Source organism: Falco rusticolus, chromosome 10 (genome assembly GCF_015220075.1).
Source record: "Falco rusticolus isolate bFalRus1 chromosome 10, bFalRus1.pri, whole genome shotgun sequence".
Lineage (NCBI taxonomy): Eukaryota > Metazoa > Chordata > Aves > Falconiformes > Falconidae > Falco > Falco rusticolus.
In genome coordinates, this window is record NC_051196.1 from 7187155 (window position 1) to 7322211 (window position 135057).

Genomic DNA, 135057 nt, shown 5'->3' on the forward strand with positions numbered 1-135057 from the left:
TACTACATCCCTAAATGCGAGTAAGGTGTGTGGCAGGCATACAAGGGCTTCCTCTTAATGCTGTGTGTGGATGTTCTCTTGAGACTCCTGGGGCATAAGAACATCTATAAGTATGTTCTTATGGCTTGTCATTAGAAAGGGAGAAGGTAGAAGTCTGTCTGTTTCCAGTATTGGAGTCACCCTGTTTCCCCTGGGCTTTCTCCCTCAAAATCCAGCCTTCTCAGCAGTCTTGCTAGCAGGCTCCTCTTCTTGCCACAGAGCACTGCTGTCCTATGTGGAGCACGTGCCGAAGGATGTGGAAGGGCATGGCTGTGAGTGGCGATGTGCAGGGCTTGGCTTCGCTGCCCAGGGACTGTGCAGTCTGCTGTGCTTCCCACAGCACCAGGATCTCGTTAGTCATTCAGTGAAGGTAAACCGCATTTAATGAAGTTCACCCTGGTATTTCAAGGATGAGAGCTGAAGTCAAACTCATGCTTACAGAAAAAATAAATGATCTGTTGAAACAATTACACTAAGAAATGCCACGTCGTGCTATTTTGGCAGTGATCTGAATCATGACACACCTTCCCCCATTTGTGTGGGAGAGATCTTAAGTGGAATGCAAGATTAATTATTCGGTGACGGTTGGGTTTTTTTCCACCGGAGATTACCTCTTTGCATAGCTATGAGCTGCAGTTGGTAGTTCCTGTCCATATCCCTAACAAAAGCGTGACCCTTTATCACAGAACCAAGTCAGAGGCAACAGAGACAGCTTCGTCTGCTGCAGTAAACAGGGCTTGTTTCTATATATGCTGCAGTTTAAGCTGCAGATCCAAATTGTTCTTATTTAGTAGTTCCCACAAGAACTACTGTGTTTGCTCAGAGACCAGGCTGATTTCAGGAAGGCTCTGTGTAGTCACGGCAGCCTGTCTTGATGTTATCAGCTGAAAGATGAGAGCCATAGATTTTAATTCTTAGTGTTAAGGAGTGTCACAAATACACAACAGGAGTCCATATGTCGTGTGTACATTACTCAGACCTGCCTGTTATCCCTAGGGCAGCTTTTTTTATATATATTGAAACAGAAATAATACAGTCGTGCTGCTTGTGGATGTAATGACTATAACCATGTCCAATCCATTCCCAAATGGTGAGAAAAGATGGTCTTTGCACTATGCCTCTTGATATTAAATCCAGACGGATATGAAGGAAAGAAGTGGTGAGGATGGATCCCTGCTCAGATATACACTGCATTAGAAGGTCAACAAAGAACAAAACTGAAGTTTTGTCTATGTTAGACATTGCTCCATTTCTTTCTGGAAAAAAGCCTATCCCTCGCTTCCTGCCCCGGAAAGTATTAACACTTTATTGCCCAACTATCTAGAACGATTCTCCAATAGTAAGATGTGTCAAAAGAAATGAGTCTAAAAAGCCTGTAGGGCATGGATGAATGACAGGTTTGTTTTTATGACTTACAATGAAATGAGAAACGACTATACTTTTCTGACAGTGGGAATTATAAAGAAGTTTGGTCAAACATGTAGTGTGAAATCTTGCTTTCAACAAACCGAGAAGCATTTTCAGCAAATGCGAAGGCATGGCTTAAAGAAAGTGTTTGGAAACCAAAGTCTCTTTATCTCTTTGGGTCTAAGTGTGAAAAGATTAATTGCCAGTAGTAATGCCAATCTCTGCCATTTCATTAATATCAGGTAAATCCAAACAAAAAGAACAGACCACACCTTTTGGCTGCATCATCTAATAACTTCTCGTGATATGATTCTCATGTCCCTCCTGAGGAGCAAGCTGGGCTTGCGTCCTCCTGCCTCTGGTGCAGTGCTGCCGTAGAGGAGTCTCCTTGGCCACAGCTGGCCAGTGATCCTCACTGCTGCGGGCTGTGGCTGAAGGCAGTCTTGCCTGCTCCCAGTGCCTCTGGGGATGGCTAATACTCCTGGCAATACTTCATTTGACTGTGCTTGTGATCTGATCTGGTGCCAAGCTGTAATCAGGAGTCTGCTTATTCTGTCTAATCTCAGGGCTATATCACTGTCTTGTCCTTGGTTTGTAATTTCCTTACAGCAGCAGCTACATTTGTGTTTGTGCAATGCCGTCCACCAGCTGCATATATAGATAGATAGATAAATAGATTTGTATATATATATATTTCTATATATTTTTATTTTTATATGTATATATATATCTGCAGTTTGGCTTGGAGTGCTGGTGTGGCTCTGGAGCAGATGCCCCCAGTTGTCCCCACGTGCTGCCTGTTGGTTTGGACCACAAAGCAGCTTTGGTGCATGCAGACTATGTTCTTCCTAGACGAAACCAAACCACTTTCAGGTGGTTACTGTGTGCCCACTTCTAAAGTGTTCAAAGCAGCAACTGGGCCACACCATCACGAAATCTTCCAGCATGGACTGAAGTTCCCTGGGAGATCCTGTGACACTCTGAGGTGCTTTTCAGGATGTACAAAGGTCCAAAACGTGTCAGGCCCCTCATATTTCCTGCTGTTAGCCCTCTAACCTTTGAAACTCACTTCTTCATCTTCCCTAGGAATTCCTCTGATTAATCTTTTCCCTGCTTTGCTTGCTGTACCTTCTACTGCTGTTTCCCCTTGCTGAAGCACCTGTTTCTTTTATATCTTTTTTTTTTTTTTTTCCTTTTTTTGGGAGGGTGCTTTGTTTTTGTTTGGTAACATCAATCCTTTTCTTCTTCCACAAAAGCCAGCACAGGGCAACCTACAGCTGAAGGAAACGGCATTGTAACGCTATTAAGAGGTTGCCAGCTAGTAATGACAACAGGTACAAGGTGGCTGTGCCCTTGAAGACATGAGGAACCATGCAGGGTGGTGATATGGCAGCTGTTACCCGTGTTATGATGTGGTACAGACAGCTTGAACACATCTTCCAGTGAGAGTGCACCACTAAATCAGACACTCCTTTGCATATCCATGCTCTGGACAGACCATGCAGCAGAGTCACAAGGAGAGGGTATCCTTTGGATCCTGTTTCTTGACCCCACAGAGTCCACCAGAGAAGATAAACCCAGGAAACCTCTTCAGCCCACTCCTAGCCTCAGCCTGCGTCAGCGATCCCCTGTGTCAGTACTTCTCGTTTCAGCCTGAGTAAGTGGGCTGCCTTTCTAGGAATGTCTTCCTTTGAGTAGTTATTGGAGGGTATGGGTTGTAGCTTCTGCCAGGGGAGTTTCTGGCTTCCTCTAGAGCCAGATTTATGCTCCCAAGAAGTACAAGGTAGATCAGTTAATGAAGCATGAAGAAGAGTAATGTCTGCTCTGTCCCCCTCTTTTCAGAGAAAGACCTCCTTAGGTGTAGGCTGAAAGGACACAAAATGGCAGCAGGCTCCATACCACATGGTGACCATTTGGGCATCTCTTCTCTGCAAAATAGAGAGCATTAATAACATCTAGGGTGCAGGTGGCCTTTTGTGAGATTCAGAAGGCAGGGCCGCTCCTTGAATAGAGTGGTTATCCAAAAGCCTAGGAAGTGGGGAAATAGCCAGTTTCTACAGAGATAAAAAGGGGGAGAACAGGACAGGACAGAAGATCTTGTGTCACTGTGGACAGGGGGAAAGGTTTCCTTGGTGAAAGTGTATGTTTTCTTTCCTGCAGGATCCAGTCAGCTGGTTCCACCCCTTGCCTTTCTAGCCCTTACCAGGTCTTATGCCCCCATCCACATGAGCTGCCTTGCTCCCTCTGCCACTCTCTCCACTGCCTCCCAAGAAGCAGACAGCAAGAAAATCTCTCTTCACCCTCTCCCCCTTCCTGAACTGCATAGCACAGCCACTTGTCAGCCACAGTTTTCTCCAGCAAAACATGTAGCCCTCAGCCTGTGATGTTTCCTGAGGGCTGTGGAGGCAGCAGTCACAGCCACATGCCAGAATGCTTGAAAGGTCAAAAAAGACATAGAAGGCCAGGACAGAAACAGTCAGAGCAACCATGCTTGCCTGGAAGTATGGGTTGAGGTCCCACAGAGAGTGAGTGGGTAAAGCAGGCAAACCTAAACCTCTCCTCTAGGAAACAGAATGAGAGAGAAAAGTCACGTAGAGTTAGTTGTACTCCACCCAGACCTGCTCAGTTCACCCTGTTAATGAAGGCATGGTCAGGTGCCGGGGATCAGTCTGGCTCCTCCAGCTGCTCCAGCCTTCCAGGCTGCAGAAGATGGGCATAAAAGCTGAAAAACTAGTTCTTGTTCTCCTCGTCCAGATGGGAAGGCTCAGCCAGTTCCTTGCAGAAGCTGTGTAGGACACAGCAGTCATCAGGGCCGCGCTGATCTGTGCAGCTTGTGCAGTTTGCACATTTGTGTCTAGTCTGTCAATCAGGACCTGCCATATTGTAGTCAAAGAAAAAAGCACATTCCACTTATTCATGGCATTTCATAGCATGTGGTTAAACTAGCCCTGTTCTCCACTGCTGTGTGGGTACAGCTTCATCACCCACCGGCATGGAGGGGTTTCAGCTTCTTCTGCTTTGTGCTGTGAATGATCCTGCTTGGAAAGAAGGTTTCAGCATCCCCTTTGAACCTAACGCTGGAGGAGTGGAAAACACAGATGTCACATGATGCCTTCTAGTGAAGCCTGCCAGGATGTATGCAAATCTGTAGACGCAGAGTGGGGGAGTGGGTCTTGTCAGATAAGGAACCTGTGGAGACCAGTGGCCTGGTGCTTCAGTGATACCTCTGCCTTGTGCAGCCCAAACTGAGAAGAAGGTTTGGATGACGGCCTCAGGATCCTTAATCACAGCTTTGCTTGTGCTGGATTTGTCCACCACAGTCTGCTTCACTGTGGGCTGGTGGGACTTGGAGGCCACAAGGCTGAGAGGCAGCCACCGCGCAGTCAGTGCTGGTACCAACAGGTTTCATTTTGAAGTTCTGCATCTTGCTGCTGTTGACCCACTAGTCCAAGCTCATCTCCCTGGCCCAGAGTCTTCAGCTGACAAGGGACAAAGCAATTATAGGGGCAAAGACTTTTAGAAACTCAATGCCTTTATCTTCTTCCCCAAGCAAAGGGCTGTGTGGGAGGAGCCAGCTCACTCTGGGTGTCCTCCTAAGAGGAGCTGCCATGACTGCAGCCTGAAGCCTCCCATTCTGCCTCCATCTGTGACCAAAGTGCTGGGAGAAGGCCTGGACAGCAAGCCAACAGCGTCACCTGGAACAGGGCAAGGAATGAGCGAGGCAGGAATACGATCAGAAGCAAAAAGCTTGTGCATGGGAGACCTTGTAGCCGGGAGGATGGCTTGGGTGAGATGTGCCAGGTGAAAGACAACTTGCAGGAAGGCAGAGCTTTGAACCTCATGCATCTTGTCCAAAATGGTAGAGCAGGGCAGTTGTAGGGATCTCAGCGTGGCTGAATTTAATCTCCTGATCACTCCTGTTTCACTGTGTTCTTTGTTACCAGGCAGTGCTCAAGCAAGAACCGAAACATTTTCATTTACAGGGAGCCAAGCGCGCAAATATTTGTTTGCGTCTCATAAGCTGTTTTGAAGAAGTGCAAATCTGATGCACTAGACGTGATGCCAGAACCCAGGAAAACTGCAGGTCACTTTCTGCGCTTCCCTGCACGGCTCCCTGCTGACGTGATAATGTGGGAAAAAGTTGCTGGTTTCCTGTGCAGGCTCTGCCACGGCTGGGGAAGACGTGCTGACCCCAGGGTCAGATACCTTACATGTGCCCTCACCACTGCTGAACGGCTTATTTGCCCTTGTCTCTGCTGATTTTCATCTTCACCGCTTTCCTTTTTGTCCTTTGCTTTTTAAAACATCACTGGTTAAAATCAGGCCCTAGCCTTGCCAATGCTTTTGGAAAATGTCCACACGCAAGTTCTGTCTGGGGAACCAAGAAATTATCTAGTTGAGTAAGAGTTTGCTGAAGTAGTACTGATTAGCATTCATTTACTACAAGGTAGTGAAGGAAAGTGCCAGTTTAAGCACAGGAGTCGGTTCTGTGAGTGGTGAATGGCCGCATTTCAGTGGGCTCAGAGTGTAAGCTCCTCAATGTGACTTTATTCTACATAAATAATAGATAAATTTAGATTTAATGGTGGCTTTAATGATTATTATAATTTGTTCTCTTATTATTTTGTGTGATTACCACTTTTTTTTAAAATATTTTTTCCTTTAATAGAAGATTTGCTAGTGAGCCAAAGCATCTTAAAAATTTTGCTTTATTGTGTTATGGACTTTTAAAAACGGGAGTCGGAGTTGCTAGTAGCAGAAAATCCTAGAGACGTGTTTGTTCAATTTTTCTGAAGGAAATTATTTAGCAAGTAGAACATTTGTCTTGCACGATGCTTATCAGAGAAGACAGAATTTTAAAAAATTACACATTGAAAAAATAACATCTGATTACATACAACGTGTTCTGCCAGATATTCTGAGACAGCACCAGAAGGCACCACATTTCAAGTGGCAACAGCATGTCACAGAAATATCTGGAAAGTCTCCTTTTCAGTAAAATGTCTGTTTATCATGCACTTGTTACCAAGCTGGCCTGTTTGTTTTTACCTTAATTTCCCCATTCCTCAATCAGTAGGTACATTTTCACTTTTTGGATCGACTCTGATTTTCAGTGATTAAAGAGCATAAACAAGCATAATAGAATTTGTTTAAATTAATTCATTCCTACAGCAGATATATTGATCTCATTGATTCATATTGATTTCAGTCCCTTGTTCTCATGTACATAAAAAACCATCTATTTCCACCCCTTCTTCACCTGCAGTGCTGCTGCTGGTGAGTTAACAGGCTGATTTAAAGGGAGATACAGAGTGTCTGGGGAAGGAGTAAGTAAAGGGCTTGTGTTGTTTGTTCTCCTGTATGGCTGGCTTGACTGATGTAGGCTTTCTGTGTATCCTCAGGCATATTCCTTAGCGTGTTCGTGCTTGAATGCCCTGTCTGCAAATGGGATAATAATATGTCTTCTGTCTATTTGGACGGTAATTTCCATGTGACAGAAACTGGGTCTTACGACATGTTAGTACAGAATCCACCGGTGTGATCCACTAATTAATGGTTCTTTAAATGGGTGGCAAAAAACAACCTGTAAAAATATGAAAAATTAAATGTTAATTCCTCAGCTGAAATCACAGTACAAACAAATTTCACATATTTGAACAAATGCTTTTCTTCTCCTTGGCAATAGGCCTCACTGGTCAAAATATGACAGATTTGGCAAAGTCTGTTAACATCACCTTTGAAAGGAAAGCTTGAGTGCCTCTGGAGCCAAACAGAAGCTATTCTGCATATAGGTTATTCTGCTACGCATATAGCATTTCCTTGAGGTACGTAGATGGAGGCAGGAGGAACAGGAGAGGAAGAGGAATTGCTGAAACTCTGAAACAGCCTACTTTCTCACCTCCAGCAATTCTTCTTCCACGCCTGTTTCCCCATACCTAAATTGGGGCAAGGCAGAAGACAACAGTTTCACTTGGGTAGTGTATGTCTGTTGAATTTTGAAAAAACACCTTTCCAGATCTTTAAGCTGGTGTTCAGCTGTACCTCAGAATACCCTGTATCCTGAGAAGGGGCTTCTTGAGCTGTTGATGATGGGAAGAAGGTGGAAAGGGAGTTGACTTCATTGTCCATTGTGTGTTCAGCTGTACGGATGCGATGAGACCGCTAGGCTGCAGGACTTGGTGGAGGAATCTGAGAACAAGACCGGCAGATGAAATCAGTAGAGATGGAGTTGGCAAACAAGGAGTTGCCTGCAGAATGGAAAGGGAAAATGGGAAGAATTGCAGACAGGAGAAAAAGACACATTTTACAGGATTTTTACACTGGCATCTCAGTTCTCTCATCCAAAGAAAATGAACTGTTGAACTTTCTCCTGTTCACCCGCAACTAACCCTTACATGATGAAATGACAGTGCTGAGGCAAATTATTGTAGGCTGAGAAAACAGTTTCACTAAGCAATAGCAGTGATTTCAGCAAGCTGTGACATTTGAAAACGCAGGCTAGCCTGTCCTTTACTTACTGGCAGTAGGGATGCCCTGTTATATTTAATAGGTAACATGTTCAGTAGCTGAGAGTGACCAAAATAGTAAGGGAAGCTTCAACTGTTGGGGCACCTTTGAAGTTTGAAAAAGTGTGGGACTTGGGTGATAGGATGCATGAAAAAGAGAGCGGAGACAAGAAAAAATATCCCCTTAAAAGAAACTCATGTCCCCAGGCAGCTTTTAGCCAGCAACAGAATAATGTTTATGTATCTGTGAAACTCTCTACAAGACAGGACCTTGCTGTACAAACCCCATTGCTAACAACAGTACTGTTTTAAGACACCACCTAGGTGAAGAATCCTCACTGCCCTATTTTTAGCACTGGAAATTCAAAAGATGATGTGAGTGTTTTGAAGGACAGCTCTTCTGGCTAGATGCCGATCCCACATTATATGGATTTTTGGTCATTTCAGTCACCACCAAGAGATCAGAGTGTGACATCTTGAAGAACCAAACACTCGGCAGCCAACAACAGAGGGTTTGTCACCACCAGACCAGTTCTGATGGTTCAAAAAAGAACCCCACATTTTGCATCAATGAAGAGCAAATCTTTCACTGGCCTTGGGATGTACCTGCATTGCACAGGTAAGTGCACACTGTAGAGGCAGAGTAGGCAAACTAGTCTGGGCACCAAAATCGTGGATCTATGTATAAATGCGCTTGTTTAAATATATTTCCAGTACTTCTATCCTGTGCTGCTCAGTTGTTTAAGCCACTCTGAAGTACCGAATCTTTTACATCTCGTCATTTCACAGTCGCAGACATCTGGTAAACTCCATCTTTACTATGGAACTATGCTATTTTGAGGTCATGTGTTTCAGTAAAGGATTCCTAGTGCATTTTGCTCTTTGCTTCTGTGTGGATTTAGAGTTCTCAGAGTTAACCAGACAGCTCTCTGCATCTGGCTGAGGCACAGAAACAGTGGGGCAATGAATTCTAGAAAAATTAATCCATGGGAATGGATCATGAAGGGTAAAGGGAAGTAGAAAGGAGGCTGCAAGTGAGTGGCCTTACAAAAAGGGAGTTTATAGGAAACAGTGGAATTGGCAGTTTCCTAAAGAAATGCTGTGAAGCACAAGCACACACCACTGTAGTGCAAAAGGAGGACAGGAATTTTAGTAAGACCAGAGTGCCTCAATCATTAGCTCTCCTTTGATCTCAGCATAAGAAGGAAACATGCAGAAAATGAAATATAGGTCATGATACTAAGGAGTTATACTAAAATGGTAATACAAGCCTTTATGATGGAAATTACACTGTAAGTTAGCAAGAGAAATGAAATGCAACGAGGGATATTTCTGGAAATATAAAAGTAAAAAGAAGGAGTTCAAGCTCAGGTGGTATACAATACCAAGAAGTGACAGGAAGCACCAGTGAAGGAGAAAGTAATATTTTTTCATTCTCTTTTAATATACCTAACTGCAATCAAATAACTAACAAATTGTTGTCTACATAAGGAAAAATGCCTGTCTTGTGTATGAATTACATTCTCCCTTTTTAGAACTTTTTTAGACTCTTGTGGTCATTCAGAAGTCTTGTTTCTTCCCCCAGCATGCAGTTTCTGAAGATGTAGGACGTGCTTTTGTGTTTCATCATCTAGGTTATTACTGAAATATTTAATAATACTACATTGGGTCAGGTCTTCTGGATAGGTGTGTGGCACTATCCTTGGTTTTGTCAATAAACTACTGAAAATCACAAGTCCAGTGTTCCCACCTGGACGGCCCTGCTCCTGCTTTAGCGCTGCCCTCTAACATAACAAGATGAACTAGCCCGTTTACAAGTGCATCATGAAAGACAGTATCAGATGCTTTGCAAAAATCGAGATATGGAATGCATACTGCTTCCTCCTACTCAAATGCCTGTTAATGGATCATAGGAGGAAAATATTTTGATTTGACACAATTTGTTCTTGGAGAAGAACATATTGGTTGTCAGTTACCTCCTTGTTTTCTTCCAGGTATTTACAAAGAGTTTAATTATTTAATACTTTTTCCAGAAAATGAGGTTGGAGTGACTGATCTTTTACAATTCTCTACTCTTCCTTTTTTCCCTTTTTAACATATTTATCCTCTTCAGTCTCCTGGACTTCTCACCTGTGAAGTGCTGACAGTAACCACCAATGCCTCTGAGGCTGCTCGCCATGTGCTTTACAACAAATGTTGTCAGGCCCAGCTGATTTAGTCCAACCTAACCAAGTAATTTCTCACCTTTTCTTTCTCTATTCAAACCTGACTATCACAAATAAGTGGATCTGGAAGAGCAGTACTGGTGTGGGAGCTTTGTGTGGGTAGTGGAAATGCAGCTTTGACATCCTAGCTGTATTGGCTGCACCCTCTTTCTGACTTCAGGAAAGCAATCTATGCCCACAGAGGTGTGCCCACAAACCCTCGGGGTTTTTACAGCGTGAGTGGCAGAGGTTTCTTAGGGCCAGTGGTGAAAGCTAACTGCCTCTCCGTTTCGGGGCAGCGGGATCATGCATGACCAAAAGGTGTGTGAAAACCTGGCTGTTGCCAAGCTTGAGATTCAGAAGCTGATTTGGATAGCCAGGCATTTCCTACACAGGGACTATCTTTTTGTTATCCTGCCTGTCTCTCATCACTCTGTGGAAACATCATAAATGTAAGACAGCAAATAGGCTTATGAGCATTAGGGGAAAATAAAAAGTTTCTTATATCCTGTATGAGGGGAAAGGAAACCAGTAGTGTTTAGCATTTTGGTGGTGAAGAAAAAAACCCGTTTCTGTGTCTTGTGCGTGTACTGTGGTACACAAAGTGGCTTTGTGCATCAATTAAGGTAGCATGTTTTCTGGCCAAGGAAATCCAGCTGTGGTTTGTGGGACTGCCTTTCACAGCACTGCTGGTTCATTCCCACCTGAAGCCCCCAAATTGATGAGGTGGTGGGCGCAGTGAATTCGGCTGCCGAACACCATCGGGCTGGAGGGGGCTCTCCCGCAGCGCCATGTGAGACGGGCGGCTCGCTGGGGTGCGAATGTGAGCTGGCAGGTTGTGAATCCCCCAAACTGCCTTCATGCAGGTGGCACACACTGCCAGTGCACTGAGATAAGCACAGGGACGGAATGCTGCAGATGTTCCCTCGGCTCTCAACCCTGAACTGGCCACCCACGGGCTGACTGCGGCTGGCCAGGCACTGCAGGGCTGTGCAGCAGCCCTGTCCCTGAGGGCACATCTGGCAGCTGCCTGCCCTCAGGGACAGCGCTCAGCATGCCCCCTGCATCGGGAAATCCTGGATGCACTTAGCCAGCAAGACACTGGCACCATCCCACAAGCTCCTCTGGGATGCTGGGGGCCCCTAGCCAGCAAGGTCTGGCCTTGCCTTACCCCTCTGGTCCAGGGACAGGTCCCAGAAGATGCCATGAAGACCCCTGTGATGGTCTCAGGCAGCTCTCCGCAAAGGGCACGTGACTGAGGTTGTATACACATGGGGCTTGCCAGCCTCCAGGGAATGCTCTGGTGTGGACCCATACTGCAAGGAAGATGGGTGGGTGGTGACCACAGCAGATGGAAAGAGGTTTGCGGTGTCAGGAACTGAAGGCACCACACTTCACGGTGCCGCACAGACATGGCCACTCTGTTCTGGAGGGCCCTTGCACTGAACAGCAAGGGATTGCCATCTGCCCCAAGCTTGATTCTGCCGCCTGTCACAACCCACGGGCGTTCCCCTAGCTACTCACTTCACCTGGAAAGAGACGGAAAAAGTACACTCTCTTTTCCAATAGAGTAAGGGTCTTCTTGCAGGTAGTGATTTAGAGGTGATTTCTGGAGAAATTTGCTCTTGGGGTTGCCTTCACATTTTCTAGAGTCTATGGGGAATGTCTAGTACTAGTTTGGGGTTGTTTCCTGCTTCTTTTTTATCCTAGCAAAATCACAAAGTAAATATAGAAATAAATACAGATGTAAAAATATACAAATACATAGCGTCTAAAATTGCTTGCTTTGTTAGACGATTGCCTGAATGCCTGGGTGTGCAAAACCTGACCTGCTCTACTAAAGGACTGACGTTGTGCAAAACCTGACCTGCTCACTAAAGGAATGATGCTGTGCATTTTGTAAGAAAAAAAAAAAATTTGCCCACATGTTGATTGTTCAGTGCAGTTATGTAAGTGTTAGGGAAAACATATACCATCACGAACTTAAACAATCTTGTCTAAAAATTGTATTCTACACAGTTTGTTTTGCTCTTTTCTCCTGGGATGTTACTGTTTTGTAATTACTACTGGGTATAAACACATCTGAATTGCTAAAGCAATCATAATAATTAACAAAAATTGACAAGCCTATCTTAGCAATTAGAGCAAAAAACCAGGGTGGACATAGTATTTTTCCTTTGTGGATCAATTTCAAGTCTCAGAGCAAATGATGCATTTTTAAGTGTTTACTACAGACTGCTTTACTGGAATAGGTAGATACAAAAATAGATGAACATTTAAAAAAGCTATAGCTACTTGGCTGAAAATAGTTTTACTTCTTACTCAGATAGAAACTAGTAAGTGTGTCTGAGGAGAAATGGCTTATCTTTTCTTCTAGTTTCTGGGTGCTCATTAGAAGTATAATAACTAGTTCACTTTTTTTTTAGACACAGGAAAAATTCTTGCCTGTTTTATTCTGAATTAGGTCTTTCTTACATTCCTATCCCATAGAAAATCAAATTGTTTTTAAGTTTTCTCCTGAGTTTCTTGCTTTAAGGCTTTGAGAAAGGCAGTTTCCTCCCATCTTATGGTCAGCAGTGGCGTTCTTGGTGGGAACTGCAGCACATCCATCTCCTTAGGTCACAGTATCCGCACGGTACAAAGGGTGATATTTAAGGCCTATTTGAGCAAGGTAAATAAGTGCCACCATTAGGTACACATATAATCCTAAATTAGTGAAATAACTCAGTGTTAAAGTTACCTACCATGCTGACTCATGTCCCAAAGATTTTTGTACCTTTTTTCCTGTGAGAAGTCTGTGAACAAATTTTCTTTTAATTAAGCTATTACGTTCTCACAGAGCACTTTTTAACTTTCAATATGTCACTTACTGCATACACGTCTTCTAACCTTCCAAACCCACATCTTTGCCAGGCTGCCAATGTAAAATGAGGTTCTGGATCTTTCCCCGAAGCACTTCCTGAAATCTTTTTTTTCCTGTCATTATATAAAGTGCTATGGTGCTCTTTCTTTTAAGCTTGCCATCTGGATGTCATTCTTGATTTTGTCTCTTTTTAAATATGCATATTCAGGCTAGACCTGAAATGACGCAGCTTCTTTCTATGTAACGGTTCTAAAATCTGTACTTCTTTTTTCCAGCTGCTTCATCAGAACTTTGGTCATGTCTTCATCATCTCAAGTCTCAGTATTTCAAGTTTTTCCCCTCTGTTATGAAACCCTGCATTTTCTGCCTCCCTAGGGATATGCAAACTGGTGCTGCAAAATTTATTTTCCTGACTGCGTGGACCTCACAAAACCCCTTTTGAGTCACCTCAACCTGCCACCTCCTATCAGTCACAAGTTTCTCGTCTTCACCTTTTAGGCACTTCACCACTCAGTCTTTCCCAGGTTAGGTGATCTTGAAACCTGGAATGTGTTGCATCTTCATCTCCCTGTCTTTACTCACATGTATGCCCCTTGCTCCTGAAACCAAGGCTCATAGCAAGTGCTGCTCCTGCGGGAAGACAAGGTGCTGAGTCTCTGCCAGAGCGCAGGGTGCAGGCAGTAGATACTGGCACTGCCAGGGCTGGTGCTGCCCTGGCTGCCCTGGTGCCCTCCTCTGGAGGTTCCAGCTTCTGCCTCTTGACAGCATGGGGAGTACGAGACCATCATTTCCATGTATAAAATTACTATTACACATAGATGCTTGAGCACCCAAGGTTTTAGACTATAACACCTCTGTACTTGAGAACTTCTCTCTCTGCTTATGTTTATACAACAGAAAGAAAACAACTCTTACTGGGATCTTTGGGTGAAGTCATAAAACTACAAAAAAAAAAAAAAAAGAAGCTATTTATTAATTGCCATCCGTCTCTTGTTTTTTCTGTGATCACTACCTTGTGCTTTGCAAGAGTATCACTCTATTTATGAAACTGAATTTCATTGCCAAAAGTATCAAATGCAAAGAATTTCACAGTAATAGGTTCTTGCAATAGTCTTTTTTAATGTAATGGGTGATTGTGTTAGTTGGTTTAATCCTTTAACATATCAGTGCTGTTTAAAAAACCAAGATTTTCTTGTAGAATTCACAGATTGGATAACCATGCCAGTGAGAATAGCTATTTAAAAGGAAGCATAATGATACTGAAACCTAAAAAAATGTTAAGGGAAAATAAAGATGTTTGGTTTTCTGTGTATCTTTAAACCAAAAAATCAGATATCCTGTTGCAATAGTTTGTATAGATTAGTTCTTAAAACTCACTTGAAATCTGCTTTCCATGTCACTGGCATCCCTGACAGTGGAGTTTACTCGTCTCTATACTAATAGCCAACTATGAGATCATAACTGTATTTTTATTTAAAAACACCCAATACTTTATAAACTAGCAGGAGTTTCACTTCATCGTAGTCTGTACTTTTACTTTTTCTTAAGCTAGAGGACATAATTAAGGATTAGGAGAAGACTTGTCCTGCTGGCTGAATGCTCCCACAGGTTCCTGCTCCTGACAGTGCCCAGTAAGTGATTCACAGGCGAGAGCACCAGAACCAGGACACGTGGGAAGTGACCCATTTCTCACAGCCAACCCGCCTTCAGGCTCCCAGAGTTTTAGAAACTTCCCAAATCAAAACAGTGTCCCTGACCACGGTGCTTAGTAGCTGCTTTATGCTCTCTGACTTTGTCTAAGCTTTTGTCGCTTGGGTGCAGTTTTCTTTTCCACAGCCCCGTGTGGCAGTGACTTCCACAGCTCCATGTCTGTGTCTGCGGAAAACAGCATGGCTTTTTGTTCATTTGAACTTGTATCTTCAGACTATCACTGGGCGTCCCTCAGTTCTCCTATTTTGAGACTTTCTCTGCTCAACTCCTCTGTGCAGCATAGAGCGTTACAGACCTCCCACTCACTTATCTCCTTTGCGAACTGGAAAGGCTTCGGTTTGTTTCCTGTGTGCCGAACGCTCTTCCCTCCAGTGAGACAGAATGGGTGTTGAAAGGTGTTATTCATTATGTTGATTTGGGGTTTATAGTTTTGCTTTTTTAAATTTAATTGTAAAGTTTTTGCAAGAATTACAAAGTTCAGCATGACAAATTAGGAAACGGTGGAATGAAGATTACGGGTACATGGCTGATTTATCCCCGTGTGTATACATGGTATCACGTTAGTTCTTAATTAGCTCCACAATAGGTTATCGCACTGTGGACCCCTGTTCGCCGCAGTACTGCCCAGCCGGGTCTGCGGCAGGGCGGTGGGTCCTGTGTGGGGACCCTCACCTGGCCCAGCGCCGAGCCGGAATGCATGCTGCTTGTGGGAACTCTGTGTTTCTTGGGCAAATAAGCAGCAGGCTGCCCAGATTGCTGTCCCTGCCTCCCCACATGGCTCCAGGGCTGTGCTGGGCAGGTCCCTTCAACAAAGCTTGCATACTGCTGCTGGTTTTGTTATTTTCTAGGTAGGAGGAATGTCTCTACGTTACAGACTTGTCGTGTGACTCTGCCATTCAGGAACGTGGTAGCAACCAGTGGTCGTTCCATGCTGGCAAAAGGCTGTGTGTATGTCTGCATACACGTATGTAGAATTATTCCTACGTGATTCTGTGGTTATGCATCTTTTCAACAAGGGAGAGGGAGAGAAGAAGGAATTACCTGAAAGTAACTCTACAAGCAGAAAGTTCTGCTTGTCATAGGTGCAGTGGCCACCTGTCTCACACTTCGGGTGCCCAGAAGCACAGCGGGCAGCAGGTGATTAGGGTCAGCCCTGCGAGCAGCCAGCCCGTGGCCAGGGCAGCAGCGGTTTGAAGGACCAAGGGGGGTTCAGACGCGTGGGGCCGTTGCACCCAGCACCGGGGGACACTCGGGGCACGGTGGCCTTGCTCTGCATGGCCTGAAGGAGCGGGGAGCCCCTCCGCAAGCATAGCCCCGGGAGGGCCCATGAAGAGCAGGCAAGGGCTGAAGCCTTCGGCACTGTTTTCCCCCGTTCCCGCCGGGCAAACCCATGCCCGGCAGAGCGATGCTTTGGCTTTAAACCCGCTGTGCCTCGGTGCACCCTCCCGTGGGTGTGCAGGGGGCTGATGAACGCTGGCGGGCACTCGGGCGGCGGAGGGCCCGGGACAGCCCCCGCACCGTTCGTCATCACTTCGGTAGCGCCGTTTGGCGGGAGAGCGCAGGGGAAAGGGCCGGCCCAGGGGCTGCCCCAACCCGCCCGTTACAAACAAAGGGCTGTGGTGCCGAGAAGCGGGACCCCGCTGCCCGCCGCCGCCTCCCGCCCGGCGCCCTGCCCGCTGCCCTCAGTACGGCCGGGCCGGGCCGCGCCGCGCTGCCCTCTGAAGTGGCGGGGCGGGGCGGACAGGCTCCGCCCTACATTAGCATACGGCCGGGCCGGCCCCGCCCCTGGCGGCCATTTGTAGCCGCGGCGCCCTGGCTGCGGGGGCGGGCGCTCCCTCCCTCCTGCACCGCGCGGCGGGGCGCTGCCGGCGGCGCTACTCGGCGGAGCGTAGGGGCGGCGGGGCCTGCGGCTGCTCACCCAGAGGGAGCGGGCGGAGAGGGGCGGCGGCGGCGGAGATCGAGGACCCGGACCCGTTCCTGGACACGGCGGCGCTGCCGCGATCGGCTCTGCTCGGCTCGGCTCCCCCATGGCCGCGGGCTGCAGGGACGGCCCGGGGCAGGAGAAGTACCGGCTGGTGGTGGTGGGCGGCGGCGGCGTGGGCAAGTCGGCGCTCACCATCCAGTTCATCCAGGTGAGGGGCCGCGGCGCCTGGGGGGGGTGGGGGGGCAGCCGCTCCGCCCGGCCGGGGCCTGGGCGCTGCCCGGCGCGCAGCGCGGGGGGGGGTCGGGGCCGGCGCGGCGGGCGGCAGCTCCCGGAGGCGGCGGGGCTCGCCGGGCAGGGGAGCGGGGCAGCGGCGTGACCTTGAGGGGCCCGGGGCGGCGGTCGGGGCGCGGCGCGAACCCCCCGGGAAGGTTCTGGAGGGCGGGAAGCGGCGGCCGCCGCCCCCGGGCCCCTCAGCCGGGGCCCTGCGCCGCGCGGCTCTGGCGGCCGGCGCCGCCGGGGCGGGGTTGCGGAGCGCCGGGGCCGCGAGCGGGCGGCCGGGGGCGCCGAGGCACTGGGACCGGCGGCCTCCCGGTTCCGCGGGCGGGTCCGGCCCCGCGCTCCGCCCGGGAAGCGGCAGTGGCGGCGGGCGGCCCCGTAATAGCCGCCCCGGGGCCGAGCCGGCGGCGCAGCGCGGGGCCGGGGCTGCCGCGGCTCTGAGGGGAGAGGGGCAGGCGGCTGGGCAGGGGCTGGCCGGGCCCGCCGCGCCCTCGGCTCCGGCTGTCGGTGCTCCAGCTCCGAGGCCGTGGAAGTTCTTCCCTGCTGGCTTTCCGCAAAGCCCGTGTCGGGGCAGGCACATGTGGGCGCACACGTACGTGCAGGCAGCGCGCAGCGGCCCGTCAGGCGCCCCCCGCGCCGCCCGCCCTGGCCCCTCCGGTGACTTTCCCCTCCCGCCCTGTTGCTTCGAGCGTTCCTGCCGGCGCTGTGGGAGCCTTGGCCATCCACTGCCTGTCCGTGGTAGAAGGAGGAGACAACTCGTGGCCTTCCGCTTGCTGGTGCTGCCGACTCCAAATCGGGAGAGAGCGGCTGGTTTGCTGGGGCTCCGGTTCTGCCGGGGAGAGGCCAGGGTGAGAGCTCTGCCTGACCTGCCCCTGCTGTGCTGGCGGAGATGATGCTCTCAGGCTGTTAGAACAGGTGATCTGATAGCAAATGGGCTGTTTCTTCACTTCAGATGTTCTTAGCTAACACTCACATCCATGTGTTCCTTAGCTGCAGTATTCTGTTGAGAATTTAAGCTCTGCAGCATGGAGTGAGTAACAACATAGAAGATGATGCTTTCAGATTCTGGCTAAGGACTGGATAACCGAGTGCTTGGAAGATCCAGTATCGTACAGGACATTGTGACACTCGAGAATTAGTTCTTTATAAATTAGCTTGAGCAGGGCATTTGAGATGGGACAGAAATACGTGTGGTACAGGTGCCTTGTTTGTGGGGCGTGTAGGTGGCTGGCCAGATGCGAACAAGATCCTGACTCACTGGCCTGTTTGAAGGTGATGGGGCTAGAATAACTGCAATCCTCTCAGTGTGTCGATTGAATTCCTCATTGCTTGTATACAGAAATAATTGCTGTGGTTGGCTGAAGTTGGCTTACAGTGTCATTCACTCAAACACAGTACTGCTGCTTTAGATGGCATTGCCCGTGTCTTTTTGTGGGCATCTAAACTGGTTGTGACACTGGCATGTGCATCTGGACATGGCTTCGGTTCTGAGATGCTTCTGTCTTGGGAGATGTTGCTGAATGGATTATTGGAGTCCCTGGTGATGTTACAGGCTTTTGGATAATTTTAACATCACAAGAAAAACCCCAACAGAGCTGTAATTTTTATTAAAGATACAAGGAGGGGAAAACAAAAAAGTGAAGTTCATGCTTGATGACTTGGTACATCCATTTATTTTAATAGCAGTAAGGTTCTGCCAAGTACTGGATAACCGAAGTATTTGAGTGCTGGTAGAAATTAGTTCTTTAAACTAAAAGCTTGAGTTACATCCCTATAGAAGTAAAAGTTTTGGCTCAAGTGCTGTGACTAATGCCTGTCTTCCAGCAGATACCTGCAAAAGAGGAACCTGTGTCTGCTTTGTCACGTATAAGGATCTCTTCCAATTACTAGCAGAAAAAGAAATAGTTCATTGTGAAAGAGTGTTGAGGGAACAGCACTGTCGTGTTAAGCTGACATGTTGAGGGTGAATTTTTCAAAACAGCTTATTGTCACTTTGCATTAAGTTATCTACAGCTTTTTGCCCTCTCAGCTGCTTTATCTTGAGGTGAAATCTTGCTATCACAAAGTGATGTTTAGCAGAAAATTCAACCTTCTAAAAAAAAAAATATGAAAAATAGCTGGGAAATAAAGACCTTCTGAGAAGAACCTTGGGTCCTGTAGAAAAGAGGTATTTTTTTTGTATTCGTTTCCATGCTTGCTGTGCAGTTACAGACAATAGGAGAGGAGGCTTGGTCTGTTATTTATATATCACAGTATCTTCCTGAGCTTTTAAAGCTGTGATGTTATCAAGTGTGTGTGATGCCATGCAACCATTTGTGTAGTTTCTGTACAGCAAGTGTATTGCTAAATACGTTGTATTTATCTTAAGACTGCATAGGAACTGCTCCAGATTGTTTTAAAATTGATTACAAGCAAGTCACATGCTTCATTTTTGGAATTTCTTAGGATTAAGTGACAAGCTTGTAGTTGCTTCCACTAAAACATGGATCAGTACTAACTCTTGCCACATGACAAATATTGATGTCAGTGAAGGATTTCCGTTCTCTTTTTGCTTCTTTATTGCTTGTGATGAAAATGTGGCTGTTGCCAACTCGGTTTTGAAGCTTGGAAAGGAAAGCTTATTCTTACTGATACTTGCAAACATTTGCACGCTTGGTCTTGCTTTCCTTTAATCCTCTCTTTAGTTTTCAGTGAATCAGTACTCAAGTACAGTTATTCTTGCTTTTCCTTCAGTGCTGCTGATTATTTTCCAGTAAACAAGACTGTTGTGATAGGATATTATGGGGAAGCATGTGCTGTGATTTCTGTTCTGTCTTTGAAAGATGAAGAGGGATTCATATTTGAAAATGGGAAGACTCTTCCTTCATTTCAGATGAAATAAATGCAAACATGAGGAACTGAGGATGTAAGAAGAACCAGTTTGTCTTCTTTCTTTTGCCAGCTTTCTGGGATTTGTGCACAGCGCATCCTTTCCAGCCTTGTTTAGGTGTTGGTGGGGAAACGGAGAGCATTCATTCTTACAAGAGTAGTCGTGGATGAGATTGGACTTGTTATGGTAGTGATCAGCACGTAAAGCGCTCCTGTGCGTGCTGTGCTGTGTGCCGGAGTATCAGTTCCTGAAGATTGTTGTGCCACAATCTGAGCTGAAACAACAATGTTTTTGTAAGGAAGCTGAGTGAGCAAACTTCTGTCATACAATGAAAGCTCTTTCACAGACTGGATCCAGCATCGTTGTGCTAAATTAGCGCGGTGCAGTAGGAATGGTACATGAGATGTAACTGGTCACTTGTGTAAGATTGCTTGTGATCTTGGGTTCACCTTTTAGAAGTTCACCTAACAACTTGGAGAAACTTCAGAGTACGAATTAGCAGATCAAAGCTTTCAGTGGTTGGATGATTGGTGTATTCCTCAAAATTCTTCCTCTGGGGAGATAAACACAGCTCAATACTGCTTTTGGTGGGCCAGGATTTCATCCTGGAAATATAATATAATTTCCTTTAAATCAGGATATGATAAATGAACTTACTGCTGTTGAGAGGGTGCACTGTTAAGACAGGAAGTGAAGACATTCTGATTGCAGAGGGGAGTTGATGAGATCCGTTGCAGCTAGAAACTTTAGGAAAGCAGCCGTGAATGGTAGTTCAGCATTACACCACGGTATTTTGTAAAACTCTAAGTGACAGAACTGAGCGTGCCTGCTCTTATTTAAGACATACACGAATAATCCATCATGCTCACATCCCAAGAGGCAGAAAACTTCTAAAATGCATTGCAGCCAGTTAACTGGCCTCTTAGCAGGCTGAGGTATTTGGGAGTATGAGCTGTGCAGAGCACACAGCTGTTGCCACAATAGCTTTTCTCCAGCTGTCATGCAGAGGTCTGTCACAAAATACCCCACATTCCCTTCTAACTCAGCCCTTTGTAATATTCAGGTTTCCTTGCTCAAAGGGAGTACAGCCTAGCAAATACCTAATCACCCTCTGCAGTTTTTTGTACCCTGCAGTTGCCATTTACTTCATGCTTTTTTTTTTAATTAAACTGAACAACGTATAGCTAGTTTTAGCAGTATACAGCAAGAAAGCAACTAAAGTTTTATTTTTTCAAATCTGCACTGCAAAATAGTGGATGTGTTTGATCAGAATTGTTAAAATTTGTCATACTGTTTTTCCTTTTCGTAAAGCTATAGTGCTGCTTTTGTGACAATGACAGGTGTATTTTTGCATACTGAGTAGACTTTGGTGACTTACAAGAATGTTTCAGTTAATAAATGTCACTAGAACCTGAGATGGTATTGACTGGATGTAACTCAGTGTGGCTGAGTCGAGCTTAGTTTGTCAATCAGCTTCATGTTAACTATGGTAATGCATGTGCATGTCTGAAACTGATAAAACAATCTAATATAAAATGTATCTAGGGGTTTAGTGTTTGGCATTTTTTTCCTAGTTTACTGATTTCGTGCTGTGTTTACAAGCTTAATTCTTACTGCCAAATTTGTAAGATAAAATATTTTCCCTACTGCTCTTAAAATCTCAGTAACAATTTCTGATTGGAGCTGAGCTTACTGTTCTGCTAACTAGTAAATAAAATGAGTTGGATGTAGATTTGTTGACTTGTTGATGCTTTAATGTTAATATCAGACACTAGTCTGAAAGCAAGCATATATAGCTTGAAGATGGGTGGTGAGCAGCTGTTCATACTTTTTTTTTCCCCTTTTTCCTTTTCCAAGCTGCTACTTTCACGAGACTGTTAGTTCTCATTAACTAGCAATAAAGCTAAAGGTGGGTTATCTCAAAGTACCTTTTATCTCTGATATAGCTGTTGGGCAAGAAAATAGCTTGTTCGGAATTTTATGGTAAAGCCCTAAAACAGTAGTAAAGCAGATTGAAAAGCAACAACTGAAAAGGCAGCTGGTGTTTGAGCTGGCATGCTGGATGTTTGACAGACCCTGATGTCTTAAGTGTACCACTTTTGTATGCTAGACTTGTGGAGTGTGCAAATCCCTCTGCAGTTCCTAGGTATTCTGACTAACCGTTGCTGACCGTCGGAAAAATGTTCTTCAAGTAGGCGCATAAGAAAAATCAAAGGAATAAAATGCCATGAATTCCAGGCTGCAGATTCATGCAGGGCTACGCTGGGACTGGTATGCTTACATTTTGATAAAGCGTGGGGCCTTCTTACGGCAAGTAGTACAGCGTAACGCAAGGTGACAAAAAACTGTTTAAGAGAGTGAGCAACTGATGGTTGGCATCTGTTGAGGTTAAAGGTGGGAAATAAAAATCCTAACCAGAGCAAAACAGTTGTGATACAGTCACCTGGAATAGTAAGTGCTGCTTGTTGCACTTCTTGTAAAACTTGAACTGCTCGGTTCCTTGCTTCCTAGAGCACTGCTACCAAACAAAAGGTTTGTCTTGCTCTGTTACTTTTAATTCTACAGCCTGGGAAATGTAGCAGATGACTTCAGGCTTAACTTGCAGGCAAGAAGGAAGCATTGGTTTGCATGTCGGTGTTGTGGTATACCTGGCGATGGTGTACTGCAGTGTACCTTAGCCAGCAGGGATGCTGTGTATTACTGTGTGTATACAGGGTAGAACTGAGCTGGGTTCAAAAACCAGCATAGATTTGGACTGGTGCTTAAATTGTGAGATACTCCTCATTCTGGTTTTGAAGAATGTACGGTCCCTTCCCAAAGTGAGATTTCTTTGGGATAATTTTAAACCATACTGTAGTCGGAAAGCACCTTTCTGTGTGTTAACTTGTAGCAGCAGTTGCTTATATAGCAAGTAAATATTGACGTACCTTTTGGTTATCAGGTTGACTTCTGCTGCCACTTGCACAAGGAGTACTGGCACAGCTTCCCGGATTACTGGCCGGCGTGCCCTATGCACTCTTGGGGATGAATAGGAGCCGCTGGCCCGTAGCCCTGTTCCTCCTTCCCATGCTAGAGGGAAGGGCTTCTGCTTCTGGCTTCGGCTGAAGCTCTGATTTCCAGTATTCAGTAGTGGTGGTAGAGCGTGGCTCTTATAAGTAGAGCCCTTGTGTTCAGAGAATTTTGAAGAACATGAATGGCTCATGTTTGTATACATCATGCAACCTGTCTGCATTTGCCAAAAGCATTACCGGCACTGAAAATGTTGTGACTGAGCTCCTTGATGCACCTGAAGATAAATACCAGTTTCATGAAGTGAAATTTAGCAGTCTTCTGGCTAGCTGGTAGGAGGCTGGGTTTTTTGCAGACCTTCCGAAATTGGTCGCTCTTTAGGTCTAGGCTGGTATGACACAAGCAGAAGACTTGTCCGTTGGTTCTGATGATTCAGGTGGCTTACCTGCCCTGGTTTGCTAGTCTTGTTTTCAACTGTGGCCATAAACACTGTTAAAGGAAAAAGTAACATCCAGGTAAAGGCAGCACTTATATACTGTAATTATAAATGTGTTCTATTTCAGGAAGTTAAATCAGAATTAAAACTGAAATCAAGCCTGTAATTGCCTTTTTTTTTTTAACTCTTCCCTGTTGCTTTGCATATAACATGTCCAAAGATGTTTGTCTTGGTTGATCAAAGTTCCATCCAGACTTTTATCAGAAGGCATAGAGTGAATGGTATTTTTGAATTGAAAAGCTATATTGTAAATAATACTGGTAGGCGATGTTTGCGTGGCGAATGGTTTGCCTTGCAAAGTTGCTGGAGGTTTGTTTTGAAATGTTGACAGATAGTAGTGGTAGCCTGTTACTACAGTTACAGAGTTGAGTTGGATCCTAGGTGAACTATTTCAGAGTAGTGAGTGAAACCCTTCTTATTTGTCTTGAACTGTATCTCTCTTAGTAAAGAATGAGATGCCCTGTGATTGTGAACAACTTTTTTTTTTTTTTTTTTTGCTTGGCTCTTTCGCCTTCTGCTATTTGCCATTGTTATGTTCTGTCTTGTGGCTTAAGTGTGGCTGCAGCTTGGGTCTGGGATAGCCTGTAATGTGCTCGTGGGAACAGGTAACACAAAAGAAAATACTTCTTTCCAGTCTTTCTTTCCTTTCTTTATAACTTAATTACTTGAAGTAGGTGGCAGACAAAAAGGATGTTTACTTAATCTTTGCCTTTTCTTACTTAATCTCCGATGATGACACACAATGCATATACTTAAGCTGGTCACATCCCAATGTGTAAACTGCCTGATAAGCAGCACTGCCTCTAGGTGGAACTTCCATGAGGTTAAAATTACTTCCTTTTTTAAAAAAAATATATAGATTGATTGCTTTTTATTAGGCTCCTTTTATGAGGGCTGGCTGGAATGCTGGGCATGGGTTCTTCATGGTTAAGTTGAACAAAGTCATGTATTGAAGTGCTTGATCTTGCGACTTAAAAGGGCATTGTTTGCAAGGCTGCCTGTCCTCAAAGCGAGGTCAGGGATCCTTATCTGCTGCTGGAAAGGGAAAGGTTGGAGAACTTGCTCTTTAGCTGTCCTAAGGTATATGCTGAACCTCCAGCCTGAGCGGGATGGGGTTAGGAAGACTGTAGTGCACATCTCTGGTTGTGTGGGGAAGTGCTGAAAGCTCTGCTTACAGGTGGAGATCCTGTTGGATGGGTAAGTTCTGTGGTGAATTTTTGTGGAGTACAGATGTGCTCACACAAAAGCTCACAACAGACTGTAGAGGAGAAGGCGTCTGGAACGCTTCCCAAAACCAGGATGGAAAGTGAGGGCTCTGTCCGTGACTGAGGACTGTGCTGAAGCTGTCGCAGGTTGGAGCAGCATGCTAGTGCTGCTGGAGAAACAGAAGAGCCTTGAATGTGAAGGCTGGTTGTTGGTTTGTTTCCTTTTCAGAAGGGACAACCGGTGAGGAGGCACAAGGCTAGGAAAAGGTTTTGATTCTTTTAAGCCTGAAGAAACAGGGCTTTGCTGTAACGGAAGGTTTAATTTGATAAGCTAGTACTACCAGTAAGGAAAAATGCTCAGCAGTCCCCAAGCTGCCACAGCAGTTTACTGCTGTGGCTGTTTACTCCATCTAGTTCACTGAAACTCCACAAGTGATCAGAGTTAAAAATAACCAGAGAATGTTTTTACCCGGGATCGGTTACTCTGTCTGGTTTGCCGTGCAGCTCTGCAAACAGCTTCATCTGGCAGTCGTGCTTGTTTAACCAGACCTGTACCAGCTTCTCAGCTGCGTCCAGAAAGTGAACTGTAGTTTCTGGTGAATCTAGATAGCAGTGAGTTCAGATGGTAGGAATGTATGCAGAAGGGCACTATTAAAGATAGCATGAAGTACTAGCTGCTAGGACCAGTGTGCATTAATAATTAACTAGATGTTGGCACTGACACATAAAAGTGCTACAGTTCAAGCAAAAAAACCCAAAAAGTAACACTAATAACCAAAGTATTTCACAAATATCTTTATGCAGAAGACCTATGAGAAGCTTTATTTCTCGGCAGATTAACCATAGGTACACATATTCATAACTATCGTGTGTGTCAATTCCCTTGGGTCTTTTAAGCCAGAAAATAAACTTGTGCTTCTGTACAACTTAAAATCAAATTATTTGTTTGTTCTGAGTATTCCATAACTCTAGTGATATAATGTTAAGTCATTAGTTACATTTGCTAGAAAAAGGAGAAATTCTAAAATGACTGCAGTTACCGTTTTGAGTTTTTCTGACAAAGCTAACTTGCTCAGCTCATATCACAGAGCATCTTCAGCATTCCTCACTTAAGCAGATATAAATCTATAAACCTGCAAGCACATCTGAATATTTTGCTGCTTATGTGGCAAGTAGACCATGAAATGGTATGATGCCAGTGGTAAATCTGCATGGAAAATCCGGCATCCTTGGGTAAGAAAGAGATCTGCTAAATTTCTTCTGTTATTAGACTTAACTCTGTGTAAGGAAAGTAAGTGGGATTGCAGTAATATGTACTGCTTGAGGTAGACTGTTGCTAAACTGTGTACTCCTAATAGTTTTCCTGTGTTCCTCTCTTTTTATGAAGGTCCTTTATAATCATGTGTAAAAAGTGGTTGTTGATAATATACTTGTGTATGTGCTACTAACTCTACTACTTGAGAGAAAGACCCTGTTAAAAAACGTTTACAATGTTTTCTTCTACTAGCTCACACTAAGAGGTTTTCATTAGCAAAACCTAATAAAGTAAGTAATAGTGATGTATTTAAAGGGATTGTGGCTTTGTACTACCCAGCATTATAATGAACTCAAGTATGAGTGTATTTTAACTGTCTTGCAATTCCGGTTGCTGCTTAGGATTTTTTCTTAGGAGTTTGTCTTTGAAGTCCTCCAGAAACATGCTATCCTTGCCCTTGCATCTTATTCTCCTGCCTCGCCCCAGACAATGTTAATCTGAATCTTGACTAGATGTCCTGACTGAGATTTCAAAGATGCAAATATGCATGCTGTATCATATTGATTTCCCATCTTTGAGTTACCTTTAACTGGTGTTCCTCCTTCCTGTGAACGGGGTTCTCGCCCTGCTGGGAGTCCTCAACTTGAGATCCAGCTTTGGGGTCTCCAAGTATCATGGGTGGAGCAGATATCCTCCTGAACTCGGCAGCTCTCCCGCAGTGCTGCAGGCAATTCTGAAAACTTTGTTGGTAGATTGTGTGCCATGATAAACAATTTCCAGACCCTCAAGTTTCAAAGTAAACATGTGAGGCCAAAATTGTTCTTAGCATCTGAGCAAGGTAAAAAACTCTTGAGTTAAACCAAATGTGTCTTGCCTTACTGTCTGAGGGTATTTAAATGAGAAGTTTTAAACTGGAGATGTCTTTCTTCTGTCTCTGTAGAGGTAAGGTGTGTGATGGGGTGTGTTGATCTGGGTGCTGTTTTTTGTTTCTAGAAGTAAAGTGTTCTGCCTGTGGCATCCAGTGGATGGACCACTTTAAAAGCAGCAAGGCAGGATATTCAATGCTGGCTCTGAACAGGCTGTCACCAACCGACAGTGCTGTTGACAGCTTAGCTTTGGGTCAGATGCTTGTGCTTCTAGCTCTTTCACAGCCAGAAGCCTCTTCCCATAAACAAAGGGAAAGTGTGTACTAAACTGCTGTACAATCTTGTGTGTTGTTTAACTGCTTCTCTGGCTTTTGGTAGGATATTATTTTATGTTGTACAGGTAATACTAGCAAGCGCTGAGGTACAGAAAAACCTTAAAGCTCTCATCTTGTTTGATTGCTGCAATAACTGAATGTTTAAGCTGTATGCCGTACCTGGATAACGGGAGGATTAATCATCTGGAGGCACTGCAGAATCATCCAAGGAAACATCAGAAGGGAATTGGGTTGCTCACTGTAACTTCCCGAGCATGATTGTAGCTCTAAATGTTACATGAAAACAGGTCTTCAGCAGTAAAGATAATTTAAGATGCTTCTGCTTCTAGCAGTTACGCTGCTCATAACTTGCTCAGTTAAATCGCTTCAGCCATAGGGGATGATGCTGTAAAAAGGATCACAAAGCCCCAAGTAAAAATCTCTGTAGCTGATGTGGACCAACACAGTGATGCTGAGAGCTGTGTGCAGGCAGAGGGAGGGGAGGAGGGGTGGTATGGGCAGCAGCTTCTGCAGCAGGTTAACCACTGAAGATGACATGTGTACAGCTGTGCAAAGCCTGGGGCAGCAGGGGGGAAGCTGACCTGTTCCAGCTCTGCTCAAGGTGGAGAATGAGACTTCAGAGTGGTTGCTTTTACCATGTAGAGCAAACACAAGAAGAGTTGCAAAATGCCTCCTGTGTGTAATAGTGATGAGCAAGTCCAGTTGAACACCCTCTTACCAGACAGCAGAATTCTCTGACTTCAGACCAGCTAACGGAGCAAGAGGTTTGATTTCTTTCAGGTTCAGCTGGAAATGTCAAGGCAGCTCTGAGACTTCAGGTTATTGTGGTCTTCTGACTGGTCTAGCTACAGTAGGTGTTGTGCATCTCTGAGACTGCTGAGGCTGAAAGTTAGTTTGCTGCCTGTCAGTGGGTTAGCTCTTTGATCATCTTAGGTAGCTACTAGTTCTGAGAGCATCGCTTTGTGTGAGGAAACATTCTTAAACTTTTAACAAGGCTATTTAAAATCTGGAAAACTTCTGAATACCTGTGTCTGTGGCATGAATCTAACTATAGAAAACTTATTGTCTCCTACAGAGTTTGTGCTTTGTTTCTGTCTTGCTGGAAAGGTACGCTCAAATGTATTGATGCATACTTCTCAACTTCTTTGAATTTAAAAAAAGTCACTTCAAAGCTCAGCTTTTGAAGTGAAGAAACTTTTTCCTTTTGCTATCTAGAAGTTTTTGCACCCATGCAAATAGATAGAGTGTGTATCAGGTAACCAAAGGGTTTGATATTTTCTTTATCTGTGCAACTGATTTTTAGTCTTGTATAGTCTACAAAGGATGAAATTCACTAATATTTGTAAATTTGAAAATACCCAGTATCTGTGTTGGTGGGACTGTTTGGGAAAATAGCCTTAGATCGGAAGTAGAAGGCTTCCTTGTCCTAATATTATCTGCCTTCTTCCAAGTAAGTTACATTCCACACATTTTTAATAGTGGCTTCCCCTCCTCCATGGCTGCTTTGACTTGCTTTGTGGGAGGACTTGAATATTTCGACTGACACATGAGAAATCTTCTCCCCCAAAAAAGAAACCGATAATAGAATTGTTCTCTTTGAGCAGAATTTGAAAATAATCTGATCGATGCTGACTGGGTATCTGTTCAGTGGAACTCTGGCTGGGGCTTTTAAAATCCCACAGAGTTAGGGATTTTGCTCCAGGTCTAAGAGTTTGGGATTTTTCTAGTTTAAGAGCTAAAATTGCACCTTGAAATTCTGTATTCTGTGCATTTCTTCAATTTACAAATATTCTGAAGAAAATAAACAAAAGCCCTGCATCTCTTGATGTGATCTCCTGAAAAGGTGCTGGCTGCCTCCCTGCGTGAGGCAAGGTGGTGATCTGGAAGAATTTGTTTCAGGGTGGTTGCAGAAGATGAATGATTTAAGCTGGAGCTGCTTGCTTCAGACTAGATAATTGAGGCTGAGTTTTTCTAGCAGCTGAACAGTTTGTTAAACTTAAGTTTCCTGCAGTACATGTAGTTCAGCTAGCTGTTTTGTATGTGAGTGCTTCCATGTCAGTTGAGTAGCCTGAGATTTTTTTTTAATTTTTAAGTGTCTCAGCTTTTCCCCAGTGCTGGTAGCTGTTACGAGATGCTGCTGTGATTGCCTAATGCTATTCAGCTAGGTATTTATCTTTTTCCAGCTTCTTCCTCAAATGGATTATGATACCTCTGGTCTCTCCTAAATCTAGAAAAATACATGAAGCGTAGTTGGTAGAAGGGACCTGCATTACTTGATTCTCCTGGGCAAAACCCTGCGTGTGCTAATTCTGTTAGTGCTGACTGAACACCTCTGCGTTGGAGCACAGGCTTGTTGTCAGCTTCCACACTAGTGCTCTGGAGTGTGCACTGTTGCAAACCAGCGGCTGCTTGCTCTTCTAGCAGTGATTCATAGGAAGATATCCCTAGACTTGTTTTTATGTCTTACCTTCAGGGTCTGGCAATCATTTCCTAAACTTGAAGCATGTAGGCTGTTGGTGCCAAAGCATTTTTGAAGAATGCTTTGTTGTAACTCTGCTTGCTTTCTGATTAAAAAAAAAAAACCAACCCCAAAACAAACAACAAAAAAACCCCAACCCCCAAAACCAAAAAATCAAAACCAACAATGTGCTAGTGTGGTCTTGATTCTGTTCAACAAGTTTGTAATACATAGGGCCCATCTGATCGGTTCTGAGTGCCGGTCATTATGAAAGGTTGCTTTCAACACATGCACAGGAAATGAGTCTGGAGGACTTACCATTTAAATTAAACCACTTTCTAACGCTGGAAGAAAGCTCAAAAGAGAAACAACTTTAATTGGTAGTATCCAGCCTGTGTTTGTAAATAATACTAGCTTTGCTGCGTGTTAAAAGCTGGCTGAGCTGTGTGGTGGTAACGCTGTGTTCAGGGGTACATTCACACTTCGCTAGGTACGAATTAACCAGCGAGAAGTTACGGTGATCTGAGCTGTCTGGAGGCTTCACCTATGATTACTGGAAAACTGAGTAACACTGAATAGTCCATTATTCTAAGTATGATGAGGTTGAAGAACCTGTTTCTAATCTATAAAAATGAGAGAAACTAATGTGCTTTCCTGTGGTTTCGGTGCAGAACGCTGGCTGCCTGTGCATTCCACACTCTGTTTTCTCTTCACTGAATGCCTTTACCACAAGATCACTACTCGCTAGAATATGGGAGCGGAAATAGCAGTAGGTTGTTTTTTTTTTAAAAAAAAAACCAACAAAAAAACCCCTCTGATCAAACACCGTGCACTCTGAAACCTTCTTCTGAAAGCAAACAAATTGAAGGTCTCTGCACACTGCTCACACATTTTGAGATGGCATTTGCTGCACTGCTACCTCTTTATATCTTTAAACAAAATGTTTGCATAAGTTCTTTGCTCAAGAAAGCAATGAAATAATGATGTTCTCTACTTATAATTATACTTCAGTGTGTGTGCCTGTCAGACCAGGGAAGAATACTGCACATTAGAGTTTGAATTTAGGGATTGCTATATAGGTGATTTTCTTGATGAAAATGAGTGCTTTTAGGTGACAGAGTTCTTTCCTTTAGGACGAGATGTTTTAAGCTGTCTTCCCTACTAGATGTATGATAAAGCCACTTTTTCAAGTGCTGCTAACCTTGTTACAGTACTAGAAGGCTGTGGCATGCAATGGATTTGCACTGCTGTACATGTTTTGAGTTGAGCTCAGGTAACTTACGCAGCTGCTCAGACTTCTATCAATGTGAACTTGCTTGGAGAGAGAACTTGAATTTGTTTTTTTTCTGGTGTTTGTGTGTGGGGATTTCATAAGTGTTCTATCTCATGCTGCAGAAACTCCTAGGTTGCCTTCTTGCACCTTGCGTGGGATAGCTAATTCTTCTGGGGCTCTACCTTCTGCACAATAGTGTTAGCTGCTGCTTGGATTATGGCCTCAAGAAATGAGGCGAGGAAGGGATGGATTGCTCGGGAGGGGTCCAAAAGGTAACTAAGAGCAGCAAGATTACATTTCAGGAGTAATGGCTTTCCCTTCTGGAAAATCTTATGGGACCTGTCAAGTTGAAAGACTGTAAACTACCATAGTGTAGCTGATTGTGTAAGTTTTTGGCATTTTTATAGCATTTGATAGTGTAAGTTTTTTAACTTGTGTTGTTAAGATGATAAACAAAAAATCTTCCTTGTAAGTCTCTGCTAGCCTGTGTAGGTTTGTACTAGTATCCTCTTTTGAGCTTGCTAACTGCTCTAAGAATATTGGTGTAAGTACCTTTTTCTTTAATGGCAAAATACCTTAATAATGAAAAAACTACAGAGTCATTTTGTGGCAGTGGCTGTTCATAGAATCTGTCCTAAAGAAGGTAACTCATGTTATTAAAGATTTGTTACAAATTAGTAAACATAAAATCAGACAGAGTGAGCAGCAGTTAATGGAACCAAGTTTTCTTAAGTGGAGAAGTACGACTAGCATGGTAGTTATTTTTCATCAGCCCTTGCCCTTCTTCACTTTGATCATACTTGTATGTGGTTTAGATAATAATGTTTACCGATGCTTTTCATGACCTATATTCATCACAGGATGTGCACCTGTGTTTTCCAGCTAGTGGTGCTTTTCTCCTCAACTGATGTCTGTAAAGGAATACTACATAGAGAAGTCGGCACGTATCCTCTAATGCAAATGAAGTAAATCATGTGATCTGGCTGCTCTGTGCAGGCTGATGGTGGTTCGTAAGTTTAGAAAACAAGTTTATTTGAGAATTTATGTAAATTCTTTGTAAGAATGAGAGCACACAGGGGACAGAAGGGAAATCACCTTGCTGGAAACCCCCCCCCGAGCAGATCTTGACTATATGCTGTTACTAAACTGAAGTATCTGAATTTGAACCCTTAGTTTTTAAGGTCACATCTTCAACGAGCCTAAAAATCCAAAAGCCTGCCAGTCTTGAGCATGGGATGATGAACTGGTCAACAGAGTACAATGTAGGAGAAACAAATGCTTTACATTTTTATTTTCCCCTTAAAACTTGGAATTTTGTTAAAATACAAGATCCTGTTTTATTCAGAACAGGAGTAGCAGGAGAAGGGGAGAGTAATTGAATCTATTCAAGTGAAATGTGGTGAAGAGCTGTCCTTGAAGATTTGTGTGGACTTATGTGGGTGGCTCTGAAGATTTAGCTGTGCTCCCCTTGAAAAGCAGTGCCAACAGAAAACTGGGCTGAAATGTGTTTAAGCATAGAAAGTTACAAATTTGCAAAAGGGTGAGGGAAATATTTTGCTTAACTGAATTGAGCTATGTTGTATGTGAGCTGGTGGTGCTTCAACCCTCTTCTAGTTGGTGTGGGACATTTCCCTAAAGCGAAGCATGTGGAAGAGTAAGATGCAGTTAACAGAAAGGAAAGACCTTTGGGTGGGGAGAGTCTAAGCTTTGGGACACCAGCAAAGACAATACTGGAGGTACCCTCTTGAAGGGTTTGTGTCAGCAGTGCAGGTGGTCCCCCTAGGGTTTTTAATGAGGGTTAGGTAAGGAGCAAGGGAAGAATGCAAAAAGGAGGATGAGCGTTTCTAGATCTGATGGGGGTTAGTGTGCTCTCAATGGCCTTGAGTTCTGGAGATTCATTTAATAGTCTCCAGAGAGTTGGCTGCTCTACTGGAGGAAGAGCATTTTGATGTTGAAGCCCTATTTGCAGTATTAACTTGCCAGCTGATTACTTAAGCAAAGCTGTGTTCACAAGCCTTAGATGACAGAACTGAGAGTGGAGAATGGCTGCCTCGGTGCTGTGCTATCACAGCATACGTGGCTTGGTTAATATTTAGAGCATTTGTGCTTCAAACAATGAATTGCAACATCCATCATTTCAGGAGAAAAGCTCTTTGCTGGAGAGCTCGGGTTTTGCCTGAGCATCCAGCTCTTCAAAGAAACAAAGTACTGTTTTCTTTTAGCTGTTTGTGTGCTTCTGAATGAAACTGTCTATACAGCGTTTGCTCTCAGTTTGATCTTTAAGCTCTCCTTCCCCTTGGAGGAACCTTGCTCACAAACTTTGGGTAGAGAACTATTCTGGAACCTGCTCTAACATACCGCTAAACAGGATGTTGGAGAAGAAAATACTAGACCTTGCTTTTCAGTGATCCTAAGGCCTATGTGACTCAAGCAAATGCTTCTGGCTTGAACTGTGAATTCCCTGAACAAGGAGGGATTATCTGTGGATGTACTGTTTAGTGCAAATCATGGGGTTTTTATCTGTTACTTAGAATCTGCTTCAGCATGGGAAGTGATGCTGCTTTGTGTAAAACTGCTCCAGTCTTTCATTTGCCTTCTTTACAGCTACCATAAATGGCCATGATGTAAAAACATGTGTTGACTGTGTGTGGTGGTTGATTATGTAGCACCTCAGCTGAATGTTTGCTTGCAGTTTCTTGATGTGGTTCATAATAGATGTGGCTTTTCATAATGTGAAAGTAAGTATTTGCACATAAAACTGTAGTTTGTGGTGTTGTATGGTGTGAAGCAGATCTTAATATGAGAATAAGTCTGCTAAGGCTCGTCTTTAGCATACTGTGTCGCTGGGGTTAATTTAATGCGGACAGTGCCTTACAGGAGGTGGATATGTATAATTTCTTTTTGCCTTGGTTATAACAGCACTTGGTCTGGGGGTAATTATATTCTTGCTGAGATAAAACAGGCCTTGCTATTAAAATAATATATTCTCTTAAAAGTGTGAAGGCTGGGATTAGCACTTAACTGCTTAGGTCCTCTAACTCAAAGGTCATGCCAAATACTCATCTAACACTGTTAATCCTATAGATGTTAAGTATTATGTTGGTTATCTCTATCTTTTTGTATTCCACACTGTGTCTATGATGATTCCAACCAAAAAGTGAGCTCTCTTGAGTTTCCTGCTTGTTTCCCTGCCCTGTGATTTGGGGTGATGCTGACTAAGAGTAGTACTACACCTGCAGGTGCGGAGACGAAGGGGAAGAAATACTGTGGTAGGTTTTAGTACAAGCAAATGTTTTGCTGGTAAATGTTTTTTTTAGATGGAAATTGATGCTTGCTTAAATACGTAGACTGAATACTGAAGGCAAAAGCATTTTAAATAAAATTTGAAAACATAAGCATGCTTCCATTTGACTGTTACTCTTTTGCCTTTAAAATCTAAAGTTGCTGAGGCTGAAAATTATGGAACTACTTAAGAGCATTTGAGTTGTGCTTATTGGGGCTTTAGGATCTCTACGTTGTCCCTGTACATCAGCCACCAATCTAACTTTAGCAAGACAGCACTTGTAACCAGTACTGTACTATGAAATCTTGCTCGCATGTCAGGATTAGCAACTATAAAACCACTCTGTTTCTGGTTCCTGGAATTGGAGTCTGTACACATTTCCCCATAGGTAAGTTGTGACAATTATCGGTCATATTGTGCTTTTAAAGCCTTCCTTAACTGGGAGGATAACGCCACCCAGGAACTTGCTTCTGTCAGCCTCCCTAGTAAATGTTCCTGTTGCGAATGATTCAGGTCCACGACTGCAGCGCTGGTGGGGTGTGCCTGTGTGCAGCTGCTCGCTCGGTGGAACAAAGGAGTGGGCCCTCTGTGCACCCTGTGCCAGGAAGGCATCTCCCCCTTGCTTGTTGTGTGATTTCTGATGCTGATGTGACTTTGGGTGCACTGTGAAAACAATTCGGGTAAATAGGTGCTGCCCAGTTTGATACTCTTGAACCAAGCACAAGCAAGGATAGATTGCAAGTCAGGTGCACAGGAAGTGTTAGGCTGGATGTAAACTTCAGGTGTTAGTCTGCAAATTTGCTGGTTTAAAAGTGAATTCAGTGATTCTGATCAACTTTGAGCCACTGAGGTGTGGATGTAAGTGTAACACAGGCATTGGAACAGACCTCAAAAAGAAATAAAACATAGAGGCTTGGAGCTACTGCAGGACAGTATGTTTGGGTTGACTTGATGAGACAGTGACACAAAACATGAAATAGTAATTTGTAAGAGTGGTAGTTTGGGTTGTGTTGTTGTTTTTATTTCTGTTTAGGATAAAATTTTCTGTGTTACCTCCTGTATTTCTTCTAGGAACTTCAGCTGTCTGTCTCCCCATGTAAAAGTCCCGGTATATGTGGCTTTGCTTCTGAAAGGTCAGAAACGTTGCATTTCCTATTGTAAACAGTCCTCACGCACTGTAGTGCAACTTAGCACTTGATGAGAAAACCAGTCTGAATTACAGTGTTGTCAGATGTGAAGGAGGAATAACCTTTGATCTTGAAATCTGCTGCTGGTGGTAGTAAGAGAGACTATGAAGATACTCTTCAAGGACGTGTCTTAAACTTCTCTGCAAGCACTGATTAGGCTGGAAAGAAAAGCATTGTACTCTGCTGGTATCCATGGTAGAAAATACTCAGTATTGCCTCTTTCAAAGTGGTTTGTCCAGCTGAAGCTTTGTTTCAGTTGCACAAGTCCATGCTGCAGGTTCCTTGAACTCTGTATGTTGGATTTCTAATCTCTTGTTCTTACAGAAACCTGGAGTTTTTGAAAAAAGTGGTATTAAGTTGAACCACTACTTATGAGGCAGCGGTGTCTGCATTTGTGAGACTAGCCTCTATTTAAAATATTTGTGTTTTTCAATGAGCATCATGCCTCATCACTCATGATTTCAGGTCAGCCTGCATCACTAAAATCTGCATTGGTATCTCTCTGCTGCGATGGGGTAGGATTTCTCTGTCTTGCTTCAAGGGCAGTGTAACTTAGCACATTGCTGTGCTGTTTGGTTGACAATGACAAAGTCCAGTTTTTTTTTTTTTTTTTTTTTCCTCTTCCGCTCTGTCAGAATCTGATCTGTCGAATGCTGTGCGTGATCAAAGAAAACAAAAGGACTGCTTGTGTGCCAGGAAGATCTGAACACACTGAAAAGGCTTACACAGCCTGCCCTACCTTGGAAGAGATCCCCTTCCCTCCTTCTCACTCTCACAATTAGGTGGATTAACCTGATGCCTTAGGTTAGAGACAAGTCAAAAAAGCTTTCTGTTTTTTGGCTCTAAATCCCAAACTTAAGGTTATGAGTATTTCTCCTTTGATGTACCAGAGTTAAAAATCTGATGCTGAAATGTCAATCTCTTGAAAAATTTCTTTGCAGAGGGGACGTTAAGGTTATGGAGCTTATTGCTGGACTCAAGAGTGACTGGCACGTAGGTGCTCTGTTCTCCTTGGTCCTGTGGGAGCTTGTCTACTAGCCCTGCCTGGAGCTACCAAATCTGAAAGTATAGATCGCATGGAAAAAACACTCGCTGACCAGTACAGTTGTGTTGTGCTGCAGCTTCATATGTTGACACTCCTGAGTGATTCACACACTTTCAGGTAGTCCTTTAGTTTGTAGGTAGGTAACCAGTGCTTTCATTAGCATTTAAAATTTTCATGTCTCAAACTGTATATTTGTATATTTTACTTGGGCAAAGATTTTGGAGGAAGACTGCTAGTAATTAACCTTCCTAATGAAAATAGATGGTTAAGTAACACGGCTGCCATTTGAGTATTCTTGGCACTTCTGGTTATGGCACTTTCAAAACTTAAAAGATTATAGTAATTGTTTGTAGTCTGCAAAATGAGTCTAGACAGTCTAGTCTCAGGCCAAAAGGTTGGAGTTGAATAAATACATAATTTGCGTAAATAAAGCTATTAGAACTGTGCTTATCTTCTGACACAATAGTTCTTATTAGATACAAGTGCTATTTTATAGCTTTTTCCTAAATAATTAGCTTCTAATGATCAGTCAATAAATCTTTGAAAAATAAAGTGCTCCAGACTTGGCTAATGAAGCTGAATGTTTTCATGCTGGATATTGTCCAAGCTGGTGTTCAAAAATTCCATGGGATTAACTGTGGTAATAGGAAAAAATTATAGGACAGGAACTAGTGTATTGCTATCTATAACAACAATGATCTCACAGTATAAATGAGTTGTGTTACTGGCTCTGAAAGAGTAATCTCAGCTTGTAATTACCTATGTCCTAATGATTCTGTGTCTCTTTCTTTTCTAACAGAACAAGTGGTATGATAAAAACTTCAAGAAGCTTTCACTGTCTTGGTTCAGTCCTGGTTTAGCACTTATATAAATACGCAAGCTTAAAATATGTATACATATATATATATGTATAATTAGAGCTGGGGGAAGAGACATGGCTTAGTGACATGCTGTGAGCTTTCCTGAAGTGTCTGGACATTTAAAGGTGGTTTGCAGTTGGTTAGTATTTAACGTTGGGTTTTTAAAAGTTTTTAGCTGGCAGTTTGAACTGTCTGGTCTACTGATTGTGGTGTAGGCAACAGGGGAACCATGGTTGAAGGTCAGGAGTAGCGATGACAAAACCTCCTTCTTCCACTAGCAGGAAATTGCGAATGTAGTTCAGTTATATTGTGAAATACTACCCTGCAAATATTTAGTCCTAACTTGAATCATCCTAGAAAACTGTAGGCTCTGGATTTAATGGACTAGTTAACCTGGCTGTATCTCATGTTAAACACGCTTTAAGAGGAAGAATGCGGAGAACTTGCCGTTCTCAGGCTTCCTACCTGGCTCTTTTTGAGTAACTGTGGTCCAAGCCCACGTTTGCTTCCAAGGTATCGCAAAGCTGCACAACTGACATTAGCCCGTGGCTTTGTGGAGAGCTGAGATGTAATGAGTGAAGGCAGGAAAAGGCTCTTACTACCTAAGATGGATCTTACCCTTCTTACCCTGAAAGTAGGAAGTATTAACTTCAGAGATTGCTTGCCCTGGCTTGCTGTGCAGGCCCAGGGCTCAAACGTTTTCAGGTACTTAAAATGGGACGCAGGAGTTAACATTACTAAAATGCACTACAGTTGCTGAAGTGAAACTTTTACTGGTTTATCTGGGCTAGAAATACGTTTTACCGCATTAATGTAACTGTATAGGTCCAAGTGTCTGTAACCTAGGCAAGGCAGTCTGAAAAGTCCAATCAACAAGTAATTTGTTTACAACTTGAGCCTAGTTTAAAGGTTCTGATTTGATGTGAATACCTACACTCTCATCAAGAGGTTTTCTGCCATGGAATTAACTCTTCCAATATGCATTTCAGTTCATCCAGTACATTCCTCAAGGAGTTGGGAAGTGGCTTCTTTCTTAGACTGTGAATGCCCTGAACATGGGTCTCTTCCTAGCCTCTAACCTGAAGTCTGTTGCTGACTGTTTTAGATAGCTCTTCACTTCAGTAACTTAAACCTATTTAAATTGATTGTAAGTCTTACTCCGTTACTGTACTTACATGTGTAAATCCAAAGCTCTTGTGTCACACAGTTTATCTTGAGGTGTTGTAGTGATTTAATGTGTATGCAAACTTATTCCAGTAACTTCTGCCCCACCAGAGATTTGAGAACCTTGCTTTCTTTTCACTTACAGTTATGTTGCCTATTATCTGATTATACACATCCTAAAATGAGATGGGTACTTTCTAAAAGCTGTCATGGGATTTTTGAGAAAATAAAACCTGAGTTCATCCTGAAGAGCTTGTGCGAGCTGCTGTGTTGAAAACTGCCTGAACCTGATAAATTGTTATGGATGAAAAGATAGTATGCAGAAAATATTTTAAAACATTCCTTGAATTGCAAGTGGCCAAGATCAGGAAGATTAAGTACTTGTCGTGTTCATAGTTCTTGCATATATTTACTGTGAAGCAAAACCAAAATTAAATGAAATAAAGACTCGCTCTGCTTGCAGTATAGAGTACACTTTACAGTCAGACATGTTTCAACTTGAGAAATTGCACAGCCACCTTCAAAGAATTTAGTAGGTGCTTACTGGCATTAAAAGGCATTAATTCAAGGCATTACAAAGAAGTCTTAACAGACAGTGAAAGTGTACGTTCTCTGATCTTGAATAATGAAAACTGGATCACCAGGAATTATTCCAGAGGCCAAAGTTTAATGCATGTATTGCTTAAAACAGGTCTCTCTGAGTGTACTTGGTGTCTGGTGTGGTTTGATTTTTTGAGACATTTGAGAATTATAAATTAGAGGTGAATGTTCCCAGGCTGGTGAGCTGCTAATACTGAGTTGATGTACAGTGTGGAGAGCTGCAAAGCCAGTAACTGAAAGGAGATGTAAGCACAGTGCAGATCCAGTTTGAGTTTAAAAGGTGAAAGCTGTTTTAAAAGTATCAACCTTTTTTTTTATTAAGGAACATAGTTACATAGTATTTAAAAAGATGTTCATATGTATTTAAAAAACCCCACTCTCATCAGTATTCATGTTACGTGCATGTAACCAGTACCCACTCTGTCAATAATTAGAATTGTAGAATCCTTTCGTTTGGAAAAAGACCTTTAAGATCATCAAGCCCAAGTGTTGAGGCTGCATTAATGAGTTACCCGAACAGTATGTTTAAGCGGGGCAGGGTGTTGGCGAAAAGGCATGTAATTTTATAATCAAGTAGTTGTTAACTGTTATTCTTTAAACCTCCGATTTGAACATGCATTGAGGGGCTGCCTTATTTACCTTTCGAAGACTCTTCTTTCCCCCATGCAAGTCTGCTGTCTGTAGGTGGATGCCTATGTGGTTGTTCTGGGTTTTCTTCTGCAGAATCTTGTAATTATCTGTTTAGCAGTTAAAACCTCTCCAGATGTCTACCTGTAAGACCAAGCTGTTTTGCAAGTTGTGCCTTGCATGCCAGATTTGAGGGAGAAAAGGGAGATTCTTTCCTGTGTTGCTGCAGTGCAGGTAGGTTTGGAGAAGGTAAAGCTGCTTTATTATAAGCAGGAGGTAGTGGAGGGCCAAAAACTAGCAGGCTGGTTTTTAGGAGTGTTGAAAGGTGCAGAGAGCTGATGGATGTTTCCTTTCAGAGCATAAAAGTCAGTTTGATTTCAGGCTTTCATCTTCCTGAGTCCTAGTCCACTGGGTGACCTGCACCATAGGTTGATGCTGCAGAACTAATGTGGCTCTGAAATCCCTAACACGAGTCACTCCTGCTGAACTATGAATGAGATCTGTGGAATTGCCTAGCATATGGCTATCTAGAGAAGCATCAGTGGAAACAAGTGGTTTATAGATACGAAGTTCAGCTGTTCATTTAGGAAATAAGAAAATTAAAAGCATGTGGACAGAATTAAGATCTGTGGATTAGTTTTCAGATTGAAGGTGCTTTGCTCTTTATATCCTTTCTCCCCTCACTCCCCGCATCCTAACTCACATTTCCCAATGGGAGGGAAGCAAAGTTAGTTTTGTTTTTAGATACTTTGGGTAGTGACTGCAACAAAGCCTGTAAAGAAAAGAGCCATGTTATGTTTGGCTATGTGCGATAAATAGTGCCCATACACTGAACACAGATTTCTTAATAGTTTTTCTGATGTGCTCGTTCAGTTATCAGTGTATATGGAAGGGCAGGGAATGGAGAGAGAAGGGTATGTGGCTGTATGTATAATAAGACTGACTCATGCTTTGTTTAGTGTTTCCAGACAAAGCACAAGGTCTTGACAGTCCTTGCATTGCATAAACAAGTTAAGGGGAAGACTTACCTGTACTTAACCAAGTCAGATGTTTATTTTTGTATCCTACTATATCTTATTCAGAATTTAAGATTTGTATCTCTTGTTTTCAAATCATGTGTTGGGAGGTAATCTTATGGATGTACTCTGAGGCTACCATCAGTTATTCAAGAACTTTGCAATCTTTGTTATAATTTTCTTCTTTAACAGAAACATTAAGTATGTACTTAACCATAAATATCAGTATTATGTAATACATGTAATGCTAGTTCTTCAGGAATAAATGATAGCATCACAGAATCATTTAGCTTGAAAAGACCTTTGAGATCATAAAGTCCAACCGTTAACCCAGGGGTGCCACGTCCATCACTAAACCATGTCCCCAAGCACCACAGCTATGTGTTTTTTAAACACCTCCAGGGACAGTGATTCCGCCACCTCCCTGGGCAGCCTGTTCCAATGCTTGACTGCCCTTTCGGTGGGAAATTTTTCCTAATATCCGATCTAAACCTCCCCGGCATAGCTTGAGGCTGTTCCCTCTTGTCCTGTTGCTTCTTATCTGGGAGAAGAGACCGACCCCCACCTGCCTGCAGCCTCCTGTCAGGGAGTTGTAGGGAGCAATGGAGTCCCCCCTGAAATGAAAAGAACTTTTTCAACTTGTGTATTTCCAAAAGGTTTCACTTGTATATGGCTTACATCATCTTTCCTTTACTATAGCTTTCTTCAGTTTAATCCTCTTCTCTCTTTGTGTGTCAGTTTTCACTGTTCATAAAATTATCAAGTGTTTCTCATCATTAGATAATTGCAGTAATTGTGGTTACAAATGACATCTCTTTCCCTGGATAGCCATAACAGTGCTGGCAGTATACATTAGTACAGCGGGAAGTAGTGTAAATCGAGGGAAGTATCATGGATTACTTACAAGCACTGACTTATCTTTTAATTTATAGTTTTTGGAAGAAAGGAACAGACGCTCTTACTGTTTGAGTAATTAAAAGAAAGTAGCTCTTAAAGATCTGTATGAATATGGGATAACTGGAGGAGGATACACCTGGCCTTCTGTAGCATGGTCCAGTGTTTTATTTGTTATCTCTGCAGTCTAGTGTTTATTAGCATAATTCTAGACCTTTGGGCCCCTGCTATCCCTGGTGTTCAACACCAAATTCCTTCTTCTACAAAGTGTGCCTGTTTACATCAGCAAAGCATGCCCAGTGCTCTCTCAAGCACTGCTATTGACAGTGGTGGTGGGTTTGCTGTGGGTAGCCCCTGCAGCCTTGCTGGTGCTGTTCCGTGGGGTGCCTGAGCCCTTTGCAGAGGTGGCACACCCTCTTGGCAACCCCATCAGCATCCATCTCCTGTTCTCCCCGTTAGACCTGCCTGGAAAAGCCAGGTCCTACTGAGCCACCTGTGCTTGGGGAGGTATATGGTAAGTAACAAGCTTGTCAAAGACTCTGAGATCAGTGGTGTGCGCTTTTTTTTGTCTATCTCTTTTCTGTGACCTGAGTGCGTGAGGCTCTGCAAAATACTAAATTTGTATGTTTTGCTGTGTCTGTTCCTTTATCCTGGAATGCAGCCTGGGTTTACGTTTGCTTCCAGAAGTCAGTTCGGGTTTTTTCCTGCAAGTTTTCCTTGTTTTCTAGCCAGCCAGCTCAAATCTTTCGAAAGTGATTTGAGGAGCCTCCTTTGTCTTGTGAAAGGAGGTTCTTCAGGTAACCTTTTCGGGTGCTGAGGTTCTAGCAGCTGCTTTGCTAGCTTACCAGTTCTGCTCGGTGAGCTAGCTCTGGACCAGAGCCAGCCGTAGTGCTTGAGTCAGGTGGCAGGTTACTGCCACCCATCCTCCAGGAACATGTCTTGGTGACATCGAACCTGTTTGTGCTCCCCTAGGGACAGGGATGGGAATGTAGATGAAAACTCCTTGAAGGGATCTCTGCCCTCCTGCAGCCTGGAGGGGAGGGCATGGTGTGACCCTGCGGTCACCTTACTATGGACTTGACTGCTGTGTCGCTCTTGCACAAGAGCTGAAGGCAGAGGCTGTAAGATTTCCATGGGTGGGGACACAGTGAAAGTTAAGAACAGATGTCTGCAGTCAGCAGTTTAGGTCTGAATTCCTGGTCTGAGAAAGCTTTTACAGTGTAGCCAAATACCTCAAACAGAAAGGTGTCCACTTGCAGTCCTACTAACTGGCCAGGGCACTACACTGTTGTAAGACCAGGACTGCACTGACTTTGTGACTTGGAACAAATGCCAGAAACATGAAGAAAGCTGTTTGCAAGAGAGAACTTGGTCAGGTTTCCATCTTTTTCTGGGTTAAGCGTTTCTGATCTGTTCACTGCGGTGCATGATGGGGCTGTAGCAGGTACTGTTGTTCGTTCTATACCCATGATGAAGATGTGCCACCACAGATCGTGAATTGGACTTTGCATCTGCTGAGTGGGACAGGAACAGACTGATGTTCTTGAAGTGGAGATGAAATGAGGAAAAGAAATGATGGTGTTAGAGGTAGTCTAAGAAGAAACTGCCAAAAGAAATACTCTGTTAAGTAGTGCTTAAAGCCTAGGAGAGGTGTCTTGGGATCATGTATTTCAGGTATTTGGGAATGTACTCAAGTCTAAAGCTGAAGCTTTGGTGTGTAGCATCTACCAACGTGTTTGTTTTAAGTTCTAACTTAAAAATTCGAGCTAGGAAGGATTTTTGGGCTATTTGCAATGCTGAAATTGTAGATGGTATTTAAATCTGGAGCTGGTCTGTAACTCCAGCTGGAGGGTGGAAACCCTTCCATTTCCTTCCCTTCACTGGGTTGAAACTGAAAATTTAAATGTGGAAAAAATTTAAATAGGCAACTAGTGGCTCTTTGAAACATTAAGTGTATTTAGTAAATACAAATGGAGATTATAGACAAAGCGAGAATGAATTTTGGCATGTACCACTCCTTTAACTTACTCGTAGTGGTGCGCTTTCACTGTGCTGGGCTGCGTTTTGTTGCACGTCCTTCAAACTTTGTGTAAGATAAAAGGAAGCATGTTTTGCAACCAGCCTCTGGGCTGCAGCGTGTAGCAGCTCCCTGTTGATAGTTTCGGACTTTTCTCTCACATTAAAAGTTAAATGTTGATGCAAAGGAAAGCAATCCAGTGGCTTTCCAGCTTGCAGACGTTGGTGACCTTCCAAAGAGTAAATAAGAAAAACTGCATGAGAGCTGTGAAACTGCACTGGGGTTCTCAGTTTTTCAGTGTAAGATCTCTATTTCCATAGTTATTTTTATTAATATATGGAGCGGGACTCTTGAGCTTGTAAGCAAGCCCAGCTAATGAAGGAATTCCCTTACGTATATTAAAGGCAGCATAACAGAGGGGGAAGATGATAAACTGAAAGGAGGTTTTCACATGTTCCCCTTGCCAGAAGACTTGAGTGATTGAAACAATGATTTAGGGATTACTATTACCTTAAATAGTAGGTAATATTTAAGGCTGCTAGAGCAATACTTGGTATAGTTGTGTCATTGTTCCCGAGCACTGCAAGTAGACGCTCCTGTGAAGGTCAGGAGGCTGTGTTTGAAATAAGTTTCCAGATTACAAGCGTGCCTATAGGAAGGGATTTTGGTGGTGGGTTGCCCAGCTGCCAGTGATATAGATAAGTGGGGATGAGGTGGGTTTTTTTGTTTGTTTTTGTTTTCCTCTGCAAAACAGCTTGTGTCCTTGGCAGGCTTTCCCATCTCTGGACTTGATTGCCTCAGCACTCTTAGAAAGAGGAAACCTAGAAAACTTGTTGCATAATATTAAATTGGATGGTTGATGAGACTACTGGGCTCGGCTTCTTGTTTCCCTTCTAGGAGGTGGGTGGAAAGCCTTGATTTTTGCTAGTGATTAAGGGAGTGTTGTAACAGAAGGACGTGTTCAAGTTACTGTCTTAAGAGATGAAATTTAGTTTCTTCTAATTATTTCCTGCAGGCAGAGGCCAGCTGTGGTGGAGCCAGCTGAATGAGGCTTGGCTCTTCCCGATCTGCCATAGAAACTCCTGGAAGAGCACATGTGACAACCTGGTTGTAATGGGTCACCCTAGAGAGTGCTCCAGTGTGGTGTGTGCCAGCTGGCACCCGAGACACCTGCTGTAGCTTTCTGGTGTTCTTGTCGTTCAGCAGGGCAACTGCCTTTCAGTGTTGGGACTTGCACATACAGTTTTCGTAAAGGAGACAGCAGCAGGCAAGACCTGGGTATTTGAACACTGGGGGGAGGGCGTGCTCCTCTGGTTTGTCTGGACTCAGCGTCAGTTTAAACCCACTAGGCTGGCAGGGCTTTGCATCTGCTGGGATTGCACTCCTGTTGATCTTTGAAGCAATTCTTCCTTGGCTTCTACGAAGTTATTGAGGTCAGGGTATGGTCTTGGGCTTGCTGGGTGTGCAGGCACCTGCCCACTGTGGCAGGTTGGCATTTAGAAGTAAAGGTACAGCCTCACGGGGTGCTTCAGGATATTCTCTGCCATCCCTTAATTCTTCAAACACTGTGCAGCAGCAGCAGCAAGGTCTGTTTCTGCTCACGTTGTGTAGCAGACTGGGTCTGCTACATCTAATTTTTGTAAATGAACCCTGACTGAATGAGGCCTGCAAGCAGCGGCTGACATGCTCCCTCTGGCAAACAGTCCTGGTGCAATTTGGGAAGGCTCCTTCAAAACAGCAGCTATTTCAGGCATGTGAGTTTGTCCAGTGCCTGGAGGTAAACCACAGTGCTCATTGCCTTGCGAACCTCTCCTGTGGTGGCTGTGACAGCAGATTTGGCAGCACAGCTCCATGGGAGGGAAGAAACTGCTTGTAAGAGACTTGTAAAATGGGGGAGCTCTGGCATCATTCTGAATCTGAGATGCAGCCGATGCTGGATCAGGCCAACTTAGTCCTGTTCCCTTTTTTGCAGGAGGAACAGTGTTCCATCTCTGTATGTAGTATGGCACACTCACTTTGTGTGTAGTTTCCTTTTTAGAAAAAAAACAACACCACAAAACCAAAGGAAAAACAAACCAGAAAGGGTGGAGGGAATCACAGTAATGACCTAGAGGTGACAGAACACGCTGCAGTTCTTGGCCCTTGGACAGACAATGAGGAAAATAATGAAGAATTCCTCTGAGGTTATTATGGTTTTCTTTTTCTGACCTCTGTCAGTGAAAAATACTGCTCTTGTTAGAGATAAACCTGCTGCTTTAGGTGGTCTTCTAATACTGATTCATGAGAGAGAAATAAATTGATTCCAAATTATCCCTTTTATTTAAAACTTGACTGACTTTACTGCTTTGTCAATGTAAAGGGTCAGACTAACTGAATTCTGTGGGATGGAGGAATGGGAGTTGAAGCTGGAGACAGATAGGGAGTAACTTCAGACAAACTGTGTGCTTTACCTTCTAGTCAGAGTCCTGAATTTCTAGATACACTGGTAGTGACACCATGTTTTAGTCACCTCATGGTTCTTTATAAATACCACTTTGTTTCCTTAATGAAACATAGGACCTAAATTCTATTCCTTGTGATTGTCCCCTCTAAAGTCAGATTCTGTAAATGGCTTTATTTACGGTCTTGTATGTTGATCTAAGTGAATTTCTTTTCCATCTTTCAAAGTCTGTTAAAAACCACAGAAGAGTTGGGACGCAGTTCATAGTTTATTAATTCATGCCTCAAAGTCTGTTCTTAAGCTTCTGGATAGCACTTCTTGAGTCATGGATACAAGTAAAAGAAAAAAACAAGGACAGTTTTGGAGCCAGTGTTTTTTTCCTTCTAAATCTTCAGAGAAGCAAGGTAAAGGGACAACTTGTAGTTGGAATAGCATCATCTTGGGGCTTGCTCTGTGGCGAGATGTTCTGCTGCCTGCGAATAGGCACTCTTCTGCTGGAAAACTTGGAAGTTTGTTGCTGTGTTTAGGATCCCATGCCGGTTGGTTTGTTTGAATTTTGGGGGGAGTGGGTTGGTTTGGGTTCCTGTCCTGTGTGGGTGGGGTTTTGGAAAGGGTTGGAGGGGGCTGGTTGCTTAGCGTGCATGAATGTTCTGAACGAGGGAGGAGACCATTTCTTAACCAGGAATGTCCGACTTGACTTACATTCTGAAACACTGTGAGAAAGGAGTGAATTACAGCAGCTCACGTGCCGCAGTAATCTCTGGTGGGAGAGATAGCTAGGGTTCTGTCCTTCTCACAGAGGAACATGGTTGTTTAGTTACTGCTGCCTTTAGACAGCTGGTTACACAGTGGTGCTGTTGATGCAGAATGACTGAGACTACTGTGTAGGTGTATCCTGAGCGGACAGTTTACTGATGTCTACTTAAAATGCAAAGGAGATAGGCAGAGCTGATCAGTGTCTCCGATCTAGGGGTCAGCAGTTTCTCAGTATGGTGCCAGCTCGAAATTAATAGATCAACAGCAACCTGCACATGCTCTTCCTGCAGCCAGTTGCATGATGGTGAGGTTATGGTATATGAGCATAGGCTATATATAGTATACACAGCTGGTAAAGTGTGTTAAACTGGCGATGTGTTCCTCCCAGCAAGGCAGCTGCAGCCTGGTCGAGGAGCTCTGCTGGGGAGTCCAGGTCCATGCTGTTAACCCAGAAACCTGGTGCAGGCAGGACAAAGGACTGAGCCAGCTCTCCTGGGCAGCTCCGTCTTGAAACTGGCCGTGAACAAACACAGCCATATTAATATGGCTGTACCTGCAAGAGCAGAGTTAACTGCATTCTGCACCAACAGTGATGTGTCTGGAGAATTCTAGTGGGCTAGTGTTCATGGGTTTTTTTTTCGTTTGTTTTCCGAACCATGCCATCTGTTAACTTGACTTTGGTAAGCTTGCAGGAACAGATTGGTGTCTTTTGGTATTTTTGAATTTCTGTGATCAGAAAGACGCTTCAGTGACAGCTATTAATTTTGACATGAATAAGGAGATGCGCCCTATTTTTGGTGATATCTTGTTAATGCAAGAACAGCACTCCTCCCTTTTTGATTCCTAGGAGCCAATATTTAGTTTTAAAGCACTCCTGTTTCTCTGCTGGCTTACAGAACTGACTCACATACGCGGGTGGTACTCCTTCCGTTACTGTGGCATTCATCTGGGTGTGTACATGCCCCGTGTGCTTGGTTTCTGAACAGTCAAGGTAGTACACATCCCGAGTGCCTGCTCCGTTGAGCACGGAGGGGGAGGAATGTGATAGGAGTTCACATTTGTTGTGCCAGTGTGCTTTAGCTTTGAGTGAAGATAACTTTGCTGTGACTGCGTGCAAGCTACAAATCCACTGTTGGAAACCTGAACTTGTTGCCTGCAGGCAGTAGTGCTAGCCTAGAGTTTGATACCAGGTCACAGAGTCTCTAGAAAGATGTACCAGGATGCGCTTTGCTCTGCAGCTTGGGTTGTGGCAGACTGGCAGGATCTGGTGGAGCCTTGTGCTTATTAAGCAGTGGGTGACACCAGGCGTTTGGTGGCTTGTACTACTTTCAGGTAGCTGTCTTTCTGGTGTGTGTGCTTAAAGTCATTAAAACCAGGAGAGAAATCCTGGGAACAAGGATGATCCACTAAAGTTCTATTCAACTTTCAAATGAAGTGCCACTTGTGCTGTGTGGAGTCGTAGCTAGAAACTGTTATAAAGCTGCTAAAGAATTCTAGCAACAGCTGGGAAAATCCTGGCACTTCCTAAAATTACTGGCTCTGGGAGTGGGGAAGGAAATCCTGGAAACTTCTGATCCCTACCCAAAATTCAGAGAAACTTAAAGTTACTAGAGACCTTAAAAATCAGTGAACCCAAAAGTTTTCTAGGGATTCCTTCTGGGAAATCGTAGGAGTTACCAGAAATCTCTAGAAAATGCTAGAAATTCTGGGGGAATTCCAGTAAACTCAGTGGCTCGGCTAGTAATTTCTACAGTTTACAAGCATTTACTAGGAACAGGAAAGCAGTTACCTGCTTTTTGGATTAAGTAGCACGTGGTTGTACACGGGTAGAACCTGCTCATCTTCCCTAAGCTGTCAGGTGTACGGTTCTAGCATCTTGCTCGATGAGTGTCCTGCATCGTGCTTGCCTTACACAAACTTGTTTTATTTTCCACAGTCCTATTTTGTTACGGATTATGATCCAACGATTGAAGACTCCTACACCAAGCAATGTGTGATAGATGAAAGAGCTGCGCGCTTGGACAGTGAGTAGCCTGGCTGAAGCAGGGTGCTGGCAGCCCGTAGCTGTTCGTGTCTGTTTGTATCTGTGTGCACAAAACGTGACGCGGGTAAGCAACGGTGCAGCGTGTGGCTTTTATGGAAGTGTGCAACTGATGAAAGCTACCTACCTTTGTCTTTTTAATGAGATACCCAGGATTTGAACTGCTTATGCTTTATGTATGTGTGTGTTGTTCTGAATTGCATGTTTTTTTAAGAATTATTCTGGAAGCCTAAGTTGCCTACAGAACTGGGAGAATCTAGATAACTCCTGGCAGCTACCTGGGTGACAAGGTGGAATGAAAAACCCATCACTTGGCTGTTGCGTGCTGCCTCTCCCAAGTGCAATATAAATGCTTTGCTTTAAGTTTCAGTTCTCCCTTGTCAGTGACTTCTTCAAGAACAAACCAGCGGCCCTCCCAACCCCCATCCCTATGTCTCCCTAAGCATTTTCCAGCTGTTTCAGCTGGTTGTGAAGTAGCAGAAGTCCACCAAACTTTGTTGTTCAGTTTGTTTGGTAGGTCTTGAGTTCTTCAGTCTAAGAACTCGTTGGGAATCTTAGCAAAAATCCAGTAGTATCTGTGAAAAGTGACTTCTGCTTAGTTACCATGTACAGGTGGGGCTCTCACAATATCCTGTTAGGAAGGGTTCTCTTTTTTCTCAGTCTGTACTCCTAAGAACATGAACTGTACTTAATCAATGTTTTGCTTATGTTCAGTTCTGGATACAGCAGGACAAGAAGAATTTGGAGCCATGCGTGAACAGTACATGAGGACAGGGGAGGGTTTTCTGCTTGTTTTCTCAGTCACTGATAGAGGAAGGTAAGTGATGGAAAGTTACTGAAACAAGTTGTAATTAATCTTAAATTGCTGTTTATCCTTTACTGAAGTAGTCTCAAACAAGAACGTTAAGTGTGCAATCACTCTTAGATTCTGTGGTTTGACGCTCTTTCAGTGCTAATGAAAACCCTTGTTAAACCAATCACTTACTGAAAGCGCCTGTCTCTTGCAGTGGATGGCTTGAAAGCGTACACCAAAAAATGACAACTGTATTCAAGCACTTCATTACAGTCCAGAATACTAGCTCCCTGGAAGCGACAGAAACTTAAACTAAGGGCAACATGCTGTGATGTCTGATCGGTTCTTAGAAATACCCCCTTGCCGTGTGCTAGTTGGTGTCAAGCAGCTGGCTCTGGATTTTTGGACGGGTGTATCCAGTTCAGGGTATGTCTCTATACTTTTTTGCAGGCGGTGCTCACTGCGTACGCCCTGAATTGACTGGAACCTGCATAACTGATCAACCGCAGAGTTGAGATCAAACAATCTTTTTAGAAGCTCACAAGCTTGGTCAGGTAGCTCGTGATCATTGTAAGAGTAGGAAACTGCCATGTATACAGACAATCAGTTAATATTTTGGCTGTGGTCTTGCTCCATGGAGCTTCTCAGATATGTAGTAGTAAAGAAGTGCTCAGGGATATGTTCTTCCACTTGTTTCCACTTGGAACAGAAGAGCAATAAAATGGTAAAAAAAAAACCCTGTCTGTTTCCCCCCCTGCCTTAAAGATTCGGTCTAGGCTCTAATTAAAATTACTTCTGATCTTATTAACTGCTCTATAATGAGAATTAAGACCAATATTCTATGGAGCCTGAGCGTGTTTCCATTGGATTTGTACCTTAACACTTAAGATGCTGCTAAATGTATGCATTCATCTGTCCAGAAGAGACTCTTGCACTTCTGTCAGAGATCTGTGTCTGGATTTAAGGCATACTGAGAATTTGTGTTAACGTAAATATTTTTGCTATAGGTGACTGTAGGTTGTTTGAAGTATTCATGTGAACTCCTTGATTTGTCGGGGGGGGGGGGGGACCCAACCTAAATTTTTGTTAGCCCCTCTGGCTAAGGGTCTGCCTTGATTTGAAGCAGGTCTTGACACATTAAAACTGCATATTGCTCTCCTCTCTGAAATCCTTCAAAGACTTCTGAAGAGCAGAGTTTTCATTTTTGTTCTGATAGCCATTTGATTCAAGACTTGACTTGCCTGTCAATGAAGTGTCTGTCCTGCTTCTGTGGAGGAAATTAATTCTGAAACAAGAAGAAACCTAGATGCCTTCATTGGTAACTTCCAGCTCTCTTCCTCTAGCTGGCACAGGCCTCTGAGCAGAGTATTAAAACGGGGTATCTCAACGGAGGTCCAGCTGTACGTCATGGCTTACCTTCCTTCCAATTCACCTTTCTTCTTGTGATTGCTTTACACAGATGAAGTGGGTTGGCATTGTAATGTCTGACTACATCTTTTTTTTTTTTTTTTTTTTTTCCAAAATGCAACTTTTACTGATGGTCATCTTGCTTTTAAACTTTGGTTTGCAGATCTAGGTGTAAATGGCTTCAGACTATATGCCTGGAATGAAATATAGTGCTTGGGAAGTCTGTGCTTCAAAGGATATATGATTGTCTGCAAGCATCTGAAGCTCCTTGTATAGTGATTTGTGTAGCTTTAACAGTGTTTACTTGAAAGGAGTGATTCTATTTTTTTTCCTCCAAAAGACTTTGTTTAGGCGAGAATTAACTGTTTAATAGTGTCGTGGTTTAACCCTGGCTGGTAACTAAGTACCACACAGCCCCTTGTTCACTCCCCTCTCACCCAGAGGGATGGGGAGGAGAATGGGAAAGGAATGTAAAACTTAAGGGTTGAGATAAGAACAATTAAATAGGTAAAGCAAATGCTGCACACACAAGCAAAGCAAGGAATTAATTTCCTACTACCCACAGCAGGCAGGTGTTCAGCCATCCCAGGGAAGCAGGGCTGCTCACACATGGGTTACTTGGGAGGACAAATGCCATAATGCCAGATGTCCCCCCTTTCCTCCTCCTTCCCCCCCAGTTTATATGCTCAGCATGCTGTCATACGGTATGGAATACCTCTTTGGCTAGCTTGGGTCACCTGTCCTGGCTGTGTCCCCTCCCAACTTCCCATGCCCCTCCAGCCCTCTGGCTGGCAGGGCCTGAGAAACCAAAAAGTCCTTGACTGAGTATAAACATCACCCAGCAACAACTGAAAACACTGAGTGTGCTACTAGCATTGTTCTTACACCAAATCCAAAACACAGCACTGCACTAGGTACTGAGAAGAAAATTAACTCAATCCCAGCTGAAACCAGGACAAATAGGTGGCCCTTGGAGCTTTCTGCTTTGCTTGCCTTCACTGGAGCACAGCTGCCGTATTCCTTACTGCTTGAGCAGCATCAGTACCTGGTTTAACTTAGTTGGTAACTGGAAAGAATTCTGATCACTTAGCCCTACCATTTTTCTGTTTTTCAAGAAGTAAAATATTCCAGCTTTACAGCTTCCCCCAAAATTCCTAGAAGTAGTCATGGTGGTTGCCAGCTGAAATATTGATCACTAGGGTCTCCAGGCTGTAGTTTAAATGTTCTAGCTAGAGCTGAACTCCAAAGTTAGTGTTTGTAGGATGGACTCTGGTCGCTTGATTCTCTGCAACACATTGGCAGCCAGGTTCCTCTAGGTTGAGACACAGTAAGTGTTCTGCTCGCCCTGCAGCACCCCTGAAGTCCTGCGCATAGCTCGTGCTGTGACTTGAGGATTTTTTTAGTTTGTGTTGAATGATTCTCTAACTGGTCATGCTGTGCTAGTGGACCCTGGTGGGGTGCCCGCAGCTGTCTGCGCTTGTGTGGCACGACAGGGCAAGCCCAAATAGGTGACTCGTTGTTTATGAACTTCTGCAGAACCTGGGAATCTATGAATTAGTACACTGATGCTCTACTGTTACTCTTTTACAGTTTTGAAGAAATCTATAAGTTTCAACGACAGATTCTAAGAGTGAAAGATCGCGATGAGTTTCCTATGATTCTAGTTGGTAATAAAGCAGATCTGGACCACCAAAGACAGGTAATTCACTTGCTGTTAGTTACTACTCACTTTCTTCTAGAAACTTAATGGTTTTCTTCCCAAAAATAGACTGGGAACAAGAAACAAATGAAAAGAATAACATACCATACTAAGTAATTCCAATGCAAGAAACAGGACTACACTAAGTTTCTGTCCTTGAAGAATCTTAGAAGCATGATGGCATTCCACATATGGCACATCTTCTGTCTGACTCAGTGGGGTTATGTTGAGACCAAATCTATTCGCATACAGAGCTGAGAGCTTTCTGTCATGACTTGATTACTCAGGCATGAACGTGTCCAGTTCCTCCGTTCTGTTCCTCACCACAGCACGCTGTGCCAAGCACAGTGCATTCCAGCACTAGCTCTAACGATCCTGAGACTTCAGTGCTCTTGCTTTTACCGTTCCCTGCTGCTGTGTATAAATGAGTAGCCATTTGTTGTCTATTTGACCACTAGTCTTCTGCATAACTGACTTAAAACTTTAAAAGTTCGAAGTACAGCAGCACAGTTACTGTTGTATTTATAGATGTTAAAATAAAAGTTTTGAAACTAGTAGATTTCAACCTCTGCTTTAGTTCTAAGAAAGCTTTAAAACACTTAGTTTAGAATGATTTAAGGAGGGGTCTTAAATTTGTTTTCCCTATTCACCTTTGATTTTTCATGAATCAAACTGATTTGAGCTGAAATGAAAATTATCTTACTATAGCAGCAGGAAAGGAACAGGCATCAAACTTGTATTTTTCTTCAGCAACTAATTTTGTTGGAAGCTTAGTATTTTCTCCTGAGACAGTAAGATGCCTCTTAAAGCTTGGTAGCAAATATGATTGATTTTTTTTTTTTGTCTGACAGTAAACTAAATATTACTAAAATTTCTGTAATTATTTTAAGAGTTTCACAAGCAAAACACAGCTTTAAACAATAAGCTATTCTCAGATTTGTGTACCAGGACATGACTTAACTTCTGTCTGCAAGTGCTTACATAGGTTTTGTGCTTTGCTAAATAAAGTCTTCCCTCTGTCAAAAACCAATGGCTAGAACAAGAAAAAACTAGACTGAAAACACAAAATGTTATAGACTTCAGTAGGTTAGTACGTTGTTGAATTTCTTGAATACTACATAAAACCTTGAGTATTAAAAAAAAAGTTCCCGGTGAGTATGCTCCCATGATTGTCACAACATCTTTACCCAAGAACCTGTGTAGAAAGATCATGACAAAATTAGAACCTGTGCTGAAAGATGCTGTCTTGAAAGAAGTTTCCACAGAATTGGCTCACAAACTCATTGGAGGTAACTTCATGTACTGACACATGCACAGAGCTGTCAGCCTGTCCCCGAGACAGAAGCAAAACACTTCCACTCTTCACTTACCATTGTGCTTTCATTATTACCATTCCCGAATTTAGCCCTGCAGGTCCTGGAACATAATGTACTTCATCTCATACACAAATGTTGGCATGGAAACCATGTAGGTGAAACTGAACTGTTCTGCAGATGGTAATTGCTGAAGGACAAACAGCCAGATGCTTTGGGAGGGAAATAACACAATTGCTGTCAGCCCCAGGTCTCGGAGGATACCTGCAAATGTCATTGGTAATCCTGAAGATGCATTTCTAGGAACAGTTAAGAACTTTGTTCTTGGTCTTCCACCTCCTAGTGTTGTTCTACTGCATTTTTCTCCCTTAAAGGAAGAAAGAGGTGCTAGTCACCTGTTCTCCTGCTGGTCCCTCCCTACCTGATTCCTAGCTGCTTTTTCAGGTGATAACAGGCTCAGACACATTCAAGCTCAAAGTAGCTGTTTTCAAATTGCTTAACTTCACAGTTCTGCTGCCTATATTTGAACACAAGAAAGCATATGTCCCCAAAAACTCCTGTAGCTTTTTATGGCTATCTTAATTACTATAATTGATTAGATGCTGACAGGCATGACTTTTGGTACTATCCCTCACACAATTTACATGCAAACTGATGGATTTGTATGACTTCCATCATAAGCTGGGGCTTAGACATCTGTAGCTGAAAAAGTACTTTGGGTTTGCTGGAACAGCTACTTATGTATTTTTAACTCTTCCCTGCCCCATTCCTTTCACATGGTGTGTTTCAGTTGGCCTTATGTCAGGCTGAAGGAATGGCTTGGGGATGCTGAGCTGATGTAATTGGTCCCCAGAAGGGAGAGGCTCCCCTCCCTCTTGACTTCACATTCCTGCTTTTTCCTTTGCTGGCCCTAGCCCTCGCTTGAAGCTCTTTGTGAGTTGAATCATCTCTCTAGACGGGGAGGAAAACAGACGAGCTGGAATAACTTTCTGGGACCTGTGTGAGTTAAATCAGCTTGCAGAAAGATTCAAGTGCCAGAGCCCGAAGCATGGGAAGGGGTGGGACTGTGGCTCTGAGCAGAGCAGGGAGGAGTTGGGGTGGGGGGAAGAAAGTGAGACCTCGCCTTTTGGCAGCAGCAAGCAGTTAGATGTTATCAGCTGCATGTTAAACACAGCCCCAGTCTCCACTGCATAGGTGGGGTTGTTTCTGCTCTGTCATGTGAACTTTCGATGCAGGCATCCAGTCAGTGAGGTGGACCAGCTTGCTGATCTGGCTCAGAATTAATCCTGCCACCATGTCTCCCAAGTATGGGAAAACTTCAGCCTGAGAAGCAGGGTCACCCTGCTCTGGCTGCAGGCTTGCTGCGCAGGCGGCTGCGATGGCAAAGGCAGGAGTGCCTCCTCACCTTGGTTAGGTGTGCTGGGGTGGGAAGGAGCTGTGGGGTGTCCCCAGGCTGTAATTCTGGGGCAAAAATGTGAGAAGTGCCATTTTTGCATTTTCGGTCTGCTGGTGTGTCAGGCCCTACTTGTTAACACCAAAAAACCTGGTCAGCCAAGCTAGAGTCACACTGCAGTCCTCTCACTTCAGCTGGCGGTTTGACAAGAAGTTGTCTTAGCTGTCTCGTTTAATCACAAATGTATGTTTTTCAGCTTCAGAATTTAAGTAGCATTTTTAGAAGTTCATGTAGCTGGCATGAGTTTTTTAGAGCAAAACCTACTTATACTAGGTATCTTCCTTCCTTTCCTGAAAGGCAGGAGGCAAACCAGTGAAAAAATAGAGAGCACACACTACCTCTGGGAGGCTGACATGAAGTTAATTTAGCGCACTTTGATCAGCAAACGATACTAAGAACGAACACACAAATCTCGCTGGGTCCAGAAAGAGTTAATTAAATGTGTAGGAAAGTGTTGGGTGTCTCAAGGGTCTGGCCACACCTTTACACAAGTAACTGTTTTGTAGTTGAACACAGTACTGAGTACTATCTTGATACTGTGAAGTTGGAAGCAAACGATGTGTAACTAATGATCCCTGTGTGGTGGCGACTGTTTCTCAGTAAATACATGAACTGAGTTGTACAGCAGAGGCGCACAAACAATAGCATGGTCCTGATGAGGTGTTGGGGCGCACCAAAGGTGTAGTCTAGAATAGTGGTGGCCGTAATGTGCTATAGGTCAACTCACAGGTGTTTTTGGAAGGAGAGAGGTGAAAGGAAGTTTGAGGTAGCAATTTGCTAGGGTAGTAACTGTGTAGACAAATGGAGTTAAGCAGGCGGCTTGTAATTTTGTCCCCTTTGTTGTATGGGAGGCAAAGTCCTCAATATCCACAGGTGAGGCTGACAAAGAGAAATGAGTTATTAGAGGATGAGCAAGCATTGATCTTTAGAACATCCTTGCATGAGAAGGAATAAAGTTACCAGTGTTTCCAGATTCCCTAAGCAGTCACAGATTGGTGACTGTGAAGCCAAAATTGAAACACCATGTCTCATTGCTCTTTCCTTAAAGTAAATGCAGCGTAGCAATCTTTCTTAGGTGAGTTAATTCCGTACAACTCAACACTGGGTGTTTCTACAGTAAGACAGTTCAGTAGAGCACCAGATGTTTTAGTAATAACCACTAGTGATGGAGGAGTAGACTTGTCAGTGCAGGATATGTATGACTTTTTGTAGGTAACTACGAACTTAAACTGGGTCAAGTCTGATCATTCCCCAGATGGCAGGGTTTCAAGGAAAATCCAGGTTGCAATGGGAAAGGGCTTGGGTTTCATGAAACTTTCGTTTTGCTTTTGCATCTGAGAGGCCAAGCGCTAAGATCATCCGTGCCTTTAAAGCAAGGTTTTCAAGATTGCTCCGTGCAACTCCAGTTTACGCATGGGCAGATGATGGGCAAAGCTGATGATGCCAGGCCAGCAGCCTTGCGCTTTGACCGGGATTGGCGTCAGCCCAGGTGCTGGCAGGCAGGCAGTTCATGTGATGGTTTTGCAGAGTCACTGTTTCACAGCTAGCTTGGGCTGAGGTCGCTTATTCCAGGGGGTGGGTGGGTACAGGGACCCGGGTGGTGGCCTGCCCAAGCAGATTTAACGCTTTGTTTTGCCCTTTTTCTTAACTATTGTGATAGTTAAGATTCATACAAGTGCGATAATTTCTTGAGGTGGTAGATTTCATGGCCATATGCTGTGGCGCCAGTGTTATCACAGGTGGGCCGTACCTTCGGGTCTTCCCGTGGCTTGTCTGATTTTGAGCTTTATAGAGAACTAGCAACCAGGCACCTATCTGATGCAGCATTTGAATACAGCAAGTCGGTCCATCTGAGTACGTGTCAGTGCTTCCTAACCACGGTTTGTGTGTACCAAAGTGGCTTCTTATATGAGAACGCAGACAAAATAGAATTAGTGGGTAGTGAGCTGCCCTTACGGGAAAGCATTACGGTGGCCGCTGTAAATGTGAACGAGCAACACTCGTGAGTGGGCTGGTGAGGCAGGAAATCAGGATGACAGACAGATGAGCTCTTTAGGAGTGGTGGAGCCCTTGGCAGACATGGGCAATGTTTCTGTGCAGGGAGCACTGCAGGGTGACCACAAGGAAGAAGAAAGGGGTTCCTGGCAAATTTGAGGAAGCGCTTAACTGTTACCTGCTGACACAAGTAGTCTTGCCTAAGTGTCCAGGCAAAATAAAGATGTGGTGTTACGTTAGGCAGCCTTGTAAGCTGCTTTAGGTGGAGAAAAGAGTAGAAACTTCAGAAATTAATGTATTTCTGACAGTTCTCAGATACGATAGTGAAGGGTGTGTGTGTGTGACATGTTCGCAGGATGCTTGTGCAGGAACTCAAGTGGAAACTGTTTGAGTGAGAAGATTGTTAAGTTGGGGAGTGGGGGAATAAGCTTTCCTGTGTTTGACTTGCTCACATCATCTATAATTGGGGAAACTTTTACCAAATGTCTGAACAGTGTGAATGAATGATATCCAAAATCAAATGGTAAAATACCCTGTAAGAAAGGATAAGCACCGTGATTCCCATTCGTATTCAGCCTTGAACTTACCAAAACTAAGATATTTTTCACTGCAGAACCAACACACACGTATCTACGTGCACATTTACTACCAGAAAATCTGTGGTTGTCTTTACATCTGTCAAAATATAATACAGTGTTCTTTGAAGAAAAAGGATTTAGTTTTATTTTGCTGGTGATGTTTAATAAGCTCTCCCATCATGCTTACTGAAAAACCTGTCAGATACAGGGTTGTCGTACTTGAAAAGGGAGAATAAAAAAACAAATGTTCATATTTTTGTTTTCAAGCACTTCTATGTTTGTGCTTGGTACAATTCCCTCAGTTTTGAAAATGGGACTGGTATGTTCTGGCCTCTAATTTACGGCTTGGGCACTGCAAATGCTTATGTAGTATGCCCCAAACTAAAGATACTTTTTTAAACTGACTTTGTTGAGGTCACTAAAATTGACCACAAGCTACTTGTCAATCCTACAAGTATATTGTCAAAAGGATTATTTTGGAATTAAACAATTCCAGATGGTCTACTAAATGGAGTAAGGACTTCACTGTTGCATCTATAACATTTTAAATGCAGAATATTGTGGAAATGCAGTCTGACTTTATTACAGTGTTAGTTTTGTTTTATACCTCTAATGTGCTTTAGATACAATAATGAAGAAAGTAGTAACCACATGTGTTTAGAGACTGGATTCAGTTTCTCCTCAGGACTGTACATTCCTTCCCAATTATTTTTATTAGGCTTTAGCCTCTCACTTCCTGGGGCTACAGTAGACTGTGCAGGGATGAAGAAAAGTAAAGTGGTTTTGCAGAACCTGCCGTATCTGTGCTTTAACATACTTTTGTTTAAGTGAGGCAGAGATGCATAGAAGGTTCTGGAAGCCCTGATACAAACTTTGGGGGATTCTGCAATGTCATTGATGTGCCAGAAAACAGCTGTGAATGTTTCTCAGAGAGCAGCCTTAATAAGCATTGGAATAAGGATGTTTCAATGTACGGGGCTAGAGAGGAGGGTGTAACTGGATTTGTTGTAACTAGCGGAGCAAAAACTTTCGAATAACAGTCGGATTTCAGACAGCAGTGGAGGATTGAAGGGTCCCAGTCATTCTCACTTTGTGCCCTGCAGTTAAAAATACAGCTCTAGTAGTTGATCTTGAGGTTGGATTGGTTTTGAGGGTGTGTTTTTGCTTCAGCTGGTGGTAAAAACACTGAAATACAGCATTTCTGTGAGTGAGATCAGCAGATGCATCCTGAGTTACTCCAGCTAATGGCACAAGGTGCTGGGGGCTCCTTGTAGAGCTTCATGAGGGTTTAGGGAGAGCAGCCCTCAATTCAGCAGTAAGTGTATGAAGGCAATACCAGCAGGGGTGCTAAGGTCAGAGGAATCAAATGTTGAGGTGCTGTGTGTGAAGGTTCTCAAACTGTGTGTGCAGCTGCTGTGTCTTGTGCTGTGGTGAACTCTGCCGATGCTGCTTTTCTATTCCCATCTATTTCCATTTCTGTAGAGCTTCTTAATGTAAATGAATATCTGAGTGCCTTTTCAAAACTGAATTTGAAATAAGTCCTTTTCCTCTTTGTCCTCGTCATCAGTCCTCTACATGGTTTAACTTCTCTCTGTGAAAGCAGTGTAATCTTTGACACTTCTTCCACAAGCCATTGTCTTGGCAAGAGCTGGTGTACTGCCTCTTATCGCTGAAAGCTGCCCTTTCCTCCCCGGCCCTGTGGGTGACCTTTCTGTTGAAGCCTCACATGCCTGACGCAGCTCAGGGTGGCCTTCTGTTGTCTGACCTCGCTGCTTTCTACTTCATCCAAAAATACGCAGTGATCTCCTTTTGGGTTTGCCCTGTGACTGACTTATTCCTCCTTCCTATAATGGTCCGCTAGCTTCCTGCCTTCTGCTTCATCACTTAAACTTTATAGCAACTTCTTCTGACGCTCATTATTTCCTCTTCATCTCCCTTTCCTCTGTCCCAAGGAGTCAAGAGGTAGACAAGGTTTCTTCAGTATCTCTGTATAGTCTGAAGGTCTCATGGATTTTGTAGATCTTTTGTAATTAAGCTATATTTATAACTGGCTGTATCAATATTGTGCTGTGTCATAAGCAGGTTTTTTTAACGACTCCTCTAAAGATTCAGAAGTTCTTGTTTTAAAAGTAGTCATCTGATTATTTTTTTTCTTTTTCTCTAGACTTAGTTGGGAGAGAGAGAAGGTGAACTTAGCAATAGTATTCGCAGGTTTGTTAGTAGTCCAGCAGATGTTGGCTGAAGCCCTTGCTTTGAGGGGTGAGGGACTCTTGTCTGCCTGTGAAGGAAAACTTGGTGGCGTTACGTGGAGCTGAAGCAAAGACAAGGCAGCTGCAGTGAGGGAAATGCCTCAGAGGGCCAATCTCTGTCAATTGCAGAAACTTTTAAGTCTTCACTTGCACTTGAAAACATTCATTGCATGGATTTGTTCCTCAGTTGCATTACGTGGACAGTGTGGAAGCTATTTTGTGGCCAGATAAGCATTATTGTTTGAAGGGAAATACATCCTTAACGTGTATGTGCAGTGTCTGCTGATAGGAGTATGCCTGCAGAAGCCTTGAACTTAATGACTGATGTGTGTTACAGGTGACGCAAGAGGAAGGTCAGCAGCTAGCGCGGCAACTAAAAGTAACGTACATGGAAGCCTCAGCAAAAATCAGATTGAATGTAGACCAAGCTTTTCATGAACTTGTCAGAGTTATAAGGTATGATCACTTGAGACCAGATAATTAATGCCCCTAATTTAATGGATAGCTACAGCAAACGTACGAAATGTAGTGGGAAATCACTGAGAAAATTCTTCCTGCTGTTACCCGTAAAGTTTGATCAGTACTCTCCATTGTAGAATACTCCTGTGTGTTAGGAAGAATGTTGATGTGAATGTAATATATATTTGAAAGATAATTTTTTCACCTAAATCTCAGATTTTATTGATCACCTGGTAAGCAAACCTGAAAAACTAAATCTGGGATCTGCCTTCTGCAAAAAAATGTGTTTCTTAAGAAACAAACAAAAACTAAACCAAAATCACAACGGAAATACCAACCCAAAAAAACATCACTAAGTCAGTAGTTTGAGTGTTAAAAGTAAGTCCTTCCTCTATAAGAGTGTAAACCAGTAACTTTTAAATACAGTATTTATTTTTACTGAACTGAAAATGATTCTATGAATTGAATTTGAAATATCTGTTTCCAGGAAATTTCAAGAACAAGAGTGCCCTCCTTCACCAGAGCCAACACGGAAAGAAAAAGACAAGAAAGGCTGCCATTGTGTTATTTTCTGAGAATCCCAAGAAACAAGCTATCAACTGCCAGATTTTTTTTTTCTTTCCATCATTTTACATCACTTCTGGTATTGGTCTAGCCTTATATGTGCATGTCCTAAAAGTGGTCACCAGAATAGCCTTAGTCCGAGAAGCTGGCAGAATAGTTCTTGAAGAAGACTCGGTCATCCTGGGGCAGACTTCAAAACAAAACACTAAGGCTGCTTCTTTTAATACCACAGTTCCTTCCTTCTCTCCCTTAAGAGCTTGCACCTTGTGGAGTTTTATTCGCAAAGGAGATGAAACAAACCCGTGTAGGACAAGGTGTTGAAGTCATGCATAAGTTGTCTCTTGTGAATTAATTTATTTTTACTTTTGACATTTCATTAGCTATTACAAAGACCTATATTGAAGTATAGAGGATACTCCTTAAAAAAAGGAGTGGATTGGCTTTTTTTGCCCTCAGTTAAATTAGACTTGAGTATTCAGCTAGCCTTAAGAAAAACCTACACTGAATTTCATTGTCAGCAAAAATTTTCATCTCTCATTTATGCTGCAGTTTTATTTCAGTGGCCAAAACAGTCTACTGTATTTATTTTATGAATCCAGAACAGCTACAGGATGATTACTACTACTATTAGGATATGGCCAAATACCTGAGCTCATTCTGGATTGAGGCGTTTCAGCTTATTAAGAAATTTCACATCATTTGTTTGGAAACAAATTGTGTCTTCCTTTGTATTTCTGGGTAAGGGATTAAGGAAAACTAAAATTGTAGCTGTTTTTGTTTCATGTGATATAAAAATGAATTTGATCTTTCCATTGTCAGAGATGATTAAATGTTTTTGCTATATACTTTTATACATTATTTTCTTATCAAACTAGTTAACAAGTATTTTTATATGTTTGTAAGCAAATATGCTTTCACAGCATAAACTTGTGTATATGTAAAGATGAGTATTTAATTCTCACAGTTCACTTTTAACTGACAAAATGTGGGATTTGCCAAACTGTGGTGAACTTCTCCTTACTTCCGGTTATATCCAAGAACGGCCGATTATGTGCCTGCCCAACGCACCCATAGAGGAAAATCTAGTGTTGTGTTTTAATGAGCTTCACTATCCCTTACTAAAGACTGACCATTATGTGAATTATTAAACTGTAAGACTTTTAACTGATTGTTTAGTTAAACTGTGGATGGTTGTTAATTTTGAGTTCTGTGGATTGTGTTTAAACAATTCAAGAGTATGGTCCCTGATATTGAAATACTGAGTGGTATTGCACAGTTGTCACCTTACTGAATGTGTCCAACAGTTCTTTGAAACTTGATTATTAAGCAAACCCTTGTATAACTTCAGGTGCTAGAATTAAAGATGATCTAACCATTATCGGGGGTAAGCACACGGCCTCTTTCTGACTGTCTTCCAAAACCTGTAATGTATTTTTTGGGGGTGGGGAGAAGGGAGCGATGGGACCCGGTTATAGAAGATAGATATGCGTGTCTGCACAGCCTTTCTTCGAGCCTGGAAGTAAAGCAAAGCCCTTCCAATTTAAATCATGATAGATGATAGAAGCTGATGTTTGTTTTGACTTGAAGTATGTAGTCAGTGGTCCGGTTGACAGTTCTTTCTGTTCCCAGGCTGTGCTCACTGTAGAGTGCTCTGCCATAAATCTGTAGATGTCTGCTGAGAAAACAGTGCTTGAACAAGCTCCCCTTGCCTTTGCACCAGCAAAGCATTAAACCTAAAAGTGCCGCTAGTACTGTGCGTAGCAGAGGAATTTAAATTTTTAGTGTCCTTTAGATTAGCTTGTATGATACTGTTCTGAGAGAGTGGGTAGCTCCCCCCTTAAGTAAAGTTACTGGTTGATGAAGGGATGCTTATGGATAATGCGTAGAAGGTTCCACAAAAAGTTACAGTGGAAGTATATTTGGGAGATGGATTGCGCTTTTCAAGTCAAATGCAAGAAATTACTGCCAGTGGCAAATGTTTTCTTAAATATGTAGAGCTCTCCAGAGTCAAGTCACTAAATGTGTGACTTGGGAATGAAAAGAGACAAATTACAGCGTGTGTGTTGAGACTGAATCTCTGGAGATGCAAAAATCTTTAGGTTTCATCATTTTTCCTTTTTTCAACTTTACACTCATGATAGATTGATCTGAAAATGAAGATGGTTAGATAAATAGGTCTTCTAATGTGTAACTCTGTAATGCATAGGGAAGGTGGAGAGCACCACACCTTTGCTTTTCCTCATGGGAAGCAGAATAGCTTTGAGGTGGTTGATGCTGAGCAGCCTACTCCTGTCTGCTAAGCCACATTGTAAACATGGTATAAACAAGTTAAGCAGAAGGGGGACCACCAGCTACTGCTATAGAACCTGCTCTGTTTGATAAAGAAGTATATTCTGCAGTGCATGTGTTTTTAAGGCATCTACTGGAAAGAATGCACAGGGAAATCTTCACTTGGTGTTTGTATATGGCATATTAAGGAGCTGTTAAATGTAGGCATTTCAATCCTACTTTTTGGACTTGAAGTAAGTATTTAGAAAAATACTTTTGGGGGGGGGGGGGCAGTAATGGTGGTCTTAGTGGTTGTGAATTTGAAACAGCTTGAAGTATTTCAGTAATTTGCTTTTCTAGTTGTTGTACCTGAAGGTAACGGTGGAAAGTGGGACTTCTGTCCTTACTGCAGAGCTTGCAAAGTGCAATAGGGACCTTGTCAGTCTTCTCAAATCTTCTCAAAAGAAGTAGCCCCCTTCTATATACCTCGGATGATTTGTGTATTTACAACATTGCCACCTTGCTGCAGGAGAGCAGCTTAGCTGACAAACTGAGAGAGTTGATCACAACTTTACATGACAGAATAAATGCTTAAAGATGTGTTGCTTATGTTTGTGGTTACTTCCGTCCACAAATCATTTAAACTCACAGTTCAGAAATTTGGGGTGCTTAAAATGTATCCACAAATGACCTCCTGCTCCTTCTAGAGCACAGAGGAGGGTCTGGTTCATTATTTCAAAGCACAAACCAACTCACCTCTCTGTGGAGTATTGCACCACTGAGCCTGCTGCTCCACTGAATGACAAGGATTGACCTGCTTATAGGCAAATGCCTTTTTCTGCAGTTGGTGAAGTTTTATGGGTGGTCCAGAATCGGGAAGAATTGCTTCCATGGAAGTACGCTGTAGTTCCTTGTGCCTGCTCTGGTTAATGCATTTTCTTTCTCTGACCTAGCAACTCTTCTGCATCAGCGCTCACAAGTGAACTAATGGATACAGGTGAAGAGGAGAATTTCCAGAAGTATTACATCACCTCTAAAAGCTACTCTGGTTTTGTGACATGGCCTGTTCAGGGGCAGCAGGGCCAGTGACACAGATGATAATTATAAATTGACCTTGATTGTGCAGAGGAGAGAAGTAAGAAGTAGGACCAGTTGTTTAGTCTGTTTCCAGCCTGTTGCACTGGGCAGCTGCCTGTGAACTGTGCATCTGCAACGCGGCAGGTTAAAACTAACCTCGTGTGTCAAGCTGCAGAGCCGTTGGAGGCACACGAGGCGGATGAGCTTCCTATAAAAGCTGGTTTTGTTACGTTGTTAGAAAAATGAAAATTCATGGTGTCTTGCAGGGTGCAGGACGTGCTGTGCAACGCACCCTGGCAGCACCTGCTGTCTTCTGCAGGAAAAGGCAGGCTCCTCCACACCCTCCCTTGGAGCAACGACTAGTGTGGGTGGCCCTGCAGAAGTGCTGGGTGTTCAGGCTGTCAGGCTAGAGGTGACGGGATGAATGCCCGAGGCGAGCCTGGCTAGCCCAGTGCGGGAGCTGTGATGAGATGAGCTGTTGTGAAAGGTTTAATAAAGCAAAACATGTTTGAAAGGAGTTAGTGCCCACTAATGCCAAGGAAAACTGACTTTATGCATGGCCTTGTGGTTAGTAGTCATGGATAAAGTTCAAGTCTGGATTCAAACAAATCTTAGCTAACACCCTTCTGACACCAGTTCGTGTGACAAGGCTTCAGCTGTGGCACAGCTGTCGCCATCGCTGACTGGCCTTGCCACATAATCTTGTTATTACAAAGCTTTAATGAGCTGATTCCAAACAAGATTTCTTGCAGTCAAGTCACCATGAGACAAGCACTGCCAAAAGTTAGTTGTGCTTTAAATTAGAAGTTTGTTGTCTGGAAAAACTCGGGAGTCTGCTAAACAGGGAATTCATTTGTTCACTTGATGTAGCCTATGTTCTGGATGTTGATTACCCTCGTGCACCAAAACCGTGATAAAAGAAACATTCAAACTGAATTTAGGAAGACTGTCAAGCTGGAGCTGTGGGGGTATGGTAGTGCAGAGCAGCAGTCTTTGCCAAGATTTGAAGGCTTAAAATTGTTGAAACGGGCTGTTGCTCACAGCATCCCAAATGGCAAATGCGCTTGCAGCTTTGTGAATAGGGCTTTGCTGTCCGCTCGCCTGCGTCTGTTGGGAAGCGAAACTGGAACTGCAGCCTTGGAGCAGGTTCCAGGTTTTACGCGGGAGCAAGTAGAAGTATGTTCAAGGTCTTCATCCCTGTGGTGTGTGTTGTAAGGCCAGAAAACTTTGTGAGTGTTCTCGGTGTTCGGATAGTCTCGTAGAGCTCTGACCACGGAAACGCTTGTGTGCAGCAGATAGGGTGCGGGAATGAGGAGGGGTAGGGCTGTCTTAGTAGCCTTTAGCTGGTAAGGTGAAGAGCTTTAAATGAGAAGCAGCAGATGCGGAAAAGACAGTGGATTGAACTACATGGAGGGCATAATACCCCGAAACAACACTGTATTGTGCTGTGCTTGCTTTATGCTTGCTATACTAGACTTCTAAGGCTGCAGTTATTTTGGAGAGTCTGAGAGACTTTCGTGGATTGAATATAAAGGGCAGGTGATGTCCCACACAAAAGCTAAATTGCATTAATGCATGTAGTGTAGTTAGTAATGTTCCTGAGCCAGCCAGCAAGTGGTGTGCAGAACAAAGTGCATAGTCTTGCTGCTGGAAAGCAAATACTGGTGTGTTCAGCTACTTTTTAAACTGGGTCTTGTGAACAGTATTAAGGTGCACAGTGTTTGTTACTCACTAACTTGTAGTAACAGCACTTCATAAATGCTTCTGACCTGGAAGTATTGTAGAGAGGAAGAAGTTAGTACAGTGAAGTACAGGCACCAAAAATGCAAGCAGAGGCAATGGTAAAACCTCTTAGTTCCTTGTCTCTGAGGCATGAATTAACTCATACTAGAGGCAGTTTTCATTTCACTTGCACCGGACTGCTGAAGAGCAATAGTTCGGTACAGATACTCCTCTGAATGCATCTCACATTTCTTATGGCAAATATAGAAAATGAACTTACTCTGGTAATATGAATAGCTTACGCTTTCGAAAGAAAACAGGGCGCTGCAGCAGCACAGCGGGGTGCGGTGGGGGGCTCTCCTGCGCTGCCCACCAGGCCTCCCCGGGGCGCCTGGGGCTGCCCTGCGCCCCCTCCAAATGCAAAACGCACAGGAAAGGGGTTTATTGGCAGCCAGGAGATGTCACTATTGGTAGGCGAACGTGTGGCGTTCGGGGTGCTTAAGAGCTGCTTTTACCAAGATCCGTGTACAGTTAAAAGTTGTTTTTACAAGCAGGGGAGGAACGAAGGACAAGACCCACCACAAAGCCACCGATGTGCAGTGGAAGGGGGCCGTGTGTCAGTGCTGTTCCGGAGTGCGCCGCTCTGTGAATTCAGGAAAATCCGCGTGGTCAGTAGCTGGGGAAAACCCAGTGACTTACAAATAGTGGTCCTGAATAAATTGGTGTGAAAAGCAGGAAGGATGCTTGCAATCTAAACCATTAGGTTAATTAGAATATTATACAAATTCTTGATTTCTTTGTAGTTTGCCAAACTAGATGAAACAAAACAAGTTATATTTGAGTATCATTACTAGTGTGCAGTTTGCAGTCAGAAAGTGATGTATAAACACTTAATGGTCAGCTAAGTAATACATCTAAGTGGGGATTGCTGCCAGCATGAGAGAAATGCAGTTCCTCTTGTCCAGGCACCCGCCCTGGCGCTCCTCTGAGGAGTGGGGAAATCTCTCGAATGCGGTGCTGACCTTTGAAAGTGAAACAACGTTCTGATGCTTTTCTTAGTCCTACTGTAACTTTCAGGCAACACCTGCTGTGACTTCAACAGTAGAAGTTCACGTGTGCTCTGTGCTCTATGATTTCTGCAAGCTGTAAAATCTGCCTGTCCTTCACTGCCCCTCGGAAGAATGCTGTGTCCTTGAACTGCTGGCTGCTTGTCTCACCGTAAGAGGCATTTTGTCCTCTCTCTTTCCTTGTGAGACTAAGCTCTTCTGTGTCTTAAGCTGAGTTTTATTATTCACAGATAAATCAAGTGCCTTAGTTGCAAGTATAAAGTACTGTGCTGACAATGTGAACCGATGCTTCTACTTTACACGGTGATCCTGCTCATTTGAAAAGCTGACTTTTGGGCGTTCTGAGGGCTACATTGCCAAGATTTTGTAGAGTACTGCATTTCTGTTCCTCCCTATTACTGTTTTTAAAATATCCATTCAGCCTTTTGTATTTCTGGGAAACTGGAGGGAGAATAACTTGTGAATTCTGTGTGTTTTGGCACTTTTTTTTTGTCTTGTGGATTCCTGACGTGCAAGGTGCACAGTGAAGTTGCTCACCTAGCTACTCCAGCTGCCTCTCTGAACCAGCTGTCTTAACTTCTTGATCCTTTTTGTAATTAAAAGGTAGCGAGACCTCTCCTGTTTATCTGCCTCTTGGAACAACCAACTTAGATCATTCAAGTCCTCGTTACGATAACCAGCTTTGTGATGCTGCCAACATCGGGCAGGGTCTAATAGCACGGTTGGGTTTGTAAGGTGCCTGGGAAGGCAGCTGTCACTGCCAAGTCCTGAGGTCTGGGCTGCATCATTGCTTCCATGAGGTGCTCTGTTGTGACTTCTTCCTGCTGGTGTTACTTCCAGCATCTTTGCAGGGCTCTGGATGTGCAAGTAGAGAACACGTAGCTCTTTCCTGCTTTTAGCGCCAGGGCGGGTCCCCTTAGCCGCTACTATCTGACGTTTGCATTTTACTAGGACTGAATCTGGCTTATTCCTCCAGACTGTTTCTTAAATAACACGTTGCAGACAGTTTCCCCTCAGTTTATCTGTCCAGAGTTAGGTGTGACTTGCTGAACAAGGCACATGGAGACCTGTTGCTGAGCGATCAGTGGCAGTAGACACAGTACCCAGTGCCTTCGTTGCCTTGGTCTTGACCAACAGGGTTTTCCAGGCAGTGAAAAGGTACAGTGAGGAGAAGAGCCAGCAGCAGTGGATGAGGATTGAAGTGGGAGTTACTTCGGAGAACTCAACCCATACAAATTCACAGGACCTGATGGGCTCCATCCAGGATGTGAGAGAACCAGCTGATGTCCTCGCAAGCCTCCTTGGTCCTCTTTGGTGACCATCTTTGATGGAGATGAGGGACATTCCTGGTGACTGAAGGAAAGCAGGTGTTGCACCCCTCTTCATGTAAGGCCTGGGGAGCAAGGTAGGAACCTGCACGGCGTCAGCCTCGCTTCTGCCCCTGGGAAGCCACACAGCAAGTCCTCCAGGAACACATAAAAGTGAAGTGGTTGGGAACAGCTGCATGAATGTGTGAATTTACCGGGGTCAGCCATACCTGACCAGCATGATTGCCTTCTGTGATAAACCAACTGAATGAGGGGAGAGCAGTGCATGGGTTTTACCTCAACAAGGCTTTCACCGTGTGCTCCCACCATATTTTTGTGTCAAAGTTAGGACCTTGTGGCCTGGGTGGATGGACAGCCAGATGGGCAAAAAGCTGCCTGGTGTGTGGGGCTCAGGGTCATGGTTGGCCTCGGCGGGTAACGGGCTGGTCTGCAGGCACAGTGACATGAGGGTGTGCTGCTTGTGCAGTAACAAGGTGCTACGGGTGTCTGGCTTGGCACCTGTCGCGATAAACATTTCGTCAGGGGCCTGAAGGAGGCAACCGAGGGCGCCCTCGTCGTATTTGGAGGTGACACCAAGTTGGGGAGAACCAGTTGGTAAACTTGGGAGTGGAGCTGGCATCCAGAAGGACCCTGACGGGCTGGAGGAATGGGTCAACAGGAGACAATGGAATTTAACAAGGACAAATGCAAAGTCCCGTTTAAAACCAGGGTTTTTGGTTAAAGCAGCTTATGGCTTCAGCTGAGCAGTGTGCCCGTGCCAGACCTGGCACTGGGATTGCACCTGCGCTCACCGGGGAGGCTGCAGTGGCGGTGGCTGCCGAGGGCGTGCCGGGCGTGCATCGCTCTTTCATCAGAGATCCAACAGGAGGAAACTGGTAACTATGGGCAGTGGGTTGTGCAATCGATGTGTTTTAGGGGGATAATCAGGTACCTTTGTTATATTTTTGAATTTGTTAAATGCCGCTTCCCACAACAGCGAAGTTGGGTGCTCATTGGCAAGAAGTAGCTTGCTGAGCGGGATGACGAGGAGATGAACAGCAGTGCTTTGCAGCTCGGGTTCAGATTTTTTCAAGTGAGCCATGTAACAGGTATTGTACCTTGTGTGTGGAAGGACAGGGTGCTTTGGTCTTTAATTGTGAGCTGCTGCTTATTCATCAGAAATCAGTATGTTGTGAGGTTTGCAGTTCGGTTACCGACTGATCACCTGCCAAAAGTTTCTGCTACTTTAATACCCAGATATGAGCCCTCTGAAATCAATGCTCTGCAGAAGAGCAAATCTCTACAGTGGTTTTATGGTCTAGTGAAGGATTTTGCAATTCAAAGCTCTTCTCAGCCAGAGAAGGATCAAGTGACTTTTTTCCATATCTGGAAATTATATTATTAATTTCAGAACGACAGTAAAAGCTGGAAAGTGTAACTGGGGTGTATGTGTGTTCCAGCATGAAATCTGTCATTGTTTCACATAAAAACCCCTGAGATGAGGTAGGGCTGATAGCTGCGTGGAGCTTTGTTGGTGCCTTTTGTCAGCTCTCCTGAAGATGGCATTTGTTTGAGGTGTGGTGGCCACCTCATGTTTGGCTTGTGTCGCTGTGCTGAGGTGACAAAGCTCCCACTTCCCAGCAGAGGGGACAGCCTGAATTGTGTAGGGGTGTGTCTGTCTGGATTTTGTTGTAAAATGTCAGATTAACTTTTTGATATTTATGTACTGCATGTTCTACTGTCCTAAAGTAATCTCAGTTTCCCATGCAATTTAAATACTAACTTATTTTGTAAGCTTTAAAAAATAATTTTTAAAATAATAAATTGGCTACTTCACTTTATCCGCCTCCCCCCCCCAAAAAAAAAAAAATCTGATCAAAAAAGCCTGAGGAGCCCTGTTTTAACGCTCCTGATACTGGGTTTTTTCTCTAGCAAGACAAACGGTTGCTCAACAATCCCTGTATTACAAGCCAGTTTCAGCGACGGTCCTCATTACTGCACTGCTTTAAGGACGGGTCTGCTCGGCTAGCTGATTTATCCGCTCTCTGTAGTAGTTACAAAAATCTGCAGGAGCATCATTAGTTGTGTTTGAGGACACAACCAAAGGAGGCCTGATGACCAGAGCGTGGGTGTCATCCTGTGCCGGTGTGGGACCTGGGGGCAATGCAGTGCGCAGGGTGCTGGAGGAGGACTCGTGAGGCTGCAGGCAGCACTGGTGTCCACCGTGGTTTCTTGGATGCTGTTGGGAAAGCAGCCTTTCTGTAAGATGTAAATGGTGATGCTGGCCTCTTTGCAAAAAGTGCTTGGAGGCTGACAAATGAAGTTGTGTAATTTTACTCTGCTCCCACTATAATATAATGACTCTTCGAGGGAATTTTTAGAAGCTGCATTATCCTTTGAAAGGAAGATGAAATACAGAAATATGCCAGATGCTCTTAAGGATGTAAATATCCTCTTTTCTGGCAAAATTGTTAAGCCCAACAACTGTCATGAGCTTTACTTTCACAGGGTGATATGAGGCCGTGTGGAAAAACAAGCAGCAGCATTCCTCCTTCCCTAGTTCCCCAGTATAAAATATTATATTATTCAAGGCACTGGCTTATTAGTTCCCCAGCACAGATGTTAGTTGGCTTGGAGTCTCCACGGCTCGTCCCACTGGTATGTGTTTCTCCTCGTTACTTTAGCCACTCTCCAACAGCACAGATGCTTTTAGGTTGTTTTCTTCTGCTGTGGTAGGACATAATGTACCTTGCAGCCTGTCTGCTTTTTCTTCCTTTTTTTTTTTTTCCTATCCCCTCTGTTTTTTGGGGTTTTTTTGTAAAATTATTTAGTGGTTTTTCACAAGCATCTCATGCTTCTTTTAAGGCAGCAAAGCCCTGTGTGAGGAAAGGACACATGTAGCATCTTCCATTGCGACTGCCCAAGTACCTTCAGCTGCAGGAGCGGCAAGTGGTGCTGACAAATGATTGAGGCTCTTAATTCCTACTTCTGTCTGGAGCAGGTGTGAGTAGCTTTGAGGTTCTGCTGACCTGCTGTGTGGACCTTGCTCAGGGGCACACTTAAACCCTGGGGGGTTGTTGTGTTAGGGCTTAGCTATAAACCCAAGTCTCTTTCTAAGCAAGGTCCAGGTAGTTATTCTGCAGGAGGATGCAAGGATGTCTGCCCAGATGTCAGAGGGTTTATAACTGATTTTTCTTGAGGTTTTGCTGTTGCTGTCCTAAAATCTGACTGGTTATTGAAGGAGAATATGTATGGTTTGTTCAAGTCAGCCTGACTCTCTCTGGAGCTGACACACACACTGGATTACAATAGTCTCCTGCTGGTATCTCATAAGCGTCACGCTTGCAGCCTCCCCCAGCAGCGTGCCAGAGGCAATGGGTGGCTCAAAGCATGCTGCAGCAATTTTCTGAAAAAGCCCCTGTTTACAACAGTGCTTGGGAGGCTGGGTCTCCTCTGCCTGTGGCTTGGAGTCCTCTGTCCTCACCCTCTGCTCTCCTCATCACCTGGACAGTGGCCAGCCACAGGGCTGAACAGGAGCAGCCCCTGGGGAGGAGGAGGAGGGGAGGAATTTTTTTGGTTGGAACAGTAGGGAAGGGGCAGTTAGTGCCCCGCTGCCCCCAGCACAGGTCCCTGCATCGTCCCTTCCAGGCAGCAGCCCTGAGGGCTTGGGGAAATCCTCGATTGCATAAGTAGGCACTAATTAGCACTGCTGAAAGACTTGTAATCTCACGGAGATTTTCATTTTCATGGCCTTGTCTAGAAAATGACCTGAGCGGTGCTGGCAGGTGCTGCTTTGAGCCTGTCCAATGCAAGGGGACGTCCTGACGATTCATTCACTGAGCCTGCCCACGCTGGTGCTGGGGGTTTGGAGCAGGCAAGCAAACACCATCATCTGCTCTGGCCAGTGCCTTTTTGGCTGGACAGATGCAGAGATTTGTCTGTCTTCTTCCAGATCTCACCGCTGGACTTAGCCTGAACTGTTACAAAAGGGGCAGATTCTGTGACCACAGACACCTGGTGATGGGACAGATGACTGGCCGTGAACATGAAGTTTTGCTGGAAAAATTACTGTCTGTAATATATACTTAAACCTCAGAGTATTTCCAGAATACCTAATCTGGAGTTGTTCTGTGTTGGATTTGGCTTTCCACTGTTAAACCTGTTAGGCACCATCCAGTGACTCAGCAGGTATTTTGTCACTTGTTTGCAGCAAGGTATGTGCTGTCATGAAAATGCAGGAACAACCTTTTTGCTTCAGCGCTGCTGCCAGTTTAGTTTCTGTGGAGTTCCAACAGCTCAAGCCAATATTCCAGGTTGTGTTTATTTGGGTGGTAAGGTCGTTTGTCATATACTAAAAACCTGAAAAGATGGAAGGTTTTGTGTTTTCTCTGCTCAGTTGTTCCAACATTCCCCGCAGCTGGCACTGGGTCGTCACTTTGTGGTGCAGCTCCTCAACACTTCTAACAAAGAACTGAAATTTTATTATTGCTCCAGCATTAATATGTTATAATCTAGAAGCCTAGCCCCTCTGCTCTCCTTGAATTAAACACAGTGCTTTGAGATGCCTCTGTATCTGCAATGGTCAGAGACAATCCCTGGAAACAGGGAGCAGATGTGACTCATGTCAGTTGTGTGTAGATGTGCCCATGCACAAACACATGGTGTCACATGCCTTGCGGCACTGGTAGCAGAGCAAATGGTGAGAAAAACATTTCTCTTTCTGACTGAATTCCAGCATGGGTCCGATTCGTGTCTCTTCACCTTGCACAAGCTTTTGAGTGCCCCAGCTTCCCTGTCAAACATTTCTTGAAAATACCCAGTCTGAAAATGTGGCCACCAGTGCAAGTTGTGCGGTCAGATGGCAGAAGTGGAGCTGGGAGACTTAAAGGAGAAAGCCACAGCCCAGCACAGCTAATCACAGGCAAAGGCTTCACTGCCAAAGCCATTAGTGTTTCTTTTGAATTAGTGACACAGGAGCTGAGAAACTCCTGAGAGGAAGAGTTGGGAGGGGTTTGCATTTAGGGATTTTACCATCCACACACAGGAAGCAGGGAGACACTTGTGTCCTGGGAGGCTAAATCTGCCACCCAGAGTAATTTTTCTAAGGACACTCAAATTATTGTTCACCTGCAGCAGAGCAGTGGAGGTTGCATTTGCTTTTACTCTGGAGCATGCCTTGCCCGAGGATGTATGCAGAGGGAGTGGTCTCCCGAAGCAGGCACAGGCAACTTCTCAAAGCACTGGTCTGCTGAAACGATGCTCTGTTTGTATATGGAGCTTGGAAGTGGGTTTTTGGTTTTGGAGTGTTACCCATGCAGAGAGGCTGTATTTGCCATAAAGTTTGACTGGGTCAACCTGAAATCCTCACAACCCACCTGCCTCAGCATGCCAGGACAGTTTTCAGTATAAGGAAATGAGGCAGCTGGAACAAGACAACTCTGGGTGTATGGCTGTGTTTCCCCATCTGGGTAGGAACCACCATGGCTGATGTTCTCCCGCTCAATACCCTGGTCCAGGATGAATGAGTAGGAGCCCAAGGTTCCAGTGAGCTGTGCTTCAGGTGAGGCACATGGAGACAAGAGCCCATGCTCCAGCAGCTAACCTGTGCTCCTCGCTTTTGCTGATGTGTCTTGAAGTGTTTGTTTCTGATGGAGGCTTCCCTGGGATGCAGGGGGTTGTCAGGGTGATTTTCAGCTGCTCCGGTGTGGAAAACATTGGCCTGAGTAATCCAAGAACCAAGTTACATGATCAGGTTTTGGTTTGCCTATCTATAATTTTGTTAGTATGAGCACAGCAGTGAGCAGATGCAGGTAGGTGGAGGACATGGGCTGTGACTAACTCTCTGCTTTCCAGATGGTTTGTTTTGTCCAGGTCACTCAATGTGGGTTATAAATGTGATAAATGGGAACATGCTGTCTACACGTAACACCAACAGCAGTATCTGTAACAGGAATTAGGATGATAAACTCACAGGTTATACACAGTTACAAAGAATGAGGCTCAGGCCTGGGCATCTTAATTGCCATGCCAAGGAAACCTGGATGATGTTTTCCCTATTTGAAAGACGTGTGGCCAAACGTCACAACATTCAGAAAAGTTTTGATCAGATCAAATTTGGTACATGGAAAAAGCTTTTGGGCTGGTTCTGCCTATCCTGATGTGAAGAGATTAAGGGTTTGGATCATTCACCCTCCCAAAACAAAGACTAGAAATGAAAAGATTTGTGACAGGTATTCAAGAGGATTTCTGATTTCTGAGGTTTGATTCTGAGACAGACCAAGTGGATATCTCTGAATACCTTTGAGCTAGAAGCAGGAGGGTCTCTGTCTTCAGGGTGGAGCTCTAGGAGCTCTTCACTACCAGCCTCTCCAGCCTCTGGAGCTTCAGCCTGAAACCACTCATCAGACAGAGTTGCTTGTAAGATGGGGGACTGGTCCTGATTAACCCAAGTTCCTTCCAGTCCTTACTTATGTATGTTTGGGAGTTTTGGTAACTTCTCCTGGGAGATCTTACCCTTAGGAGCTGGGAGAGCGTCATACAGCTTAAGAGCAGGGTCTGGCACCTGGTTGGCCTTGCAGAGAGGGTAAGGGGCCAGGAGATGCTAACACGGGCCAAAGAGCTGAGGCTGGCTGGGAAAGGTTTGGAAGCAGGCCTCCCATTCCCTATGCATGTACATAGGCATCCTGGGTCACCCTGGGGCTGACTGTGCTGACCTAGCACTGTTTCTGGTAGCATCTCTCTTGGGCAAGGTATGGCCAACTCCTCAGCGCAGCCCCCTGTGCCTGCCCGTGGTGTTATGGGCTGTTGGGAAGCTCTGTCCCCTTAAACCAGGAGTGGATGGTAGGGCAGAGCGTGGGGCCCTGGGGCCATGCAATGACCTGAGCATAGCTGTGCACCGGGAGCTCTGGGCAGCTCTGAACACGCTTCTGGAGAGATAAACCTGTGCCTGTCTGCTCCTGACCCTGCGGATGTCCTCGTCCTGGGAGTGTCTACCGAGCATCATCAGTAAGGCTTGCTTTTGAGATCTGTGCCGCCAGCCAAACGCTGGTAGGAGCGATGAAGGGCACCCATCCAGAGGGTCACGATCCAGCTGTCTCTGTGTGCCTGTCGTACAGCTGTGTGCCTCGCCAGCCAAACCTCACAAATGTGTGGCACTGGGAAGCTGCTGGCAAGGAAATATTTTAAGAGCAAATGCAAGAAACCACTGCACAGTTTGAAGGTGTAATGAAGACCTGTAATAAAGCGTCTTAAAAAAGCAGAGATGCGGCACAGGTTCTGGTGAACTTTCTTTTTTCTTTTCTGAAAGGAAAACCGTAAGGGAATTTGAAGGAATGTTTTTGGTAGGTTTAGGGGGGGGGTGTGTGTGTGTGTGTGTGTAAAGTGGTTCAGTTTGAACTACTGTCACACAGTCCCCTTGTATTGAGGGTCTCAGAACTGATCAGAAAACACTCGGTGAGCAAGCAAGGTCTGTCACTCACCAGTGGGCAGGCATTGGCACTGGGGAGCAGAGCAGACCCGGTGCTGCCTGCAGCTGGCAGGGGTGAGAAATGCCTTTGTGGGAGACCCCCAGGTCCTCAGCACAGGCCCCAACACTGAACATCGCTGGTCGCCGCTGGGGAAATGTGGGCAGGAGCCATGAAGCGTGGCTTGGTGCTCAGTCCTGCGCCCGAGACCTGCACTCGGAGAGAGTCATGTTGAGGCTGAATGGGCATCATGCTGATGCCCTGGCTCTGGGGCAAACTGGGGCTGTGCACTGTGCAAAACTAGTGACTAAGTGGGGGATGTGAAGCATTTTTGCTGTACTCCTAGTGACCCCTGAAGTCTGTGCACTGGCCGGTCAGGTGCAGGGGCTGCAGCAGGAGGTGCAGTGGGGCCGTGTCCCCGGCGGGGAGGTGATCCTGCGGAGCTGCCGAGCCATGGCTGGCTCCTAACGCTGCCCCTGCACGCAGGGGACGTGATCGCTGTCTGCCTAGAAGATCATGTTGGCGACACTCAGGGACCCGCAGCGGGGTAGGAGATGGCTGATGTCAGAGCGATGGACCCGTATCTGTGGCAACCAGAATAAATAAATAAATAAAGCAAGCGTGTGTGCTGGAGCAGGAGGCGTACAAGCCGCTTCTCCTGAGCGCAGCTTCGCTGAGTATCTCTTAAGCAGCTTAGCACTCTTGCTCCAGTTTATTAGCTGAGTGCCTTTGTGTCTGCCGGGTGGCTGAGAGCATCCTGCTGCCGGTCCCCTTGGCAGGGACCCCGGGAGCCTCCCCAGCCCTTCATCCCTCCCCCCCCCCCCTGCAGCGAGGGCAGTGGTTTGCTCCGTGCATCCAGAGCTCGATGTGAAGCCACTGCTCGGTGGTGAATTTTGGCCCCGCCGCCGTGCAAGGCCGGAGGCGTCTGCCCGCATCCCGGTGGTGGGCCTGTCTTCAGGCAGGAGCCTGATTTCCAAGAGTGGCAGCCAGTGCCTGCGGGAGGCGAGCAATGCTGGAAGTGTCGTAGCGGAGACGGAGATGGATGGTGTTGGCAGCAACAGGACCATGTCTTACAGTAGATGGAGTTACAACAGGTATCGTCTATCTTGTTTTGGTTTGTTGTTTCTTTTTTTTTTTCCTTTTCCTTTCTAATACTGCAAGACTGGCAAGCTGTTTATATAAACTGAGACGGAGAGCCCTCTTCAGGAAAGCATAAACCTATACTTATGCCGCTTTTACTGTCGGAAAGACACCTGAGGCACCCGGGTCTCGGCGACTCAAGCAGTGGTGTTTGCTGTTTTTTAGTAGGCGTTTGTCTGGAAACCAGGGTGGTAGTTTTGCCCTGCTGTGGCAAGACCAGGGGCTGCTGCCAGCCCCGAGCAGTACAGCACAAAGGTTCCCCGGCTCTCTCCTCCGAGCAGGGCAACTGAGATGCAGTGATTGCCTGAGCAGTCACCTAGACTTCTGAAAGGGGATCTCTAGTAACTGCCATTCAAAGCCCTCGCCTAGATGTTTCCTACAAATACAAACTAATGCTTAGGAAAGGAAGGGGCCAGGGAGCCAGGATGTGCCTGAAGAGTGGTATTTTCAAGCAAGAGCTGTAAGGAATGCTGTGTGCAACCCAAGTACCACAGAGCTAAGAGGGCTGAATTAGGTGTCTCACTGAGACAGCTGAAATATTCACACCGTTTCATATCAAGATGCAACTATGTATGTGTGTTTTTTCTCTTCCAGGGAATGGAAAATTATTGTAGCGCTAGCCTTGCTTTTATGTGATTCATGGTTGTGACTGACAGGTTCTCAGGTTCTTTGAGCCTGGATTAAAAATAAAAACAACCTTCATACTATTTTTTTTTTCCTTTCACTTTTTGTCTGTATAAATGTTACACCTGAAATCCTGAAATGGGGCTAGATGCTAAGCAGTGTTAGCATCTCACTGAATCACTACTGCAAGCCACCTCAATATTCTGAAGAAATAACCTTTGGAAGTGGTTTTCAGTGCTTAAACACATATTCAGTGTCGCCCACGCTTCCCAGGTGCATGGCTTTATATGGTTTATATGTACATCTAGTGAGTTTAACTCATTTTCAGTACATTCATATTTCCTCAGCAGAAAATGTATACGGATACATACAGAGGTGGCAATGGGAACAGTGTCATCTTTGGAAAACATGTGTATATGTTTATGTATATGCAAAGCTGAGTTATACAACAAGCTGTGGTTTTATGCATATATTCTCCCACACAGAGGATGCTTTCTGTCTGATGCTACATCTTCAGCAACTGCAGCATTGAGACCCTGTAGTGCTCAGGTCTGTCCCATGCAGTCCAAGTTTGCAGTAGTTTTGATATCCTAACCCTGCAGTAAACAATCCGGATATTTCATAAAACCTCCTCTTGGATGCTTTCTCCCAGTGCTATCGCATTCTGATTTAACCTTATGTATTGCTTGCCATGTATTTCTCCAGTTTTCAGTCTTCCTTACCGTGACAGAGAAGTTGCTGATTGTTGTTTATTAGCCTTACACCCAGGAGATGTACTGCACTCGTGTCTACCCTGCTTGGCTTTCATGCTGCACCTGGGGGGGGGGGGGGGGGAGAAATGCAATATTTCAGTGCCCAGGGTGGTTTCTTGGTGACCAGTTTCCAGATTTTTATATTTTCCCCACTAAATCCAAGCTCCATGAACCAATACCTGCATACTATATATTTTTCAGTGCTGAGAGGCTAAGTAGTGAATGGCTGCTTTTACTTATAGTCTTCCCTTTCTAAAAAACGGTGTGGAGTTGTTCTTGCACGCTGAGCCTGTCCTCCCACACGCCTCTTGTGCCCAGGCCCACGACAGAAGGAGCTACCTCTTTCGTATCCCAAACCCTAGTGGCTGCCTTGCCATTTGAGTTTGAAGTGCGTTCACAGCCCCATCTTCGGTCTCAGTGAGCAATGACAGGAAAAGGATTTGGATGAACTTTCTGCCAGGGGGGGAACTCTTTTTGAGGATCTTTGAGCATCTGCGGTGTGTGCCGAAGCCCAGGGACATGGGCTTTCCCTGCTGGGCCCTGCTCCAGCAGGGGGTGGGATGCCTTTCCGACCTGCAGGCTCAGGCAAAGCCCCACAGGCTGAGACCCTCCCCCGGCTGCTTACTTGACTGTTGGGGCTTGCATGGGAACATGCGGTTCTTGCAAGATTTCATGAGAGTTGCGCCTCAGTGTAGCGGGTTGTAGGAGCTTTGCTAGTCAAGTTAAACAATGTAATTTGCTCCTTCCTCAAGGGACACTTGTAACCTTGGGCAAGAAATGCTGCTGCTTGCAAAGCAGAGGTAAAGACTCTTACGTCATTTACAAAAGTCCTGTGAAACCACGTGATGATGCTTGGCTTATTCCTCCTCACCAGTGTGCACGAAACGTCATAGCTGGGGTTTAGGGCTGGGGTTATTCCAACATCAGCTGGCAGCAAAGAGAGCATAACTGATTTTTTTTGGGGGGGTAAAAACCCATAATATTTCCAGTTCTTAACTCTGTTACTCATTACGGCATGACCTGCAAAAGTCACTGTGCTTTTTTGCTTGTTCCCTCCTCTATTTCCTTGGAGTTAGGAGGGGTCTAGAAACATACCTGTCTGCACAGACATGTGGGGCAGCACCAGGAACAGCTGAGCGCCGTGCAAAAGCTAGTGACTGCTCCTGCTGATGCACACCCAGGTTTCTCCTCTTGATGTTGGTCCCCATGAATCAGCATTGCAGTTATAGAGGGACAGGGCCGATGGAGCAGGTGCTGCCTTTATAAATCCAATTGCATCTATAATTTTAAAAAATGCTCGATGTCAGTTGAATCAGATGAAGTGCATGAAACAGAGGTTGTGGCCTCTGGACTCTCTAAGACGCGTGATGGTAGAAACCCATGGAAAGGCGGGGAGTTGCTGTGTCCCTTTTAAATGGCCAAGCATGTGCCTTGCAGATTAAAGCACTGATGTGCAGTATGCAGATGTTTTTTCTAGTGGGGCTTGTCTGGCATTTATTGTGTATCTCAGCATTTGGCCCTGTGATTGTGATCCTTCCTTAGACTGGATGCACAGAACTTCTCTACAGGAAACCCACCGCTCATTCCTGCGGGTAGTTTGTGCAATGAAGAACAAGTCCAAACACTGGCTGTGAAACTTGAGGTGGGGGAGCCCCACGCAATGAGAGGAGACTGTTCAACAAAGTTCACTTCAGCTGCTCTCCTAACCAAAGGAAAGCTTCCCCCCTCCCCCAACTACACCAGTGCGTATGTGAAAAGGAAACAGGTACAATATAAAAAGCCTGTTAAAGATCACATGTGACATTTCCACGTCTGACTTGTTGGCCTTCCTAAAAAGCCAGTCTTGTCTTGGGCATATCTTTCCCTTCCTCCTGTTTCAGTGCTGTGATAATTTCCTTGTGACTCTGAACGTTGCCAGCTGAAAGCAGGGGATAGGCAGCAATTTAAACAAATACTAGGTATATTATGAAGGTCCTAAAAACACTCAGGACTTCTGCAGACAACCAGCTAGTTCCTAGAGAAGGATAACACCGCTCTTTCACTCTCTGCTCTCAGTGATACCCTCTTTTCTGGACAACTACTACGCATTTCTATTCTGTTTCTTTTCCTCCTGAGCAATGTGTTACCTGCTCACCGTACCTATGGCCCCCAGGAGTGCAGAAATGCTTGTCTTCCGGAGAAGACCCAAACCTGCCCTTTCTCATGTTCTTGGTTTTCAGTGCTGGCACAGGTTTTGGCAGCTGGGCTGCTGCCCATCAGCACTCTTGCCATTCCACAGCTTTGTCTGGGGGCTGTGCAGCACCTCACTCTTGCGGATGCCACACAGGGACTAGTAGAGCATTTCCCCATCAAGCTCTTCAGGAAGTGTTCACCCATCCCAGTTCGCTGATTTTAAATATTGCCCACGTGGGCTTAAGAGCCACCAGGTAGTACTTTCTTTGGGACTGATGCATTCCCGTAGGAGTTCATGGTCTGTATTCAGGGACTTTCACTTTTAAGGGGCTCTGCTGTGTGCTGTGGCAGTTGCTGGTGGTGCCCGCAGGTAGGACTTGAATGCCGTGTGAAGCTGACTTCCTCTAGGCAACTTGCAGCCAAACAGTTACTGAAAACATCCAATGTCAGGAGTGAAATGAGCAGCAGAAGATGGGGCGTTCAAAAGCCTCCTTGTGCTGGCACTCTCTGGAAAGGGAGGTGGCAAGTGGAGGTTTTAAACAGTGCTTCCTGTTGTACCCTGGTGGAAATGGAAGCTCAGAGAGGAGAGTCATTAATATGATAGGAAGGTGAAAATGGAGAACAGGTTTTGGCTGGTATAAGACTGCAGAGACATTCTCGTGAACTGAGCCACCTGAGTCCTTCATAGCAGTTCCAGCAGCTAGAGACCAGGCGGACTGAAAACTAACTCTCAACAGCACCACTCAGATTTGACTGCTGAAGTTCAAAATGGTGCTTGTGAAGGTCTGAGGGAGCTCTGATACCATGGACGTAGTTAAATCCAAGCTCTGGGGAGGCACCGTTTAGGAAAGCGTGCAGAATTCAGTCAGCTCATGGACACAGGAGGCAAGTTTGAAATCAAATACAGGGGCAAATACTGTAGACTGGGAATCTCCAGGACGCATTTGGGAAGACTGTGCAAGGCAGCAGTGGACTGTATGATTTTTCAAGGTTTTTCAGGTGTCAGTGGCCTATGCATAGCTCTTACGATGAGGGTCACAACTGAATGGCTAGTCCAGAAGGATTTTCTGTGGTAGCAGTAGAAAGTTTTGCAGCAGCAGGAATGGGTAGCCTGCAGATTATACCTATATGTGAACAGAGAGGTTAGTGTTGCTTTTTTTTTGCCTTTTTTTTTTTTTTTAATAACCCAACAAACCACAAGAAAATGCAAGCTGTAGAGACGGTAAAAGCCGCAGTTTCTTCCTTCCTTGTTCACAATTCTTCCTGAGACCAATGCATTCACCATTTTTCTCCTCTATTCTCTTCGTTTCATTTCCATGCTTATTTTCTGTATTTTCCTGGAGAGCTTTAGTTCAGCTGTACTGGGCTCACAAATTAGCATGCTACGATTAATGTAGGCTTTACTGTTAGCATTTGGAAGTATATTTTGGGGAACTTACTCCCAGGATGTTTCAACTGTTGGAGATAGCTGAAAAGTTTTTTCTATTAATCTGTCTCTTTGCTATGTTCTGGATATCAGCATCGTTCATGGCTTCCTTTTGAAGCTGCGATTTCTGTGTTACCTTTTTTTATTCTGTGTTGAAAGCTATGACTGTGCATTTGGGTCAGGGTGTTTGAGGGTTTCAATCTTAAATCTTGTGTGAAGGTTTTTAAACTTCTCTACCTTTATCTTTTTTGGAACATGCTGTCATCAATGAGTAAATGGCGGTTGTCCTCCAAACTTCATCCCAAAACGGCTTTCTTAAGGAAACTGTAATTTCTTTTTCCTTCTCTTCTTTGAAATAGCGGCTGTGAAATCCTGAAGCATGCAGGTACACTTCTTACCTTCCTAGGCTTGCTGCAGTGAGTGCATTTTGACTACGCTGAAGAGCAGCTCCTCTCTCCGTTTGCAGCAGCACCATCTCAAGCACTGCATGCTGATCTGCTGTCAGGAGATGGGTGGCACATGATGCCCTGAACCTCTGTTGGTAGCTACTGCTAAGTCTGCTCTTAAGGGGAGGTAGCATGTTGAGGAAGATGGTTGAGGAGAGAGTCCCTTGGCCACTACCACCCTTCTCTCCTCTGCCATCTTGCGTCTTTAGGTGGTTTCCTCCTGGAGTAGATACCTTTATAGCTGTAGTCATTGGACAAAGCACCTGGATGGAAAAGAAGTGGAAATTGTTCTATGGGACAAAAGGAGAGGTAGAATCAGTCAGCTCTCAAGTGAAAGCAGAATAAAACATCCGTGTAACAGACAAATTTATGAGGATTTACATAGCAATGTTGCACATTTAGTTTGCTGGAAATCTGGTCTTTATTTTTCTTTCATAATGAAGTATCATAATATCAGTTACACAGGAGAACCTAGAGTTTGGGAATGATGTTTCCTTTCTTGAGTCAAGACGCGTGGAAAGATCTGCGGGTGTGTTCATGTGCATCCTCCCATGCTAAGGATGAATGTTTTGCGTTGGTTGGCAGCATATCCTTGGGGTGTATGAATTCTCCAGAGACTGCGTGGTGGCTTGTGACAGCCTGGCAGAGAGGTGTAGGAGAGAAAACTTCAGCTCCCACTTTGCTGAAGAAGAAATTTTAAAGCTTCTTAAACAGAAGAAGCCTGAGAAAAAATTTTAAACCTACTTGGCTCACGTACAGTGGTGCAAACCTAATGAACATAAGAATTGTGTTTGGAGCAGTAAATATTACAGCCAGCAGCTCAGCAATGAGAGAAAAGGGTAAGTTTTTAAGTGGAAGCCGCTGTTACAGCTGATCTTTCATTTATCCATAGTATGTAACACATTAGTTAGGAATTTACAGTAAGAGACAATCACTAAAGAGACGACTCTGCCTGGAAGATGTTACTTGTATGTTGTCAGTCATTTCATTATTCATTTTTTATGTAGAAGTGCACAAGCTGGGCCATAGCAATCAACAGACATCGCTGGTGTGTAAAACTTGACACCCCATCTCAAGTTTTCAGTGGGCAAGTTCCCAGGGATGGTAGCGCAAGACTGTGCGCTCTATCGAGAATTGGACTGTGGTCCCCAACCTCCACATCAACAAACATCAAAAACACAATTCCTCTGTTTAGTGGCTGCCTCCTCATCAATCTTAGTTTTCCTTTATGTCTCGCTGCAATTTAGCTTTGAGTATTTCTGGTTTTGGCTGAGCACCAGCGATACCACTTCTCTCAAATACCAGTGAAACTAAGTGGGGAGCTTCAGTGCTTGAAGGTATTGTCACACAATATAGACCTGCTTCTGCAGATCTTCTATAGATCTGCTCTGGGGGTTGAAGTGGGATGTGGAATGCCATCTACTGTTACCCCCACATGTTTAGCTATAATTCTTCTATCATGACAGAAATGTATTTCTGCTTTGGGGTTTGGGTTTTTGTTTTGTTTGGTTATTTTTTTCTGGGTTGTTTTTTGTTGTGGGTTTTGTTTGTTTGTTTGTTTGTTTGTTTGTGGGGGGGGGGGGCGGGGGGGAGGAGGGGCAGGGAGCCTAGCAGGAATTCTTAGGTTTAAACTAGTTTTAAAAGACATGCTATTAAAACTGTAAATTTTTTCTTTGTGAAGATATGAGGTGAGCAGTATAGTCTCTAAATATGAAGAATGAAGGGCAATATAGCAAATCATCTCAGCATTGTGTTGATGGTCCTTTCTTCATGGTCAGAGAGCTCATTAACAAATTCTCATTAACAAATCTTGCAACAAGATTTCTTTTAGAAGGAGCTGGAGAGAAAAATAGAAACAAATATATATATCTTTTGTCAGTGCATTTGTAGACCTCTGTAAAAGTTCCAAGACCTCTGTAAAGCTTTATGCTTAAAACCTGTGTTCCAGGTTTCTCTTGAACCATAAAGCCAACTCAAGCATCTCTTCAGGTTAGAAGGGGCAATAGGAAACCAGCATAAATGGCCATAAAGAGAAGGGCATGTGGTATGTCATAAGAAATGCTGCTCTAGTATTTCTTATTAGCATGTTTCTCTTTCCTTTTCTTTGGTCTTATTGCACGCTCTTTGTGAATGCCTTTTGTTATCACGTCTAAAATACATGCTAAGTGCCTCATCTTCAGTGCTGGGGCACAAAATTGACAGTCTCTTCTGTGCCTGAATATGTGCGTCATACCAGGAAGACTGAACATCGCAGCTCTGAACTATCAGATACTCTTTGTGTTCTCACTGCAGTTTTCAGCTTTATATCATATCCTAAAGAAAAATCAACCATGTCTCTTCTGATCTGCATTCTCATAAAAACTTTTCTCTCTCTGATACAGAATTTATGTAAATGTCACTACTAATGGAAGCCTGAGAAATAAAGTTCATGACTGAAAACCAGCAGAGAGGGTTTTCCCCCTTCAGAAATTAATCTGGACAGAAAGGCAATCCTGACTGTCAACACAGTAGCACATGGCAAGTGCTGCACATGCAGCCAGCTGGCAAGCAGTGGTGCACACAGCTTTGGCAGGTTGATGAGGTTTGGGGAAGCTTGCTCATCACTGGTTTTAGGGGGTGTTTCTGCAAGAACAGAAAAATTTATTATTCAGTTCATTCTGTTCTTTGCAAAGGCCAAAGCTAATCTTTTTTTTAATGCTGTACCCAAGTAGGTAGGGTCTGTGAGTCCATTTCAAATGTCATGCCACTGGGCTAAAACCATAGCCTCGTGCAGTCATGTTCATCAAGTTAATAAGCACCTCTGTGTTTCAATACATCCTTAACTTTCTAGAGAAGGTTGAAAGAGGGGTGGCAGCTGGTTTATCTTTCCAGCACCCTGAAAGCCCATTGCCTTTGGCTTTGTGCTCCTGGCTAGTAACAAGTGCAGTACTTCCAGCAGATGTGGGGCACATCCCAGCAAGTGGAACCTGCAAGGAGAAGGGCTCAGTGCTCACATGGAAGAGGGTCACTGGTGCCCTGGCTAACACCAAGTGCCCCAGGCCAGCAAATAATATCCATTTATACCTGCTGAGTGTTGTTTGTCTGTGGAAAATAAGTATATCATGAGCCCTTAAGATGACCAGACTGAGTTCTGCCAGCAGTCACCTGTATTTGTAGAAGAGAGGGATGTTAGTGAACACTTAAATATATCTGAAATTCTTGAATGCCAAGGTCAAGAACAGGGGAAGACTTCAACAGTTGGTACAAAACCAAAGATGCTTCCAGAGGAGAGCAGGTCTTTGAACTGTAAAATGACAACAAATCGGCTCAAAACCAATTTCAAAAGTGTTTTATAAATTGTAATTTGTCTCCAGGAGTCTACTACATGGATGATCATCCAGGTAAGTTACCTCACTGTAAAAAAAAAATTAATTTCTTGTTTTTATAAGCTTGCAGCGATGCGCGTTTGTTTCCTTTTATCCTGCTGGTACTATGTTATGTTATGGTCATATTACTCTGACAAACTGCCACACTGTGTCATATATCCATTGCTGTTCAGGTAAATGTGTCAGTTCAAATTCCTGCACCAATTTGTGGGTCCTTAGAGAAACAAGATGTGTGGCAATAGTCTTCCAGTCATACTTAGATGCTGTTATTCCAGAGATAGTGCTCTTCTGTTTCAGAAAGTCTGGTTTATTTTGAAATCTCACATGCACCACCACCAGCATCCTCCTTCATGCTGTGCATTTTTGCTGTCTGTGAACACAGCCGGCTATATTTTGCAGGATGGAATAGTTCCTTATAGCCCCTACAGGCATTGATGACATAGATATCAGTGTTAACTATTGATCTGTTCCTGTTCAACAGTGCAAGTTTACCTAGATTCACTCCTGTCCTTACAGACTTTGCTGGCAATCTTTTAAAACATACTTCCTTAAGTTAAACTTTTCCAACTTTAAAATCCTACTCAAAAATCCAGGTTAAACATCTTCTGCTAGGACTCCTGAAGTACTAAGCATTAATGTGGCTTTTCTGTGTATGTTCTTGCAGATTATTTTGCAGAGCTGTAACCTAAAATCCTACCAAAACACAGGGAATTTGTCTGGCTGCTTAAAGGTGCTTCCACAGAGCTCTGCTTCTCTGCAAGTCTGGGGCTGCGTAAGAAAGCTGTCCAGAGGGACTTAGCAGGGGATATTTAATCAAGTAGTAATTCAGGAGAGGCCATCTCCACACAGACTGTTTTGCCTATCTGCAAGATGCTTGTTTTTCTAATAGTAGAACTGCATTTGTACTTTATTTTCTCCTGTTGGTTTTTTTTTTTTTTCCCAAGTAGGACTATTGAAGTACAAATGGTGGGCTTTCCCAAGCTGAAGTTGCTGCTTCAAGTTAATTTAACATCTTAGGTAGAACAAAAAAAGTGCTCTGCTCTTTAATATACCTTGGCTAGCTTTAGGAAGAAGTAATGAAACCTAGGCTTCATAACCAGTTTTCAGAATGAAGTTATCATCTGTATTGTGAAACAGTACATTCAGACCCAAACAGACTTTTTGGTAGGAAGGTGCAGATAAATTTGAAGAAGGAAATAAAGAGGGGGGCCAGTAGGGAAACTGGTAGCTGTTCATTATTAAACAGCTGCTGTGTCTCACCGCAGAGCAGGTGAGTTGATTTTTATGTGCAGGTGAATCACTGCTGGCTACCAAGAATGATGTGTGTGGCCAGGGGATTTAGTTGATTTTAATTAGATGGGTCTAAATGAATCTCAGAAGAGCTGACTTGCACGATGCAGATTTCTGAAAATATAACTTTCTAAATAATGGATAGTCTATAGTCTTATTAGCGATGAGTGAGTAATGGGTAAATACTGCAAGGGAACTGGGAAGCAATGGGACTGGGGCTGGGCGCCAACAAACAGTGTGAACAGAAGCTTTTAAGGTATTCGCGTAACTCTCCTTGCGTGACATTCTGTGCTTCAAACAGGCTTAAAATCCAGACACTGATGGAAAGTGTCACCTTCTCCTGGAAGCTGTGATTTTGCCCTGTATGCTGAAGGTGGCTGTGGTTTGCTTCCCAGGTGTGTTCTCCGGTGTGCACAGACATGCTGCCATGGTTTTCCAGTAAATGCATCACCCACACCACCAAAAAAATTTCACTTCTTTCACTCTGACTGCACACTGTATAAACTCCTTTTTCTCTCAGGCATGCTTTATTTTTCTTCTCACCTTCCTAGAAATCCACTGATTGCATTTAGTCAGTGGGGATTTTGAAATTCAGTTTGGGCCACTCACGCAAGAAGCATAGGAGCCATCCTGGGCTATGAACCCAGGCTGACGCCAAAGCCCCTTTAAGTCCCTCCTTACAACCTTTCTGTTCTTCTGCTAATCACAGTAAGAGGATTAGCTTGGGGAGCACAGGATGTTGAATACTACAGTCAAAGATGTTCATATCAGACTCTAGGCTATTTTCATTCATCCTTTTGCAAATGTGAAATGATTCCTGAAGCAATGGGTAAACTGAGATCCAAGGTAGTTTACTCATGCTTGGAATATATGTGTATATATAGCAAGAAAAGGAAATTTGGGCTAAAAAGTAGGAACTGGCCTTAAATCAGAGCTGATATTTAATGTTCCAGACTTGTTAAAAGCCAGAGCTTTTGCTCCCACTGTCCACTTGTATTTGGAAGGAGCTGTATCACGCAGATATTATTTGCTTTCTTTTATGAAAAATGAGCAACCATACAGTACTGCACTGCTTTTGTTAGTGTCTGAATTGTGCTTTCTGCAAAGGTGCACCCCTCCCATCAGTTCCTGGTGCAGGTGGGCTGCTTTTTGCAAGGGAGCTGAGGCTAAGCCACAGCTATTTCTGTTCATAATTTTTGGAGTTCCTAGGGTTGAGCTACAGTCTGACTATAGGGATTATTAAATACATCATCGCAAATATGGTATCATTAATTGCAAATACACTGCCTTTTGTTTGGGAGGCTGGAAGGCAGTGATTTTCCTGATACTTACTGTCTCCCATGGGCCATCAGCTCTTGGCTGCCTATGAGGCGAAGGGGAATACTGGCCTTGCCACATGCAGCACTCTAGTGCTCCTGAGTAAGTGAAACCAAAATTTATCTAACAGGCATCCTCCTGGGCAGGCTGGGACTGTAAGCATCCCAAACAAACATGTCTGTGCCTAGGCAGGCAATTGAACATCAAATATGGTAACCTAAATCTGTTTTTTTTCACTGTAGTATCTTTACCATATGTTATGTACATTTGATTCATTCACTGGAAAAACTTCATGGACTAATAGGTTGGTTTAAAATGTAATTAGGATAGAATGCCTGCAAAAGCAGAATCATTTGTTTTCCTTATCCATTGCAGCAAGGCTTTTCTGTTTTCTTGATTGTGCTGTAGATTTGCTAATGTAATCCAATGAGATACTGAATTAAGAGTCAAACGTAAGGATGCTGTATGTGTGGGAGACAAGTTGAATCTATTCCCATCTCAGCACACAAAAATCCAGTTATTTAGGTAAAATCTCATCATTGATTAACAAGTATAGGTGCTCTGCTGTGTTTTTTCTGCTTGTTTCATGTGAAGTGTTCCTACCCAGCCTGGGGGAGCTGTGCTGTGGGAACAGCCCTGAATAGGGGATGCAGGGTGATGCTGAGTGCTGTTCCTGCTGTGATAAACCTGCTTGTTTGGGGAAGCTATGCATTTATCTTTGACTTAGCTTGGTTTTTTGGTATTGACAATTATCTTTCTGCTAAAATATCTGTCTCTGCTTTTACCTTGCCCCCATTAAACTTGGGATTGTCTGCATGATTTGAAATACGTGCTTCAGTCCCTTTTCTGTGGATCTTATGAATCTTGACAAGAACAACATTGCAGAGATCATTAGTCTGCATCTTATCAGTTACCTTCCTGGCTTGTTCGGTCCAGACTCTGTCACAAAGAGCAGCTGCTAGTATTTTTATGCATTTGTTATTCTTATGTACTGAGCAGCATAAAAGTGCTGGTGCCTCTAGTAGTGCTATGATGCACCAGTAGTGGGATGAGGCTCTGAGTGTGTTTGCAGGTCTCCGGCTACTTTACCATATGATTGCCCTTTTACTACAGCTGTAGTACCTGAGTTTACCTTTTTGATGTCATCTCAGTCATGGTGAAGCTGAACACAAATTCTGAATTCTCTGTATGGTAAATGAAATAATGTATGCCAGTGTTGAAAATATGGAGAATCAATTTCTTTAATAAGGTTCTCCTCACCCCTCTTGTGTAGGTAGTTGGGAAGCCAGGGTTGGTGACTTTGATAAGAATAGGCAAGGAGAGAGGGAGTGATAAAACAGATTATTTAGCAGAGAATAATACTAGAGCCCTTTAATGAGCCTTTTTTGAAGTATCTAAGATGCAGGCTTTTAATATGGTGCAAAAATTATGCAAAAAGTTTTCTAATGTTACTTGGATTCTGTCCACATGTACTGTCAGTTTTTTCCATGCATAACTTACAGGAAGTCTGTAAGTCATAACTTATGCACTGTCAAATTTTTCTGTGCATAAGTTCCAGCAGGTCTATAAGTTGCAACTTGTTTTTTTGTTTGAGACAAATGAAAACCCTATCCCTATGCAATGGACTATGAAAATATGTACTCGGATCCCACTGACTGTGATATGGTGAGACTGTTCTTGAATGTTTGTTAGACTAACTTAAAATTCACTTTCACCTGAATATTATGCACAAGGGCAGCCTTTTCTCCCCAAGCTTTGCCAGAAGTGAGAAGAGCAAAGGTACCAGGGGAACAATTCGCTGTAGCTGTACTGATCTGTTTGAATTTGAGTTCAGCTTTGTTTTAGTTACAGCCTTGTGGGCTGACATTCAACTGCAGCTTTGTGCTCTCCATCTGGGCCCCAGATGGGCTTATGACTATTCTGATTTGTAGATTTTGTAAGAAAAATAATCTCATAATAGAAGAAACAATGTTTTTGAGGAGGCAAGAGGTGTTAACTGGTATGGTGTTAGGGAATTTGGTTGCCAAATTCAACCAGCCACATTCAGTCTTTTGCTCGCCCAGGAGTAGGAAAGGTTTTTCTTACCAGGTGTCAGAAGATAAGTCTCTAGAATTAGATGTTCACAGTGAAGTTCACTCTCTGGTACTCCCTGAGAGCTGCTGGCATGCTCCGTGCTAGCTCTGCCATCTTGCCTGTCCTGTAACTGTGAACGTCACTCAGTGCTGTTGAGATACCCTCTGGGTATCATAGGAGACTTTTACAGCCACTAGATGAGCCTTTTTATAGCCAAAGCCATGTTCTCATCCCTCAGTCTGGAAAGATATTGGTGCAGGAAACACACCTTTAAAAATAATTAGGAAGCACAGTTTGTTTTCTCCCATCTCTTTCAAGTCCTCTCCTTTGTATTTCTTTTTTATGCTACTTTACTGTCTTATCTTTTTCTTTCCAGTTTTACTGCAGTTACATCCCTGGTGATGGACTATCAATAAAAAAATCAGGTATTATTTTTGCTGCGCCTTAGCAGTGGACAAGGCTAGAGAAAGTGAGGGTGGATCTTTACAGCTGTTCACTTGGTTTAGCTGCTGCCTGAAGCTGTTGCGTGGAGGATTCAATTGCCTTCTGAATTAAATCTCTGCTGTCTTACTAGCGTATTATCTGACAGTTGGCCAGAGCAATATGAGCTGTTATTTTGAGATATTAATCATGTTCTGAAAAAGTATTACCTTATGGCGGTTGTGTAGCTAGCACATCTTTGCAATGCTGAAAGCCTTGCATGTGTAACAGTAGGGCTGCAGCCAGGCATCTCTGTACTAGGGGAGATTTACATCATGATTGACCTTTTTTGTTGGTTCTTTTTTAATTAGAAATACTTTTTAATTAGTTAGAACAAAATGTAATCCTTTTTGATTACAAATACGATAAAATATCAAGTAAGATTCTTTTATTTAAATGGGCAAATCCAATTCATTACAGAAACAAGCCTTAGTTCATAAAGCTAGAGATGTCATACTTTGTACAGCCACGCTGCCTTGCTTGCCTTGGCCTGGGTAAGATGAGGAGGAGTGCTCTCTGTGCTCAGGGACACCAGGGGCTGGTCCAGGTGAGCACCATGAAGTACCTACCCAGCATAAGACACTGTATAGCAGAGTACACGGGAGGGAGGATCCCTTGATGCCTCTCCAAAACACACAGGACTGGGCACTGTTGGAAATCTCAGGCTGGCATGCCTTATTTTTTAAGTTTATTCTGAAATAATACAATTTCTTAGTGGTAACTGACCACGTGATGCTGACGGCATGTGATGGTGCTGATGCCTTGCACAGACCATTTTGGGCATGCCTGCTTTTGGTGGAAATGCCTCTTAGGTCTTGGCTCCAGTCTCTCCTGCCTTCTTATGCTGCATGTACTGTTGCCCCAGGAGAAGTTTGTTTTTGAATGAACTCTTTTGCAGGAAAGAGAGGACACTATGTACACTGGGACTTTTTCTTTGCAATACCATTCTTTGAATAGTTTCTCTACTCCAAGGGTACAGAGTCTCTGCCAATACACAAGGGTTTAGTCTCAGACTAAAGAAGTATCAGCTGTAAGGTGCGCAGAAGATGAGTTTGTCTCTTTTTTTGTTGTTGTTTTTGTTTGTTTGTTTCTTTTAACCACACCATCTAAACTAGAGCATGAGCAGGAAAAGGCACCATCAAATAGTGACTGCCATATGAAGGCAAGTTAATGGTGTAGATGCTGCCAGCAAAGCTGTCTCCCACAGACCTCGCTCCAGAAACTGGAACAGGTTCAGCTCGTTCCAAATTTCCTCTTGTCCTTACACACATTGCTGCAAACCACTCTCTGCTTTTGAGCGCTCTCCTTCACTGTGAAATCTGTCTGGATGGGAGTGCTGACTGTATCCTGAGCATTTCTTTCAATGGAAATACAAAGGAAAGGCAAGTTCCTCATTTAGGAAATCAGGTGGGGAGAGGCACTGGTGGCATTCGCCTGCTTTTCCTCTCCCCCACTCTCAAAATACCCGTTACCAAAAGGTACAGGGAACAGGAGACCCTTCTTCCAAACATGTAACCAAATCCTACTTGTGTATTCAGCTGTGACAAGGTCAGCTAGCTCCCCTGTCTCAAACCCTGCATGTTTATTCTCTTTTTTCCCCTCTACCTGCCAATATATACCATATTCATCTGCCTTGCTAGGTGTTGCAAGGCATAATTCCTTCACATTTTTTGATTAAATCCATTTCAAAGTTCTACTTATTTGCATAAATACACTTTATTTCTATTTGCTGACTTAAGACACTCATCAGAAACATTACTCTCATCTGGAAATTAGATCTCATCCCCTGGAGTCTGCATCATCAAAAATAAGGTCTGTGTCTTCAGCGGCCCCATGGGCCAGCTGACAGGCAGCCCAGCTTTTTCAGCACGTCATGGTCATCGCTGAAACTGCTCAGCACTCTTTGTAGCAGAGTTGCCTGGAACGTTAGGAAATAAGTCTATAGAAAATGGACTATCCTCTACTCTGTAGCTATTGTCAAGCTTTGGAGAAGCCAGTCCTGGGCACATTTTCCTGCACATTTCCCCCTGTTTTGGGCCTGGTTTATGAGCGAGACCCCGAGCGGCTGTTTGGTTGCCAAGAATAAGTGTTACCAAGAAGTGTTACTCCAGAGTGCTCAGTCATACAGCACTGAGTGCCTGTTGCAAAAAATAGCTTTATGTAGATTGTGTGAGGTGCTGAGAGGAAGCTGAATTCCCTAAGGCTCTTGGCTGGGGGGGAGGCTTTTTTGTCCAACTATGTCATACGCATGCAGACATGCCAAAGCATGACAGTGTGCTGCTCCTGCATTTCAGAGGCCTGTAGATTGTTTTTCTCTGAGAACAAGATATCTGAAAGATATAGTGATTAATGGTAAAACAGGCTTTCCCTGCTCCCTGCAGGTCAAGCCTTCATGAGTAAGAAGGCTACTACCATAGGGCTGGAATTTCTTCCTGAGGCCTGTCACATCCAGAAACTCTATTTTTCTTTTCTCGCTCTGTGCGTTTTTTCTGGTAATGGAAACTGTCATCTGTAATTGAGACTATCACATTGAAATGTGAGAATAGTACAGAAGTATATGTAATTTAACTAATTTTGAAGCTGCTCATCACCCTTCCTAAAACATTTTTAGCAACCCTATGTAGTCCTTTCCAGCCAGCACTGCTTTGATATAAAAACAAGGCAAACCTCCATCTCTTAAACCACAAGGCAGAAGAAGGGTGGTGGAGACTGGGTTGCTTCCTTCAGCTTGGGCCATATCTGTTGTCCTTATTGGTAATGGAGGTTTGCCCTCTTGTAAGCATGCGAGACCAGTGCCGGCACAGGTGGCTGATACCCCACCTTCATGTGGCACAGTGGTCCCAGCACAAACTTTGTGATTTGTAAAATGCTGTGGCATAGCATGGGGTTTGCATTCAGTGAATTGGACACAGGATTTGGATAAGCGGTTTAATACATCTCTTGCTGTAGGTAACTGAATCTGATTTGGCTAACTTTGATGTTGGTAAAACGCCACGCATTTCCTACATCATGTACAAAAAGAACAGGAGCCAACAATTTTTCATGACTTATTACCACTCCAGTATTTATGAGCCAGCAGATTGGGGGGGGGCGGGGGGGGGGGGGGCGGTTTATAAGCCCTCACAGGGTGCAGATTTTACAAAGTACCATTTCCTTGGTCAAGGTGTCAGTATATTTTAGATTTCAAAGAAGCAGTCTTCTAACTCCAGTACTGCGCTGGCCTCATAAAAGTAATTTGTTACTAAGTCATCAGAAAGAGGTTGAAAGTAACTTACATTTATCTTGAAATACCCTGTAATTTTGTAAATGCAAAAGGCAGAAATCTTGGGGCAAACAGAAGGAACATAGCTTTGTCTTCAAGGCTCGATGTTGTTGAAAAAAATTTGCTCATTTTAGCTGTCACAAAATGAGATGCTTCTAAAATATTTTTTCAGCTTTTACTCTCCCATATGTTGAATGTGAAATAGCTCCTGTTATTAGCAATTATATTTTGTCATAAATATGTCTCTCAACACACTAAGACCTGTTTGCCAGATATACATGATAATGCTGTTTCAACAGCAAACTGATAAGATGCTCATTACTTTACGGTCACTAATTAAGTAATTACTTCACCTGGGATATATATTGCTTATTTTCTCTGACTTGATTTTTCAAATGGCTTGCATTTAAACCCAGGTCATGCCAGGTCACTTGAATTTACTTTTTTAAGCTGTGGTTGAGTCAAGAGGTTTACAAATATTGGCTCCTGTTTACATAACAAATTTCCCATCTTGTTCTGATTGAGCTGCAATTTAAGCAGAGCATCAGTCTGCTAAACAAATCAGGTATGTTTATCAAGCCTGGCATATTGTGAGTGAGCTTAGTTGATCAGTCTTCAGAATCCTTGACACAAAAAGCCCATTTAGATTAAAAAAAAAGGGTGGGGGTGGGGGTGTGTAGGAAATACAGTATTTTAGAAGTAAGGGAATTCATAACATTTTGGCTGAATGCTGAGAAAGTGCCAATATGTTTAGAGAAGTGCTGAAATTCCTTGGCCTCTTTAAAATACTGCATGCAGCTTTTCATTCCTACGTCATTCGAGATCCTCTAATCAAGAAAACATAAGCCTGATATTTGCACACACAGTCTAGGAAGGAGAAATATAAAGGTAGCCACAGGCCCTTGTGGAGAACTGAAAGCATAATGGTTTTTCTCACCTGTAGCATGCAGGAGGAGGGACATGGCTGATGGTGGACTTGGTTGCCTGTGGCTCCTGAGGCTGATCGGTAAGATACCCTGCTATAACTGGTTCTTGCATTCTACTGGGCGGCAAAATATTGACTAGAAAATGACTGTATAAGAAATCCCCAATTCCTTGTAAGTAGGCATCTGTTTTTCTGAGATACTTAAGTTGCATGATATTGGGCAGAAATCTTGCTTTTGAGCACACATCACTGCTTGCAAAGCAGAACACCCCAGTCCCCCAGGTTGTCCCTGGGTGCTGGGAGTGCCTGAGGCACACAGGGAGGAGTACAGTCCCACTCCCAGAAGCAAAGCTGTGGCCACACTGGGCTGGTCTGAGGCTCAGAGGTCCAAAGGGTCTTGGAGGGGTATGGTTTTATTATGACCCATTATTTGTGCAATGCAGTCATTTTGCAATATTGGCAAGGGCTGGCAGAGAAAGGGAAGTGCTGAGTGTCCAGCAGTGTGATTAACATTTTCAGAGCTGGGCTTGCCAGATGCCTGGATTTCAAACATTTGGTTTAAATTGGGTCTGGACCATTGGAAGTACAGGGAAGTCTATCCTGTGGCAATTGTAAAATGGTTTATGCACAAGCAGGGGACATTGCTGCACTGCCATGCTCAAAATGTCCCATCTGCTCCCTCTCCATACTAACAAGGGGCATCTCTGAAGTATATCTTTCTTACAGAGCTAGCAAGAGCCAGATACTCCCAGAAATGCTGGGTTTTCATACTTTGATACCTATGGAATAAATTAAAGGTAATGGGGCAGTCAGAAATCAGAGCCATATATGCTTTACTGAGATGGCCTTGTTGTAGGCCTACTTGCAAACGTCACCCTGTGCTGAAGAGTGGATGGTTGAGCCCTGACAGCCTGTCTTGTAGTGGACTCTGGAGCAACCAAAAGTGACTGAAATAGGATCCAAATAATGATAAGCGATAAAAAAAATTGTGTCAAATTATGCTAGTCTAAAATGTGACAATATTGCTTAACTCCATAGCAAAATGTGTTGCAAAGCAACCTATTGCTGATATTAAAAATACAGTGTTTAATACCAGAAGTTTCAATGAGTTTGTGCAGTCCCTGATGAAATGAGAACATTTCAATCCAAATAGTCCATTACAGCAGAATAGGATCTGTATTTTTTCTTTCATATCTATAGTCTTTTCTTTTGGCTACTTCTAAGCAGAGGAATGGGGGAATTTAACAGAATTGGTCAGAAGTTTGGGGGAGACCAAAATAAAACAAAAGTTTTCAGTCCCAAGCCCTACTCAAACCACACATCCTTAAAATAGTGAAAATACACTTTACAGTGTGGACCCCTGCCCTTAATTCTATTCAGTAAGGTGTCATCTCTTCAATCTTTGCAGCAAACTTGTTGCTGGGGTTAAACAGCCAGGTGCATCTGGCAGATAGGACAGTTTTGGGAAAAGGGCTATAGGGTTGGGTGAAACAGATACAGAAATAAGGGAACCTGGCATAACCTAGACAGGCACAGCAATGTACCTCTGGAACAAGTCTGAGTAAGACTCTGAAACCAAGCCTGCAGGTGCTGACTGGGAGCAGTTTTGGATCTTGGAGCTGGAAAAGTTTTTTCTGACATATGTTAGTTTGGGGAGAGAAAACCAAACTCTCAGCTCTAATTTTCTACTTCCTTAATCAACTTCTCAGAGAGATATGAGAACATGCAGATCACAGGTGAGGGGCCCGAAGATAAGTACTCAAGAGCTCTGCCAGTATTCTCATTTGTGTTATTGATTTCTTTATTGGTTGAGAGACTTGGTCAAATAGAATATGTGGGTATTGTGATAATTCATGATCGTAGTGTTTGAAATACATTGGGAAATGAGTAACATCTCACAAGACTGGCTAAATTTGGAGAGAAAAAAAAGTTCAAATATTTTCAAGAGCCTATAAAGTAGTTTAAATAATAGATGATTACCTGTTACTGTGATTTCCACCTTCCTGCCCTACCCCCTCCCCCTTCCTCCCTCCAGCCCCCAAGTACATTTTGGGCATGTATTCATTTTCTTAAAATGCAAGTATTCTAAAAGAAAAAATGATGGAAGAAATATTTAAAATTGGAAATCAACACAAGTGCCTTGCTGTAGACCAACAAGAAACAGAGGGTAAATTCTCCAACAATACAGTGAACTTCCTCCCATGTTACAGCAGCGATATCCCCAAGAAAGATGGTGATAGTGTAAACAAAGGATGCTGTGTACAAACCATCGAAGGGCTGTACATAGTCATGTTATGTGAATACATTTTATGCTGAGATAGGATTCTTCCCCTATAATTATTATTAATATTATAATTATATTATTATTATTATTAAAATATTTTCTTTCCTTATGTAGAGTAACTGTACTCAGCTTTTTTGATGTGAACAAGTGCAAAGCATCTGTCTTTGGCTTAGTAAACAGATACCCCAGTGGAAACCTTTACCTTTTTAACTTGTAATTTTTTGGGGGGCAGCCTTCCATGCCTGACAGCTGTCACTGCTGCACAACGGTGCTGTTCAGCACATCCCAGGTATGGCCAGAGGTGGTTGCCCTGACAATCCACTGCTGATGAATCAGACTTGTTGTCTAGGCAACTGCCTTCAGTTCTAGCTGGAAACAGATGAGTTAAGACCTAAGACGGGAGTCTTAAAACTGCGAGGCCTCCGAGGGTGGTCTCACCACACTTAAGACTCTTCTAAACCTTAACCTTTACAGGCATGTGCTCTGCAGATGTAGTCCAAAGACATAAGGGGGAATATGCATCCACAAGAAATGACAGCTGGTGTGCTGCACTGGTGAGCTGCTGCCTCCTCCACCCAGTGCAGGGCTGGGGTGGGGGATGTGACTCCACATCCCCACAGGAGGATGCAGAATGTGGAGTAGCAACCCCTGAGTGCCTTCTCATGCCCTGCAGATGTCTGGCATTTCACTAAATGATGCAAAATGTCAAACTCCTTCCCTACTGTTAAAATTTCTGTGCTGGGCAGAGCAACTTTTTATAAGGTCCAGTACAGACAGTGCTTGTTAAGTTAATGGAGGGACTACTGTTTACAAACAGCGGTGCTAGACTGATACTGGTGCTGCCAGACTGATGCTGGTGCCAATGTGTTTCTCAAAAAGAAAACAAAGAAAATGCTGTTTCTAGCTTTTCAATGTAAACGCAGGCAGCGCCCTACTTACGTGCAGTGCTTTATGGCAGATTCCAGACCCAGTCTTGGGGCTGTGCTGGTGTAAGGGAAGATGATGGAGGGCACAAATAGATTTCCTTGTTCTTTGATACACACATCTTCAAAAGTTTCAAATAGACTAGCTGCTTCTAACACAGTGGTGGTGGCAAAGTCGCCCGTTCAGAATTACATGCAATCAGCTTTGACATAAGCCTCACAGCACACATTTGAATGTGCAGCTGGGCAGCTGGCTAAGTACCATGAACCAGGAGTGCTGAAGCTGGAAAATTTACAGGGAGGGCATTTGTGTATATATTGATCTTTAACAATTCTGGTTGGCGTTAAGCACGTTAATTCAACGTGCTGAACTGACTAATCATTTCAGGAATTTGTGCAAGTGATGAAAAACATTACTTCCCTCTCCTGAACCTGTGGCTGTGGTGAGGGTGTCTTTTTCTAGACCTGTGCTTTACCTGTGACATTGCAGATGTGAGGACTGCAGATGGTCTGTACTGGGGAATTTAGGGGATGGTGGTGTAAAACAGGGGTGCTGGGGCAGAGAAGACAGATGAAGCCAGCAGGTAAGGAATGAAATACAAGAAATACAAGAGAGCCACAAAATCATATCCAGCATGCTCTGGTAAAGGTTTTAAAACAGCTTCCTCCCTGAGGGAGCTCTGTGCGTAGCCCATCTCCAGGGACTCAGCTGTTCACTTCTGCCCTTGCGAGTATGGCTGGAAGTAAAGGAAGTGCCATTTTTTAACAAGCTGAGCTGACTATTAGGTGGAACTTAGAAGCTTCCATTATGTTTTGTCCTAGTAAGTTAGAAGTACCTGTCTGTATTTATGAGAGCTGCCAAGTGTCTGTCTGCTACATTTGTGTTGAAAACTCTGTGTGGCCAGTCAGACACTGCAGTATGAGCATGAAAAGAGAGTAATAAAAATTTAGAAAAGGTTAGTCTTTGGGATTAGAATATAATCAAAACGGGTTTGGTTTTGTTTTCTAGTAGAGTGAAGACCATTCTTTCTATATTTTTTTCCTTGGAAGTGTGCAAAGTCTGCATATATGAGGGTTGCAGATGTTAATGTAACTATGAAAATTATCTGAACCTTCTTCCCTTACAATGTTGAATTTTACAGGCTGGTGTATATAGCGTAACATCTATCTACAGCTTATCACAGTAACAAATTACATGTGTCAATACAGACGGATGAAGCACATTTTGTATAAACACGTAGAAACAGTCACCTGAGACCTCTGAAGCAGAATAGCTTTTTGTTGCAGTGCTTCTACCAGAGACATCAACAATCTTGATAGTTGTAGTTCCCTGCTGAAATTGAAACGTTTCTTGGGAATAGTTAATTACCACCACTAATCCTGACAGAATGCCATCAAAACATCTTGTTTTGATTTATATAGAATAGAACCTGGGTTGAAAATAATCACTGGTGCTTGAATCTTTGGAGTTTTAAATTTAATGTTCTCAATTCTTCATCAAAATGAGTTCTTAGCAAAAAACTTGGACTTTCTGCCATGGAAAATTGTTCCAAATAAATTCCAACTCACAGTTTTCTTTCCTCTTCAGCTTATATTTTAACCGAATACATCCAAGGCATATAAAAGAAAACTTATCCTTGAAATGGTGATTATTGATGTTTGTAAAATCTCTATATGAATGAACTATTGGCTCTAGTTTTAAAGCCTAAAAATATATTGGCTATTTTAATTGATGCTGAGGATCAATATAATATGTTCATCACATTTTGGGGAAAAAAAACTTGATCCTTTTGTTGATCACATGTACTGAAATTTTTGGAGGCCCTGCCTAGGAATGTGCTGTGCCTGAGATGATGAGAAAGACTTTCATTCTGCTTACCAGATGCAGCAAATTCTAAGCCTACCAGTTTTCTCTAGGAAAAGGTGCTATGATGGACCTTCTTAAATGTGTTGGTGACTACCTTACCAGAAAAATGTAATCTGTTGTGGCAGAGGATCCCAGGAAAGCTGTAGCTCCCTGCTGTATTGCAAGAAGATTCATGGGATCTGAAAGCAAAACAAGTGGCGTCTCCTTTTTTTGTGCAGTGTCATACTTATTTCATAATAAAATGGGTGCAGAGGAGTGGTGCAAGTCATATTGGAAGAGAAGAGTAAGAATGGTAAAATCTAATAATGGACAGGAATGTGTGTGTGACGTGCTATAACACAGCTCAGGACCTACATCCACAGCCACGCTGTGTCTAGGTCTTTTCAGGCAAATACTGGCAGTAAGATGCACAGATGTGTCTGGGCAGCACTGGCTTGCAAATCCAGCTTCTAAAAGTTTGGTTGAAGTGAAATGCTGATGAATGCTGGTTCAGGTTCCCTTTGCTCTTTTAGAAATTTCCTTTCCTGTTGGACTTATGAAAAATACTCCCCTGGCTTGAGTAGCCATGTTCAGTGCCAAATTTCAGTAAAGACCTGGAAGTGTAATACAGGGATCTGTCTGTCAGAATCTCCAACGTTTAACAATAGAAGGTATTTCACATTTTGCAACAGTGCATGTGCTATACAGACATGAACAAATACTGGGTTTTTAAAAAGAGAAAGTGAAAAAGCAAATTGTTTGGTTCATTCAATTGAGCCAAAGTCCATAGAAGAATATTGTTCGTTCCCCTGGGGTGAGGATGAGGTGCTTTGTGATGATTTGCCTTAGGCTTCTGAACAAAAAATGCATAAACACCTGGATATTGCCCCTTTTTTCTTTTTTCTTTTTTCTTTTTTCTTTTTTCTTTTTTCTTTTTTCTTTTTTCTTTTTTCTTTTTTCTTTTTTCTTTTTTCTTTTTTCTTTTTTCTTTTTTCTTTTTTCTTTTTTTTTTTTTTCTTTTAAATCTACATGGGAAATAAGGATTATTTATGGTAGCATTTAGTTATAACTATAAACAAGATCTATTCAGCAGCTTTACATCCATTTGCCTTTTTTAGAGTTGCTTTATGCGATATCTTTGCATCTGTAAATATCTCAACCTGTTTCTGTGAACTATGAAGCTCATATAGCGCTTCAAGACTTCTCATAAGGGCAGCTAAAGAAACCAAGCCAATTTATTCAAAATATCACTGTGGCTTATACAGGAGATCTGCAAGCATGACAGGGCAGGTGTTTTATCAATGTGTTGCCTGATACTTGGCATGTAGGTGAATGCATCCAAACGCACTTTCCTGCTGGCACTGAATGGATGAGGGCACCTATTTTGGACCACTTTTACAAACACTCTGAAACTCCGCATGTTGTACTAAGGATTACTAGAGCTAGTTGTTGTAATCATAGAAGCTATTATTATTTACATTCATTAATTGATTTTTCCCAGTTTCACTTCGTTGCTTTACAGCTTTATTTACTTTCTACTTTTTTGTGTTGTTTTCCATAGATGTAATGAGCATTGTGGTTTTCTTGGTTAGTGTCCATTCAAATTATTCTAGCAGAAAACTTTGCATGTAAAGAAAAGTTTGGTGTAGAAGCATAATTTGTTGGATGTAGTAGGCTATCAACTAAATCAAGTTACAAGGTGAGATGTAAGGAATTTGCTGTACATGAAGTAGAAGGAGGAAATATTCTAAAATCCAGTCTATACTTCAGGGCAACTATCGTTTGTGTTTTCTGTTCATACATAATGCAAGACAGCATTTTAGTGACTAATGTAACACAGAGTGTAATCTGCATTCCCTGCAAAATCAAGATGTTAACACCTCTATTAATAGCGAGAAACTGTAGTGCCTATTTTGTTTGAGTACTAGAGGCGCCATATTGAAATATATATAAAAAAAAAAATCTATATTTTGAATCTCCTGATGTTTCAGAGTCTCTCATGGTGCTCCAACTTAAAGCAGAAAAATTAATTTATTTTTCTAATTGAAATAAAAAGCACTTGTCATTATACATTGAATGTGCTCCCAGAAAATTTTTAGCTGGAGCACTCACCGCTCTTTCTAGAAAACTTTGGTTTCATGAAGCTTCAAGAGGTAGTTGAAGGTGCCAGTAAGTAAACAATCAGGCAGCTTAGTGCTTGCAGGTTTATGGCAGACCTATCTGTAAAGCCCATTGAACTGAAACCCACACTTCTGGTGGGGTGGGAGGAGGAAAGAGAGGAAGGAAAAGCTTCTGTGTGGTCTAGAATTAGCACTTTTCTTGTCAGCTGCAATGTATCCATATGCTGGCATTTGGAAGGGGGTATAAGGGCGTACTTGTTTTATTTGGGATTCTGGGTAATTATTCTGAATATAGAAAAACCTGTCTGTGTCTGAGGTTGTTAAAAGCAACATTTTTTTCAAACTGGCTCAAGTGATTGAAGGGGGGATTTTCCCCCTCATTCTTTTCCCTTGGTATTTTAAGAAAGCATAATATTTGTATTTAAATACTTGCTCTCAAAGGATTTGGGGAATTAGCCAAGGTCTGTTTTCCTCTCTTATTTGGAAAAAAAAAAAAAAAAAAAAAAAAGAACCCTACTGATGATGAGCTTTTCTCTTTCCTCCCATTTTTAGTGTGTCCTTAAGCCTCAAACTATTTTCTAGCACAAGAACTAGGAGTCAGCAAATTAAGCTAGTGGGAGATGCAATCAAAACAAGCAAAAGGAAGTTGTTTTTCACACAGCAGGTGACAGACATGTAGCTGCTTGCCAAAGCAAGCTGTGGATGCAAAAGTTTTTTATATGGATTCAGTAGATTTGACTCAGGAAATGCCCTGAACTGAAAATGCTTGAAGGCTGGAAAAAGAAGTATCCTATTTTATTTTTTTTTTTTTAAAGCATGTACTTGTCTTACTCATTCTTTTCTCTGGTTGTCCACATAGTGCTTCTGCTACAGACACGATACTGAGCTAGGCAGCCCCTTGGTCTGAGCCTGCACAACTCTTCTGCTGTTCTCACTGGATTTCATACTTTGCACTGTTAGTGTTTCCACGGCTTTTATGGAAACAGAGGAACACCCCAGAGGTAGCTGCGTGTCAGCGTTTGCTAATGTAATCCCTTTGAGATGAAAGGAGCTCTGTAAGTAAATATAATGTTCTAACCTAGTACTTTTGATGAGGCAGTGAAATGATTTAGAGACCAATAAATGTGAATAACTGTGTTAGCCGTTTTCTTGCACCTATCCGCACTTCAAGCAAACAAGTGTTGTTCTCTATAGCTCATAAAAGTCCCACAGAAATAATAATTGTGAGTGATAAGACTCTTACCTGGAAATCTCTGTGTAGACAATAAAACCTACTCATTCTCCAGACATGAACAAAGAGCCATTGTTGGAGTTGGTGAAGAAAAACAAAGAGTATGGACAGAGAGGGATTCTGCGGTGCTAGGTAATACCTCTGCTTTCTAGCTCCTTGCAGGCTTTTAAGTGGCTCCATGTGCTCCTTCACTCCCAGCTGATTCTTCCAGTGCCAGCAAGCGATGATCACGAGGTGGAGGCAGAACTTGCTGTCCCAGACGAGGAAAGATGCCTTTCCTTCTCTGCCCCTTTGGCTTGCAGCCTGGCTTCAGACTAGGAAGGCACTCACTTTGTTGTTCAGGGCAATTCCAGAGGAATTGGATAGCCCTATATTTGGAGGGAAAGAAAGTACAGCACTGCTTATAGCTCAGCAGGGCCAAGTCTGCAAGATTATGCTCCCATCCCACCCAAATGGGTGTCAAAGAACCCTTTTTGCCTTAAATCTCTTTGATTATCTGGATGTGCCGTATATAGATAAAATGAGTTAATGATTACATGTATCTTGGCCTTGCTTTCCTGTCTCTTGCATATAAATAGGGATGAATGCAAGCAGATCAAAAAAAAGGAGTTGTCCCATCATCTTGAGGGTACCTTGTGGCCAAAAAGTACCCAGGCTCCCCTTTGACCACCATCTGCTCTTGACTCAAGTACTTAAGAGTTTCTGACTGTTAAAGAGCTAGTAAACTTTCCGCATAAATAGCTTTTCCATTAAGCAACATATCTGCTATGTTGCCCCTGCCAGTGGAAGCCACACAAAGCATAACAGAAAAAAATAAGGGAATGCATGATGGTGTGGGTGGGTAGGCAGGAGGGTTGCTTGTTTTTATCAGATGTATCTCTTAAAGGACTGGTTACGGAAGAGGAACAAATCCTGCTCTCTTCAAAGGAGCAGGTGGGATTTATGGCTTGTCACTGTTGCTTCCCTGACATGGAAGGATGCAGTCTAAGGAGATGCTGGGTTTTCCAGTGTTAATGACTAGCTAAAAGGCTGAATACTGTGCATTAAAATACAAAGCAGAAGAGAGGTATGTTTAAAACAGTGCACAGAAAGAGTATGAGTGCTGGAAAAGAAGCAGCTTGAAGAGGAAATAATACTTGGCAACTTTTCTGATGTATGGGGAACATCTCCCTTAGTTCATCACAGGAGAGTTGTAACAACAGGGGGAGGGGTGGGAACCAAGCTCCAAAACAGCAAAAAGGTGAATTGTCTTGCTCTGTGTTTAAATGCCAAGAGGAAATTAGTATGTTTCCCCATCTGTTCTGCTGGGATTGGAGTTCTTCAGAATGGTTCTTTTGCTTAGTGAGCGGGAAAATGCCAGGGAACATCTAATATTTGTATCTATATCAAACTGTTCCTAGCTTAGACTTAGATGCATTAGTTTTAACAGTGGTCTTATCTATGTTTTTGTTATTTAACACTTTAATTTTTGTAGGGCCAAGAAATCTCAGCTATGGGATCAGATTCTGTTGCCCTCTACACTGTAAGAACAGACACACAAAAAGATTTCTGTAACAGATCCATGCTCTGGAGAGAGGGACAGAAAATAAGAATTGCAAAATCATATGAGCAAAGACTATGTTTGCATGTTCTGATGGTTTTATGGTTATACAAGAAAAATATCTTCATTTACTTCTTTCATCAGGGTCATGGCACAGCCCTTTTATCAGAGACCAGCAGATTAATGAACTGCTGAATATTGGTCCATGGGCCTTTCATTTTTTGTCTCTGATACAAGGAGGCAGAGAGCTTGATCCAACAATGTGAATATGCTCTTTGGTGCTTGCTACAGCTGTTGAGGAGAGATTACTTCCTACAGGTGGGCAGTGGTGTGTCGTGTTGCTGCAGAATCTCCACTAGCAATTAGCTCGTATTCCTCTCTAAAGAACAATAAGAAATAAAAAGCTGTGGGGCCAGTAGGATTGCAGGTCAAGACATCCTGACTGCTTTAGTACATGAGGGCATTTTCCTACTTGCTGTTAGGCTGATTAAATGCAAAAGGCTAATTTTTGGAAGGCCACCTAGCCATGTAAATTTGTCTGATTTTTGCTTTTATGTTTCAACACTAATTTTTCTTTGGTAAGGGTTCATTTGCTGTTTTCAAACAGTACCTATACTTCAAATGCATCAGTGATTTCAGTAACTTACTTGAAAAATACCTTAGCATTTATCAAATTCATGATATATTAATGTTGCAATTTGGTGCATTCAGTTATGGCTGGGAAGAAATTGAATGCCTCCTATGTTATTAGTTGTAATAGCCTAGTCTTTCAGCATTAAAAAAAAAAAAAAAAGTAATTTCCAAACTGTCTTTACATGTTTCACCAGCCAGTCCTCTGTTATTGATTCTGTTCCTAGAGACTGGATCATTTTTTTCCTTAAGATTGGGGGAGGGGGATTTGTTATCTGAACTGCTTTTGAAATTAGAACTTTGGACAGACCTCATTACATCAGCAGAGAGGGCTGAGAGTTATTTTAAAGGATACAGCAAAAATTACACTTTTTCTAATTGAGTGATGTAGATATGTATGTTCTCACAGAAGTAATCTTCCACTGTCCTGATAGCATCCAATGAATCTTGATGTAAAATTTAGTCTCATTCTCAGCCACCTTAGACGAAGCTCTGATTCTTGTGTTTTAAATCCTGCCTAGGCCAGGCAATTGAGAGCACTGCACTCCATGAGCAGGCAGGGGAGACTGGGAAGGCTCTTCCATCTGATGGGGAACCAGTGAAGTATGTGGATCCTGACAAAAAGATGTAATATAATGCAATGTTTCCATAACTGCAAAGTGGGGAAGTACCCAGGACCAGTGTGTCCCAAGAACACTTGTGGACATAGACACAGCTGTGAGCAAAGAGGACTGGTTCCTCCCAAGACATCCCTGCTTCTTGTCTGACGGTAGTATGCCATTGCGTCTTGCAGCGTTCAGCTGAGATAACTACCCATATAAGCATGAGGATTTGTACACTTGCATCCTCCTATCAGCTCTGCAAGCTTAAAGAAACACTTAAACATGTTCAGGGTTAAAGCAATACTCTGCTGTGTTCTGTTAGTGACAGAGCAGTGTTATTTTTTACCCATGGATTCTTGGTTACTGTCTATTATCAGTGATATTTAAACTAATTTTCTCCATACAGCAACATGTGTGCTACTTCATTTGCATTAAACATTGCAGACAACCATGGCAATGATCTTTTTTAATTGAAAAGGAACTATTAGCAAGTGAAGTTCAATAAACCTAAGCTGGCAAAAACATCTGCTCTGATTTGATAGTAATGAGAATTTTTCAAATTCAACAGTAAAGTTATCCCAGTGGGGTTTTTTTTCTTTTTTTCCCTTTGGTTATAAACTACATGCACTTAGGCATTTGCCAGTAGAGGGAAGCATGAGGAGCTGAAGCGTATCTGTTCATGTTCAAACTAGAGCATCAAAACAGAGACAACAATTTTTGAAATATAGCTGGTGCCACCAGGCAGGTGATTGAAATAGGCTTCAATGTCGTAGCAAGTAAAGATGTAGGCCTAGCTCACCACAGCAATCAAGTGTGCTTCTGACCTGGTAGAACTTAAAGTATGTGAGTTAAGGTATTCCTAAATTAAGATCAAAAGACATAAAATGCCCAAATGTTACTGATCTTGATTAAGCAAGCAATTAGATTTCCAGTATGTTGCAGCCCTTATTTCAACATTTTCTCGACAAACAGCAATATATAGCAGCTGAGTATCTGTCTCTTCCTATCGTTCTGCAGTAACACAGATGTTTATTGCAGAGCTATTCTGCAACCAAATGCTTTTGGGGCTGACAATGATTAACATGCTCCTTAAATTAACCACAGCTGAACCGGTCAAGGCCAATATTATTTCTTGGGAAGCAGCTGACTGATTGAGTCTTTCTTTACATGAAGAGGAAGAAGATAATACAAAACTGCTCTGCAAGTAACTGTTCATTTGAGCTTGAATTTTGGGATATAACTTCTGTTCTGGTTATGGCTTGAACAGATGCTTTGTATCACTGATAGGATAGGCATGGGTACTTAACAAGTAAAATTTCTGTAGGTGAGGAATGTTTGTGAGAAATTATGGACAGGAAACATTTACAAGAAAATGAAGCTAGGTGACCCTTTTATCCTGTGTCTTGTGAGCGTGTCACGAGAGGGGAATTGGCTGTAGAGATGAATTGCTTGTATAACAAAAGCTTAGAGTTTTAGAACAGCTGGACTGTTTGGCTGTATCCTACTTCAGAAATTGTGTGCAGTCTCTTAGGAACACAAACTCAAGAAATATTGTTCTATATCATACCGTTTAAAAAATTTTAGAAGCAGAATGTGTTGGAGTAAACAGATGATTTTATCAGAAAAGGTATTGCTGTACTTAGATGTTCTAGGTTTTCATTGAGTTATTGCTTATGACTCTTAGGGATTTATTTATCTAAAGAAGCTCTCCCTCCTGTATCCTGATTTAATTGCATGATAGAAACTCAGTGAAGAGAAGCTGTTTGCTTTACTGTGAAATAAACTTTCTCAGTTCAGGTCTATATTTTTATCAAAGACTGAGGTTGGTAAACAAATACAGGCAAGCTTCCAAGCATTTTCTATTTCTGATTATCTAACAGGTGTTAATTAACTGAGGTGCAAAAGCACTGCTAAGAGGGAGGTATTCAGGCCATGAAGATATGCCCTTATAACATGGGGTGTTGGCACAGATGTAAAAGATCTGTGTTTGGAGAGCTTATATTGGAGATTTGGTCATCTATGCTGTGTGTGTTTCAGTACTTCCTATTTGTTGAAGCTGTAAAAAGTATAAAAAAAATACTTTAGCTGTTGGTTATTGCAAGTTGATGCTTACAAATCAGCAGTGCTGTGAGCCCACGTGGCAAAAATAATGTTTATAGTGAGGTCTGCAAGAGCTGAATTTGTGCTTAATGGCTCTGGCAACTTGATGGGAAATGTGGGTGAAATTACAGAAGTGCGGTAATGCTGTGTGCAGATGCTTTAGTGTGGAGATCTGGTGTTAGAAGCCAGCATAACAAACAGTACTTTCTTGTTTAATATTGACTAGAAGCACTAGAAAAACAGCCCTTGCCAGGTTGGTGGAAGGATGTGAATACATCCTATAGCATGGTGCTTTGCATCCCTGAGGCAGGAGAGAATTTTCAGGAAAAGCTGGCATGTCTTGATCGCTTGAAAAATCTACTTTCTTAAACTTTGTCATTTAGAAAACTCAAATTATGAATATATGCAACACTTCAATGTAGTTTTATAGTTGCTTATCAGAGAAATGCCTGTCTTTTAAGACATTCTCACTTTCTAGCTGTGGAGACTATTAAGTGGCACCCTACAGAGTCTGGAAGTTTGCTTGGAGGCTGTCACTGGCTCTTGCAGGTTTCAACCTTCTGTTACCTGCCCAACAGTGTGACTGCAGGAGGATCAATAAGAATTCATCCCCATTGCACCGGTGGCACAGAAAGAAAGACTTGAGGTGGCTGCAGCCTTGTGCAGGTTGCTAGTTGAATAAAGAGAATAGATGCAGGACAGGAAGATGCAGAATACATAGCCAAATGATGAGAAAATGAGAATGGGTATTTAGTATCTGCTTGAGTTTTTCTGGCTTTAGAATTACGGTGGCCTACATAGATGGGTGTAGCAGGAACAGGAGTAAAGAGAAAAGGAAGAGGATGATAAACAGCTGAAGACAGTCAAGAAGGCTGACCTGAGGGAGATGGAAATAGATTTGGAGAGGCTGGAACAAACGTAGGGAGGTTCAGTCGAAATACTTTTACATGTATTCTCTGATGTCATTCTGGTTATGTTTGTTTCTGCAGAAACTGAGTTTGCTTTACTCCCTGTCTGGTCAATGGTATCTCATGCTCATATGCACCCCGGGCACAGAGCCTGTCCTGCCTCTTCCCCAGTTAGCAGCATTTGTTTAACTGCCTGTTGGATTGACACCACAGGTTACACTTGCTGGCTGCAAAAAATCCAGGTAGCTATTCCTTTGGATGTCTTCTTAAAAATAGACACTTATAAACATGGTAATTTTTGCTAAAGTTTTCTGCTTTCCTCTCTTAATAATCCAAAGTCACTAATTATTTCCTCAGCTATCAGAGCCAAATTTTGGCATTAGAGGTTGACTGGAGCTTAGCCCGGTATTACTAGTTCAAGAAAGAAGTTATTCTTTTTATCTTTGCCATTCCATTTGTGATAGAAACATAAAATATATTGTCAGGCTTTTTCAGATTGTATAATCTTTGGGTCTGATGAATCAAAAATACACTTTTTAAAATATTGTACCTGTCTCAATGGATTTGAAATTATACTGAGGTCAGATCTCGGTACTTAGTGAAACCTGAATTTTATATTCTGTAAACATCAGTGGTGTTTTTCTTTAAATAGAGCTGCAACTTAAATGTACTTAGAGTAATTTGCCTTCTGGTCCTTTTATGCCAAATAGGGTAATTGAAATTTTCCTTCCTTCTTTAGTCTGAAAGTATTTTCATTAAAAAAATGTCTGCTCTGTTGAGATTTCTTTTTATCACAAACATATTCAGAGGTACTGATTTGATCAGGTTAAGCATCACCAATTACAATGTTAATCTTACAATCTAGTGTTCTTAATAAACGTAAGTAGTGTTATCTGTGTTGCTGTTTAAGAGACCCAATTTCCTCCCTGTGAGAGGAGATTTTTTTTCCAAATTCAGATGTAGTTGGAGTGAGAATGTGAGCATGGAGTTTTGTGAGGCAATACGAGGGTTTTTTGGTACATAGCATCCTTGTCCCTGACTGACTTCCCTTTTCTTTTGGGTCTAGTTGCTTTACACTTTGTGTAACTAAATGCCACTTAGGTTCTGACCTGTTTCTCAGGGTCTTCACAATGGTCTAAGTCATTGCAGAAAGTAAGAAACCATGCAAATAAAATCTTACGGTCACAGTAATTTTCTGCATCAAGTTTCTGTGTGAACTACTCGGTCAACAGGAAAGAGAATGCTCTACCAAACACCTGGGAAGTCACTTTATCCACAATACATGTGCCCATGCACAAAGGAAGCCAAGCATACATGCAGGAGGAAAACAAACTTTATCCCTGGTGGAAACAACAGGTGAAATGTTTTTGTAAGCAAATGGGACTTAGGGTGCCATGTACTTTTTAACTACCTCTGAAGGACCTTGGGAGCTTTAATGCCTGGAAAGAAACTGAAAGGTGTGATACATAAAATGTTAATGATAAAAGGGGAGCAGGTGTTTTTTCTCTCTTGGTAATTCATAATTAATGTTTTCAAGGCTGGGGAAGGTACGGGGTTTGGTTGTGGGGTTTGGTTTTTTTTCCCTCTCTCTCTATAACTTGGGGAATTTTAGAGCATGGTAAACAATGGGTTTTCCATTCCAGTGAACAAGCTGTTCTGGGCTCTGAAGCTGTAGCTATTAGCCCATTAGACTGAATCCTGCTGGAGTGATGGATGCTGCAGCCACCATTCAGTGTCAGCAGTCTGGTGTGTCTCCATGCTTAATTAGTCAGTGAAATCGGCTTGAAAGGCAGCAGTTGTCTTGACAGAAGCACTGAGAGAGGTTAGTTGTCATGTGTTGGGGTTTTTATGCAGTAAATGTTTGGCTCCCAGGGGATGACAGTTGGCTGGAGCCTGAAGCAAAGGAGGTGGAAGAAGGAGTGAGCATTTAGCCAAGAGGTGTGAGAAATGCCTCACAATAAAGAGCAATCAGGATTTGGTTCTGTTGGCAGAAGCCTACTAACCATAGGGCAGTGTTTCAAAAGCATATAGAAGTGGGGCAAATTGAACTCTGGCCTTGCTTTCTGGGCAGCTGAGTGCCTGCCTTTCCGCAGCATACAAAGCAGCTGTGAGATAGGACTGTAATTACATAAGATGATGACAATTCTAAATACTCTTGGTACAGCTCCTGGGCCAGACACCAACTGGTGCTGGTGATTGGGCTACATGAGGAATGGATTCAAATGACACATCATTTAAAGTAGGCTGTATCCCATGCCTGCCTACTCCTTGGCTGTTTTCCAGGAAAGACTGGTCTGTCACAGTCTCTTTAAGCAGAGTATCAGCTCTGATGACAAGAAGCTATGGTAACAGTTTGCTTTCATTGCAGATAAGACAGACTGTGTTCTGGGCTGCATTAGAAGGAATATACCCAAGCAAGCCAGGAGAGTTGTTTATTCCCACCTACTCAGCACTGGTGAGACAGCACCCTGAGTGCTGGATCTAATTCTAAAGGAGGTGGGTGATTCCTCATTCCAGCTGCCTCTGGCTGTGACTGCAGATTCTTTGCTTTTACTTGCTTTGCAGCGTGTATTGTCTGCACCAGGCTGGAGAAGCATGACTTGGTTCTGCAGGGTATGTAAAGGGCTCCATTTCCTGGATAGCTGTTGTTTTTTGACCTTCATTCCTTACCTGTCCCCATGTCAAGTGTGCCATAGAGACTTCCACATAGCTCCCCAGAGCTCAAGCTCAGAGGTTGCAAGCTGTTGCACCTTTGTTCTGTTTAAAAAGAAAAAAAAAAAAGACTCCAAGTCCTGTCCCTGTGTGGAGTGCTTGCTTTTAGATACTATGTAGCAGAAGACACATCTGCAGTATAAGCACAGCACCAGATACAACAAACACTAATTAAAGTGACTTTTCCCACTCATGTCTTTAAATTACACTGCCAGGAAACTGACCCTTAATTGTTGTTACACTTCCTCCACAGCATCCCTCAAATAAAGGGCTTTCTTCTGCCTACATTTGTTAAAAATGGTTCTTTTGCAGATTGGCAGACATTAAATTAGAAACAGGGTTTGTTCATGTTCTAATAGAAAGGCACCTATTACTAATAAAGTCCATAAGGTGCCTGGAGTTAATAAGCCCACCAGACAGGGACAAACAGTTAGGAAGCAGCAAATGGGAGAGAAGCCAGTCACAGTTTGCTAAATGAGACTTAAGAGATGCCTACAAGAAGTGGGAGCAGCACTGGGTGATGCAAGGAGACGAGCATTAGAATGTATTCTACGCAGGAGAAATGCTTGTGACTTTTGTCTGAACATAGCGCTTTTTCTGACATTGTCCTAGATGTGTGTTCTGCTGAATATGAAAGCGCTTTATCTGATGGGGGGGTGGGGGGTGGTTTGTTGCTGTATTTTGGGTTTTGTTGTCTTGGTTGTTTTGGTTTTTTATTATTCTTATTTTCCCCATGTTTTGGGGTGGTGTTTGGCTGGTTAGTTTTGGGGAGTTTGGGGTTTCTTTTTGGTTGTTTGTTTTTTCGTTTGGTTGGTTGTTGTTTTCTGTTTGTTTGGGTTTTTTAGCTTAATGACATCTAAAGGTGTTTAAACTGGGTTTAGTCTTCAAGTCTGAACTGGTAGCAGTACAAATCAAATCAAGAGTATAAAGCTAAGGAACCAGAAAACTCAGAAGTTATTCTTATTTTGGTAAAGTTGAGGTTGAACTGCAGTGATTCAGGTGATATAATTACCTTCAGTACCGTGACCAGATCCATGGAACATCTAAGTAGTAGTACCGAGTGCCCATAGACTGACTGCTCAGCACTGGGATGATTTCCTTCTCACAAAGTCTTTTGTCTCTTATTTTCAGTCCACTTGTGCTGGTGAGGTGTGGAGTATCCTGTGCTTATTGACCTCACCAGGAGTTTTGGATGTTTAGAAGCTGTTGGACTGGTCTCCAGCTGTAATACAGTATATTCATACACAAGAGCATGACTACTTTGTACAGTAGTTTTGGAGCAGTCAGTATTTACACTGCAGTTAGGCCTGCAAAGCTTTGGAGACAGAAATGTATATGCTTAAGCCTAAGTCTGTCTTCATCCAAGCAAGAAAAGTAGTTGCCTTCAGCTTCTTGTGTAGCTATGAGAGATGTATAGCTCAAGGGCCAATCCAGACCACCTAAGAACTAGCCCCAAACTTGGATCCCCTGAGACACAAAAATATAGGTGACACAAATCCAGGTTGTAGCTAATAATCCTGAAGCAGCCCTTGATACTTGCCTCATCTAATTTTCTGATTCAGCCTGCTGTGTTTATTGACCTACCTTTTGTATCTTCCTCCTGCTATTATAAAAGTATCAACTGTGGGAAGTAGGTATTACTGCTCTGCCTCTGTTTTGCCCATAGCCCAATACAATGGCAACATCAGCTGTGTGAAGCGGGCCTGTCTGCTGTTGAGTGGCTGTGAAGGGACAAGTGGGTTATAACTGAACTGATGAAGCTTCTGTCTTTTGAATTCTTTATCTTGCTCCTGCCAAGTATTTTATCAGGTCCTTAAACAAGCTGAGTATTCCTGACTTGGTGCTAGTTCCAAATGTCCTTTTTTTGCTACATTGCGAGTATACTTCAGCTGCTTGCTTTCTTCAAACAGTTCACAGTCACGTTATTAAGAGCAGCATGCTGAAACCTTAAGCAAAAACCTCTTTAGCTAAGGTAAGCTCCTAAATCTCTTCAGGACTTGAAGGCATTTTTACTAATTTGTACCAGAAACATTCAAGTGAAGGCAGAGACCCTAACCCCTTATACCAGAAAGCATCTGAATACACCATATATATGAAAGCACCTGAAAACCTGGATAATATAGCATATTGTTTTAAAACAAAGCAGATGGCTTGTGGCAATGCTAGACTTGAGCTAAGAAAAGTTGTGAAACTGTCACAGGCCACAAAATATGATCAGGCAATAGACTACCTTGAACGTGTGCCTCGTAAGGGCAACTGGAAATGACAGCTATAAAGCTGTACTGCTCGGTGGCAGCTTGAGTATATTTTGATTGCTTCTAATGCAAAAGATGTCCTTCTCATGGTTATAAAGGTTAACACGGGCAGTTCACAGTGAATCAACAAGATGACTGCTGACAGAGGAACAGTAAAAATATTCAGAGGAGCAGAGGGACAATTTCTTTAGAGGTTATTTAATAGGGTAAGCCTTTGTATAGGGAACAGGAACAGCTTGCAGACAGACACTGGGTTTACAAACAGACTTTGGGAAACTCCAAAATTGTAAGTTTCCAGCACTTAACTTCTAGCTGAATCAGCTCCTGGAGGAAACTAGTCCATATCTCATGTGCCCAAAACTAGCTGTGTAATGTTCGTTGCTTGCCACATGAGCTGCCTGAAAGTAAGCTTTGAACTAAAATTAGCTCTTTTATATCTCTTGCACAAATTTGACCCATAATTTTATGGTTTTTACATGCCTGTTACAGACCACAGCCTGTCAGTGTTGTCACCCTTTGTCAGTACTAACTTTTAAAGCACAGATAAAAAAAACTCACTGTAAAGAACTCGTCTTTCCTGCAAAACTCTTCAGGCTTCACTTGCCTGTGGCTTGGAGAGGCCCACAGGAACAGTTATTTCCTCCCCCAGATCTAATAATATTCTTTTTTTCTCGGTACCCAATGTTTTCTGCAATGCTGGGTGTAACAGAAATGCTAAAAGACCGCTTTCCTATAGAGCCAGAAAAAAAGTGCTGCTTTGCTCACTAGTAATGTAGCCAAAAGTCATTGAGGGCTTCATGGTGTTGCAAAGGGCTAAAGATGATAGAAAAATCTGTTCAAAAGCTGTAGACACATCATGTTATATATTAGAGCATTCATGAATTTGTTTCCTTTTGCTATTATTTAATGAAAATTCAGAAATGGGACAGTATGTTTGACAGGTGTGTTTCTGTGTGTGCTGTGCTCCTAAAGCATGGTAAAAGGCAAAAAATTTCCAACTTTGACCTCTAGCTTTGGCAGAGAGCATTGAAAGAGGAGTGTGTTTTGGTGGGCTTGAAGCCTAATGCTAAACGGAATCACAGAATCCAAGAAAAGTCTTGGACAGCATAATGGAGGGAGGAAAAGGAGATTTTGGTAAAAGTGTACATTTTGTTCATGTACGCCTTTCAGGGAGGGGGGACAGAAGCCACCAAATATCTTTGATGCACTGTTTGAAAGCAAATCTGAAATAATCATTGGTAATAGTTTGTGGTTTGAAATGGTCATTTAGTATTCAGAAATATATTAAGTTTTGGGATTTTTTTTTGTTTGGGGCTTTTTGTTTAGTTTTTTAATTTGAACAGAATGTTTATTTTGAGCTTTTACACTAGATACTTTTCCTTATTTAGAAATACATCTGACTTGGTTTTTAGTTTTGTCTGTGAATCATTTTCAGTATGATAAGCGAAGGCCTATGGATGAAATTGCAAAAAAAATAGATTGGCTTTTGGACTTCAGGGTATGAGGAGAAAACAAACATTTCAGAAAGTTCTCAAAACTAGAAATAATATGACTTTCTAGTTGAAATTCACTTTTATGTAAGGTGCAAGTCTTGATAATGGCAGTTAAGAACCTTTATCAGAAGGGTATGCAGAAACTGGGGGGGGGGCAGCTACCACCTTAATGTGCTCAAAGATAAATTCCACTTTTGTTGCCCTCAAGAATGAAGGACGGTGCTTCAGTAACACCAGCTGGCAGCCCAGCCTCTAAAAAGGGAGAAATAGCGCCATCTTGAGGTGACTGCTCTGTATGGTGACTAAGATAAGGCAGTGAGAGAAGTATTCCGCTACGACTAATTAAAAATAAAGTATCTTAAGTTCTGCTTGAAAGGCTCTAATGGAGCGCAAAAATAAAGTTATCGCAATACAGGAAATTTGATTTTTCTTTATCTGTACCCTTCTAAAGAAAAGAACACTGATGAATAGCATTTGTCAGGCTGTCAGAATCCTATTAAAATAGTAAGTGCTCTGCTGTTAAATAAAAGGAAAAAAGTCCAAGTGATACTTTAAACATATTCCTTAATTTTAAGACAGCCTAACTATTACTTTTGCCTTCATATAAATATTCTGCTTTCATTTTTACAGGTATAACACCACAGCTGATGCAGATTCTTAGTAATTATTAACATGTCATTTTGTGTGTTTTGACTGTACAAGTTGATTCGCTTTTAAGAATTGTAACTGTGTGTGAATTCTGCTATGCCAAAAGCCAGACTTAAAACAACTTGTTACAATTCTACTTTTTATCACCCTGACACTCATCTATTATATACATATGGATAGTTTGCTGAAAGCCTAAGCTGAGGGGACAGAGGAATCTAATCTGAAATATATGCCTATTCTTAGGTTATTGAATTAAATGATCCAAGGCCTAGGTGGACAAATTGAAAAACATTTTAGCCCTTAAAATGCTTAAATTTCAGCACAATATATGCGAGGTTGAAGTCCGACAGAATTTCACAATACTTCAAAGGCAAGCTTTTAGTGCTTGCTTCCAGATTACACTGAAGAATCATCTGGCAGCAATTTTATAACTCCTTCTTACATTCTTGACCTGGTCACTGGCTTTCTGATTAACTTTGAACTTTTGCTAAGTGCCTGTGTTCTAGCTTCTTTGCTTGTGAAAGAGATGGCTACCTGAAATGCGTAAGTGAGATGAGATCCACAGTTAATGCTGAGTACTCTCACAAAATGGCTTTGCTGTATAGATACTAATAGCAGTAATTAGCAGGACATTCAGAACAGCTGGGGAAGGGCAGGGTGTATTAGTATTGCTCTGTGCTGGTCCTCTGGGAGACTTCATTGCAGGACTGTCTGAATGTTGAGCAAGTGCCAACTGCACACCTCTCAAAACCACCCCTGCTGTGCTAGTGAGTGCTGCTTATTAGGTACATCATGGTATCATCTTACTTTTACAGGAATTCTGTATTTCTGCAGTTACGGTTGGGTGCATACTTTGTCCTATGTTTAGTTTTCTTTTTTATGGGCTAAACTACAAAAGCAGTATCTTGGCTTTGAGACAGTCTATGGGAAAAAATGATGGAAATACAGAAACTGTAGTGGAGTTTACCATGGAACAGCTTTTCTCCTTTCCTCTGCTTTGCATCCCTCAGGCTTGTACATGTTAACTACAGTGATTTTACATATTTTTAATGGGGAATGGATTTCTTCAATATTCCATTTAATACCTCAATCTGTGGTGGTGGGGTTTTTTTGTTGTTTATGTTGTTGGGTTTTTTTAATAGGGCAAAGATAGTGCTCAAAATAGAAGCTTCAGGAGTCCTGATTTCTAACGGTTCAGGGTTGTTTCAGGTCAGGGTAGAGGTCTGACCAGTCCACTAATCTTTCTGACAGCAGCTAGTAGAAGATGTAAAGGGAACAGTGTGAGAAGCAGCCAAGAATATTTCACCACCCATTTTTCCACTTAGATTATCAAGTCTTAATACTAAAAAGCAATGCAGACATATTCATGTATTCATCTATACTCACATACTCAGGGCTTTGTTGCTGGATTAAAGAAATTACTCAGCCATGCCAAGAATCAACCCCCTGGCATGTAATTCAAAGTAAAACAGTTTTTACTGGATGGAGGCATTAGCACAAAAAGCTACTATCAGCCGTGCTAGCGAAGGGTAGGTAATATGCATCCTCATTATTGGAACCATTACAAGCCAAGGAGATGAGGTGGTAACCCTTTAAAATGGGATCAAGCCTAACAGGAGAAAGAAGTGAACCATTTATCTGATACCTTTCCTCTGCCATTGTTGGCCGTGTGCTAGCCCTGGCCCCTGGAACATACTGAATGGCAGATGACTGTAAATGTGACTATCCATCTCCCAAAAGAGCAGTGCTGGCTGGGCTGTGGCACTGAGTCCTTCTGGGGACCACTGGAAATCGCCCATGTCTTCTGGTTTACAGGCAGCTAAAAACCACACAGCCGTTTGCTCACTTCCTCCGCAGTGTGATCAGGGAGAGAATCGGAAACAAAGTAAAGCTTCTGGGTTGAGATGAAGATAGTTTAACAAGACAGAAACCGAAGGGAAAATAATAATAATAATAATAATGATAAAGGAATATACAAAACGAGGCACAATGCAATTCCTACCACCCGCTGACCAATGCCCAGGCAGTCCCCAAGCAGTGGGCTGCCACCCTCTGGCCAAGTCCCCCCAGTTTTATTGTTCAGCATAATGTCAACTGGTATGGAATATCCCTTTGGCCAGCTGGGGTCAGCTGTCCTGGCTGTGTCCCATCCCAGCTTCTTGTGCCCCCTCGCCTGCTCACTGGTGGGGTGGGGTGAGAAGCTGAAAAGTCCCTGACTTGGTGTAAACACTGCTCAGCAACAATGCAAACATCAGTGTGCTACCAATGTTATTCTCATCTTAAATCCAAAACACAGCACTGTACCGGCTACTGGGAAGAAAATTAACTCTGTCCCAGTCAAAACCAGGACACCATGTTCCATGGTGGAGATCTCATTATTTCAAAGTAGATGCTGTGAGTGCCTGGAAACAGAATGGAACTGCTTCTGAGTGACAACTATGTCTTTTGAGCTGTCACCCCAGATATAACGAAGTCTCTGTGACTATTTGTCTTAGGAGATACACAGGTAACGTTAGAGCCACACCTGTCCAGACGGGACTCTGTTTCCCCTTCTAGTCCCCCCTTTTGCTCCTAGAAATCAGTGTGAAGCAGAACTGGCTTGTGGGAATGAAATAACAGAAATCTCTTGTCATTTGTAAGAATATAAACTAAATGGATCTAGCCCTTTAGTTACTCCCTTGTTCTTGCTTTCTTTCCTGTCAGGGGAAATTGTGAGCCCATAACTGTTCTTGGACTGTGCCCTCTGGATGGCGAATATTGTGATTTAGTGCTAAACTGCAGTATTGGCAGGTTTGAGAATTTACACATCAACAGTAAGGATTTTTCAAAAAACTGAGTTAGGAATTAGTTTAGATACTTTATTTTGTTCCAAGACTTTTGAACATTTCAGAGGTCGTGGGTTTTAAGCTTTCCTCTATAAACCCGGCAGCAGAATGCCTTTATAGGTAAGCAGATCTTTTTAACCACAAGCCCTTTAAGAAAAAAGGTTAAGCATCCTGAGGATCTGGATAAATATGTGTCCATGCTTGTGGCTTTTATGAGCTTCCTTTTTACACTTTAAAGGAAACAACACATACCTCCTCATGTATTGGATCAACTCTGCTCTAGTTAGAACTGACTGCTCTTAGATGCGTTTCCCTGTTCTTGGTTCCCCTGGCCAGGTGAAGACTGCAGGATCTTAAGGGCCTGCACTGAGGATCAGAGGTTTGGCTTAAGCCTGTGGTCTGCTTCAGACTTCCCTGCTGCCTTGGTCGAGTTATTTAAACACTTTGCCAGTGCTCAGTGGGGAATAATGACGGTGCACTAATGGTGCTCTGAGCAAAACTTCATTAATGGGTAATGATGTTTTTCTATACTATGGTAGCAGAAGGCATTTCGGTACCCCAGCTGCTTGTGCTTGGTCTGAGACTCCTGTTCCTGACTTCAGGTAAAGCAGGTAGTGCTAAGCACTGCCTTTGTATTTGGAAAGATTTTTAGTGTGTGAGCATTTTCCTCCTGATGAAAGATAGATGGAAATACAGCTTGTTTACAAAAGTGAGAAACTGGCCTCATGAGAGCACCAGCTGTGCAACAAAGGTAGGAAAGGAGGAAGACAGCTGAATGTGCAGTGCTATTGATGCTCATTCCAAGCCACTGGTTTTGCTTTTTTTCTTTTTCTTGCTAAATTATAGATCAAAGTACAGACTGAATGTGCACGTTAAGAAAAAGCACTCAGATAACTTCTATTTAATTATGTTACAGCCCGTTATTGCATTAAGACATAATTGTCAATTTCATTAGAGTTAATTGTTGCAATTTTAATGTCACTATCAAAATGAAGTATCCTAGCTGTAAGAAGCAGCACATCATCTTCCATTGTGTAATGGCCCACATGTTACCACATGCCTGAGATCAAGACTTGGCTGTCTTTCTGAAAGATAGATTTGATTTTAACAACAAATGATTGGGTTTGATGCAGCAGTTACTGGGTGATACTCCGAATCTCTTTATGTAGGAGGTCAGAATGGCACTCCACGGCTAACGTGTCTGATTGTGGTAAAGCTTAGATACCTGTAGTTCTTTTTTTTTTTACTGCATTTTTTTAAAGAAAAGCTGTTTAGCTGCATTAATGTGATATCAAGCAGTTAGGCAAACAGCTCCTACATCTTTTAATGGATATTGAATTGTCTTGGTTTTGTGTTCCCAGAGGATGCATTGGGCCTGCTTTGCTTTTGGATAGTACCTCGTGAGCAGGACGTAAACTCCCTGAAGTGTCTTACACCAAAAACTGTCTCTGGTTCTGCATGTGGAATATGTAGTGGCTTGCTTTTTTGGATCAATATGGGTTTTTGAATGGTTAAAAAAAAAGGTAGAAATGAATGCATGTGTAATTTAGGCAGGTCAGTTGATTTTACTATATAATCTTATTTTCAGCATTGTTGACTCCACAAAACACAGAGTAACCTAGTTGCTATCTTTGTTAAAATATTTCTTTGTTCACTTTCTTTGCTGGGAGGGGAAAAGATGTTAAATATGATTTAGGAGGTACTTAAAATTGTATAGCAAAGCTGCTCTTAAGGAAAGCTGTGATAAGATAGTCACTTAAGGCTAAAAATAACTGGTTTATCTCAATAAAGGCCAGGATTTGCTCTTCTAATGGCGTTTAGTGTCCATTTCCTCCTCAATTAGAGGCAACGGCGAGCAACTGGAAAATCCTTTTCTGAACTGAAAGAATCAGCAGATGTGACTGGGAAGATGTAACTCGTTTTATGGCTGATACTTTTTTTTTTTTTTTTTTCTTGTCGACTGCTTTGGGCACTTACTGCTAAGGTTTTTGCACTTCAGCGAGGTCCCCACAGGGATGCCAGCGGGCAGGGCTCGTGTGAGGGTGTTAAGATCTCATAGGCTTTAACGGGCACCAAGCCAGTGAGTTCTCCTGCGATGCGATTTGGAATTCTGTAGGAATTTCATATTTTACTTACAGGCTTTAATAGCGCACCTCTTTAAAGGGCCCGTGGGTGACACGGAGCCGATGCTCGCTGCTGTTATTACGGAGCACCTGCGCTGGCATGTCAGTGAGGCGGCGGCCGCTGAGGCGGGTCCCGGGGCTGTCCCGGCTAGCAGGCTCGGCGGCGGCGCTGGCCGCGGCTCGTACCCCGGGCGGCCGGGAGCCGGTGAGGGCCGCCCGCCCGCCGCGGTGCCGCTGCAGCGCCGCGCCGTAGCCGTGGGAACGGGAGCTGCGCGCCCCCGGGCGGCCGGGCCGCGCTGTGCGGGCCCGGGGTCCCGCTGCGGCGCGGGGGCTCCGGCGGGGCTGCCCGCGCCCCGGTTGCCGTGCGGCACCCCGCGGGCAGCTCCCTCCGGCGGCTCTGGGGAAAGGCAGCTGCCGAGACGCTCAGCGCGCTCTGGCTTGCCCCCTGCGCCCCGCGTAGCCGGCGGGAGGCGGCGGAGCAGGCTACGCCCGGGCGAGCTCTGCCGGTGCCCCCCGCCCCGGGTGCCCCAAGCGGGCGGCAGCACGGCGGCGCGGGGCCGGGAGCAGCGAGCCTCCGCTCGAACACGCTCCTGGTTCAAAGTGTTTTCAGGAGTAACGCAATGCAAGGTCAGCCGGCCACATCTGCTCAGTGCCGGCTCTGCCAGCGAGCCCACACAACAGTTCCCTACAGCCTTGGCTAGTGGGTCTGTGTTGTACAAGCCACGCAGTGGCCACCAGCGGGTGCTTAGGGAAGGGTGCGAGAGCCAGGCAGCATCGCTTAACCTGGGCAGCAAAGGCTTGTGTTTTGCGGTCCAGAAACCTTAGGTTACCGGGACTGTTAATGACTGATGGTGCTCTTCTATTATTGCTTACGGCGGTGGGTAACTGGGAGCAAAACCTTGTTATACTAGGCACGGTCTTTCCTTGAAATAACTAGTCTAAAGACAAGAGCTAAAAGTTCAGAAAGAAGTAAAATACTGCCAACCAAATGCAGCTTCTGTAGGGTGGGATACCCCTGGCTCACTAGCGAGCCTTGCACGTCCTTCCTGCGGGCCTGGGTGCTTGCTGCATTGCTTGCTTCAAATGAACCAAGCACCAGCCTGAGGGGTTTTTTTATGCCATTCCCTTGTCAAAAGGCCAAATTAAGACAGCACAGTTTGGCAGAGGCAGGGCGGTGGTCTTCCAGATGGGAGTCCTGGCTTGGAGCCAGCCAAACTCCTTATGTCATTGTACAGCCCTAGGCTACTGCAAGGCAGAGCAGAGAGAGGTGGTGCCTTGAGCCCCAGCACATTATCTCAGAAGGTCAGTGCAAGTTGCAGGGAGGCAAAGTTGCCTCCTCTTGGGAAGTGCGGAGGTCTGCAAGTGCCTTCCAGATCAGGAAACAGCAGTGGAGTAACAAATCACCTCTGTAACAGGCAGCAATTGTCATCAGCCCAATCAGCCCTGACCTAACAGGTCATGCAGCACCTATTTGCATTCTGTGGTTTCCTTCAGTCAGGGCATCACTTGTTTCCAAGACTGCTTTGCCAGCAGCTACGCAATGCCTGGGAATGCCAGCACAAGAAGGAAAATGACATTTTGAGAAATGTAATTTCTTTTCCAACACTGTAAAACATCCACCCATCTGTCACAAATGCATGTCTTCTTTCCCGGCACTCCAGTATCTCTGTATCAGTCACACACACACAGAGTACAGCTCAGCACAGAGGAATTTATCAAGCTAATGTTATCAATCATATGCCAGCTTGAATTACTTATGAGTGCCAGAACCACCTTCTTTTCACCCCTTACCATCAGGTTTGGGCTTTTATTTTAAGCTTATCCTAGAAAAAAGAGCTGGAGAAAACACAAGTGGAAAGATAATGCTGAAGTGTTTCTGGAGGACCAAGCTGGCTTGCAGACAAACTGAATGTCTGTATCCTGAAGGAAATCTGCTGTCAGATTGCAGAATCAGAGGTGGAATGCTTAAAGCCACACATAGCCAATTGCTCCCCCCACCCTCACACAGCTTTTTCTTTGAAACTCAGCCTGGTTACCTTTTGCTGTATTAGAAGATGCTGAATCCCTTACAGGAGAAGAGGCCATGTGACTTGCCTGAAGAGCTGTCACGGTAATAGCAAACCAAACAACCTTCATGCTACTCATTCTGGAAATCATGTTGAGCCCAGTGAAACAGTAGTAGCAGTGTGGCTTAACATCTTGGAGTCTGGTCTGTGTTTTCCAGTGTCACTCTGTGCCATTCAGAAATGGTACTTTGAAAAGCATTCAGTTAACCATTGGCCAAATATGCTCTGTGACTGTAATGAAGTGTCAGTTACACAGTAATTAATGACACGCTACAAAGTTCTTGCTGCATGAAAGTACAGTATCAGGTGTGCCTATATTACCAGAAATACTTTCAGCTCAGATTGACTTGAAATTTTGCTTCCCTAAGCTTCAGCAACTCTCAACAACTATATTGAGAAAATATTGATTAGTAGCCTCAGAAACTGCAGGCATGTTTACAAGAAACTCTGATTTGACTCTATGAACAGGAGCTGGCTGTAAATTTTAGTGTGGTTTTTTTTTTAATGTTTGTTTACTCATTACTGCCATATTGATCTTCCATAAAACTCTAAGAAGTCCAAGTCACACTATGGCATCAAGCCGTGTCAGAAAATGAACATTAAAGAATCATTAAACACCTGGGAGTCTGAAACAGAGCAAAGTCCAGAGAAAAGACATTCTAATTTAACATAGAATATTACACATTTTGTGTATAAATTTGTATTTGTGAAGTTACCTGGAGCAATTTCATTGTTATGCTATTTATATCTTTTTAAATAAAGTTATTCTTAAAGAATACGTGGTGCACATACTCTTCCTGTAGAGAAGATCAGACAATTTGCTGGTTTGTCCGTGAATTATTTAATTTGCTGATGTTTCTACCAATATCTTCCATCCAACCTCTTACTGACACTTTCAGAAATATCTCATTCTTTGAGACAAGAATTTTATTTCCTTTATCAGGCATTTATATATGTGTCTTAGGTATCTTTGTGTCACTGCTAAGTCAGAAATCAGCCATAACAATACTGAAGAAAATTAATTCTCCTTGTGTCTCTCTCAGTCACCTTGAATGCCAACCTCTATAAGTGAGAGAGCATTTGTCATTCTGAGAGTGCTGCTATTTTGTCAGCAAGATAAGATGAAAACCGGGATTAGTAAAGCATGCACATGGTTTACCAGGCAGTTCAGGGGATGCATTTTAGGTTTGGAGGACTAAGAAAGATGGGACTAAGAAAGTCAGGAACTTTTATGCTTAAGCCTTTGCAAACTTGAAGTTTTTTGAAGCATCTGGACTTTATCTGACTGCTCCCTAAGAAGAGACAAAACTGAAACACCAGCTCTTAATGGAGTAGTGATTGACACAGGAAGCAGTTTTCCAGTCACTGGTGGCAAAAACGTTTCAAACTTTATTTTAAATGAAACTATTTATTTATCTGACTACAGAAGATGGAGGCCCCTGCTGTAGGCTGCTGGCCAGAAGTTGTGCTTGTGGGAAGGAGTGCAGAACACGAAAGGTATAGTAGCAAATACTGAACAGAGATATCAACCTGCATGCATTGCTTTGTGTTCCGGCGACTGTCAAGAGTGTTGTGTGCTTACTAAGGAGGCCTATAAGGTGGCTCCAAAGGCTCTAGGAAATTACTCCCCATCACCCCCTCAAGCAGCTTTTTGTCTCCTGCTCACATGGAAGACCCAGTTCCTGCTACTACAACCCCTGAGACTGAAGGCTCCCTTCCACAGGGCAAGGGAGAGGCAACACGACGCTGAGGGTATGTCCATATGATAAACTGCTGAGACGCCCATGGACCACCAAAAGAGCTAACTTAGATGTGAGCATACAAAATAGTAATACTCACTGCTTTGCTGCCTGGACTCATTTGTCCTGATGAGCAACAGTGTTTAAGTCTGGAGGACCCTGTAGTACAGGACCAATACTGTTGTGGCAACTCAGGTGCCTAAGTACCCTGGAATCCTACTGAGCTTGCCTATGATTTGCAACTAAGGAAATTTTGCAGATGAATCGGGAAAAAACAGACAGGTCTAAATTTATTTTTTTTTGTTCCCAGTTTGTTGACATGAAAACTTTGAAAAGAGGAGTTCTTTTTGCCTTTCTCTGTAATCAGTATTGCAACTGCCAAGTAATTCTGCAGTTCTCACTCCTGTCCATGGGGGCATCATCATCAGCCCCCGCCACCACCATCTCTCCTATGACTCTTAGGAGACACAAGGCTTACTTCTGTTTTCCTTTTTTGCAGCCTGCTAGTTCAGTGACCCACGTGTATGACAATGTCTGATTGCTTCTAACGGGAAAGGTTTCTCCAGCTATGGCAAAGCTATAAGCTTTGTTTTTCCTTCAGGGCTCTGCCTTTCTTCTAGTCACCCATTAGGCCTCCAGATTGGAAGAGGGATAAAGAGATTCAGCTGTATTCCTCTGAGAACAGGGCATTTTCCCCATGCCCCACAGATATGAAGAACATGCATACACAAAAGGCAAGAGCTGCTCCTGTAGAATAAATTCTGCTGGATGAAAAAATAATTGCTTTTATCTCTGAAAACCTGTTCCAGCCAGACCAGCAGGGGACACAGAGACTGGCCAGAAAATACAGACTGGATTGCCTAGAGGTTTATTACCAAGATGATGGTCCAGCTGGACTGAAGAGATGGGTAGGCTGGTTTGGGGCTAACCAATATGTGGGATCAGTGGGGGTGTTCCGTGGTTCATGCAGCGCTACCTCCAAATGTGTGGTCAGCTTACGGTGTGATGAGTGTTGAACTATTTCAACCCATAATAAGCCCAGTCTCTTACTCATAACTGCAGATTTTAAACTAAGGGTGAATTACCAGACTGCACTGTAGCCAGAGAGCAATTATCAGCTGTTTGTAATTCAAAGCCTGTGTCTTGAACTGTCTTCTTGGGGCGGTGGGGGGGGGGGGGGGAACCCAACAAAAAAAACCCACAAAAAACCCCCCACAGAAAGCACCCCCCCAGCAACAACAAAAAAAAACCCAAAACAAACCCACCCCAAAACTCCCTGACCATTTTATCTCCAGTATTGTAGCTGGCACAGCTGAGTTACGGCCAGAATGTGAAAACAGTGTACTCTGAATTAGCTGCTACTTTTGTAGTAATAGGTCTGTTAGCAAACTGTCAATCAAATACTATTTGTTTCAAGGAAAAGTGTGATGACAGCTTTTCTGCAATAGAAACTCCATTATCCACCCCTTGAATCTGCTACCTAAACAATGCAACAACCTTCAAATGTCCTGAATCCTTTTATATGTCTTGTCTGGTTTTAGATGCTTTGAAAATGTTTTACTTTTGACTAAATCATTAAAAAAAAATAATATTAGTTAACTCTGCTAGAAAAACATACTTAGTTTTAACTTGGGGAATAGGATGTGGCACTCTCACCATCTGAGGATATCTTTAAAGATACAGCAAATACTTTATGTCAGGTTATTGAGTGTACCTTTTAATGAACTGTCTGAGTAAGAAACAGAAAGTTGATTGTGGGTGTTGATGTTAGGTAAGTAAGAACCTGTCAGGTAGAAGGCTGATGGTTGGGGAGTGGTTAGTTGTCTAGGACTGTTAAAGGGGTCTGAAGTGGCAATATGTAGAAAATGCTGGCTGTTATAAAAAACAGCAGCAAAGGAGGGAGGAGGCTGGTGCAGGGAAAGGTTGTAATGCCACTGGACTGGTGGCAGTGGCTTTCCTACCCTCTTTTAGGCTAGATGAAGATGGGACTATCGTGGCTGCCGCAGTGATAAGGTCCATGATTATGGTTTTTAACATTTCTATAGCATCCTCAGAAAGGAGCTGGTGTGTGCTGAGAGAGGATATGTGTTAGCAGGCATCCAGGGCCATCCTAAAATGTTATACTAGCAAACTTTTAGTCCTCAAGCCAGAGCCAAATGACAATCCACAGAAGAATGTAGTGGGCTATACAGTGGTGGGCCTTGACTTCTTGGGAAGGCAAGTGAAGAAGTAAGCCTCTCATCAAATTGTCCTGCACCATGTATCCAAAGGGACCAAGCCATTTTGGTATGCCAAAAACCATGATATAGGGGGAAACGGCCTCCTATTCATAACTCAGGTGCAATTAATGTATAGCTATGGATAAATAGCTGTTACAAATAAACCTGAAGCCTGATGTTTGGTCCCACTTGATAAAATAAGCTTGCAGGTTAGCAAATGTGATGTCCATTGGTGAGAAGGGCAGGAAGGAGGATCCAGGGAACTACAGGCCTGTCAGCCTGACTTTGGTGCTGGGGAAGGTTACGGAGCAGATCATCTCGAGTGCCAACACACAGCACATGCAGGACAACCAGGGGGTCAGGCCCAGCCAGCATGGGTTTAGGAAAGGCAGGTCCTGCCTAACGAACCTGATCTCTTATGACAAGATGACCCTAGTGGATGAGGGAAAGGCTCTGGATGTTGTCTACCTGGACCCTAGTAAAACCCTTTGACACCATTTCCCACAGCATCTCCTGGAGAAACTGACTGCTCATGGCTTGGACGGATGTACTCTTCACTGGGTTAAAAGCTGGCTGGACGGCCAAACCCAAAGAGTGGTAGCAAGTGGAGTTACAACCAGCTGGCAGCCAGGCACAAGTGGTGTTCCCCAGGGCTCAGTGTTGGGTCCAGTCCTGTGTAATATCTTTATTGACGATCTGGATGAGGGGATTGAGTGCACCCACAGTAAGTTTGCAGAGAACACCGAGCTGGAGGGGAACGTTGATCTGCTGGAGGACAGGAGGCTCTGCAGAGGGATCTGGACTGATGGGGTGAGGTATGTATGAGGTTAAACCAGGAGAAGTGCCAGGTTCTGCACTTGGGTCACAACAACCCCACACAATCCTATAGGCTTAGGGCAGAGCAACTGGAAAGCTGCCTGGCAGAAAAGGACCTGGATGTGCTGGTTGATGGCCAGCTGACCATGAGCCAGCAGTGTGCCCAGGTGGCCGGGAAGTCCAACAGCATCCTGGCTTGTATATGAAACAGTGTGGCCAGCAGGGCTGGGGAAGTGATTGTCCTCCTGCACTCTACATGAGTGAGGTCTCAAATATGGTATTCAGTTTTTGGGCCCCCACTTCAAGAAGGACACAGAGGTGCTGGAGCATGTCCAGAGATGGGCAACAAGGCTGGGGAAGGGTCTGGAGCACAAGTCTTATGAGGAGTGGCTGAGGGAACTGTTTGTTTGGGGTTTTTTAGCCTGGAGAGGAGAACACTCAGGAGGGGTGTTATTGCTCTCTACAGCTACTTGAAAGGAGGTTGTAGGCAGGTGGGGGCAGGTCTCTTCTCCCAGATAACAAGTGACTGGACAAGAGCGAATGGCCTCAAGTGACACCAGGAGAGGTTTAGATTGGATGGGGAAAAATTCTTCACTGTAAGGGTGGTCAAGCATTGGAACAGGCTGCCTAGGGGGGTGGCGGAATCACTGTCCCTGGAGGTGTTTGAAAACCACGTAGATGTGGTGCTTGGGGACATGGTTTAGTGATGGACTTGGCAGTCCTGGATTAACGGTTGGACCTGATGATTTCAAAGATCTTTTCAACCTAAATGATTCTATGATTTAAATACTTCTGAAGGTTGGTCACACAGCCTTCCTCTGATTTCCCTTTCCAGTTGGTCTGGAAGTAAAATGCTAATCAGCTTTTGGAGAAGCTGTGTGTTTTAGTTCCCTCATGTTGATCTAAAAGCACTTAAATAATGCTTTTGAATATAAATAAGTTTTTAATTTGGATTTTGGAGGAAGGACAGACTTCTTTCGAGATCTTTAATTTACTCCTGTTTAAGCAACTTGCTGGCTACTCCAAGTGCTAAACATACAACTTAATTTAATAATGACATCTTTCAGATGAGTACTGAAAGAATGTTTTAAATGTCCTAATCTGGTTTTCTAATTTCAGAATGAACAATCTATGATTAGGGGTTAAAACAAATTCATATGAAGCTTCAGATGGGGTGGAGCCAGTGAGGGTATGTAAAACAGGAAGGTTGTCACAGACAGAAGGATCCCTTTCTGTAAAAGAGGAGGGTGTGAGAGGAGGGTGTGAAAAGGGATTCCGCCAGGCTAGAAAAAGGGAAGGTGTATCATAGGAATAAAGAGCTTATGTGTTCATTCAGAAAGCAGTATGTGAGAAGGAAGGCGGAAGCTCTACAGACAGTCTGGAACTGGAAGAACAGTGCCAGGGAGATAAGCAAGTCAGAAGGATAGAGTTGAGCATGGTTAAGAAGTATCAGTGAAGAAGATGGTTTGGCTAATGTCAGTTCAAATGTGGTGATTAAAGTTAATGGGAAACATAATATGACCAGGAAAGAGAAAGGAAGAGAATCAGATGAAATTTATAGAGTCCTATTTCTGTTCAAATTGTGTTACTGAATCTGTTACCCATTTTGCATAAACTGGAAAACAGTGGAAATTGATGATTCTCTTAGTTATTTATTTTTGTTATCAATGGCTTGAAAACACTTTAAAAGTAAGAAAATACAGATCAAACTGTTTATTCAGTCTTGTTCGGGTTCAAAAGATCTATACCCATCCAGTTTCTGCGCATCTCTCCAAAGCTGTGTCTATCTTTTCAAGCATATTAAAAATTGTTTTCTATAAATACTTTTCATTGGTTTTGGTGAGAGCTTTTAGCATTTTCTCAAACATAACCTTAACTAAGTAATCCCAAAGGAATCTTAACTATAAATACACCAGGTGGGAACGTTTTTATTAGAGATGAGGTAAATGCATTAGCTTCCTATGAAATACCATACTGTAGGTTCTTCTTTTATATCTTCTATTGGAAATTTCTCATTTAAATTTCTGCTCCTGCTGCCTGTATTTGTGTTTAACCTAGCTATTTGGTATTTACCATAGCAAGCAGTTGTGCTGGTACCAAGGGGATGGTGCTGAGGAGGCAGAATGGGTGGCCCAGGGGTGTGAACATGTGACTGCTTGCATTAAGCCTTGGTGTCCAGCCTCTGCTCCACTCCCTCCACGTGCCATGGGACGTGGTGCTGCCACGCTCCCTGGCCAGCCCACTTCTCAGTACAGTCTCGGGTAGCCAGTGTACATGGCTAGACCTCAGGGGTTCCCTTAGCGCCATGCACACTGGCTACCTGAGACTAGGTGGCCAGAGGTGGTGGAGAAGGCAAAGGTCTGGTGGGGTCAGGCTGTCCCCACAGCATCTGGGGTTTTGGATGGCACCAAGGCCACCAGCACTTTCAGTGTGCTGCTAAGGTGTTTTCTCACATCTTACTTAAATTAACTTACCTAATATACCACTCATAGTTCTGTCAGTGCCCATTAACTAATTGCAAATAAACTTGTTTTATCTAAGACAGTGGCAAATTCTCTGTCTGGACACTCCACAGAGTTTTGCCCCAAGGTCAGTTATTACATATGTGAGTAGAAACCAGCTGTAAACACTAGTCTAGGCGTAGATGCTACGGTGATGGATAACGTGACAGATGATGAAAATCTAAACATGTTTAAACACTGTAAATAACAGGGCAGCCAATTTGAGTAGGGCCATATTAAGAGTTCCCTTAGTCCATTCTAACAATGAAGAAAATTCAGAGAGATTTTATTGGGCTGAGTTAGAATGCAATGTGGTTAAAAGCAGTTAGTGAAATAGCTGAATTCTTGTATGCCAGGTCATAAACTGTGTAGGCTGCCAGTACTGAAATACTGGGACATTCTAATACAGTGTACCTGAGAAAACCCAAGCTATGTAATTTCTGTAATTCTCTTCATCCAGGAATATAACATAAAATGGTGCTGCATTGCAGATCAGAAAAAAATAATTGTTTTTTTACTTCATTTATACAACTTTAAGCAACGTCTGATAATGTAGTCTCTAGCTGGTTGGAAGGTAGGACAACAATAGGAATTTAGAGTGGAAGTTATTCTTTCTGATTTGATTTTTTTCTTCCTATAGATTACAGAAAAAAAGTATGAAATATGTACTAATTGGCTATTCTTAGCTTTTATTTTTGAGTTTCATTCTTGCATGTAATTGTTTGAACAGACACATTATAATCGTCCTGCCTAAAACTGTAACTGCAGAGAGTTATAGCACTTAGTTTATCTTAAAGAATATCCAAAATTACAGATCAGTATCAACTGAATTCTAACAAAAGGATGTAGACAACTATTTTCACTGTTGTAAATTGGGAAAATTAGCGTCCTGAAAAAAAATTAATTACTTAACCTGTGGATAAATGTTTAAAAGAAAGTATGTGAGGAAAACCCCAGAAGGTTTCTGATGAGACACAAATCGGAAATAATTATCGTTACAAACCAGTAATAGCCAGTAGCACTATGTAGGAATGAAAGCAAAAATCACTTACAAAAGCCTGTGTCTGGTTTTTCAAGATGCCTCATGTTGTTTTCTTTCTTTTAGCATGCTATTTCTAAAATAAGCTAAGCCTTTGGACTTAAAAGCCATACTTTGATTAATATCCAGGTTTGTCAAAATATTGTATGTTTGTGAAAAAAATCAGTACTATCTGTGGCCAGTGACGCTTACTGTAAGATTATCTAGATGAGGATCTTGCCATTTTACACTGAAAGAGCATGAGAACAGCTTGGCAAAGTGATTCCTGATTTATGCATGCATGTCAGCATTTCACAAGTACTAAAATATAGCATTTGCTTGTTTGCATGATGGTGCCTGAGCTGGAAGTTGCCTGAGCTGGAAGTTATCAATTCATCTACCACTGGTTTATTGGCTCTTGGATCATGCTTCTAGATATATTTCATAAATGTGAAATAGTTTTATCAGTCTGGTGCTTTTTTTTTTATTCACAGACACCAGCATATGGAAACTAATATGATTGTTTTCTTTAGTATATTATTTTGTGCATCAACACTGCCTGAAATACCATATATCTGAATTCTGCAGTTGTCCTTGGCAAACGGAGAACATCACGGCTCATCTTTGTGTCTAAAACTGTGCCCTTAACTAGCTGCCCTGCTGTCCGCAGTCATGACTGCAAAGGCCGCTACTGCCAGCTGTGTAGACACCTTGTTGGAGACCACTCAGAAATGTAGGCTGAGGTTTTGTTGCTTGCTTGCTACAGAACCTCTGAATATTCCTGATAAGGTGGTGCCTTTGCTAGAGAAAGCAGAGCCCTGTGCAGCAGTTGTGTAGCACGGAGATTGGGCTTCTAATGCAAGGGAGTTCCTTTTCGCTGCTTTTCCAGAAGCATCAAGATTTGAAGTACTGTGTTGATTTCATTCAGGCATCAGAAAGGCATTCAGCATGGGTTTTTTTTCTGCTGTGCCACCTGATTGTGCTTCATCAGGCAAAGGGCTGTGCTGAAAGCATGTGAAGGATGTACAATTAAAACATGCCACAGAAGTATTCATTGGGCTTAAACCAAGACAGATTTAAAAAGAAACCTCATCCAGGAGATGGAGTGTTGCAAAAGCTGGTATGCCTTTCCATCTGAGGGAAAGGGGCAGTATCATGGTCATCAAATTAGTCTGAATTTCAAACTGCAGAGTTCAGTTGAGTGAATCACATGTTTAAAGGCTTTTAAAAATGTATGATAGAACAAACTCTTCTGGGTGTTCCTTATTTAGAGCTAATTAGGCTACCTTGACCTGCAAGGAAATTAGACTAAGTGTTGCTGGGAACAGAGAAAGTATTTTTATTTCAGTTTTTGTCTGGAGGGACAGTTTTTGCATGGCACCCTTCTGTAACATCGATCTTGCCGCATATATTATTTTTATCATGCATGTATCATTTTGATTTACTAATTAGAATACTGTAGCTCTAGAAGGTAATCAGGCCAGTTGATTATTCACTTTTTATAGCTGCAGTAGAGTTTCGAAGGAGGAAACAAAACCTGCAAGTGATCCTTAAATGTTCTGTGCAATGTACTTTTTCTTTTGCTCCTATTCCTCTTTGCAGTCTGGCAGTGATAAATGGGGAGCACAGAAAGTAATGAAACCGGGTATTTTTGAAAGCTTGCTAGTCTCTAAACTACCGATCTGGATTGCTTAGTGTGGTAAAAGTAGAAAATATAAATTAATAAATTAAAATTAGACAAGTTTTAAAAGTGGAATCTTTGTACAGGCAAATGAAAATCATCAAGGTGCATGCAAAGGAGAAATATATGCTGATATATTTCTAAAAAATGATTCAAAGATTAATACACTACGAACAATGCTGAAGACATTATATACAAAATACATTTGTAGTGATTCAGTCCCGTAATTAAGTTGACCCACTTTTGAAATATGAAATCATAACGGGTTTTTTTTGGCTTGGGAGAAAAAGTGAAAGCTTTTGGGTTTTTGTTTTGGGTGGGGTTTGGATTTTTTCTGTCTGTTTGTTACAAATTACAGTGAGGTAGGAGAAATTCTCAACTTCGCTTCACTATGTCTCATTCTGAAAAGTTAAGGGCATGAAACTGCCCTTAAATATATTTAATTCTCACAGTTATCTTTCACTATTTTCCAGGGCAAGTGAAGTCTTAATGATAAATATTAAAGTCTTTTTTTTCTTAATCAGATTTTCAGAGACTGAGATCAGAAACAAATTCTAGTGCTTTTCAATTAAAACATTTTTCTTTTATTGTGAGGGGGAAACATAATTTGGTGTGGCTCTTTGGAGGGTAAGTGAGCATCGTTGGAGCAATGGAAAAACCCAATCTTTTCTTGCAGCACAGTGAACATGCTGGTTGCTGAGTGTGTATCTGCCTGCTGCTCACAGGGCATGTCCAAGGGGGAAGATTGGATGTGCCTGGGAATGAAATATTGGCCTTGCAAAGTTGGTGAGAGTTTGACTCATGGTCAATAACATGCTTTGAGGTCCTTCAGGAATTTCAAATTACATCACTTCACCTGAGTGACTAGTGGGAAATGGTCACAAGGAGGCTGTGCAGGGTCTGCCTCGGGATGCACCGAGTCCCTGACTCTGTTGCCAGCAGAGCCCACAGCTGATGAGTAGGAAACATAAGACTGCGGAAGGCACGTGCTGTACTGCTTACGTACACTGTACTGATCACATATGCTGTAGTGCTCTCCCAGCCTCCAGTGATTTGCCCTTTAGGCACTTCTGAACCAGAAGCAGCAGCTTTGTGGCACACAGTGGATGTTCCTTCCATCTCTCCCACCAGTTTTTTGAACATGTTTAAGCTTTTAGCAGTCATAGTATACCAAGGCAAGCAATGCCACCAGTTAGCAGCTTCTAATGCCAGGGAGAGAAAATACATACTTCCCCACTCATCATCTCCACAGCAATCACAGCTAGTAAACCTTGTTCCTCTTCCAGCTTCAGCTCTCTTTTTTCTATGCTATAGAAGCCAGGGCATATGGATCTTTTCCTTAGGAAACATTTTATACTTTTCATAGAATCATGGAGTGGTTTGCGTTGGAAGGGACATTTAAAGGTCATCTAGTCCAACCTCTCTGCAATTTGCAGGGACATCTTCAGCTACGGCAGGTTGCTCAG

At 43.2% G+C, this 135057-nt stretch overlaps 1 protein-coding gene across 2 annotated transcripts; it reads left to right on the plus strand.

Annotated features, from left to right (window-relative positions):
* Nucleotides 1-16571: 16571 nt before the first annotated feature.
* Nucleotides 16572-62513, plus strand: RRAS2 (RAS related 2). 2 transcript variants are annotated; one of them, XM_037402241.1, is made up of 6 exons: nucleotides 16572-16861; nucleotides 48521-48608; nucleotides 49340-49442; nucleotides 52416-52524; nucleotides 60450-60568; nucleotides 61059-62513. In XM_037402241.1, the coding sequence occupies exons 1-6, from the start codon at nucleotides 16757-16759 to the stop codon at nucleotides 61144-61146; spliced, it is 612 nt and encodes a 203-aa protein (XP_037258138.1). In that variant the 5' UTR covers nucleotides 16572-16756; the 3' UTR covers nucleotides 61147-62513. The 2 variants fall into 2 exon arrangements, with proteins under 2 accessions (XP_037258138.1, XP_037258137.1); XM_037402240.1 differs by lacking the exon at nucleotides 16572-16861 and adding an exon at nucleotides 17647-17777.
* Nucleotides 62514-135057: the final 72544 nt, after the last annotated feature.

Coding starts and splice junctions, on each gene's coding strand:
- RRAS2 (XM_037402241.1), top strand. CDS start 16,757: ATGGCCGCGGGCTGCAGGGACGGCCCGGGGCAGGAGAAGTACCGGCTG. Junction 16,862..48,520: donor TCACCATCCAGTTCATCCAG/GTGAGGGGCCGC, acceptor TATTTTCCACAG/TCCTATTTTGTTACGGATTA. Junction 48,609..49,339: donor AAGAGCTGCGCGCTTGGACA/GTGAGTAGCCTG, acceptor GCTTATGTTCAG/TTCTGGATACAGCAGGACAA.